Here is a 121896-nt window from a genome sequence, read left to right as displayed (position 1 = left end):
TTAAAGGCAAAGGAAACAAGTGTGAAGGAAAATTGGTTTAATTTGACACCACATTAACTGTGATGTTATATTTATGCTGAAGAACCTCAGGAGTTTTTTTTAACCTGACACAGAGGGTGAAACCTAAACTGAAACATAAGAAGAATAATTTCGAAGACAGAAAGCAGGAACATTTGCACAAGCATTCTCTTTACTTGGTGAAAGTTCTAAACAAAGCCCAGAGAAAATTTATGGATGAAGTACGTGGAAACCTTGAGTTTAATACAACTGTCTTTAATACGACTGTCCTTGAGCTGCTTCATTCTCATGTTCTTAGTGTTTTTCCCTTTATGCTGTGTCTGTATCTCCTGTTTGTCTGTGTTGTTGTGCATTCGTGTGATGTCAAATAACTGGAAAACTGAGTTGGAAGCATAAACTATATAAAATATATACCTTTATGTACATATAGCCACTGTGATGTTACCCATCGGTCTTGGACTCCACATTCACAAAGTTTTGGCTCGACCAAGTTGGTTCTTTGTTTCTAAAAGTGACCATTTTGGATGAGAGAGTGGAGTGCTAATTTACCAGCTAGCTTTATTAGACAGACATACCTGCTGATTACTACTCAGTCGATTCAAATCAGTTTATTTATATAGCATTTAAACATAAAAGACATAAAAACGCTGCACAGTAAGTAAAACAAACACAAGATGACAAATTACAAGGTGCTAATAATACTACAAAATAAAAAAAAATAAAAAGGATTAATAAAAAAACAGTCAAGTGGCCATGCCCCTAATTATACAAACTTTAAACAGGTGAATTAAAGAATATTCTCCTCCAACATTCTTTGGTTTCTCATGTAAACATGTTTAGTTTTGCTGTAAAGTTGGACTCTATGGGTTCTGGGTTTGGTGCATTTAACCGATGAAGATTTCTGAAAGCAAAGAAACTGAATGAAAACCTAGTTGCTGGTTTGCAACTCAGAAAATAGTTGATGTGTGCAAATAGTGAAGTAGACCGGAAGTAACCCTGAAAACCAGTCAGGTTAAAGGAATTACATGGTGGAAATAGTTATCAACATGGTTTAAATGCTGTTTTGTTTCCAGTAAGAATTAAAAGCAACTATGCACCAGGTCCTGGATTGTGACCATCTGAGGAGAAGTTAACTTCAGAGTTAGACTGTTTAAATTCACTTCCTGTTTTTTGGTAGTGACTTTCTTTGGGCATTTTTTCCTCTTTTCTTTGCCTGTGTTTTTCTTTCTTTGTGATTGTGTGCCCCGTCCTCATTAGTTTTACCTGCGTCCAATCAGTTCTCTGTTTCTCGGTCACTCTGTATTCTTTGCCTGTTTGTTCCTTAATTCTTCTACCTCCTTGTGGTTGTTTAACTGCTTCCATTTTGTATCATGAAGTAAGTTTTGGGTTAAAGTCACTGATTGTTCCTGTTGCTCGCTTGATCCTGTCTTTAGATATCACTAAAGATACTGAAAGTAGCAAAACTATCAAAAACCCACCCCCTTGTTATGAAGGGGGAAAACATATTTGTATCAGGCTGTAAACATGTAAACTTGAACATTTAACATGGGAGTCTGTGGGCATGTTTGCAGTCAATGTCCAATAACCAACTTTTCAGCCAGGGAAGCTGCTGCTTGGTATGTCAGCAAAAACACCTCTGACCCATCAGGGCATGTACACATAACTTCCAAAGGTGTTCTGTGGGACAGATGCTTTAGATCTTGTGGGTTTTAGGGTGGTGTCTCAGTGATTTGGGGACCTATATGTGTCGAAGTGATATCTAAAGACATGCCATGATTCAGGATTTCCCAGCAGAACACTGCTCTGTAATGAGATGATGTTTTTTAATATTGTGTAGGCAAGGTAAAAAGCTTCCTCTTATCTCTTTCTTTCATTAGTATAAATAATCACACTTATGTTCTGCGTGATTTGGTTTGTGTATTCAATTTAAGATATAACTGTTTTCATTAACTTGTATGGATGAATATGTGATAGCGTTTGGTCTCAGTTTTTCTCAAGAACAGTCTGAGAAAACACACAATAAATGAGATTTCATATGCAGTGTAGCCTCAGTTTTATGGTCTGTCTCCAGGGAACACAGATCATGTGATTTCAAAGAAGACACAGCAAGTGGATTTAAACAGAAAAAGAGGAGATAGTTTATTTGAAATGTACAAAAGCTATATACACACGCACGCACACACACACACACACACACACACATACCAAGCATAGTAAAAGTGGATGGTAGCATACACACAAACATTTAAAAGGCTACTTTCAGCAATTTCAGCAAACATAATAAAACAGAGGAATTTGCAGACCTAGTTTGCCGATCCTGTCCGAAAACAGGATTTCATTATCAAAGTCTGAGTCCTTTCCTGGACTCTGCAGTTCATTGAGAACCCAGGAGAGAGACAGGGTGCAGTGACGGGGGTATGAATGTGTTAATTAGGGTTGGATCTCTACTGAGAACACACAGAGGTACTTGTATATTCTTTCAGAGAGAGCTCCTCATCAGATGCGCAGGGGTTCATGTGCCCTGATGGACTAACACTGATGCATATCCTTGTCCTTTTCAATCATTTACCCTTGTGAGATGGGACCATGGAGAATGAACGTCTCTGATCCAGAGGGCAAAGGAAATCACATTTCACATCCTCACAATCTCAGATTATGATCAGAAAGCACTTCAGTTCTGTGGATCACAATGCCTAACAACCATGTGTTTAAACTAGGGCTGTCAAATATGTTCACTTTGTAAACTGCATTCAGTGAAATTTTATGACACACACATGTTGGTAACACATTTCAAAACATTTCAGATGGTAAACATTAGTACATAAAGACATGTTCCAGCGAACACAGCTTTTATTTCCTCTGCTGCAGGATGGTTAAGTGCATATATGAACTACAACGGCAGTTTATTTTTTTTTCAATACTGGCATTCATTAGGGAGCAGAAATACTCTGATATTTACTGGAACTTACTCGACTCCCAGACTCAAATACTTGAATGAGTGCACACACATGTAGTAACATGCTAGCTGATAACATCTGCACCAAACCTCATTTTTATTTATTTTGTTTAAATTTTGTGATTTCTGTGGTTGTCTTTGGCTTTGCATGTTTCTCCTGTTTGTACAGCAGCGTCTAACCTTGCTGCACTACACATGCTTCTGTCCTTTTTCATAACTTATTTAACCTGTTTCTGTTGTTTAATGGTTGTCAGCAAACAGTTTCTACTGTGGCTACATTACTATGACCTCTGGGAGTATTAGTGTGTTATATCCACCCAGATTCTGGTAAAGACAAAGGAAAATATAGTTTATGAGAAATAATGATCACATAACCAACTGATTAACAAAAGAAAAGAAAATGATAGAAGAAAAAATAATTTAATGACTATTGAAAATCATGACCCTCCCTGGTGTGTAATTTGGCTTCAGACTTTTTTTTAAAATTTATTTGGTCACTGTGTCAGATTAGGACTGCGGGCTAGACCCTGCCCCCTGATAAGTCATTCCTGTCAACAGGAAGGATGTGTTAGCTAGTTGGCTAGTGATTTTATTTGGGCCTGCAGGTCTACACTTCACACTTACAAACAAACAAACATAAAAAAAAACCTGTTCTTTTTCTGTTCATCCTCACAGAGATAAGGGAATGGTATGGTATAATACAGCCTGGCCCATTATCGCAATAATACCACATAATCTAGACTCTAAGATACTGTAGTCCTTAGGCAGCCATTTATTTCTATTCCCTTCTTTAATAATGTTTTAAAGTGAGTTTACTCTGGACCACTGTAGTCAAAAACATTATTTCCACATGCAGTAATTTGTATTTGGTGCTATGGTAGCTCAACATACCCTCCCATCTACGCGCATTCATGGATGTGAGCAGCAGCAACAGGCACCGAGCATGACACTGAAGAAGTCAGACAGAGCATTAGAAGCAAGAAGCTGGGACTAGGGTGGGTTAAAAGCAACTTGCAGATGTGTTGAAAATGTAGAGGGTAGAGCTACTTAATCAGAACACCCTATGTGAGGTTTGCCAGTTAGTCGTAGTAGAGAACCATAACATGGGCTGAAGACACTGCTCCACGCTTCCATAATCAGTTTTTGCAACTGCCTATTATCGTTTAGGTAAGTCAATTTGACTCAAGTCAATACAAAATGAATTTATCATTTATAAATTGTTTGACAGCTCTAGCTTAAACATCAAGTGTGTAACATATCTTAGAGCAGGTACCATACAGTATCATCTACAAACATAACAATCTATCCACATATTGTGTCCATTTCCTGATAATTCGGTTTTTGTGTCATATTCAGATTCTCACACTTGATGACCTCATCAAGGCACTATGTGAACTGCTATCAGTGCACCACTTTTGAAAGGCCTATTACGCTGGCAAATACTGAATGGCAATTGATGTGTTTATATACCCTGGGCTATCATAGACTTGTAGCTAAAAAGTATGGCTTTTTAACAAATGATAGAAAATGGTCCTTAACCCTATCTATATTTACTATTAACCTTTTAATGTAACATATAATCTGAAACAAATATTACAGGATAAGCATATTACTATGAACAGTGTAGAAAAAGTTTATGTAATGACCAGTTTTGCATTGTACAATCAGTGCTTTCTTGTATAGTCCTTATATTCCTGATAGGCATGGTAAGAATGGATGGATGATGAGGTGTTTGATTGCCCTCAGCTAATCATGTTGAGGAACTTGCTTTCCTCAGCCAGGGCTGTGAGCATAGAGTTCATGTCACCGATGGCCATGTTGCCAATCCCTGCCGGTACAGAAGCGAGGGTGACAGAGTTGCGGGGGGTGGTGAGACGTGAGGAACTCTGAGAGAGGCTCTGCAGAAGGCCTGGACTCAGGGTGCCTGACATTAGGCTTGAGTGGTCTCCGTCATCGAGCATGGTGTCAAAGTCGATCTGGGCGTGCTCTGTGGCCCCAGATCCACTGGTGGAAGAATCCACTGTGCTGCTGGAGACCTGGTTGACTCCTGGTGAAGCCATGTTGGCTGCAGAAGTGTTGTTGCTGGAAGGAGCCTGACTGGCACATGGGGACATGGGAGCATCAAAGCTGACAGAAGGTGGCTCAAACATGTGAATCTGACCTGTGTAGAACACAGCAGAGTTTGGATTTTCTGAGTTGCTGTTGTGGGCTACTGACCCACTGGGCCTCTTTGGGCTTGCCTCAGAGGTGTCATTACCTTGACTGGGGCTAACATCCGATGACTTGAGCAATCGGCTCGGTTGTGTCATGCTAGACCCTCCGTGTGGTCTGGCAGTAGACCTGGGCTCTGTGGGAGGCCTGGGTTGTAACATTCCTCTGCCTCCATTTTGGACATTGTGCTGCTGTTGGGAGATACCGTAATTTTGCTGAGGATCCACTTGGCTGACATAAGAATACACATCAGTCTGTGTCCTTGATCTGTAACTTTGCACCTCTTGATCTACCATACTGTTGCGTGTAGGTCTCATGCTAGTGCTTCCAGATATAGAACTTGGGATTGCTTCTTGGCCAAACCCTTGTTGAGGACTCATTTGGTCACTAAAGTTCATGCTGTTGCATTGTCTCTGTTGTGGATGCTGCTGCAGAGAGATGTTTATCAGCCTCTGGTTGCTGTGGTTTGCATACCCCTGCATAGATATATTCTGACTCATAGGCACAACTTGCTGGTTGTTGCTCAAGCCCTGACCTTGTGTCTGGAAGGACCCAAAGTTCTGCCTCTGCTGCACAACAGCTAGGTTCCCCCTGAGAGGATGCTGCTGCTGTTTGGGAAGCTTGGCTGTGGTGTCCACTGTCCCTGAACTCACCTCATTCCACTGCACTGGCATGTTATTCTTGTTCATGTTTTCTGATGGTGCTGCGAAAGGCTGCTGAGCACTGCCCGGACCCATCTGGCAGGACTGCACATCCTGATTGGACTGAGCCATCATGGTATCCACCATGGCCATCCTCCTCTGCGCAAAAAATGATGCTGGTGGAGCCACGCCTGTCTGGTAGCCCTGAGTCTGACCGTTTGAATTATAGTCGGTTTGTCCCAAGTTGTGAGTAGAGGGGCCAGAATTCTGTGACCTGAGGTACTGCACCACATCGTCTGGAAGCACCATATCATCCTCTCCACCCTGCTCACCCCCAACCATCATTCCATCTACCGCCATGTTCTCCATGGCTACATTCTCAGAAATGCTTGGTGGTCTGGGGGCGAATGGGTAGCGTTGCAGGCTTCCATCAGAGCGAGTGTAGCCCTGTGTAGCCAGTGTCTGGTGACGTTCTGCAGCTGTTGGAGCATTCATGGGGTTCATGCTGCTCATGCTGTTGTAGCGCTGGACCCTTGGAAGGGAGAGAGGGTCCAGTGTTGTATGACGCACTGGATCACTTGCACGGCGTGGCAGATTGGTGGGTACTTCATGGGGCATCATGCTCTGCGTGCCATATCCAATATCACTGCACCGTCTTGGTACAGTTCCAGAGGGTGGCTGATGGAAGGGATGCGATGAGCCTTCCTGGGAGTCGCTGTAGAGTGCCATACGAGTCCTTAGGCTCATTCGTTCCATGTTGGGAAGAGGAGTAGGTGGCGCTCCACCAATGGCAGCTGCATACTTTGCCTTTAGCCGATAATGTTGTGCTGGTGTAAGACTGAGAAGACTTGGAAGGCCTGCTCCACCTCCTCCACTGACACCGCCACCTCCGCAGTGGCTGGCTTCACTGGATCGACGAGACAGGTCAGTAGAGATTGGGTCATAGGAGTCAGCTGAACTGATATTGTTGTGGCGATTAGCGCCAAACTGGGATGTCCCACTGGAGCGACGGCTGGAATAGCACGGTGAAATACCGGAGGAGCGCCGACTTAGGGTGTAAGCAGAGCTGATGGTGCTGGTGGTGCTGTCACGGCGCTCGTTCAGCTGGTTCAATAGCGTCACTTCACATGACGACAGGTCATCCATGCGTTGGGGAGGGTACGAACCACTTAAGTTACTCATGTTGGAGGTCTCCAGCAGGGACCCTGGCAGATAGAAAGATTAGAATAAATATTATTATATTATAACATTATATATACACATGAGTTTATAATTACAGAGGAAGCATTTCTCAGTATCGCTGTCTTTGGTCTGGCCTGTATTTGTATAGCGCTTTTACTAGTCCCTAAGGACCCCAAAGCGCTTTACACAACCAGTCATCCACCCATTCACACAAGCTACATTGTAGCCACAGCTGCCCTGGGGCGCACTGACAGAGGCTGCCGGGCCCTCTGACCACCACCAGTAGGCAACGGGTGAAGTGTCTTGCCCAAGGACACAACGACACAAGGACACAACGACCGGAGCTCGAACCGGCAACCTTCCGATTACAAGGCGAACTCCTTACTCTTGAGCCACGATCGCCCCGTAGCATGATCGTCTTTATGTCCACCTTCATAACGACTGTACAGGGACTGAAAGCTAGAGCACTGCCTGCTTTGTTACATGTACAGGGAGCTGTAGCTCCTAGCTGTCTGCAAGGCTTTACCTCACCTGGTTAAACTCACCATCACTTTTGGAACAAATAATATGGCTGTTGTGTAGTTAACTGTACTGACAGACTGTCCAAGAAGTCTGTGCTCCAGTTTGAGTAGTAAAATTCTGGGATTTTATTGGAATGTACTGAGCATTTATTAGAAGGTTTCTGTGTGACAGACAAGTCTTTGGATGTTCCTTATTAGTGCTAGCATTAGCTTACTGCTCCAACCTTTAATTGAAATATGATCACTTATTTAAAAAAACTAAGCAGTACATATAGCTAAAGCTTAGGCTTCAAGATGGGTTATAAATGATTCATTCCATCTCCATCTCCATCTTCACAGTCTATGACAGTAAAGCCCAATATGACATGTTTCTGCAACATGTAGTCCTTACCAACTGCAGGTATGGGAGGCAGCTTCATGCTAATGCGTTGGCCCTGCAGCGGCTGTGGCGCAGAGTTAACCCAGGGGCAGGGGTCCCTCACCGTCTTCAGCCTTTCCTTCTTGATGTTTTCCAGCTTGATGGTGACTGCACCACCGTGACCCATGGCTTTCCTCAACTGAAGCCCCATCCCAGCCTGCTGGCCCCCAGTGGGAACAGTGGAGTCAACCATGGGGCACTCGTCCTGTGCGCTGAGGTCCCCGAAGCTGCCCCCGCTGTGCACGGCCATCTCTACCCCACTGTCGTTGTTGTTGGCGCTGCTGAGAGGCGATGGCTCGCTGCTACATGACGAGTGGCCACCAGGACTGGACTGATACGTCTGGAGGAGGACAGACGAAAGTGTCATGAATCCAAATCCAAGAGGTTAGTAGATCATAGAAATATTCACTTTGCTGTTTGAGTAAATGAAAAAGAAAATAAAAATGATTAAAAAGTGAAATTTAAAAATGAATATAAATGAAAGAAAAATAAAAAAACACAGCCTTGTGCCAAGTTAAAAAAAATCCCATTAGATATTCTTCAATATTAAATAATTACCACAGTTAAAAAATTCTGATTGTGATGGTGTTTTGTAATAACTAATGTAGCCCTATAGCTTCATACTCTCGTGAATTATAAAGGAGGTTGATTTATTTAAGAAAACAAGTGGATAATAGAAAAGTTCTGTGAGCAGCACACATGCTACACAAGTCCCTGCCTTTCAGTATTAATGTGACAATGACTTTTATCGTTGGTTGAATATTGATCTTGTAGATATAAAAATCCAATGTAATGGCAGCGTAAGACTGTCTCACATGCAAAGGAGCAAGAAAATGTATGAACATGGATGATCATGCAATCCAGATACATTTCCACCATACAGGAATTTGGAAAAAAAAGACATTGAAACAGGCTGCGTGCTCACCTCAGTGAAGTCTGTCCATTAGCAGGGTTTCAAAGGAAAGAGAGAAGCAGATTCAGACAACAAACAGAGAGTGAGTTTGAAAGGACGCATGCAGTTCCAGCAGGGAACCTCTCACTAACAATGTTAGTAAAAATGTAAGTTAACTGTTGTTTCCCAGTTTTAAAGCTCCCCCAGAGCCATTGTGTCGTGTAACCGATAAACAGGACTCACCATAGAGTTCTCTGTCTTAATAGATTTGACTTGTAGGCAGTCTTCCCCTCCCCTAGAGGTGCTGTTGGCCTCGACCTTGCCGTCTACGGCTCTTGCACCGTGCTTGGAGTTTGCCTCGTTCTCCCCATTGCCTTTGGGCGGCTGTAGCCTCGGGGGAGCGTCGCTTCGTTGTTTCTTGGTCACGTGAGCTTCGGGTCCGTGGACCGTCTTGACGTGCTTCCTGAGAGAGCTTGGGTCCGTGTAGCGCTTGGTACAGCCCGGAATTTTACACACATATGGTTTCTGCCAAGATGGATTCAACATGATTTTTACTGTGGCAAATCTAAATTTTAGCTGACCTTTCCAGCTGCTCAGATGAGATCCATGTGTGAACTTACCTCATTGGAGTGTGTGCGGTTCTGGTGCTTCGCTCGGTCTGAGGCATTTGAGAAGGCCTTGTTGCAGCCTTCGTGCTCACATACATAGGGTTTCTCCCCAGTGTGGGACCTGAGATGGGTCTTGAGATTCTCCAGGCGGGAGTAAGCTTTAGAACAGCCCTCAAACTGCAGAGAGACAGACAATGGGACAGACGGACAACGAGATTGATGCTTGAGTGCTGTTGTTTTGTCTGCAGCTGGCCAGAGAAAAGAGCTGGAACACAACAACAAAAACAACACGAAAAAGCTCTTTTTGTTCCAGTTTTTAAATGTAATTTACTCTTGGACTATTGCCCACCTACTGTGGTGTGCCACACAAAAGCAAAGCTCTGCTACACTTCGGTAAAAAAAGGGCTATTACATAAAATATCCAAACTAAGTGTGAGGTGTGGTAGAGCTCTTTGTCTGGTGCACTTTGTTGAGACAAAGAGAAGTCTGTGTTTAGCCTTTGTATTCACTTATACTGTACAAGCTATAATTTGGTATTCCTTCTGAGCAGTCATTGTGAGTGTAATTGGCTCTGAAATTAAAAGAGAATCAAATTAGAGCAGCCCAGAAAGGGGATGAAAAAGTCCGAAGACTCATCCTTAAAAAGAAAAGACTAAAGGGGAGTTAGGAGAAGATGCATGTGGGATTTGTGTGCAGAATATACAGCTTGGTCTTAATAAGGACCCATGGCCCCCTGCTTGTCTGCAAATTTTAATTACACACCCACACTGTCAATCAGCTTTCTTAACTTTATCCTTCACAAGTCATCTGTTTTAATACATTCATGAGAGGCCGCGAGTGAGCTTTGAAGCCAAGCAAACAGGCCCCTCAATTTGATCTTCACACAGCAAATGAAGGCTTCAATGAAAGCCCATGATTTATCAAACACGGGAAATATAGTGGTGGTACGCACAAAGAAAATCATATCAAGTTTTTTTTGTAAGGCAGTTTTTTCCACAGGCGAAACTGACGCACTAAAGGGCTGACATTCTTTGACTGCTAAAGCGGCAGAATAAATTCAAACTTCAACTAGTTGGTTAACATGTTAACAAGAAGGTTAAAGGGCCTCTCCAGTGTTTTTACACAGATCAATGAACCAACTGTGAGAATTAAAGTCAGTGTGTATAACTAGTTGTATCATGTCTGCTGTGGCTCTGCAGGAACTTTAGTGAATCTGAGAGGAGACTTAGATTCACCACTCCCACACTGGCCTGCACACACTGTGCCTAACAAGCCGGGCCCAAGTTTACTTCAGTTTGTCGCAACATCTCAACTCCTCTCTTTTGTGTCTGCCTTCTCATTTTCATGCACACACACATTGTTAAAAAGCATATTTGCAGATCACACCTAGGTTTTTGGTTTTGGAAACAGGGTTAATACATCATTGCTTAAAAGGTGGGTGCCATAACCTATGCCATATATGTTATGAAAGGAGTTCTTCTTCCCCCTGTTGCCTTTTGCTGCTTATAGTGGATTGTTAGGTTTTCTATGTAATACTTCAGGTTATTTATCTAAATTAAATCATGTCTAATAATGTATATGTGATGTCACCAACTATCCGGGCTGCAAAATGGTGCTGGCTGCATTATGGGAGATGATGGCTCGTGATACGAGTCAGCAGGTTACCAAGAATACGAGGGGCTTACCGTGCACTTATGGGGCTTCTCCCCCGTGTGTCGCCTCATATGGACCACCAGCATGTACTGTGCCTTGAAGGGCTTTTGCTCCCGTGAACACCCCTCCCAGCGACACACAAACTCCTTCTTCTCACCGTGGATGTGGTCGTTGTTGATATGCTGTAGATACAGATTGATTCCAGTCAATTGTTACAGTTCTATGATACTTTTCCCTAAAGATGAAAATAATGTAACAAGATGCTAAAGAAGAGTCAGCAAATTCTTGTTATTTTCCCACCAGAATAGGCTCCCGCCTCATGTGTCCATGCATGCTTGACTCACTGACATCACTCTGCAATCCATTATAGCTGACAGTTATTATGCCTTTGTCAATAGGAGACAAAAGCTACAAAGGCTGTGTGTGTATGTGTGTGTGTGTGTGTGTTTTCAGGCTGTGTTTGTGTTCACATTTCTCTCAGAAAAGGAACTTCACCGGATCCTCGTAAAAAGTGATCAAGAAGATGATTTGTGACTGTATTCATTCATTTCCTTCATTTTCATGGATCAGGAGGTCAAGGGAAACAGTTTCTGTGTGACGTTTTAACTTGGACTTTAAATATGCAGAAAGTCTTCAGAGAAATTAGGCAGCACTTAGCTTAAATTATCAAATGCATGAAGAGAAAAAAGAATGGAATGCTAGAGTCCAACACGCATACAGCCTAGAGCAGTTCAAGGCAAAATGTCCTCAGCTACAACACATTTAGTCAAACGACTCCTGCTGCAGTCAAACATGATTTCTCTGAACAGACACATTTCAAAACACTTGTCCCGTCCACCGCATTCAAATATCCACACACCCAGAGGAACCACCTCATTTCCTGAGGACATCCAAGCCTACAATGCTCCACTTATGTGGCCACTTCTTCACCAGCAGAAAAGGTCTGTGGTTAGCAATTCTACTGAGGGCTATTCTGGGAGGAAGGAGGAAGAGGAGGAGGAATGGAAAAAAGTGTGTGGCCCACGCAGAGGTCTCTATTTTCAGGTTACACACTACTGTGAATCCGTAATTTGGAGGCTCTTGAAACAGGATTACTCTGGTCAAACAGAAACCACAAGAAACCCACAGGTGTGTGTGTGGTGTGTGTGTGTTTGTTTTGGTCTCTTTTTGCTGATGATGTTTGAACCTCATGTGAAACCCCAGATGTGCTCAGAGAGGCGGTGTTAGAGATCACACCCATGTATTTTATACTTTATAGAAAACAGGAACATAAAGGCTTTGGCACTGTTTATCAGCACAGTCCTCTACTGGTCCACAGAGTTTGTAAAGTTCTGAAAGGTAACTCTGGTCCTGACTTGTAGCAGCTTATAGCAACCTGTCCACCTCTTCCCATTGGTCTGTAGGTCTATGGATTTCACATATGACCCTCCTACTGCTACTCAGAGGTGACTCACTGCCAGTCAGAAAGTGTAGAGCAGAAAGAGAAGTTGGCCTGGAAAAAGCGAGGGTGCATAACCCCAGAGTTGCTGGCATGACGATGGATTTATGGCCGGCCCTCTGGGCTTCGAGGGTTGGGGGTGTTGCTGGGAGTAAGAGGTTAGGGGTTAGGGGTCTCTGGGCTTGTGGAGGGGTGGGCACAGCTGCAGGGCTTGGGCTTGAATTTGGCGAGAGCCAGCAGGCTCATTAACATTACGCGTGTCAAACCAACAGAAAGAGACCGGTCACTACTCAGCTTTCTGAGTGGACCCAATCAGCATGGATTTAATTAGGAGCAGAAGAGGAATCTGAACTTTTAAGTTTTTACACAACAACAGTAATCTTTCCACTGTCACTGCAAACAAAACAGCAGATACTGACAATATAATGATCAACACAACATAGAACCCTAACAACCACCAGGCATGAAGGAGGGTAGTATGTATTTTTTTAAGGGAATTTCTAGTTTAGCAGTTTTGGTGTTTCCCAACGTTAACTAAGTATTTTTTTTTTTTTTGCAACTCTCAACCGTTTTAGAATATATTTTAAATTCATAGACAAGCCCCATGCTTTTATTTTGAAAAAGTTGATTACTGCTAGCAAGGTCGATCTGTGATGTCTCGTATTGGGACAGACTCTAACTCCATCTTTGGAGTTCCTGTTCTGCTTTTAAAATCTGTTCCTGGATGAGCAGTCCAGAATCTGCAGCACGTGCAACTGACTGAGGCTACAGGGCCGGTTCCCGAAGTCAATATTACTTATTAATCTATTTAAGAAAGCTTGCACGTCCCCGTCCACCACTGCAATATAATCTAATCCTATGGGAATCGCTGGAGTTATATCCTCTGTCTGCTAGCTGGCTGTCATTAAAAACAAACAAACAAACAAACATAAAAATCCAGCTGAGAACTCAAAAACTAAGCCATACAGACTCACATGAACAAGTTGGTCCTGGGTATCATACTCTTTGGAGCAGCCATCCCAGTGGCAGTTGGTTTCATAGATGGCCTCTGGCTCTTGTTTGCACTCATCTTTATCCAGATCTTCACTCAGGTCCAGGATCCCCCCACCGTGGTCCTGGAGATAAAGTGTACGATATTTCAGGTGTCAAATACGTCCATCCAATTTAAATGAGTTAAAAAACCAAAAAACAAAACAAAACAAGACTTCAGCTTTCACTAGTCATTAAGAAGCATTCTGTACTATTTTGCATTTCTCTAATCTTATCAACTTCTTTATTACAGAGGAAGAGTTGTAAAAAACACACCTCTTGTCACAGATTAAAGCTGCATTTTTATTCATTACTTATAATCAATTAGAGACTAATTAGCAACCTAACTTTAAAGTCCATCACTCTCCCAGTGTAAGGAGCTTACTATTTTCTCACCTGAGACGAAGGTGAAATGGGCAGTGGACCCTCTGCTTCGGTCTTCACCTTTGACCTCTTCGTGGTCAGTGGGTTGACAGTGCTGCTGACTGCTGGATCTCCACTGGCGTTCTGAAAGACATGAAGGGACAGAGGCATGTGTTTTTAACTGGTTGTCATTTCCCACATTTCTTTTTATTAAAGGAAAATTTGTTAGAATAATTGTTCTTAAAGGGACAGTACACCCAGAAATTATATTTACATGTTTATCCTTGGGCCACTAGTTTTGCTTGTCAATCTAAATGCCCAGTTTACATCAAGCTTTTGATATTTTGATGTTTGCCTTCTCTTGACTATAATGGAACTTACTTTTTGGGGCTCAAAAATACATTAATAAATAAAATAAACTCAGCAGCAATGTTTCATTTCAGAAGTCATGGCCTAAAAAACCAAACCAAAACAAAAAACCCAATCCCAAATCCTTGTTTTTAAAGCTTTTGATTTTAAAATTTTGAGTTTGTCTCTTTAAATATTCAACCATCCCTTGACACTGGAAATATCTCATTCATAATTTATCAGCCAACCAGTCCATTACTCGTAATACAAACCATCCCTAACCATTCATTCATTTGTGGACTATTAATCCTCCCACTCCCTCACCTTTTAATTAAACCAACTGCTGAGCACCAGACTCTACTGCTTTCCACACCACAGGGAGCAGAGAAGGGGAGTCACAAAGTTACGCTGTGCCGCTGCAAAGAGATGTGACGAGTCCTGGTTGCACCAGGCACCACGGTCCATAAGTCAGACTAGGACCCGCCGCCGAGACTAAACAGTTTAGACTGCTTTATGATCGCCAAAGCCGCAAGGAAATATGAAAGAAGAGGAGTTATTACCCTCGCTACAGATTGGGGGAGGAGGCAGGGTCGGGGCTAGGGGAGTATGTGAGTGTATGCGGGGGCGACGAGAGGGCTTTGATCTGCCGACTGATTCTGAAAAGACAAAGACTACGAAGGCCTGTTAAAGCTCTAATGGAGAAAAAAAAAAAGGTTAGATATGAGTGTGTGTGTGTTTATTGAGGTTCGTTGGAGGAGGTCCAACAATGGAGAGGGGGGTCTTCTAATCCCACCCAGACACTGCAGTGCAGTTCTAGGGGCCTCGATGATTCATTCAGTTGGCTGGAAACCAAGAGGGAAATATGGTTCTGATCACTACAGAAATAAAGCTGTGTGTGTGAGTGTGTGCAGAAAGGTGCAAATATACAGTACACTCCAGCACACTTGGATCCAGCAGACACAGTGCTGAAACAGAGCTGGAGGCAGTGGCGTGTAGTGTGAGATGGAGTGATTCACCAAGTGGGAAGTTTACATTACGAGGGGCTGCGGTGTTGACAGTGGGCTGATAAAGTGGAGCAGAGGAGACAGTGGGAAGTAAGACAGATGGAACTGGGAAGGAGCCTCAAACATTTTTCTGACCTGAGATATCATTTATAAAAATACTTCATATAATAACTCATGCAATTAGGCTTTGTTCCAGCTCCTCAAATCTATGTCTCGGTTCACTATCTTCTTTTTAGGATTATTTATTTGAGTTTTATAGCTTCTAAAATTATCTAAAAATATCAAAAGAATGTGAAGAAACAGCAGTTTGGACATTATGTCCAAGATGTCTGTGTATCGTGTTGCAGAGATATCAACTTGTGTTTGGTTTATTTTACTTGTTATGGTTGCTATGTTTGTTTTTTTACATTTTATTTTCACGTGTAATTAAAATGTGCATGCTCTTACATTTGAAGAATTCTTTTCAAAGCATTATTTTACAATTTCTCTTAACTTTATCTACGGTCAAATTCAAGAGACACTTAAACTCTTTGCAATGTTTTATGTATCAGGACAAAATAAAAATAATCATTTGCTCCTTATTAGGTCTTAAATTTATTTAAAGACAAAACATTAGATGAACAACAACATGTGAAAAATGAGACCGTGGCATTAGTAACAGCGTAAAAACTAAGTACAGCCCAGAAATTCCAAACAAGCCATATTTGTTCAGTCTTTTTCTAATTGTACTGTCATGAACATTAGCATAACAACTGAGGCCTGCAGAATCTGAGGTGTAGCTGCAGAGCATTGGACATTCTGAGCTCAGGGTGAACTTCCCTTCCCTGGGAAGACTGGCAACTGTCTAGGGGATAGTGTCCAGTGAATGTTATAAAGATTTTGCTTAAGACTTAAACTTTGTTTATTCTATTAATGTTTGTGTGACTTAGTGATCACAAAACATTAGAATCATGACATAAAAAGTGAAAATTTGGTAATCAGAGAAAATCTGTATTCATCCCAAGCTTACATATCCATATAATGGAATCTGAGGTATAACTTTAAAATATATAGACATGAATGTTACCTGGTTTGCTTCAGAGTTGGTGCTGTTGTGGGAGGACATAGGTGATGCAGTGAGGGGGTGTTGACGAGCAGAGAACGAAGACGGCGACTGTTGAATGAGAGGAGGCGTGTGGCCAAAGGCGTTGAGACTCCTTTGCTGGGACAACAGCTGCTGGTAGGCAACGGGGTTGATGTGATGGGGGAAGCTGAATGTCGGGCTGAGTGAGGGGATGAGAGGAAAAAAGATATTTTAAGGCTAACATGGCTGGAGACTTTTGTCTACTAACATTAAAGCAACTGGAATCATGGTCACATTGTCCCTCACTACCAAGTGAAAATAGATAAGCTAGCATGCTCCTTTAAAGCAAGGACCATGTAGTGTAACCTGGCACTGCAGGAAAGTCGATTTTACTCTGAATGTTTGAAGTCTAAAATGCCTCATAAAGACCAAGTCAACAACTACAGGATTGTTTTTTTGTGTGGTTTCAGTCCAAATCCTGGACAAACCCCCACTTACACTGCACCTTTACTTCCAGTGCAACCTTACACTTTAAGTGATGGTTGTAAAATGCTCACTGATGTATTTTAAATATTTTTTGGAGAACAATGTGCCATCTTTTCTTCAAAGCAACCCTGCTTAACTTGAAGCCACCCTGCATGTCTACTGGTTTGTTGTAACAGTATGAATACGATAAATTCCCTCCATTTGTTTTTAATAGCTGTGAATAGAAAATATATACATTTACTAGCCACCCAAAAAGGAACTTGATTATAATGGATATTTTAAGAAAAAGAAGGGTGATTTTTAAAAGTGTGACTAATTAATAACTGTGGTAGATCTGAATCAACAGACGCCTGCAGACTACAGTTGCTGGAAACTATAAATATGCCAGTAAATGTTCATACAGTATTCTTGTAAGAACTGCAATTATACCTGATTCCTCCGACTGAAAGGTGCCCATAGGAGCTGCTAGCGGCTGAACTGGAGCGTGAATTGTTGATGTAGGCCACCAGGGAGTTGGGTGAGGTACGAATCATGGTCTGCAGGTCAATGCTAGCATCTGACAGTGGCGAGATGGACAGTGCCCTTTTCCTGCTGAGCCGGGGTGTCAACCTTGGGCTGGAAAAACGGGATACTGGAGACGGACAACAAGAAACACAAATGCAGAAATGTCACCAATTTTGCCTTTTGATATTTGACTTTTTTTGCCACCAATAAATTAACTGCTTGCAAAATGGACAGCAAAATGAAGACTGTGAGGAAATGACAAAACTGTCATTCCCCTAATATATACTGGTTCCTAAAGTGACCGGATCCACATACACTCAAATGTAAAAAATTTCAGGCTTTGCAGGAAAAATAAATGTTACAGAACACTGAATGCACCCAAGCTTCCTAGCGGTATCTAAAACTCCACCCATATTGTCCCAATTTGTTTACTTCTAGCTCCAAACCCCTATCTTTGATTGATGGTCTATGGCTTCATGTATGCCTATCTGGGCTAAATGGGTGCAGGTGTCATTAATAACAACAGTTTTTGGGATTTCATGTTGAGTGCCTTTAATGTGTAAATTCCTTGTGTAAAAACTATGCGCAGCCTCAATAGAAACCAGCAGTTATCCTGGACCATGTTCGAGGAAATGCTGAGCCGCGGGCGTTCTAGTGGAGGTCACAGCCATGCTAAGCTAAACCCTATCTCCTGCATCTCTCTCACACACAGCTCCCCTATTTAACATTCGCATCCTCTTATGCATAATGAATCGGGGCCTAATCATTCTCAGTAATTACTCTGATAGGAATCTCTTTCAGCCGCTGTACTCGGGCAAGTTAAATAGAGGCAATTTGAACAAATTGATTTCAGAATCCCATTAAAAAAGAACAAGGCTGACTCACAAAGGTAGAGTTCATGGCCTCCTGCTAGACCTGTTTCTTGCGCTGTTTTCTCATTCTTGTCAAAAAGACCACAAGAAAATGACGGGGTTCACTACTTTCCCATGAACTTAAAGAAGGCAATTTGTTTTTCCACACATACTGATGTGTATTTATTTCTTTTACATTTCTGAGGCATGCAACTCCCACTCCCACATAAGGCGGAGACATATCACTGGTGGGGACCAACAGGTGCTGGTCCCAGTGTGAGGGGACGGAGAGCTGAGTTGGGTGTGTTCAATTACAACTTACAACAGGCATTATCAGAGGTGTGAGAGGCTGGAAACTCATAATAGACCCATCACGGCTCACCTAAGCACGTGCATAGTGACCTAACACACACACACATTTCCTGCATGTCAGCTACACTGCTGCCAATATGTTGCCAATCACGACTCTTTGCTGGTACAGCTCACAACCCCTCCAGCCAAATTAACCCAGGCACCGCCATAATCACCGCACCAGACCTGCAGCCATAAAGAAGGGGCTTACTTCCAAAGCTATTATGTTTGGAGGTGGCGAGTCGTAAAGCAGAGGCATATGCACTCAGTTAAAAGGCTCCCGGGAGCTTCAGATGGCAGACAACAGAAGTTGGGGGCCTGGAAAAGGAGAAAAAAGGCTGGTGGAGATGATATAGACATGTATCAAAGAGTTGGCAAAAACAACAAACGCTGCTCAGGAATGCGACTCCGTAGGGTTAATAAATAAACATGTCATCATCTCTCAGCCACACAGTGGGGTGGGAGTGGAGCAAAGGAGGGAGGCGGGAGGATTGAAGCAAAACTGGGATCATGAACGGGGACTATTTTTTTTAAGGTGCACCCTTGCCAACAGATTTAATGGGAGATACATGTATTAATATTCCCCTTTATAAAGCAGGAAACAGGCCTCACAGCCTGGTGCCCTGGTAGGCTGGCGCCTGCCTCACCCTTCTGGGCACGGCGCCCACAGTGCCGCCCTCTACCCCCATCTTTAAACCGTTGTCTTCAATCTGTACATCTAATTCAGCTCAAAAGAATTCTCAGTGCCTCCAGCAACAAATTTTCGACAATGTTCGGTCAGCAAGCTCTTGTTTTAGCTCAGTGATCTTTCCTAATTTTACCTGGAACAACTTTCATTCACTCTGAAACTCTCACCACTTGGTAAAGGAGCGTTTTATAGGTGGTGGTTATGACTGAAAGGGTGAGCAGGTTCCGGCAGGGAGTGAGAAAACAGATGTTGCGCAGGCCGTGGCGACGCAGCAGTGTGTGGTAACGTGTGTGAGTGTGTTTGTGCGTACATATATGCGAGTGTCTGCATGTGCATCGGTGCTTTGTGGGCCTGAATCCCGGGCTGGTTGTAATTGTGGGATCTGGATTTATATAGAGGCATAATTACAGGCACACACTGATACAGTAAAGAAAAGGAATATTAAAAAAGAACCCGAGTGAGGAGTGTGCGTGATTATTTTAAGCATTTGCTTGTGCCGAAATGGTTTTGTGGAAAATGAAAATGCTCTAATTGGAGGGCTGTGCTGATCTCCAGAAGTTGCTAGCACTCGGTGTCGCTGCAGTCGGAGCCAATGGAGGGTCACTTTGCAGCACTGCAAAGAACTGGTCTGCAGCTTTTCCTCGTGTAACACTGATAACAAAACAGCACTGTGTGAAAAATATTTGTATTCATGGCCAATATGTGAGTGAAAACAGTTCTCTGAGAATCCACTGGCCTCTTGATAAGTTCATGGAGACAGTTAAGCTAATGCAGAGTTAGCCAACAGCAGAACGAGGAGTGGTGCGGATTGCAGCTGAGTTGGACCCACAAAGACTGCCAAGAAATTCAGCTCAGTGCCAATAAATCCTCAAACACGTAGTAAGAAATGCAAACCTTCTAACATCCTTGAACGTGTGAACAAACTGTCTCTGCTTTCGGAAAAAAGGGTTAGCATCTGTTTTGAGTACAGGACAGCAAAGCCAAGCCAAGAACATGCATACTTCACTGTGTTTTACTGCAACTAACTCTGTGGGTCAAAGATTTTCATTAAGAAATAACATTTATCTTCTCTCAAACAATTCTTAAGGAATTTTAGTTTGCATAGTATGCTGCAGATATTCAGCTTTGGACAGTGAGCACCATCATACGAATCTGGAAGTAGAGCAAAGATCTATTCACATATACAAGGGGAAAATATCAAGTAAATATTTGTTTCTAGGAAAAATGGGGGAAAATAGATCAATGTAAAAACTTGGATTTTAATGATAAAATAAAATATGTTCAGTGCAGAGTGGCTTAACTTTTTTAAACAGTAACATCTAGATACAAAAGTAACACAAATCTGCAAACCAAAGCATGCTAGTTTTTCCAAATAAGAGTTTCTAATAATGTTTCTGTGCTTTGACAAGTGCTTTTAAAGACTATTTGATCCCAGCAGATAATCTTGAGCTTACCCACCTTGACCTTGAATAGAGGTATAACCACACCACCCTCACCACCATGACACCAAAGCTAAGATTTTGCCAGTCAGCCCCAAGGCCTCCTCATCTCCATCCACTCCCCAGTCCAACCTGAGACGGGGACTGTTTATTTCTCCTGTTAAATCGCACTAATACGAACACTGTGAATTTTATTAGCGAGAGGGTTCGCGCTGTATCCTCTACGAGCCCCCGGTGTCCAGCCCAAAGCCAGCGTTGTGTTTGCCATCGTGTTTATGCACACACTTCCAACCCATGTGCTCATGAACTAACATATAGTTAAGTGTTTGTGTAAGCAGTCTGAGGGGACCCCCCCTTCTCAACTCCTTCTCCCCTCACCACCACATCGGTACACAAATCTATGGCCCCCACCCCCCACCCCGCTACATCAACACTGAAATCTTTTTCCTCAGGATGGCAGACATTTACTTTGGCTGCTGCTTTTGTCATGGGAGCTTCAAGGTTTTCCCGCAAACTACTCTGATATTTCTCTGCCCACCCACCCCTCACATACCTGTGCATTCATATACAAACAGCCTTCTGAAAGCCTCCCAATGTGATACCATAATGTGACTTTATTTGCATCTATAGCAGTGGCGGTGTACCAATGCTAATAACACTTTAAAGTCTGTTCACTAACTAACTTCACTTTCCTTAGTCTTAATTCTACTGGGCTAAAGAGGCTAAGATCAACTGGTTTTATGGGCCCTATTTTATCTTTTGTAATTTTAATATATTTATTATTTTGTATATTTATTTATTTATTAGTAGGGCTGGGCCATATTATACCATTTACGGTAATACCGGTTGAATGTTAGGCAATGATAAGAAAATGAAATATCGCGATAGAATGTTGTGCATGCGCAGTGCCTTTGTTTTCATACGGACATGGTGGCGACGGAGAATGAGAAGGGCAAAAGCGGATCGTAAAAATGAAACAGATGAACCAGAATTGGTTTGTAAAAATGGTGCAACTTCAGTGATGTGGAACTGGTTTGCTTTTTGTCCGTCAGATAGGCACCAAAGCACAAGTTTTTTTGTAGAACATGCAAGCGGGCCATCATTATTACTGTATTTTTCGGACGCTAAGGCACCTTATAATCCAGTGTGCCTTATGTATGAATTCTGGTTGTGCTTACTGACCTTGAACCGATTTTATGTGGTACACAGCGCTCAAAAATTTGCGAAAAAATGTTTTAGTACGACTTTGGTAAGCTATGAAGCCGCACCGCTTGATGGATTGTCGGAGCATTACGGCTACCGTAGTCAGGAGCCTCGCGGAGTGATACGTACTGTGCTTCAACATAATATTACCGCATTGTGTGTGTATAAGGACCCCAAAGTGGCACCTGTTAAGAGACATGCGTATGAAGCGGATTTTAAACTCAATGCTATCAAGTCATGCAGTAGAACATGGGAACAGAGCAGCTGCGAGAGAATTCAGCAACAGCTGCTTGTTTAAGTGAAAATAAATTGATGGGGTTTTTTTTGCACTAATAAAGTATTTTGTCTCACATCAATTATATAATCAGTTATATCGTTATCGCAAATGTTCAAATATATATCGTGATAAATATTTTTGGCCATATTGCCCTGCCCTATTTATTAGCATTTATTTTTTGGTATATTTATTTGTAACTGTCTTTAGGTTTATTGAAAGGTGTTATACACATCTAAGTTGTTATTATTATTGTTATTTATTTATTTATTTTTACCATTATCAAACCCTGAAAATACGCAAAGGGCATTTAAAATAATATTCATATACCCAGTATCACCTAAACCTGAAAAATCATTCAAGCTTAGGCCTCATTTACAACTAGATGCATCTGTACAGATTCATAGTAAACAAAGGAATTCAGCGAAAACAATATAGAGATTTAAAATTTTTTTTTTTTTAAAAAATGCTAAATGTACAACTATTTTTATTTTAATGTCCTCCTGGTCTCCTTTACTTTCCTGCTGTTACACATTAGTTCATATTCATATTAGTTTCTCCTTTCCCAGGTCTCAGCCTCACTGCAAGTGCACCTCCACACATGAGTGGAGCAGATACAAACAGGAGAAGGGAAATAGTTGTTGCAGAATCTGATAAAACTGTATATTACTGTTATGCACTTACAAATATTACACTTAATATAACAAGAAAGAATGAGAACGAGAGAATCACCACAATTAACTGAGTTTTCCAGTTATGTTGACTCACATAGGTCATACAGCTGATGGGATGTGACAGTTAGCTGCACACATCTTTAGTTTGGCAGGTGTAGCTCAGCGTAACAATAAAAAGGTTTTCTGATTTATTCATTTTTTTCCTTTTTGGTTTCTGAGCTGGTGTAAAAATCTTCTGAAAGTAGCTTAGTCGTGGGATTAGCTGTCACTTAAAGAAGCAACTGAAGAAACTTTTCTTTAACTCTAAACCAGCGGTCCCCAACCTTTTTTGCGCCACGGACCGGTTTATGCCCGACAATATTTTCACGGACCGGCAATGAGGTGTCGCGGATGAATACAACAAAATAAAACTAGTGCCGGTACCAAAAAAAAGAAGATTTATTCATAACACACGTGAAAAGACCCAGGAAAACCGAGTTAACGATAAAAACGATAACAAAATAACGTTGAAAACCGATAAAAACCCTGAAAACCATACATTTCACACCTGAGCCTCAACTCTCGCGGCCCAGTACCAAACGACTCACGGACCGGTACCGGTCCGAGGCCCGGGGGTTGGGGACCGCTGCTCTAAACCAGCCAAGCTATTTTAATTAAAGAAACTCTAGGAAACAATGCTAAATTAAACAAGCTGCCAAAAATGCACATTTTTCATGGATGCGTCTTTGGACTTGAATGTACTTTTGTTATTTCAGCCCAGACGATTTCTCACCAGATAACGACAGTGATTGATGTGTGAAAAACATACCACAAGCACCGATACTAACTTACAGAAGCAGTTAAGCGTTGCAGCGAGGCCTTCATGGCCACTGCTAACACTGTTTGCTTAGGAGACCTGTCCATCACCCTGTCATATGGCAGTCCTGAGGGAAGGGAGAGTCTTAACACAGTGGAAAAAATGCAATCATTTTACTGGTTAGGTTTGTGTTTTTAACAGTCTGTGCCACTTCAGTCAGCGCCACAGCAGTGTCTTTCAAATGCTGTCATCCTCATCGGGGAGAAATTGGTGTGTTTAAGTTTCTCATCTGAGGTATACCCAACAGTAAATCCTAAAAATTCTTAAGTGGACCAGCAAGACCTGCAGTCCTGTCAGAAATCCTGTGTGCTCACAACTTTTCCAGCAGCACCCTTTTCACAGCAGCACCCAGTGTTTGGGGCTCTACTCTGAGCCTTGCTGTTCACTTATCCAGAGGGAAAACATGGGCTGGACGAGCCAAACTATAGGGTCACTGAGTGCTCCCAGTTTTTGCGGTGGGTCTGCTGAATATTAGTGCATAAATTGATTTTTAATATGGATTTTATCTGTGCTGCCTTCCAAAACTAACGGCAAGGGATGAAGCAGATATTTGCCACATCCTCCTCCTCCTCCCATGTTCTAGCAGTAAATAAGGCTATTGATTCAGGCTGAGGCTGCCCGCAATGACCATTAGTTGGCCGCCTCGGTCAATGTGGTCCCTGTGCCTCGAGACTGGCAGAGTGACCCAAACCTGACCACATCACTCCGAGGATGGTAGAACACTAAATAAAAGCTGGTAGCTAGTGTGGACGTTGCAGTGAAGCAGGCGGTGGGGGTGTTGGGGTGGGGGCTGTGGCTACACGAGTAAACAACCACCCAAACAAGTGTGGGCATGGCAGCACAGCGTCGGTCACTGAGGTGGTGGGAGAAGGAAGAGGAAGGAGGAGGAGGGCGGGAGAAAGCGGTGGTCTACAGTTTCTGAAACCCCGCCTCAGCCTGCAGCTCAGCTCAGCTCTGTTTGACTAAGTGATTGAGGTAATTTAAAAGATTAATGTTCAAGCCATCGTGTACCTGATTTTCTCCTCTCTGCTGAGTTTTCCTACCTGTGTGTGAGGACGGCAGCTTTAGTGTCTTCTGGAAGCACGACACTGCAGCAGGTTTTTTTCTTTTTTTCTGGGTGGGTGGTTGGATGGGATGAAAGAAAGAATGAGGGCTCATGAAGGGGGTCAGTGCCAAGCAGGGTGTTTGATTATCAGGCATCGAAAAGGCCGACTTTCCTCTCTGTGAGCTTTCCCTTTCTCATTCATGAGGGCTGAAGGTTTCTTGGAAGCGTTTCCCTGCTGAAGTCAAACGTCTGTTCTGGTGCCTGACTGTCACTTTGATAGAGGGCCGAGGTTCTGGCTGGCATCAAAGAACAGGCTGGCCTCTGTGAGTTTGTGTGCAAACACGTGTACGAGTTTGTGAGCATTAGCCTGGCGGTTAAATTTCTGCCTGCCACAGAGTGTGAGTGTGTGTGTCAGCAATAACCTCCATGCTATTGCATAGCAGTATGTGCAGGATTGAGCCCTGCCTGATACAGAGCAGAGATGAAGGTATACCTCCATGCTGCCTCTTTATTGGCTACCCTGGACGTTTTTCTTTTTTGTCAGCTGTTACTCATAACGACATCACAAACACACCTGAAACACAATCAGAATTAGAGACTTTAAGGTAATGTGGTTTTATGAGATCCTGGCCTCTGGGCTTTCAGTGTTTACACACCCTCAACTAGCCTCGGCCCCCATACGTGTAAGTCTAAAAACCACTAGCTTTGATGTTGAAAGCCCTGCCATGAAAAAGCCTCAAGAGGAAGGACAAGAGGACGGTATCAACATGCCTGGTGCTGAGAACAAAGGACAACGTGGCTGTTAAATTTGGCTCTTAGTGTTAAAGTGGTGATAAAAGACAAGCTTGGGTTTCCGTATCAACAGGATGGTTGATAATATTTTGACATATCATGCTGGAAGCGCCGAGAGCTTCCACAGGTTCTGGTTTTGATTTGGTTTGAGGTTTTCAAAAATGGCTAATTATGAAATAAAAGTCTGCAGGCTAATTTTCAGCTGAACCAAACAGAACGATCCATCTTCTCCAGTGACTGATTTTCATGTCAGAATCTCCCAGTGAACCTAAATATTCTGTTAGATAAAATCTGGACAATAATTTGATGAATTGCTGTTGAAATTTGACCTCACAGTTGGAATCATGGTTTTTTCTTCTCTTCTGTGTTTTTTTGTTTTTATTTTTCCATGCTACCGCCATGGTGTCACTTTCCAATGTGAGCTCCAAAAGTCCAGTCCTGAACATGCTTACTTTTGTCTTTGCCTTTTTCCACTGATGTCTGATTAGGTCAACACACTAAATTAAGCAGTTTAGGCACTAAAATGACGTAGTTACAATTAAAAGAAACCCTGGTTTGATATAAAATACACATTTATGTAAAATTTGTTAAAAGTCTAGTGCCATCTATAATAAGCTTCTCCAACATTTCCTGAGTTACAGTTATACCTATTCTTGCATGCATCCTTTCATTTCCTCATCATGTCCATTTATGACAGCCCTGCATGCTAGACAATGGCCTTAGAGTAGTACATATATGACAATAAGCTCTGATCATGTGTCAGTATGTGTCAACTTGGGACTGGGACTTTGTGTTTCCCCTCCCTCTCCCTATCTTTGTAGGTTGTTATTTGCTCATCTTTTCAGTTCTTCCTGTTTTATTTTGAGGGTTATTTCCTCACGTGGCTTCCTGTGTCTGTTGATTCTACTCCTTTGTGTTATTTGCTGGTTTACAGAGTTTGGTTTCTTTTTTACCCCATGTTTACTTTTTAGGCATCCCACATTTACCTCTAGCACTTTTTTCCACTATGGAAACTTGAAATTAAATATTATAATTTTCGAACATACCATTTAGCTTCCTTAAAATGACCCTTTCTTAAACTCAGAGTATTCTTTCTCAGCTAAACTATTGATGCATACATTGATGGGTACAGTAAAAGTGTCAGTACAGTCAGCATTCCTCTCCTCACCATCCACAGGGCTGATGTAATCTGGAAGGTGAGCTGCGGCCGCTGCAGCTGCTGCCGCCGCACCACTCTGCATCAGCAGGTCACCGTAGGGGCTTCTCTGGCTGGCGCTGGCCATCAGGTAGTACTCTGCAGGGTTGGCTCCTGGAGGCGGTGGTGGGAGACTGAATAGGGCGCGGTCCTTCAAGTGTTCGTGGGTTACTGTGGCAGAGAAGAGAAACGAACGGAGAATAGATCAGCTTCTTTTTCTGGAAATAAAGATCAAAGCAAATACTCGCAACCAGCAAGAGAAATTGTTAGAATTCCCGCTCATCCCTCAGCGCAGAGGTCGTCGTAACCCTGTGAAGTGATGCTAAAGTAATTCTGACAAGTCAGAAGGGCTGAGCAAAATGGATTTCCTGTAATGAAGTGATATGTTCACAGACAGCGTTTGACATATCCCTCGACAGAATGACAAAAACAAACAGGAGAACAGCAGAGGAATCGAGTGCCCTGCTTCACAGACTCAAGATTCGTCCCTGCGTGTTCGCCCCGGGGCATGAGGCTTTCATTTTTTTTTTTTTTTTGATGAAACAAGTCTGATGTCTTTGAGGCTTGAAGGGTTTGGGGAAGAATCTCTGGGGACTAAAGGGAAGCAGAAGAAGAAGGGGAGCAGGGCAAATGGGGGAAGGGGGAGGACCACATTCCTGCACCTCTTGTGTCTCACAGACTGAAGTCATACACAGAGTGCAGGTGCTCACGGACCCTTGCAATGCTGAGGAAGCCTTAAACGCTGCATGAGCAAAAGTAATATTGACGTAAAAAGTGTTAACACCTGCATCCAGTAAAGCAACGTTTAAAAATGTCATAAACTATAAGAGTGAGCGACAGATTGCTTTTACTTTTTCCTGCCCCCTCCCTATTCCTCCAGTGGGTGTGGGTATTTGGAGGAGACAGGGGTGTGGGCTGAAAGTGGATTAATATGCACACTGGTGGAAACACGGGGGAAGCAGGGGTTGTACCCTCTCCACGCACAGACGCATAAAGCAAAACTGTGGATCCATCAGAAACTATTAGGCCATAGCTGTGGTAACAGCGCACAGGCAGCATGTTTGTGCTGCTGCAGGCATACTCCTGGTTTCTCCACGGCTGCCAGCTCACGTTACCACCGCCGCAGAGAAGCATTTTGTGTCTGGGTGTATGTGTGTGACCTCACATATGAACACAGAGGGATGAGGGGTAGCGGCTACGCTCCGCGGCCCCAGAGAAAGAAGACAGAAAGTTACGCTGGTCAAAAGTTGAAATGTTTTCCAAACTCAGCTTCGTTCTCCCCGTGCAGACTCCAGCTTCAGCACGGACAGAGGTCACATTCGAGGTTATTCTAAAAACTGAATTTAAACTAAAAAATAGAATTCACTGTTCAAAGGTATTTTAGTTAAGTGAAAAAGTAGAAAACAAAGAACTGTAATGCTGCTGTGTTCTCCTTAGTTTTAGTCTTTGTCAACAGACCAGCGTGAGAGGATTTTATTGAGTGTCTGCATGAGTGTGAATCACCTGTTTGTGTTGTTGTTGAAAGTGCTAAGAAAGCTTTCTGAAAGTGCTACATGAATAAATTTCTTCTTTGCTTATATTTTTTAATTTTGCTGCTGCAAACTCATATATTTCTTTTGACAAATAATACAGAAAATAATAATAGAGAATGCATTAATACACAAATAAACCCTAAAGCTACCACTCAAACTACTATAAGCTGAACTAAACAAATGAATCATTTATTCTGGTAACTTTTAAAGGCATCATAAAGTCCCTGCACAGAACCAGTTCAATCCAGTATTGTCAAGTAAAAACCCTACAATAAACCAGACTTCAAGGCGGTGTCAAAGGTAGAAAGTCATTTTGGAGACTGCTCCAAAGCTCAGCGAGTGATTGTCACATAGCTGCCATGTTTCCCATCTATATATCCAACAGGTATTCAGAAATATTCTGGTGAAAAGCAAACGTCTTCCAGTACAGTGCTGAGCAAACATCCATGGATGTCTACAGGCAGTTTGTTTTATTCTCTGGAGACCAACCAACACTAGAGGAATGCTGCTAACACGGCTGAGGCTTTTTTACATGTAGTCAGACGTTAGGACGTCCTTCCTTTTACCTCTCCACACATACTGTAGAAATGTCAGAGATACATATCAATGCAACTACCTGATAGTAATTACATTTGCGTTTGGCATTATGAGCACAGACTTTGTATCACACCAAAAGCAGTTTTACAAACAGTCTTTAACACATGCATTACACCTAGGTAACTGTATCTGGAGTTTACACATGCTCCACTGAGCTCCATGCTTCCACAGGCTTTATTTATGTTCTGCTGAGCTGCAGAGTGCCCTCCATTTGGTGCCATACTTCCCCGCCTGTTTATCAGTGACAGCATCTCTTCCGCATTGCTTCTCCTGAAAGGTGGGGAGGCTTTGCTTTGCCAGCAGCGTGTGCTCTGTGATTTATTGGAGCTCGGTGCAGGCCTTGGGCTCCTCTCCTCTCCAATCGGTTGTCGAGGATGGCTCTGTCACTGTGTGAACTCAATAGTTCAGGCGCGCAGAGCGTTTGTGTCTGTGCTAATTTTCCACGGTCCCCCCCTTTCCGAACACACATACAAACGAGCGGGCACCGCAAAGCATGTGCCTGATACAACCACAAATCACCAGCATGCGCACACATGCAGAAACACCAGAGCATGCTTGATGAAAGGTGTGGGTCAGGACTTATGTAGGGGAGTGTATAAGGTGTAAGACTAATTATCACTGCTGGTGAAATAATCAGCTGTGTAAACTGCAGCCGAGCAGAAACACTTGGTTTATAGTTCACAGGATACATAAATTCTAAACCCGCTCAACTCTTGTCTCACCTCCTTAAGGCCGAGTTTCCAGTTTACTCTTCAGTCTGTGGTCATTACATACAGCAAAGAAGACTGAGGCTGAGTGTTTAAATCTTGCAGATGCATGGTGGTGACTGTAATCCAACAGAAGGTAGTCTCATCTTATTTTACTTGAGCAGATTTTAGAGATAAATGTTATAAAGGTGCAAAAAAATTGTTATGAGCTTCTGATTTAAGTTGCCAGAATTATAGCTTGCACTCTAAGAGGATGAATTTACATAGAAGAGTGACTGGAGACTTTCAAACGAATCTCTTGTACTCGTAGTCCTTTTTCTGCCCTGGAGACTAAAAATTGGAGGTCCACTTTAACCAGAACCTGCACAAGGTGGCTGACGCTGCTCCCCTTGTAGCTCCCTAAGGCTGCAGATCAAAACAAAGTCAACAAGATGCAGTGCAAGATAGTGGAGGTGCAGTTCATCCATGGGATAATGAAGTTATTATTGTGGTGATATTTATTGTTGCAAAGCGTGTATCATACTGTTTATTCATTAATTTGAGAAAGTGTGTACGTGCCTCCTTTCATGTTCACACACACACTTGCATGCACACATGCTCTCATCCTTTCCCTCTCCTGCCACACATGCTGTCTAATTGTGCAGGAAACTGCAATACGGTGACTCTTATGGATTGAAACAACTATAAGTGCTTTAGATTTCTGACTCGGTGAGCAAAACCCTCATGCAAGTTTATTCTAAATGAACCATAAACTTAATTCTGAATTGCACCAGAATGCAAGATGGACAATCAGTGAAACCTGAGCCATTTTCACACACAAACTCTAAACAATGTCCAATGTGTCCTTTCTTACAAATAACATACAGCAGAAAATATCTGACTATTATAAGAACTCTGGTTAGATTGTGAAGGAGGGCACAGGATGAACACACCACTGTGAGTCTGCAGGCTGATTACTCGCACATATTCTCATCACACAGACTTTGTCCGAATCCCATTTAACTTCTTAGTCCACAGAATTACACACTTGCATCCTGACACACAGCTTCACAAGGTAATGCTGAGAAAAATGTACTCTGATAAACTTTAAAGCACAAGTTCTATTCAAATATACCAACATGGTTTAAGCTCCACCGCTCACTGACATTTTTGTGGTAGTGCATCAGGTCCACTGAGGGGGGAAAATCTTACCGTCAGCAGGGCTCAGTCCTCGGGCCGCTGAGATCATGGAGAGGGTGGGACTGCTGTGTACTGAGCGTAGGTAGTGCTCCATGTGAGGGCTGACATACGGATGTGGAGGGCTGAATGGTGACTCGCCGGTCCCGGCTGCCGCGTGGGGTGACAGGCGAATCAGAGAAATATCTGAGATGACTGGACTGCCCGTCAGTCCAGGAGGTCTGTGGAGAGGAAGTAAAAATTGGACAAATATAAATAGCGGTAGAAAGACTTAGAGGCAAAGTGGATTAAGGGAAGGCGCAAGACAGACTGCGAGAGATCAAGGGAGAGAAAAGAGAGTGCGTTCATTTGAATATTAGCATTGTTGTTATCTCCTGAATGATCTCCAGTGGTATGTTCATAGACATGTCTTAACTTTTGTGTCTTCAGTCCAAATCCATTTACACCCTTTCCCCTCCCCAGTCACACAGCTAATACATAATAATCCCCATTTGTTCACCTTCTCCCATTAAGCCCTAAAGCTACAGACAAGTTGAGACCAAGGACTTCAACTGCAAGGCTACGATGAAGTGTGTTGTATCAGTTCGGGTGGGCAAAACTGCTGGGTGTCTCAAATCAAGTATTACAAGGAGTGTGATAAGAGGACACAAGCAGATGCTTAAAGCCTTAAGTGGTTCCCTGTAGCCACATTCGGCTCGAAGTTTGTCTGAAGTTCTCTGTCAGCCTGCCGGTCAAATTGGCCTATACAGTAAATTTGTTACCTGTGGCAGGTAATTGGCAGCTGTGCTAGCAAGAACGCAGACAAGTAGGTGTTGTAATCCTGAGCTAGATAAAACTGTCTGATAGCCGCTGGCAGTACGACACAGCCCTTTGAAGGGGCACTAGTATTTATGTCGGCCAAGTTTGCTTTAGGCATGATAAGTGGCTTGTTTTTCCCTGAGTGTGTGGTACGAAAACCTGGCACAGATCCAGCCCTCAGAAACAAACTTGGGCCTAAGCAATGATTACTAAAATGCTAAATGAAAGAGGGTGGTTATATTACTAACTAGTAAATTGTCCATCAGTATGTTGCAGAAATCAAAGTGAGACCCTGTATCCACTTGCTTTCATGAACGCCCAAGAAGACATTCGAGAAGTTTCATTCTCTGTGATCACGTGGGAGCGTCGCAGCCATAGGTCATCAGTCATTCATACTACAGTCAGGACAGAAACAGGCACTGGGAGGAAGATGTGGGTAATAACTGTAAGACAGCCCTGAAGACAGCGGGGACCTCCCTTTCTTAGAAATGACCAGACTAATGACTCACTAAAACTGTCAGCGAGTTTGAGGAGGGCCTTGCACAATGAGTCTGAGCAAGAAATGATTAAAGTTTTGGCCACCATAAGGCTGCTTTTAACCTCTTAACATCCCGCAGGTCTTCAGCAACCTATCTGAGGTTAGAGTTGGGCTTTTTTTGTTGCTGTTGTTTTAGCCACATGCTAAATAAGCAAATTTTGTTGGCTATAAACTATACAATGTTATATAAGATTTTCCATTTGGGTGGTCCGATTAAGCAAGTGTATAAAAAGGAGTGGCGTGTAACTGACCCCAGATGAGTTGCCAATGACCTGTTGGATGTTAAGAGGTTCAAACTGAATGTTGAAATGTTCCCATTTGGTCATTTTGTTCCCATATTAGGCCTTACTTTACATGTTCAAGTGTGTGATTGAAGTGATTTTATGCTGGCCTTGTTCAAATCTGTCAAACATTACACACTAAATGCCTCGAGTTAGCTCTCTCGTTCACATAATCTTCTCATTTTCAGTTAAATGCATCTGTCAGCAGCACTCACTAGAACAATACAAAGTAATAAAAATAACAGAACTGCTCTCTTTACGAGTGACGCCAAGCAAAGTCTGACACTTCAGCATCTCCATGGCTGTTGTGTGAACAAATGAGTGTTTATATGTGTGGTTTTGACTTTTGGCAGCATTGACTGCAGGCTGGGTACACGACGTACGTGTGTGTGTGTGTGTTAGGAATGGTTAATCTACACAAAATGTTTTTTTTTATGGAGGTATAACCTCATTTATCAAAAGTTGATGGGATAAATCAAAGTTAATGAGGAAAAATCAAAAATCAGGCAGGATTTGATGAAAAGAGTGTGACTGCTCCCGGTTGAAACTCCTTTCTGTGGCTATGAAAGGTGGGTCAGGGACCTGGTAAGGCTGAGACGTCCCCCTCACCCCATCCTCCCTTCAGAATTTCCCTGCTCAGTCTCTCTTTCAGTGTATCTGTGCGGCCGCCAACCTGCACCCGGGCCCAGCCCTGCCCAGGCCCTCGCTCCATTTCCAGTAAGCGCCTGCAGACTGCCGGCCTTGTATGAGGGCCAACTTTCTGCCGTCCCCTACAAACAACCATAAAGAGCCCTCTGTTCTGGACGGGAGGGGAGAAGTGAGAAGAAACAGACCCTCCATACACAAAAACACGCTTTGCCCGATCTGCCTGTAAGCAGCATACAGAGAGGCTGGCACTGCCTCCTCAGATTAGTGCCTGGGTGCTTCTCTGAAGGACTACCTGGGTAAGCTGGCACTGGTGCTGGCTCAGAGTGGACTCAGAGCCCATCATAGTAACTGGGAATCCCAGCGTTTAGCTAAATAAAAAGGCAATACGATGTTTCCTGAATGGACAGAACAGTAGAAATACCTGCCTCAATGCAACACAGGACTCTGCTGAGCATGTTGCATCTGTACCTCCATCCTGGATTGAAGCTGAGTCCATAATAAAACATAGTCAACTTCATTTAGGTTTCATAAGCTACATTAAATCATAAAATCTGTAATAGAGGGCAGATATCTAAGCCAAAATCTGCAGATATCTATTTGTTTATGGATACAAATGCATTAAATTAAAAACTACATAAAGATGATAGCTGATGGTTTCAAGCCCTTGTTTTTCTCCCTTTACCTACTTACCTGCAACCAAAGAATGCAAACATGATCAGAACACGAAGAAAGTTAAAGCACAAAGCTTTTTAGTACTAAATATCTCAGCCACTGATGCTGCACAGTCATTTGTAGGTGTGTCATTATGTTTATGGACATAAGGTCAAATGAGCTGCCTTTAATTGTAACCACTGTGTGTTTTCACTGTTGTTCACTGAGTGCAAAATCAGAGTTTCAAATGTGAACTTCAACCCATCCTCTTCCACTTATCCAGTTCAAACTTGATTTGAAAATAAATGTATTTAATTCCGGTTATAATAAAAATGCCAAACTCTTTATGCTCACCTATTTTCCCACATTTTACTTTAAACCTTTATCCATCAGCAAAGTTATTTGTTTCTTGGCTGACAGCAAACCCGCGTGCTGACACACAATACTCGAGCTGCAGTAAATCACTCAAACAGCCAAAGAGCGTGTATGAGGCCATGATAATAAGGTGAAATTTACTGCCCCTGCCTGTCAGGTGGTTGCAAATAATAGTCCTGCTTGGCAGGTACCATTATTGAAGCCTTGTCGGTCCACCCTTTTTCTGACAAGATGTTACTTGAAGTCTGTGTGTTTTCCCGAGGCTCCAATCACAGAGGCTTAATAGCAAGCTCTCTGAGGAGCTCTGAGCTCTGGAGGAGCCCTGCGTCTTAATCAGGAGCTGCCACTTAAAGAGATTTCCATCATACCTGAACACTATGGGTGGCTACCCAGTGGAAATAGACTAAGAAATGGAAAACAGACCTAATACAGATGTCTTGTCATTTGTCCTGGTGATGATGATACTTGAGGAGAAAAAGAGACAGAGAGAGGGATAGGAAGCCAGTGTGAGCCGGTAGATGACATGCTTTCAAGCAGGTAATTGCTATTTGTCTCTGTGTTCTGTACTGTGTGATTACATGCTCTCTGTTGTTCCATTGTTAAAACGCTGCTGTGAGAAAAAGTGATTTGGACAAGGTACGGCTTGTTGAGCATATGAGTAAGTGCATACCACAGAGCATGTACATTACAGCTCTGGTGGTGGCAGATTTCACTACGATTAGTTGTGAGGTAAAGAAAAGTGGATAGTTTTTACTGGCCAGAACAGTTCCAGTCCAATATCATACAGAAACAATAAGTTAAGCAGTTCTGTAATAAAGGCAAACATGCTCTTTTTGCTTTGGTCTCCCTTCAATTTCAGCCTTTAAACACAAATGTGCAAAATTTATAGTTTTTATTAAGACTGTGGGGTCAGATGAATTTATCATGTCAGACTTTCACAAGCCAACAACCCAACAGGCGCTGATTGGTCAAGTGTGCGGAGGTAAAAAGTGAAAAGATTAAACTGAACAGAAATATACTTGTGCTGCCTGTTAAAGGATTTGAGGGAAACCCTGTTTAATTAAGAGGACCCAGAACTCAAAAAAAGCCATTCAACCAATCTGATAAATCTCTAACAAGAATAAATGTCTCAATCTGGACTGTCTGTAGCCACTTACAAAGTCTTTGTGCAAATAAAGATTCTAAAAATGATCAGTTTTCTTTACCACAAGATGCTGCCCATTTCTGTGTTCCCGGGGAGGTCACATAGAGTAAGCTCCCCTTCTGACTCCCTGCCCTTTTAGCTGCCCAACAAGTTAGTGTTTGCCTCTCTGGCATTTTCCCTACTGGCTCAGGGTGGGATGAATTATGATGCACCACACTCCCTTCTGTACTTCTGGGCAGCCAAGGCGATCAAGATAAATCACCACGCTGCCCCACAGGGGACGTGGTGAGATCCTGCCTGGGATGTTTTTGGGGCCCTGATCAGGATGCTGAGGATTTGGAGCTGATGTGATACTGCACTCCCTGAGAAGCATGCACTGTGCACACAAAGGAGAGGCCTTGTGGAACTATGTCAGACGATTGGATAATAAACTAAAACGAGATGGGATTTTACAGTGGGTAATTATCCATTATTCGGCTCCGCTACTGTCACATACCATTTAGTCTTTTCCGAGTGTAAGAAAATTACACTGAAACCATGCGATAAACCGTGAAAATTTCAGCCTATTGATTCGCAGTATCCCGCTCTTTTGATTGATGGCTCTCTTGTCTTTTCAGCCGCACATTCCTGGCTGCAACTCAGGGGAGCCTCCGAATTCAAACATGAGCCGTGACAATGAGTAAGTCCTGGAGCCAACAAGAAACAACACAAGATACCAACATGTCTGTCAAAACCACCGAAAACCAATCGTCGGAGTCGAAAATCCAAAGTCCACCCTACCCCGCCTCGCTTCATGTTAACCAAACCAAAACAATGAAGGGGAAAAAAACAGCAGCCCAAATGGCTCATGCGTAAACTGTATTTAATCAACACATTCCGAGCTGCGGGGCTGCGGGCCGTCAGCAGGCTGATTGCCTGGTGAGCAGCACCACATCTGTTTGTGTACAGGGGTGGTGTAGGCCACAGCTCTGCCACACAAAAACCTTGGGCATATTTCAACTTTTCAGTGCTGCAATTTGCCCCCAACTGCTTCCCAAAAAGCATAAATACAGGCTGTGGAATGAGCGGGGGATCTGTTTTTCTCATCCACGGCGTTGTCATTGAGGTTCTGGGAACGGAAGGCTGGATTTCAGATGCTAATTACTCGGTCAAACGTACTGGCACGGTGGCTGGCTCTCCTGGCTTGTGGGTTTGCACAGAAGATGCACATATGCAGCAAACAGCACACAAGTACTGTATCAAAGTCCAAGTTCTACTGTCCGCCCACCAGAAGCTCTTCCTAATGTGTTTCAGAGCCAGCTCGGATATGACACAGAGACCACAGTGTGACAGTTGCTACTTTTAAATCTTGGACCAAGCCTTTAGAAATTTGCTGAAAAATGCACATGACATTGAAAGCCTGGGTAATTCATAGAAAGTTGATTCATACTTGGCCTAGATATTGTTTTATAACAGTAGAGGACAAGGAGAGACTCAGTAAAACGATCTAACAGCGTCGCTGACCTCTCCACTGTCAGCATAATGAACAGAACAGATATGAACCCCTTTCTATGACATCCTCCAGGACTATACCAGCCTTTTGTTCTGTGGAGATTTGAGCAAAGGATCACTTGTGTGATTCCAATATAGCCAATATAGGTCACAATACCAGCTTGCACAAATATCCTAAGTGACTGTAGCAAGGAGCAGGCAGTGTAACATGTTCAGCCCTGCGATACCTACAGAATCACAGGATGGAAGAAGTACTGCAGGAACTACATGATGGCAGCTTTTATAGAAAGGCCTTCAGACCTCATTATGTTATATGCAAACAGTAATGAAGGATCCATCAAAAAGGATGTGCAACGTTGACACTCGGGAACCATCATGACCGACGAAGTTCCGCCAGCAGGTGCCCTGCGCCAACGGCTTGTTCCATTTCTCCAGGACGACACGCGGTAATTAGGTGAATTTGGTGCGGGCCGGGGCAAAGACAGCTAGATCAAGGCCTTGATGAATTAGTGGGAGCAGTCTGTCAGAGTCACATCACATTAATCACAACAAACCGGGTGCACAACCACACTCTTGCCCCCCTCCTTTCTCTCGCTTTGCTGGTGATGAATAGCTCTGCCTTTACCGTGTATCACCTGATCTGGCTGAATTTAAATGTAGCAGCACAATTCTCACAAAACCTCTATTGATCTTATTCCTGGGTTCCCTTCTAGGGTTCGAATGTTTTAGATAAGGATATGAAAGCGTGGTAATGTTAAGCAGGCCAGGGTTTTATGGTATGCTACATTCATAAGTCACAAAATAAATGAATCTTTGTTTTTAGGTCAGGTTAGAATACATGTGGTAAAACTGAGGGAAAAAAAAACTGGACTTCCACCCTGTTATAACAAACCATTCAATCAGTCAGTGCTCTTATTTTCATTTAAAGGATACAAAAAAGATGTTGCTGTGTTGCAGAAACACTTTCTTTCAATGTTTGGACCACTTTCTCGGTAGAGCTCACATTTGTGTGATGCCAGCACCAGAAAGCTTCCTAAGTCCTAAACCTTGGTCCACGAGGGCAAATACAGGATGAATTTTGAAAGCCATCTAGTAGACTGGATTAGATTCTTTAATGGGGTGATTCTCTTGACCGTGTCTGCAGTGGCAGCTGGCTTTACTTTCCAAGTGCTTGTGACGTCCCACGTGTTACGTACATACATAACACCAAGACACCTACGGTATATTTTTTATTGCCACAGCAAGAGTGCTGGATGAAGTGGTGGTGAGATAAACTGACATGTCACACCGAGACAACTTTACATTTCACCAAGTCCTCCAACTAAATCACGCTAGTCGTTTGTTTTGACTGGTAGTTGCTTTTACGCTGCTAGAAATGTGAGTTTTCCATGTTGAACTCCATCCACAGGTGATGACTTACTGAGCTAATTTAGTTGCACCGTGTAAAGAGTTATTACAGCTTGATGATTCATGTGATCTAAGATGTGTTCAAAGTGTCATAGTTTTATAGCGAGCCTCGTTATAAGCAAGCGGTTTTGTTTGTTTCTTTTTGTTCTCTGCTTATTTTCAGCCCTCCTTAATGGTATGTATGTCTTGTATTTTTTCAAAGAATATAAAAAGAATACAAGTCCTTTTAATTTGGGTTTGTTGCACAGCACGGTTCCCAAACTTTATGACAAGCCCAGGGACATAAGCTATAACTGTGAACCATTAAGAACCAGAAAAATGTTATGACTTTACCCCATTTTACCTGTTTAACTGATATTCACTTACTGAGAGTCCGCTACTAATGCCACACAGAATGTGTTGGATATTTCTCCCAACCCCCATAGTTGGCTGGAAATAAAGTGTTTCAGAACACATCAATAGATACCTACCCGTGCATTGAATGGAGTGGGTGTGGCTCATAATGGTACCGCCCCTCGTGGTGCCGCATGTCAATCGGGATAGGTGTGTGAAAAGTGGGGAAAAGGTGGTGTGCCCCTGTAAACACAAAAGACAGAGAAGAGTTAGAGAACAGCATTTCTTAATGCTCGCCAAAAAGCTGGAATACAGTTACTGATTAGTGGCCGCTCCATTTTACAGTTCCCATAATGCAGCAGTAATTAAAACCGACCCGTATGTGCCTGAAGAACCTTCATTAACTGCTCCCTCTCCGCCCAATAAGACCAAAGCAAGTTTTACACAACAATGAATGCTGCTTTATGTGTCAGACAAAAAATGCACGAATCTGCCATTTCCTGCCATAAATGCTCTGATGGCTCAAGGGAAGTCTCATTAGAACAGCCGTTTTTCATTAATTACTGTCATTAGAGCAGCAGATCATAGGAAACCTTACCGTCATGATTTAAGGAGGAGGAGAGCTCTAATCACACATAAAGGCAGGCTAATTCTCTCCACTTTAAAATGTTTACATCTCAGATCTTTGATGGAGAAAAATATCTCAGCGGGAATCTGACTGGCAAATCCAGTTGTTTGTTCACTATAAGAGGAAAAAGACAAAGAGTTGTGTAGCTCCACTAGGCTGATCTCAGGAAAAAAAAAGGGATTTCTGTCCTCACAAGTATGAGTAAGCCCAAGACCAAAAGGGTTAAAGGTCAAAGCAGATCATTATCTCAGCCTAAGAAAAACACTGGCATCAAGTGTCAGGGGGAAACTGGTGTAGCACCAATGGGACGCAAAGACATATGCACACATCTTCAGCCCAAATTTAACCAGTGCAAGAATGTCCTCCTCACTTTGTTTCACTTCTTAAACTTACAAAACTTTTTTATTTCTGTCATCGGACAGAAGTTCTGCAGTTTCACCTGTTAATGAAAAATGTTTTTTTAAACTTGCTGTGACAGCAGCTGGGAATAATTAGTATTTATGGGTTTTGTTTTTTTGCGAAAAAGAGCAACAGTTGTGTGTATATTGTATAAATATAATATCATTTCATTCAGTGTTTGCATTGTTAACAACACCTTTCTCTATGAGATGTGCCTCAAGTGTGCTAATTCACTTTAGCCAGCACTGTGAAAACAAGGTGTGTAACAGGACTCTGTGCCTGCAGGCTATGGCTAAATACTGGATGTTGTCTTTAGGTGACGGCAGTTACAAAGACAGACATTAACCCTAATAGAGCCTTTTGTTAGTGTGACTGAGGCAATCATTGTGATGTTGCACCATCTTGTTCTTGGTTAATTTGGATTGGCTCACACATGACCGGTGGAGGACAGGTTCCCTGAAGGCAGCTCTGAACTGTATAACATTTGACAGGAGTGGAATTTTTTTAAGACCACGCATTAACGCTCAGCGATTATTTTACCCTTTGAAAACAGACTTTAGACAGGCCCGGTTTTACTGAGGCATTGCCCTAATGACGCTGTCGAAATCATGAGATTAAGATAAGAATTGTACAAAACAATTTAAATAGATTTTGAACTGCAGTGCAGCACACCCATATCTCTAATTTTACGGCTCAGAAATTATTTAAAAAATGCTCATTTTTTGGTGAATTCAATTCTTGGGTTTTATTTGGCTCTTACTTTGCACCAATTAGCATGTATATGTATCTATGTAATGCTCCCATACGGTCTATGGATATGGCTTAATATCCAGGCTAGCTAGCAGTTGATAACACAGAACTCATCTCATCTATAGTTAGTCCGGCTCAGAGAAACCAACACGGTGGCAGTCAGAAAAGCTAACGAGACTTTACCCTCTGGTTCTGACTGACATTTTAATGTCCTGATGTCTATGCCATTGTAATAATGTAGTCAAAATAAAGCAGCCACACATATATAAATGTTCTACACAGTGCTACAAGGTTTTCATTTGTAAGAAATGTGCAAATTTTAAAAAAAGAAGACATTATTAGTTCAGAGAGCAGTGGAAAAAACCCCTGTAGATTTTATTAATCGCTGAATGTGCCCGGTACAGTGAGACATGATCTAGAAGACAAACTGAGTTGTAAAAATCTGTCTGGTGCCTCTTCTCCTCCTTGAACTGTAAAGGCCAAGGGCTTGTTGTTTCTATTGAGACTTATGCTGCTGGTTCTCAACCACTGACCTGCCCTCATTTTATTTATTTATTTATTTTTGAGCGAGACTGTCAGCCAAATCCAAGTCAGCTTCTGGTTACTAAGCCAAAACAGGCACCCAGTAAATGAGCGAGAGAAACTTAGAGCTGGGGAAAAGAAGTTTGAGCTTTGTTTCACAAGTGGAGTCAGAAGTTGGTGCTTTGTGTGAGGGGTGCCCCCTGCTTGTGCTTCCTGGCACATCTCTGGTGAAGAGGATGATGAAGCTTACTTTTTCTTTACTTATTATATTTGCGCTGTTCTGCAAAGCTAATGTACAGTGATTAAGTCTTTTTTGGATAATGTATCACATTCTACAGGAAGAAGTCTTGGTGTTTCTTCTGTAACGACTAATGCCCAAGACATTAGAGAAAATACATGCACAAACACTAAAAGAACCAGCACCAAGCAGAAGCTCCAGAGGCTGCACGGAGCCTCTCCCCACCCCCTCCCAGGATGGTGCTGCTGGATGTGAGGGTTATAAGGGCTGAGCAGGACCTTCCATCACCCAGACAGCTGCATTGTTTGCTGGGCTGCAGGGACAACTACCGACAGGTACACGGCTGGGACGATTCACACGCCTCAGCTTCTTGATTTACCGTCCGTCTGTCCCCTTTGGGCGTGCTGGCATGTGGGGTTACTCCACCCTGGGCTTCATATAGCCAAAACTGTGTGGACGGCATTAGCACAGTGTCCCAAAAGCAATCAATGTGCCAGAGAGATGGAGGATAAAATAATCACAGTGACAACTTTAGATTTACTTACACAGCAAGATTGTACCATGGATTTACTGCTTAAAATGTGATTTATCCACATTTATTTATTCAGATAGAAGCCTTTGTGTATTTTAACTGCATTGTGGTTTCTGAGTGTTTGCACAAACACACATTTAGTGGATCTCTGACATCACAAGTGTTTTGCTTCTGCTGTGTCATTGCAAACAGTTTAGAACTCAGCATCTAACATTATATCTAAAAGTACATACCATGGAATAGCCGTAGGATAGTTAGTCAACTATTTTTATTATATCATTCATTTTCCAAGTCATAGTTAGGACTCAATATGCAGTTAAGTGTGTCGTGCACAGAGCACTGAGGGACTTTTGTTTTGGCACAGTCTTATGCAACACAGTCCCACTGGAGTGGACATGTGAAATATCAAGTTGTGTTCTTGCGCGTGAATTTCCCCTTTTTATTTTTACTCACCTGAATATGATCTTTTATCAGATCGGTCTGATATCTACTTATTCACTGTTTAACAGTTTTCCACTGTTAAGAATATAACAGTAACAAGAGCGACCACACACAATAGATGATTTCTTAATAGAATTGTATGATTAAGTTAAAAAAAAGAGCATATGTGTTAAAATGCAATCGTTGCCAGTTTAGAGTTGTTTGCCAGGATTTACATGTCCCACTGAACCCCTCACAAACAAACACTAAACAAACTTCCTATTGAAATACATAAGTTACAAACTATCGTGAACAAACATCCATTTCATGCCGTGAGACCGGGCTGTCTTATCTCATGAATCAAACCAGGCCACAGGGACTTTTGACCTGGACTCGTTTTCAGTCTTCACATCTGCTCTGAACTCTGGTAACATGTTTGTTTTAAAACTGAACAAATCTTTGCTCCCTCATGACCCCCATAAGAAGGCTCCAGACATGCTAAACATCCTGCCAAGCAGCAGGAAGAGCCCAACATCCACCCCTTCTTTTTAGTTTGCATCTTGAATCCTTGGTTTGATCTCTCACTAAAGACAATGGCAGGTGTTCGATGTCAACAAAGGCTACTTCGAGTCTCATGACTCAGGGAAGGAAGAAGGAAAAGCACTTTTGCATTATGAAGTCCCAGATCAGGACCACGCTGAAGTGGAGAGCGGATTGGGTTCATATCTTTGAGGAAGTACTCAATGATAATAATAATAATAATACCCTGAAAGGCCAGAGCAGGCCAGGAATAATTTTCAGGAAAAAGGCTTCTGTTGTGCTTTGATAGAAAGAGGCGGGGAGAAAGACAGAGGGGGGGGTAAAGCAGAGAGAAAGAAGGAAGTGAAAAGCAGAGGAGTAGGAGAGGTGGGGGTGCGCGATTCAGACAGGAAATTCCACTAGAAAAAGTTGGCCCTCATCCTAACTACACAGCACCGTGCCAACGGCTATACACAAACGCTCATGTGCTTGCATACACACTCACACTCACAATTACACAGACAGACACTGATTTGTTCTGCAGTTCGGTCTCCGTAAGCAGACGTCCAGAAAGTGACTGAGACAAACGTGCCGCTCGGAGCTTCAACAGAACTGCCTTTTTCAAACACACACACTGCAGCAAGTGCTATGCTCAAGGTTAATAAAAAAGTGTGTGTTTAGCCTAATCCGGGAATCCTGCAGTACACACACAACATGAAACCTGCAGGTTTAATTTGCAAGACTTCGCTTCCTCTAGGGCAGTACATGGGCGAGTGATGGCGACAGAGGGATTAGAGGCTTACAGGAGAGCACGAAAACCACTGCCATGTTTGAAAGGAAGTCTTAACAGGGTGGCTCTTTACTTTTAACAGCCCTCAGGGAAGGTAAAATGATACCTTTTTTATTGATAGGGGGATTCTGGGCAGAAGGTAAGTGGATTAGGCCAGTGGTCTTCGTAATGACACAAGATGGTTTGAGCGGAAATTCATTAGGCCCTGTGAACTCCTGCTAAGTCTGTAGATGTTATGATGTACACACCAAAACGCTCGCAGCCTGGAAGCACTGACACAATTGTTTTCCAGAGGTTTTAAATCATCAGTGTAACTCTGTTATGGAACATCAGGATATTGGATATTTCAAACATAATAATGTCCAGTACAGGTTAGATTTGGTGCTGGATCCTAATACTTCTGTACTGTAGACTAAAGTTTTTTTTGGTTGGACAATTTAGTCAGTTTTGCTTCTTGGGATCAGATAATATGCAACATTTAAAAACTTGTGCTCATAGTAAGTAATTATTGTAATTCTTAAAGCTGGTTAGAAAAAAAAGAGTAGTGATGTAATAATAGGTTGGTCAAATTACATTATCAGCTTTTAGCTCTGTTTGGGTCTCCAAGTCCTAAAAATATAGCAAGGCTTTTATAGTAGGTTCCTGTTTGTTGAATTGAAACTGAACAGAAACAGGGGAACTGCAGTACTGACCAGCACGGCTAGAACTGCTCTACATATGAATCATGCGCATCCATCAGAAATCTCTCAGGTTTACCAAATTTATTTGTACAGACTGTTGTATGGATGCTGAAGGATGCTTTGGTAGACTTGAAAAAAAGTGTTGAGCTGGGTCCTAAACTTTGCTGATCAGGAGAGTGACACAAGAAAAAGCTGAGCATAAAGGTGACGCTCAGCAAAGAGCTGTTACAAACGGAGCCAACTGAGTTGGTGCAGCATCTGACCAGGATGATTCCTAGATGCCTCCCAGGAATTTCAGTGGAACTGGGAGGAGGCCTGGAGCATACTGGGTGATTATGTCTCTCAGCTGCCTTGGTGTCCATCCCACCAGAAGAGGAACTGGAGGAAGTGGCCGAGGAGAGAGACGTGTAGGTATCTGTGCTGATACTGCTGCCCCCGTGACCCAAACCAAGATAAACGAATGGACAGTTGGATAATTGTTTATATTAAAATTTCTGTAAATAGGCTGACATCTATTGATATTCTTTTTTTTTATGATGTACTGTGTGCATGTGAGTGAGTGATTAAAATCTTAACAAGTCTGTTGCTGATCCTGTGTTTATGTCTCATTGCCATGACACCCCCACCCCCACATATGCTGAATCTACTCGCCCAGACCTCTGCTGCCTCCGATCCTGTCCCGGCGTGTTTACAGATCCCTCTCAGGCCCAGCTGGCTCCTCTCTGCTGTGATTAGTCTCTGTCAGTTCAGCACGTCTGCTTCGGCCAATCACTCCTCAGTCTTAGCTTTAACCCCACGAACCCACCACCAGTATGATCCATCACCTGGGCTACAAGGTGCTGCACCGCCTCCCCTAATTGTTCTAAAGACTGAGCTCTACCAAGACCTTATCTCACCTGGGTTGCCATTAGCTACTGAGCTAATATCTCGCTTTGGTGTAAAAGAGGTGCTGAGGGAAACAGGAGCAATTTTGTAAGTTTTACCTCCAGACTTTTTCCAAATTTCCATTTTTAGCTCTTTTTCTAAAGAACACTGGCTACATTTTTGGCTCTCCACCCACTGAGACTTATAATGGACTAAAAACACAAATATGACATGCACCACTAAGCCTGAATCGTGAGATTTAGCAGGATTTGGTGTATCCTGTGCTAACATTCAGGTAGCCTACAGCAGGCCTCTCTCTGAAGACTGATGGGGTGTCGGGATAATCAGCTTCCTGTACAGACTTCTGATTTATTGCCCAGCCACTTTAGAGCACAGGTGTGAGGCAGATCAGGTAATTAACACACTGGGTTTGTCACCGTTGTGGAGGTCAGGAGGATGTAAGGAAAAACCGGAAGGCCCCCTGTAATTGTGTTTAACATCCAGTGGAGTGAGACTTGACATAATGGGGTGTCGCAACCACATTTTCTGCGTTTTCTACTTATCAAAAACTGAGTTTATGCACGACCTCTGTCCGGTCCAAACAGTGTTAGCGAGCACCAATCAAGTCAAGTAACCTCAAACGGCAAGAGCTGGCAGGAAAGCTTTGTCTGTCTCCCATGAGCCCTTTAACCTCTCATACACAGCTGATGAAGAGGCTGCCAGTTCACACAAAGAGCGTCCTCAGCGGTCCTATGACAGCATCCTTTACCCAAAAGCAGCCACCCCGACCCCCCTGAATTACAAACTGGGCTTTTTTCTTTAAAGGAAAGAAGGGGAAAGACAGAGGAAGTGCCCAAAATGGCATACAATGTGTGGGAGAAGGAGGCAGCGGACATCAATCTAAAGCTGTCCCAGCTGGGGTTCACCCCGAGGTGAGGTGTCCCCCATGGGTAAGCTGCTCCCCAGGTCCCGGGAGGAGGCTGGGGAGTATCTCTTGGACAGACCTGGTCTCCATCAGATTGCCTGTCTTTGGTCTTCCAGAAGGATACACACTTCCCCTTACTGAAGACACAGGCTTAGAAAGGCCAGAGGTAAATTGTTTCAGAGGAAAAATAATTTATGTTTAGAATAATTTATATTGCTGAAAATGTTTATATCCATCAGCGTGGAAGTTATATTAAATAAACGACTGATGTCCATTAGTTTCATTGAGACATTAATAGCAGCAAAGTTTACAACAGCTCTAAAAGCAGGTGGGCCATTTCAACCTTGACTGCAGGACACAGCCAACATCCTTCCACTTTGCTTAAATGCATGTTTGCATTAGAAAGCTACACAGTATAAAGAATTCACTGTACTGTTCTTATTGGTTAGGGTTGAGTTTTGTTTTAGTCACATGTTTAAATAGAGAAATTTCATGAAGCCGTAAGGCGTTTTCCTTCAAATGAAGTCTCACAGATGTTCCAAAGAGGCAGGATGTTAACTTAAACCCTCAGTACCTAACCTTAGAGGAGTTGCTGGTGGATGCTAAAGGGTTTAAACAAAAAGATTTTGAAGAGCTCAAAAGCAACAGCTGACTGCTGGTGGTTCATAACACAGGGATGAGCATCTTAAGTGCTAGCCCCTGCACTCTCAGGTCAGCTATCTCGATAAGATAAAACATTAAGACTGCGCTGTTTATATACACACAGACAAGCCGGATCTCATAAACCCCTCTCTTGTCTGGCCTCTTTCTTCAGGGCAGGATTCAGCGTGGAAACTCTGTGAATTGGTTTTAAAGCACTAACAAGAAACAGCTGTGAAGGAGGTCAGAGGGCCTCCAACTAAACGGATCGGCTCGCAGGTGATCCCCCTCCCATCCACAGTCTGATAATGCTGCCCTGCTCGTCCTCTTTTTGTGATGTGGCTCTCGTTTCAGTCTTACATAAAAATGTAGCAGACAGGGTTCAGTTATTCTTGAAAAGTAATGCACCCATCAGGTCCAGTGAACCCACTGCTCCCACCTGTCCTCTTTGTGCTGAACGGATGATGTGGCTTCCTCCTCCAAGACATTTCAGTCTTACATAAAATGCCTGAGCAGACAGGGTTCAGCAGATTATTCATTGTGTTTTCTCAAAAGCAGACTGAGAGACAGCTTTTTCCACCAGGCCATCAGACTGCTGAACACGTCATAGCACCTCACCCTCACTACTGGAACTTCAAATACTCAGAATCAAATGCCACTGAACACCCATCAGGTCATCTTAGTTTACCCACTAGGGTTACACACACACGGAAAAACATATTTATACCTATTCAGTAACCTCTTTATATATGGTAAATAGCTTGTTGCTTATTGTATTTTGCACAACTCTGTTGAAAAAGCTTGAAATGCTAAAATATTATGACATCTTCTTTGATTTCTGAATTGATTTGATATTGGGAACCTCTAAATTAAAAAGCTCTTACAAGGAAAATTGGCTAAAATAAAACATCCCTTTCTGACCCAGTTATCCCCAAAATGAATGAGCCACTGGTTACCTGCCTTTGTGTGACAGGGGGCCTGCAGGTGCCTCCTCATTCCTCAGGCACTGTTAGAGATCTGATGTGTGTGTGTGTGTTTTGTTTCCTTAAGCATTTCTCTGTGCAAACCATTCTCCATGTGCAAACACTTTTGGATTTTAAAAGTGCACACAAGGCATTACACTATCAGCGTTAGATATCAATCAGTGGTTCAGATCTCCTCCCCACAGTGAAAGTGATCAAACAGCGTAACAGTGCTTGCATCTCTCCAGTTGTTCTTCAGCCTAAAGGGCAGTTTACTTGGCCTTAATGCAAGTATGGAAGCCAAATAAACAAGAATCCCTATGAGTAACACATGTCCCTTTCATCAGGGCCTCGCTGCCAACGGGGTCGAACCATTTACAAAGGAAAGAGGAGGAGGTTGATCCGTGTTACACTACAAGTCTGTCTTCAGTAGATTATACACGGGCAAATGTGAAGGGCATGAAGCCGAGCGGTGGAAAGCTTAAATCAGAGAGGAAAAAGCGAACATAAAAAGCAATCCTCCCATGGGGGAAATGACACTTGAGTTTGTGTACATATCAAAGAAAGTTTGCGTTGTTTCTGCAGAGCTCTACTTGAGCATTTTCGATTGTGTCGCTGTTTGTGTGTGTGTGCGCACGTGACTGTGGTTTGTGACAATTGACAGGCGAGCAGATGAAAGCTCCAGAGACGGGAGCGAGTGGCTAGGACATTACTCAGCAACAACAAACAACAGCCCTCAAGATAAGGCGTCATTTGTCACCAGAGCTGCAATGACAGCAGCATGCATTGTGTGATAAAATTAGCTAACACGATACTTCCCTTGTGTGACACTCTGAGAGTTGAGTCACGGCGGGGTGAGCCTGCAGGGGAATCTCCTTTATCTGACAAACACCTTTATGGATACAGACAGGAAGGGCTCTCAATCATGAGGAAGTGGCTCTAGAGTTTTGTAACTTTAGCACACCAAGAGCTTTCCTTTGGAATGGGAAGTATCAATCCCATTTCAGTCCAAGTTACTTTGATGGAACAATAATAATCATAATAATGAATGATGAAATGTAACAAACAGGAAGATAAATTAACCATTTATTTTATGCCGCTAAAAGATTTTTTGTGTGTGTAAAAGCTGTTTTTCACCCTTCCTTGTTTATAGTAACACTGAGAATCTGCCCAGTTTAACCACAGACCTCCACTGAGCCGCCTGACCCGAGCGACTGGCCTTCAGCTGATGCCTTGCTCAAACCCACTTCAGTACCACCTGGTAAGTGAGGACTTACTTTGCAACAGATTTTCCCAGAACTCAAATATGCAAATAGGGGATAATCCTGTTAATTTGTATTTCTACAAAAAATACGTCATAAGAAAAGCAACGGCCACACCCAAAGCCCAGCTGCAACTGCCAATAGGACTGCACACCGAGGGCCTTGCACGCTATTTTTGGAGCACAGCCAACTGTGACTCCATCGCTAAATTCTGCTCACACACTCCTCAAAGCAGTCTTAACAGCATAGTAAACACGTCAGAGGGTCAAAGCGGGCTGTACACGTGTCTTCAGCTCACCTCCTTTAAACACAACGCCATGGTGGCAAAGAGAAATATTGATTCAAGGCAGGCTGGACAAACATCACGCATGGGTCTGAATCGCACCCAAAGACACTTTTTGCACCACCTGAACTTATAACTTGACAGAACTTTAATATGACACAGACTGTATCATAAAATACTGTATAGATCTGTATATATAAAATGTCATAAAATTTCCTATTTTTGACTCTATATGATGTCATAGAGAGGAACTTCTTAATATGGTCATCTCAGGCTAAGAATACCACTGATTTGCTGTTCAAGTCTTCAGATTACTTTCAGAACAAGGGTGGCTTAAAGGGAAAGCGGATTTAAAGGGGGATATCTAGTTTGCGCCATCTAGGAAAAAGGAATTGACTTCTAAATTGATCCACCAGATTCCCATTGGCATTCTTCACCCAGCATCTGGACTGCATTGTGGCTTCACTGACTCTACACTCGACATATGTAGCCTTACAGTGTTTCAGTGAATATGTCAAAACATGCAAATGTCAAAATAAAACAAGCATTTTCACAGTGAGTGGAAAGTTCAAGGCTGCTTTGGTGGAGAACTGGCGACGACAGCCATACAATCAGCTAGTTGACAATGAAGAAAAAGCATGTGTGTTCTGAACTTTCTAAAGCCCTGATGTGTGTAACTTGAAACTACAGATGCAGGCAGCAGAGCAGTGATTGCAGAAATTTGTCTCGTATAGGAAATTCATCTTAGAGTGACAGACCTTACATTCTGAGGATAAAGAACTAAATTCAAAAGCTACATTGAATTTAAAATTCTGTTTTAAACTATTTTTTTCTCTTAAAGGATCCCGTGTCTATAACATATTCGTCATTTCTGTCAGCTCATGGTTGTGGTAAGAACTCGTCATCCAGTGTTAGCATAATGACTTCATTATGACATTAATCCCCTGATGTCATACTCATCAGAATTTGTGCACAGAGCATGCGATCAGGACGGCTATAAAGTAAACTTCTAGTCTTTTATGTATTCTTTGAGGACTCTTGAACATATAAGAGATTGAGGATGGGCATTTGGAAGAATATGATGTCTTTTGGCTAATTTTCATTTTCTGTGTGTGCATTTTTTTAACGTTGCTAATTTGGTGGAATGAACCTCATAAACAAGCACTTCACAATACTGACATATTTAAAATACAACGTTTCTAGAGCTTGTTTAAGCTCTAAGACCACTCCACCACAAGCTCCTGAGAATAATACCCAAACTCTACTTGTTCACCAACGAGCTGGTAACTTATAAAGTTAATAATGCCATGAAGAGAGTGTGGAGTTAACAGCTGTACACACAAATTTCCAGGGATTCTCAGCAGTATGATTTGGGCATGTCGTGCCGTGGAAACCTGGCATTTTGCGCTGAATGTTGGGTGCCATAGAACAAAATGTGGAAGTCTCCATTCACGTATTTTTTCAAGCTAACAAGCTATCCTATGCCACTAAGCTGGGTGCACATTGCTAGTTTTATCACCAGTGCCACTGCAGACCTGATCATATCTCCAACCGTGTATTCACTTGGAGGCTGCAAACCATGCTCCATCTTTTTGCTTTATTAATAGTTAATTTCCTAGGTGATACTTTTACACAAGATCAGTCAGTCAGTCTTTTATTGGTAGACACCCTATTACTATTGCTGATTCAAAGTCAGGACAACTTGGCCTCCGCTTCTTGAATTTTTGACACTTTTTGTTGTGTTTTTTTCTTGAGAAGGAATACTTCATTCTGGGTGTACCATGTTGAAGCCTGACATCATTACTTGTGACACAGATGTTTGAAGTTGTGTCATCATGTCGTAAAACTCAATCATTTTTATACTGTAATTGAAAATCTCTACTGCATTGTTAAATTGCAAACCAAATGTTTGTTGCATACAAACATTGGGTTAGCCATTCTTGACTGGACTGTATGCGCACTCTGTCATTGAGCCCACATGTAGACTGAATCAGTGCTGGAGAGCTTCCATCAACATAGAAAATGAAAGATTTGGAGAACAAATTTAAGAGTCTGGCAGTCAAATGTTTTTACTGAGAGCACAACGTGGTGATAACAGTGGCATTTCATCAGACCTTGATGTTTTGGAGGGCTAAAATAAGACTCCCTAATGTCTTAGTGATTGTGCAACTGACTAGCAACATAGTGAAACAATTACAGTGTGGACTCATGCCAAACTCCAGACCTAATGCAGGGCAAACTCTTGTATGCTTATCTTGACTCAATCCAAAAAGGCAGGGCCTGCTGAATTGTATTTACCGTCTGTTTCCAGATATGAATTCCATTTAAGTGTTATTTGATGCCTTCTTAACGAAATTTCTAGAATGAGTTACTAAACAAAACAAATAGTGAATACAGATGGACCTATTTTATCAATATTTTACTATTTAGTTTGGGTTTTCCTTCAATAAACATGACTGGCGTCTTGAGCTGGAGATGGGTCTTTCTACAGTTTGATCACTGTGGCATTTGTTTTTCCGGGCCCTTGATTAGAAAGTATTTTTCCTTTGCTCTGCTTCAAAGCACTAATATAAAAGCACATTGAAGTTTTAACAATCCCTGCCTGGCTCTTTGTAATGATCCACATGTGGCACAGTTGTGATGTTCAACAACCAACCCATGCTCTTTTCTGTGGGGAAAAGGGTGCCACATGCTGCCACTGTATTATTCTTAATCTACTTTTATAGGCTCCACATTAAAGTTCACAACAAACACTGTGAGAAGTGACGCCATATGCTGAGGTTTGGGTGCTGGGGAATGAATCATGACTGCGGCAAAAAACCATAAAGACGATGGTGAATTTGGCAGCTTCACTAATATCCAGTGTTTTTCTTTCCAGTGCCTACTAGTTCACACCCCTGATTGTGTTTGGCCCAAATGTTGCCTATATTTGCAACTTTTTGGACCACATTTGGTTTTTACTGCTAAGTCAGAGACTCGCTGCTTCAAGTCAGCTGGCATTTGGCCCATATGAGGTGGATGTATGGCTGTGTTGCTGGATTTGGGCAACAGTGAATTTTTGGGGCACATCTTGACTGTACAACTCTTTCCAGTGGTATAAGTAGCACAAATCTGTCTCCTGTCCATGTTCTCTCTAAACCCATTAATGCTTCTAGACTTTTATGCATGTCTCAGGTAGCTCGTTAGGTCTTTCTCTGTCATCTACTCCCAGACTGGTAGCTAAAGGGTTAGTCTTACAGCAAACACTCCCAGCTTTGCGGGGCATACAGTATTCATTATATCTAAAATCCATTCTGCTTTTTTCAGTGTGAGCCCACACACCAGTGGCGCTGAGGCATGCATTCATTCCTGAGATGTACCGTGTCACGAAAAACACCACTGTCCTATTTCTGTCCATCTAGCAACAGTACCATTTGACACTCCAGCAGAGCTGTGAATTTTGTATATTCCCCCATGAATTGGTGATAGCTCTTCTTCTTATGCGGTGTTGTGAGTGTCACAGCAGACAAGGAGGAACATTTACTAGAGTTAGCATGAAGATAGCTTTTCAGTACACAACACAGCCTGGTAAGAAAGAAAGACTGTGTTTCAAGACACATTAGATCTTAAGGGTAATGCCCTGCAAAGAAAAGCACAAGTCTTTGGGTATTTTACCTGAACTCAAACCCTGCTACTAACCTGAATGCATCACTGATGACTTGGTGGACATTAAGAGGTTAAAATATACCTAGTTCACTATATTTATTCTATCTATTCTAAGGATGCTAAAGAGAACCAATTAAGCCTCACCAAGCACCTATATGTGCTACTTTTGCAGTGAGACTGGGCTCATACTTTTGATGACTAGTGGAACAAATAAACTTCGATTTTGACTGACCCAACAGGTCGTGGAACACATTTTATTTACACTGTCTGGCAAACCTGGGGAGACCAAGCAATCCATAAGCTCAGTTTTTCTACCATACAAAGACTTTATTTTAAGCAAACCACTCCGCCACAGGTCTTATTGAAACAGGGTTATGTTTCTATAGCGATTTCCAAGCCCACACTGTCTGATCTCCCCCCCCCATCAGACCGCCACTTGTCAGCTACTATTAGGGCTAGCGGTTGCCTCCGCTTACATGTGGTACCCATCACCCCAGACCATGAGGTAGTGATCCGGTTCAACTGCTACAGCTCTGGGCCCCCAGGGACACTTGGTTCAGTGAGACCTGGGATCACCTCCGGTTATATGTGCCGTGTTATGACAGCCTAATAGTGCTAGTAACTATGTGGCAGCCGAGTGAAAGAGAGAAAGTTAGACAGTGGACGAGAAGGACGGAGGTGAATGTGCATACAGATGTTGGTCTTTCATAAAAAAAGAGAGTAAGTGGTGGCTAAAGAAATAAAGCCCGTACATTTTTAGAAGTTTGGATATTAATAAGATTTGGAACATCAAGAATATCTTAAATGTCAGTGTTTGACATGTCATTGAGGATGTTCAGCGTGGTTTGAGTTGTTACTTTTTTGAAGGAAAATATTTTTCGGAGCATTTTTGGTGAACATAAGACTACAAAAACACCCAGTGAGGCCAACAAAAACCACTGTATGTAATAGGTATGAAATTTCTAGTGTGAAGAGTTGAGCTAATGTGCTCCATACTCTCTCACAAATTCTTTAAAATTACAGAAAATAATTCATAAATATTCAGGTTAGTATGGTGAGCTGCTCTGATGTCCTGTCCTTATATGAGCGTGAGAGTCACCCAAAATAAAAGCTGTGTATTATTGTTTTTTCTCCATCTGCCCCGTGGAGAAGTTCAGGGGCAATTACACCGTCTCGATTACTGTGACAAACTGCCAAAGCTAAACTTTAACCAGTCAGGACAACACACACACACACACCCACAATTTTCCACAAGACCCATTGAACAGAATCAGCAACAGCCTGGTACATTAATGCACACCTGCACAAACAGCTTCATTGCCGGTGAATGAGCTAGTCAGCGTATCCTAACAAAGTCGTAATTTACCTTGAAATATACTAAGAAAAGCTTTTACAAATGGGCTTAACATGGCCTGATTAGCAGCACTAGCTAATAGTAGCTTAAAAATCTCATCCACTAATCAGTAGCAGTAACAACCAGATCACAGACACTAGACTAAACTACATGTGAGGACTGAAATAACAATGTGGATTCATAATTGACTTTGCTAGTGAGGAGGCTAGGTGAGTATGCCAGCTTGGTGCTATGTTTGACATCGAGAAAGTCATATATATCTTAACAGTAGGAAAATGTTAGCTGATGTTAATCAAAAGAAAGCCAGTGTTAATTAGTGAAACTCTTTTCCCAAACATGAATATGAATGATGTACTGGAAAAACTAGGGTCTGCATCAGCTGCGGGTTTTAGTCATGGAGGGAGCTTCATTTGGTTTCAGCGATCAAAACCTCAGTTTATATGAGAGGGATGGAAAGAGCCTGAAATCTGATTTCTTCATAACAACAGTGATTTCTTTTCTGACGAGTTTATGATCTCTTTTGAAGTCGTATTGAAATAAACGTAAATTATAACGCTAAAGCAGGGGATGAGCTAGCTGTAAGTGCACTTCTCAGCTAGCTAGTCTTCGCAACTAATAGTTTAAAATCAACCCACCCTGAAACTCCAACTTCAACTGATGTACACAATCATGTTCTAATTATTTCAGCTCCAGTCTGTTGCGGTACTGTGATCCCTGCTGTCTTTCAGGGACTTTGGAACTTGTGTGAAAATGTGTTGAGATTAATCAGCTTCCATAAAAAGTTTGGACACTTGTCACTTCAACTTAAACTGCTCTGAAAATATATGAAAACATAACCCATGTGCAGATTTTTTCAGACTAAATACACAACTTAATGACGTGTTGATGGATAGCTCTGCAGTATCCATATATTTCACCCTTCTTGGAACATTTATAGGTTAGGTCAATATTTGCTCACGTCTGTCATTACGACTTACGGTTCAAGCACCCAGTCTGGATGTTAATTGGCTTGCTTGTCATGTAATGGCTTTTGCATTCAATTTTCCAAAAGTTGGGATGATTTTATTAAGTGATTTCCAGTCTGTAAATGGTGAGGGACCCCATGGTTTTGGCAACCTGAACCATCCCCCCCTCACCCCTCATTCTTTGGGCCAGGACGCCTATAAGTCTGCACCAGTGGAGCTCGCCTGGCCTCACAGGAAGGAAATATTACCTGGAGCGGAGCGTTAATTGGAAAGTGCCCAGACGCCGTTGAGTGCTAATGAACAGCCAAAATGGCCACAGAAATGAAAAAGTAAAAAATCCAGATTGAGAGCAAGGAAAGATGAGGGGGTCGAAAACTCACTGAGGCTCTCTGTGAGCCCTCAGCCTCTGTCCGAGGCTTACGGCTACTTCCTCCTCTATAATAAGGGGTTATCCCCCTGCACAATGGAGAAATTAAAGTGTAAAACCTCGCAAGGCAAATTACAGCTTTTCCTCTGAGTTAGAGGAAGTGTCTTGATATGTAAACAATACCCCCTCTTCAGCTGAGTACCCTCTCCCTCTCTCTTTCTCTCTTCCTCTCAGTCGCCCCCCTCGGCCCTTCCCCCCTGCCTCCTTCTTTGTTCCGTGGGAATTTCAGATGGGCCAGATTCTCCCTAAGACTACAACTCTCTTGAATAAAGAGGATTTACAGTACCTTTATCGCTTAAGCATCTCAAACCTGTTTCGCCAAAGCTAACACTTAAAGAATGTGCACAGCACTCATGCAAAGAGCATAGACACAGTTTAAACTATCTGAGGTTAACTAGATCTTCTCCAAAACTTCTTTTTCACTTCTAATAAAGACAGGAAGATAGTCATGATTGCAAAATTAACAGTTTAAATCATGTATCAAAAAGCAGTGCGTATTTTCTGCTGTGCACCTGGAAAGAAAGTGTCTGCACAACAAGATGACACAGCCTTTCAGCAAGACAGCTTGTACCCAAGGACAACCAAAGAGCAGAGCCAAACCTCTACTCACTATCATACATTTCAAACATAGCTTTTTGTGCATGTCTATATTTCAGTAAAAACATATGGTAGTCACAAAATCCATTGACTTACAGGCAACCTAAACTGAAGCAATATAAAGAACATGCAGTTGTGAAACCAAGGGCAAACCAACAACAACACAAACACACGGAACTGTAAAGAAGCTACCAAAGATGAGTTAATACTACAGCATAAAAACGATGTAGGATATCAACGACTGATAACTGTCCAGTTATGGAAGCTTGTCTTTTACAGAACACAATGCAAAGGAAAAGATGATTGAGGTAATGTAATTATAATTACACAGCTTGCCCAGCAGTGCAGTTCCAACTCGTCTGTTTAACCACGTTAGTACTGTGTGCAGCACATGTCGCAGAGGAACATAAGAGCTCAGCAGACAGTATATGTGCTGTTTTTCTGCAGGAATATTAAATTCTTGCTTATAATTCCAGCAAAAAACCCAGAACATATACTAAATACTTACCGCTATTAACATTTGCAAACACTACTTTATATACCATTTTTACATTTTACATAATGTTTTTCATTCGTGTTTACACTTCTTTATAATGTCTTAAACTGCTTTGTTTTTCTCCTTTGCTAACAGTTAAGCATCACATACCAAGCCCAATTCTTTGACTGTGTGAATTTTCTGTTTTGATAATAAAAATCTGGATGTCTGGATCATGGAAAAAAAATAGTCCTACTTTGTAATTCTGCAGTGTTGCTAACAAGAGCTAAAATAAAAGTTTAGACAGGTTTAGAGTGGATGTGCTATATTTACTGAATGACCTCTTCAAAAAAAGCTCTCTCTCTCGTTTGTTTGATTTCAAAGAGTAATGAATTTCTAAAGTTAAAGCAGGAGGAAAGAATAAAATTATCCAGTGTAAACAAATGGTCTTGGCAAATTTCTGAGTCTGTGTTTCTGAGGCAGCACTGGACTTGTAGCTGGTTTTCAGTTGAAGCATTGCAGTTTCTTTGTGAAATAGTTTATACAAATCTTCGGGCCCGCGCAAAGTGCAATGAAAGCGGTCAAACAGACAGACGGGATATTTTTCAGATCTGTGTCTGCCCTGAACATGTCTGTATTTGTTGCTGTCAGGGGATGACCCCAGTATCCTTTGAAGCCCAAGCCAGGAATTCTCAGGCTTAGCTGACACCATCAGGGGAAATCACCTGGCAAACAAAACACAACAAGCTTACACACTATACTAACACAAATACCTAACACACACAGCCTTCAGCTAAATAAACGCTCATTTGCAGACTATTGATTAGATGTAGGGGGAAGAAAAAGTGGGAAACTTCACTGCACAAGTGTAATTATATCTTTGCATAAGAAAACATTATCTTTACTTGGCAGAGGTAAGTCTGGGTATATGCTCGGTATTTTCTAAGAATGTAAAAGCTGAATTTGAACACCATTCATGTGTTGTACATGTAGCAAAGCAAACCATGCGGCTGGAAGGTATAGAAAGAACTTCTGTCTTAATATTTTTAGGATGATTTACATTACATTTACATTTATCTCTGTACTTTCTACTAAAGCAACAAGTGAGAAGTCACAGCAGTGATTAATGTGATTTCCGTTAAAGATTTACATTTAGTGGCAATGACTAAACAGTTTTCACTCGGTTGAAGATAGAGTTTCTTTCAGTATGTTACCTGTAATAAAAAGCAGAAACACAAACTAAAGCCATGGACTGCTTGGACAGAGACTCTAGACATCTATCACTGTTTATACCTGATGTCAGACAGGAAGTGAAGTCATTATATTTACACTTCATTGCACTTTATGTAACAAGACATGTTAGCTTTTATGATAACAGCTGGCTATATATGAGTGGAGATATCTTGGTGGACACACTGAGAAGCATATTTGCTTTCTTGCCCTGTGTAAGATAAACAGATTGAGCTCATGGCTCAAGTCGAGACTTGCTTAGCTTAGCTTAGCTTGAAGACCAAAGATACTGGGGAACTGTTCACTTTACTTTCTCCAACTAGTACCTCTGCCATTACACTCCACCAGACTCCACTCACAAAAGTGGCAATTCTGCCTCACAGAACATGAATGTTTGTTATTGTTGTTTTGTGTCTTAATTGTTTCAGTTCAGACCCAAATGGACCCAGTAAACACCAATGCTCACAAAGTAGAAAAGCTACTTTTTTTTTGTCAGCACAGTCTAAAGGCTTTAAAAAGAGGGTGTTATTTTCCCCAAATGAACAAATTTTATTGACAAGTGTAAATTTTAACATTAAGTTATTATGAAACTTGACTTGTTATCCAGTGATGCATTGGCACTGTGTCCCCCTCCATGCTCTTCATATAAAGTGCAAAACAACAAATGAAACCACCAGCACGACTTTACTGACAAAACACTGAAAGCTGAAAGATTATAGAGGATAATATCGAACCACTCTTGAAAATATATGAGTGTATTTTAAAATATCTATATACTGCCTAGTCCTTGCTGCTTGTGTTGCCTTGGGAAGATACTGCTCTACTTTTTCCATCAATTTTAAGTTTATGTGCAACTTAGTAGTGCTCACATCTTTAGGTTCTCTGAGTTTGCCAAATGAGATTTAATATCTTGTGAGTCTCAGGTTGCATTCTTAATCTGCACAGCAGCCTCGCTGGTGTGTAGTGTATTCAGAAACCCAATAAACAACACAATGGCAGCTTAGCTAAGATCTGTTTGCTATATATATGAACGCTGAGGCAATTCAAGCGTTAAGCGATAGGTTAACAGACCAAAAGGAGGGACATGTGTCGTGTTAGGATGAGTGAGGAGAATTTACGATTCAGCTCTCAGACATCCTGTTTCTAGAAACAGGGTGGATGCTTTTAGCAAGGAATACCACTCAATCATGTGTTGCTACCCAGCTGTTAGAACGACTGACTTTATTCCTGCATTTTTCTTGCAGCTGGATGATGAATGACATTACAAATTAGTTTTCCATATGGCAGCATTTTGTTTGCTTTTTTCTTTTCGAAGGGCCATGACAACCATCCAGGGGCCTCATGACAGGCTTAGCTGTGATTACAGAGCGGTGTAACTAATCGAAACAAAGTTCTGAAGAATTTTCTCACAAAGAATAAGAGGATGTAGCAAATGGATACTTATAGCTGGTAGAATATATTTCCAAATTATAGCTTTTTTAAAAAAAACCCTGGAGTAAAGAAGGCGACATAAAGAACTGTACAGGAAAACCAGTGCCCAACTGGAATTTATCTTCTATTCTACATATGAAAAATTGTATGAGATTCAGCTTATTGCCTTTTTTGTTTCATATGACAAGACAACTCAAATTTTATGATAGCAGGTGGCTATATATGATTCTATATGATATATGGTGATATATCAGTGGAAAGATCTTACAGAAGTAGGTGGACAATTGGGAAACTTTTGCTTTTTTCCCTTGTGTGGGATGAAAAGATGGAGCTCATGGCTCAAGCTGAGACTTGTTTAGCTTAACTTAGCTTAGCTTAGCTTAGCTTAAAAACAGAAGGTAGTGAGGAACTGGGGATAGATTTTTAAGTGTATCCTATCTTGGATGGAAAAATATGGAAAAAGATATACTCCTCAACTTGTTGGTGAATGCAGGACATTTCTTGCTGTTACTAGATGAAATTGTTTGCAAAGAGGAATACAGCACTGCACCAACCCCCTGTAGTTTGTATGTAAGATGCTGACTGGATGAAAACTCTCAACAACTATTTGCCAAACAACAAGCTGTGAAGAGAGTAGCTCAAACCAAAAATGGAGATCTTTTGCCTTGAGAGAAAAAGATGTGCCTTTTGAAACATGTTGGTTTCAGCTGTAAGGCACAACTTCCACTTGAAAGCTAATGGGCTGGTTTCATGACTTGGGCAGTACTTATATCCTTTGGATGTAATGTAATTACAAGATACTCTGTTTTTTATATAATTAGAAAAATATGAAAGTCATTAAATTTATAACACTGTGTTAAATCTATGCTGTGGCATCACAGACACCTCCCCAAAAATGGACTACTGGAAAACGGGACTACTACTTCCAGGCCCAGAAGTAAGAAATTGTTTATATAGTGTATATAGCTTTAGAAATTTGTCTTTATTCTGAATTTTGAATCCCACACATAGTGAATATTCATCAGTAAAAATTATTTTTTTATGAAAATTGTATCCACTCTTGACTCAGATATCTACTTATTTTGCTGGTTGCCCAAACGAGGACACTGGGGGCGGCCGGACTCATGGCTGCACGCTCTGTCTGGAGGAAGATTCCTCCCTCCTGGGGATGTGACTACGAAAAATATTGTAAAAGTTTATTTTTTCATAAATGTTTATGGAATTCCTCCGCCTCCGCTGCAAACCCAGCTGCTGCTGACAGGGCAGGATGGTCTGAGATTGTTTCCATCCATGACCGTTTTATTTAAAAGTTTGAACCAAAGGCTGGCAGGTGATGTGTATGAACAAGTGTGACTGTGCCCCAGAGCTGTGGGTGATTAGGCCAATTGCTAAATGCTACCAGAGGCGAGAGACCGACGTGTTGAAACCTTATAGCTGTAATTAAAAGAACCAGTGTGTCCCCCAGAAGGAATTTCACTGATGGCAAAAATCAATTTCCTCCTCTTGCTTTCAGCTACAACACAATTACACCAGGCATTAATTTTAAAGACACCTTTTGTCCAGTGGCTTACTGTGGCTGGCACACACCTTATATGTTGGGCGGCCGGAGTCGAGGGGGTCTTGTGTGAAACATTTGAGAACATTATCCCCAGAGAGCTGTATGTGGATGCAGACGTTCTGAGGTCCTATATTCTCTTAACCACAGACATGCTTGTCTCATCATGGGTCAGTGGGCTTTCTTCCCCCTTAATCCTTTTCCTCCAGCAGTGTTTCTACGAGGGCGGACCACAGCTGTGCCTGCAGTCAAGGGGGAGGTTAGGGGATAAGAACCGGAAGAGCCTGACCACAAACTGTCCGCCTCGAGACCAACTCAGCCATATGAACCGGGCCTGTTTATATAAGCACCTCCCGCCTGTGTTTACAGCTAGCACACATTTTTGTTTTACCACGTCTAAACTCCTCGGACGTTTATTTGGCTTCACTTGAACTGTGAGTGTTAGGGCTACATTAGCGGATGAAAGTAGCCGAGGCTGGCAGACTGGGAGCTCTAGTCTGACGGATACTGAGGATTACGCTGGGGCGGAGAGGTCGAAAAGCGCAGTCGCTGACTTTCAACAAGTTCTTTGATAACATGGAGCATCTTCCTGTGGAAAAAAAAGAAAGCGGTTGCCTGAGCCAACACCTTAGAGAAGAGTTATAGGCACCTTCTTGGGCTGATTTCCATCAGTCCACAAACAAAACAGGCAGGAAGTGTCTGAGAGGTGGGGGCATGGATTACACTCTGCATGCTGGGAAAGGGCTTTCTGCTTAAGAGAGGATGAAGCACAAAAAGAAAAAGGGAAGTGCAAGGAAGGGAGAGACTCGAAGGATAGGGAGAGAAAGCTGGTTGACGGGGTGTTGGCTAATCCCCTAAAGCATCCATATATTGCCTCCACCTCCTCTCCCATTGCTTGTAAACTGCGAGGAATGTAGCATGTTGTCTTTGGTTCTTGTGCGTGTAGACGCCTCTGGTACGGAGAGATTTATATCCACAGACATTGCCCAAAGCATACCACATTGCTTTTTTAATTCTGGAGGCTTTGAAGCAGAGGCGGAGCTCCAAAGAAACAACCAGTATCAGAATTGTCCTCTCATTTGAGCCTGATTTATGTTTCCTAACCACATTAGAGAGCTGCCAAAGGCTGTTAGCCCTCCATTGAGTTGGCATACAATAGATTCAGAAAATACAGTGTTAACATTGGGCTGTTTAATATTTTTCTCTCCGGCTGTCTTCTAAGCAATCTGTAAAATAAACATTTGTCTTGTGATATTCTTTTTCAAAAGTAGAAAGAAATGTCTCTGTGGTGCTTTGAGCTCGTTAGGAATTCCTCTGAACTCCTTGGTTGGACTCAAGTTGGGGTTTCTTTGCTATAAACATAAAAAAGAATACTGGGAATGTATTCATAATTCAGTTTTACATAAAATACCCAAATGTTTGAATATATACCATACATTAGACTGAAAACCCTTGTAGCCAATTGATCCCAGTCTCTGGAGGACAGCCACAGCATTGCTTCTTATTGCCTCCTCTTGTACTTATTTTGTAGGCCAGCCACTCTGTGACGAGAACTGCCTGTAATGACTAATGATAAAGGCTTCAGCAAAAGCTCGGGGATCAGAACTGAGTGTTTTTGGCTACAGCACAGCAATCAGCAAGGCCAAAAAACAAAACAAGATGTCCTCCTTCTGCTTTCACTTAGCATATCTAATCTTTGAATTCTGTCTTAGCCAGCCAGAGACCTAAAGTGAAACACTAGATAAGACGGAGAGGCAGACATAGACATCAGGATTACTTAACTGTTCATAAGAGCCACATGAATTAACTTAAGCGCCCAGAAAGCCAGTCAAGTATTGTAAGAATGCTAGCTGGTGGGAAGATGTGAATATGAGATGTGAACAAAGAAGCTACAGAAAAAAGTTGCTAAAAATCAAAAACTAAACCAAATTTAAATGTGGCTGATCACCAGCTCAAGATCATCTTCACACCCACCTCTGGACTCTTTTCAATGTGGCTGCTATGTTTAGATCTCTTCACAGAAGTCCTTTTATGACCTCTGCACATTTTTATTTTTAGAAACAACATAGTCTAAATCTCTGTTAACAGTCTCAACTTAGGGGATGAATTCATGGCTCAAAATGTTGCAATCCACTTGTCACGCATTGCTTTGATGCTTACAGCTAGGTGCTTCTGGACATTCCAACATCTTCATTGCCTAGGTAACCCTCTAATGTGTTTACCATGAGATCATATCATCATATCATCGATGACTTGAACTGGAAATTGGCAAAATAGATTTTGACTAGCTTCTTTCTGAAGATGCTGTTCATGTCCATGTGTAAAAACACGAATTCAATGTCTTCAGCCTGAGCTTGCGCAGACTTAAGACAGGTTCTTAACTTAATATTTCTTTAATACACACTTTCTAATAAAAGCATTCAAAGATTCTAAGTGATGTTAAATTCAGTTTAAATGCTTTCTGTTATTTCACGTAAAGCACACAGTGCTAGTGTTTTTGACCTCTCCAGACAATCAGATCACTTGTTTTGATGTTGAACTGACATCAGTCTGTTTACTTGAAAAATGTACATTTTTAAAATTTCCATCTATTTCCATTGCACTTTTGGTTTCTAAAGTAGCATCAGAAGTCTTGAATTTAACTTGTTTCTGCCTGTAGTCACTTGGTTGAAACACATACTGGAGCTATCAGGTATGAAATCTAAACAGGTATAAGCCGATCCTGCAGACGACGAAGCTATAAATCTGGAAATAAAAGCTGTAAATTGAAAGTCTTTCCGGGACAGAAACAATATCGGCATCTCTTGAAGTCATTCTTGGAGGACAGCAGTGAGTTCCTGATAGTGTGCTGCTATAGACCCTGACAGGAAAATAAACACTGGGACTTGGTCAATAGGCCTTCCTGTAAGCTTGTTGCTTGCAAGTCTTCTCAAGTATCAGGGAAGGCATTATTGATATGTTACAAAATGTTACTGTAAATGACAACTGATAAGAGTCGATTCCCTTTCCTCAGTGGGGATATATACTGTTAAAAATGAAACCCGTGACATGTTTGGTGGCTTTCAGACCCAGGGGAGGCGTTTGTATGTGCAGCCATGTAATTCGATCTACAGCACCTCTTTAAACACGACACATAACATAAGGTTGAATTTTTGCTGACAGCTTAACTTGCCTCCTTCAAATAATAATTCAGGAAGAATTGTGAGGAACTGCATTTTTCTTTTTTTGGTTGAGTATTTCAGGCATCACAAGATGAATTCTTTGATTCTTTCAACCAAGGTGGAGGGCCAAGGAGTTGAACCCCAAGGGGGCACAGGGGTATAGCATGAATGGAGTCATCCCTGCATAACTCTGGCCAGTGAGTGCCCCCACCCCCTCCTCCACCTCTGAACTCTTCGGTGGAACCACAGCAGTGTAAGAGCCTCATTTAGGAGCACAGAAAGAAAGGCAGAAATCTCTTTCTCAGGAAGATTAGTGGCTGTCCCTTTGGAGTAGCCCTGTGGACGGGGAGGGATGGGGGGAGGTCTATTTTTCTCTGGGACATTTTTCTCTGCCAGGGAGGGCCGTGACCCACTCCAGAGCACCATCCAGAGAAAGGCCCCGTGCATAAGGCAGAGACCTCAGCAGAGACCCTTCAGACTCAAATTCTGAGACTTACCCAATGATAACCATGATTAACACCTAGTTCCTTATCGCAAATCCGCCCTCCACTCCCAGAAAGACTAATTATACTACACACCATGTCTTCATCCATCTATGCTACAATTTCGGTACCTTTACGTGTAAAACAGCTTATCACATGGGTGGTAACCTCTATGGTACTACAGCTGTACCCTTGTGGAGACCTGAAACCAGTCTTGAACCTTTGGTGACAATTTTGGACTTTAATGTCAAGATACAAAGATCTTGACATTAAAGATCTTTGTATCTTCTAGTTTCTTAAACTGTGTTCAGCATAGGTCTAAAAAGCAAGAGATTCACCTGCTGACAGGTACCTGATTCAGAATAAAATTTTCTTAGTCCAATAAAATGTACTCCAACTCACTGACAGTAATCAGATATGAGATTACTCATATCTCTCTTCATGAGATTATTCCAGGAAAACGGTTTTTTTTTTTCTTCTGCTTATTGTAATATATGTTTCATTTTTAGCCTTCAAAAAGTTACTCATAGTTACCCTAATAAAAGACCCCATGGAGTTACATTCACATACCCGTAGGAGCAGAAACAGACTTTTATTGGATTTCTGTTTCAGAGATGTTTCGAGTTTGAGTAGTAAGACTTATTTCTGATCTATTTTCACGAGGAAAGGCTGGAAGAAGTGATTTAATGCTTTTGCAGTAAGGGCTCTCGAAAGTGAGGTAATTTTTCTCCTATTGGCACCCTCCTTAGATACATCAGCGCTGAGAATAACTATCTGTGGACATTACGTTTTATATGCTGAGGATCATCGATCTTTGCAAAGGCTTCACAAGCCTCAGGCAAATTCTAAGAAAGATGAAGACAACACTGTGGTTAGGCAGAAATAATCAGCATTACCCAGCTTGTCTGCTCCACTGGCCTCGTACAGTCAACACAAAAATGAGCGATGATGGAAAAATTCTCTCTGGCAAACTTTTTCTGAATATAACGGGAGTCGTAAAACAACTCTGGCAGATCTGTGTTTGAAACCGTCACTCTTCGTCAGTCGAGGTCAGAGGAGAGTAGCACATCTGAGCGCATGTACACTTTGGTGCAAAGTAGGGAGGGGGGGGTGTATCAATCACAGGTTTCCCTTTGAAATTGTGAGATGTTTTACAGTCCTGGAAGTGGGCACCTAATCTGAACACATGTTATTCTGACATGCTGAAGCACAAGCCAACACACACTCGTAAATCCCGGGGCCTGGGAATCAGGTTGCAGGAGGCGAGCCTGTGGAAGCACGCCCTGCACCGAGACAGATGCAGGCTGTCACACAGAATGTGGGTGCCCATTTAAAACCATTAACAAGACGCTGAGAAACAAGCCTGATTCTTATCATATGGACTCAATCTGATCTGGGCTTTTGTGCCAGCATTCCCCTTTCCCTTTATCCTCATCCTACTTCTTCTTTCCCCTTGGATCCTAACACGCTCTCTTTATTAGAAACCAGACACAAACTTCCATTATGTTTCCACACTCAGAGACACAGACAAGTTCAACAGGGCAATGCAAGTCTCCATGAAACACAAGCAAAGTTAGGAGATTCGTGAGCAGCTGACAGAAGGGATTATGGAGAACAAGACGTTCACGGGATGTTTCTCCTTGAGTTACACTATTCCATTGTGGAGTTATATTTTCAAAAATAACCTCACCGCATATGGACTATGCAGGGGACCATTTGGTGTCACCGTTAAAGCTCAGAGTAATCATCCTTTTTCAGCTTGCAAGGATACAGTTTTAAAGTGAAAGGAAACAGAGCAAAACAAGGCTCCTAAACAGTCTGCCGGCTGATAAACCTGCCACTTACCACTTAACATTCATTCTAAAACACACCATGTGCTATCATAGTATTGTGGAAGCGAGGCAGCATTTTATGCCCATTTTGGTGTTCCTATGAGGAAGAAATTATTTAAGAAGGGTGGATCTGAACCTAAACCTTACACCCACTTGGTCAACGGAAATCCATCTGGGGTTAGGGTTAGGAGTAGGACGTGGATACTTTTTAAATGTAGTTTGAGTACTTAAAAATTCCACTTCAAATACGAGTAAGCAGAACAAACGAGGACGTAAAAGTTTACCAGTACAAAACTACTTGATGTATTCACAATCGTCCTATATTTTTTGTTTGAATCTGCATACTAATATAAGAAACAAAAAGGAGGCATAATCCAAATTGAAAGCAAAAGCCTTAAAACTATCTAATGACATACTAATGTCCTACTTTAAAGGTTCCCCTGTGTGACAAAGTGAGCTTTGTGATGGCAGGCCATCAGGCACTTCATTAAACAGTAAAACAACTTGAATGGTACGTCGCTGCAGTGGCCTTTCACTCGATGCCAGAGCATCTTTCTGAGGGGGTTCAGTGTCCACCAGCCGGCGTTAGTAATTTATAACACTTGTACCTCAGAGGCCCCAACAAGGTCCTCCAACCTCGTTATGATGAGTTTTCATCACACACTCACTAATGAAAACATGAGCTCTCATCTTTTAATTATGAGACGAAGTCTTGGACACCCCGCACCCTCACTGTTACCTCACAAGCACAAATAACCCCTGATGGTTGCAGCCTGCTGCTTTTCAGTGGGGCAAGGTTATGAAAATTCAACCCCCACAGCCTCCGTGACACACAATGGTCAAAACTGTGTAAACGACTGAATAATTCATGTTATAGCAAGTGCAATATTTTCTTATCGCTGGTTTGAAAAACTTTTGGACCCTTTGTGGAGGTGCCAGAGAGGACGCACTGAAACGCCCTAGTTTCTCACCACACATCCCTAAACAATTAATGCTCATGGCTCCTCTCGTGGCAGGCCACCAAGCCCATCATTAAGCAGAAATAGCGCTAACGCCACAATGTCATGCGACATCTTGTTAGCATTTCAAAGGTGCTTCCCTCCTCCCTCCTCTTTATCCACGGCCTCTGATACACCATGTCGTCCACTGCTGTGCCAGCCGTTTTTAGTAATTCATGAAATTTACACTCGGGAGGTGAGAACAAGGTCTTTCGACCTCATTATAACATTTTTTCATCACCCATTCTCTGACATCTCTGAAACACGCAGCCCCCATCTTTGAGCATTTTCATGTGCCACCCAGCTACTTAGTGAGCAGCAGTTCACTGCAGTGCAGAGTGCAGAAACCTAAAGACAAAGGTACAGATTCCGGTGTTTGAAGGCACCAAAGAGAAGCAGATTTTTTTTTTTAACAAATTACTTTGACAAGTATTATGTCAAAGCTCTAATGTGTCCTGTCTTCTGCTGTACTTCCACCTCACAATGAGGAAAGAGCAAACGGATACGGCTGTACCTCTGGTCAGAGTGGTGGGTGAGGGTTTCTTCGGGAGTTCTGAGAAGCTGCTTCCATCCAGACCAGAACTCTTACACTCCTTCTTGTCAGTGGCTGTTGGAGCTGAAGTTTCCATGCTGCTCTTCAATTTCCGTCACAAGCTGCAGAGGCAAGACACACATAAGAACATAAGGTCAAAACACTGATCCAGGAAAACATAATGTGGTGAAGGAAGTACTGCGCTGAACTCAAAGTACTGCAGAAGCAAAAACAGCGTAATAATGATAATAATACTACTACTACTACTAATAATAATAATAATACAGAAAAGTCAGACAGTTATAATAATGTATTGTAGTAATGTATTAGTGTTCTGTCATTCTGGGAAATTAACTCAAAAAAACATTTTTCTTGCATTGAAAAATATTTAAACATTGTCCTTTTCTTCTAGCGAGCGAAAAAGATTCTCATCATTCTCACGTCTAGCACACCAGTTCTCAAACTTTTTCTTGCATGCCCCACTTCAGAAACCCAAACTAATTCCCACTTTACAGTCCACATTTATCTTCAATTATTAACATGAACAGTAACAAAAAAAAATAAAAGCAAAGACCAAAAAACTGACCCCTTACAGTGGGGTCAAATACCCCAACAGAGGGGCCCACCCCACAGTTTGAGAACCACTAGGCTAACAAAAACAGAGCTAAGTTTAACAAAGCATAAATGTTTCCATTCACAAGCCAAACAAATTTCAACAATCTTTAAGCTACAAAATAGAATTTAAGTTGGAAAAAGACCCGACTTTAAAATCTGGAGATTGTAGAATTGCACAGTTGAGCTTTCAGGAAGTCAAACATTAAATAAGTAAATTACTCTCAGTAATTACTGCTGCCATAACAGACCGCACAGGAAGCAAGAGAGATGAATTTCTTTTCAAACTGAACTAACAAAAACTGTCTCACTATAGTGTATTTGTAGCATATCTACATAGGTGTGCATATGTGTTTATTGGGCCAGTGTAACCGAAAAGCCTTGAACACACCCACACACACACACACACACACCCTCAGGTTTCTCATTTTGATGTAATGAGTTCATGGAGCCCCTTCTGTTCCAATTGTAAATGTGAGTGGCCCTCAGCGCTGAGGTTTTAGCCTCACGCACTGTGTCAATACCTCCTCATGTCTGTGTGAAAGGCTCGATGACTTGGCAACCTGCCACTTGTTTGACTTGGTGGGACCTACAAGATCATCCTCTGCTGAGAGCAAATAAGACCCAGTCTCTCCATCCACCCCCCCGCCAGCCCCCCACCACCCGGGCTGGCCTAGAAGGGAAAAGTCATTCCCCGCGCTCTAGCTAGCTTGTGGTCGTTGCTTTTCCACCTGCTTTCAGACACTGGTGAGAAAACGTTTGTCAGAATGCTGAAAAGACAAGAGAATGAACAACTGCATGTAATCACAGGGGGGTGTTGGGTCTGCAGGTTTCAGTCCCCTCCTCACACCTGTTTGCAGCTAGCTGATTAAAACAACCTTAGATCTTATAAACCAAATGTGTTTATGACCTAATGTGTGCCCAAAGAACACAAACAACATCCAGAGGATATTAATTCTCGCTCATATGTGAGAAACAAATGTGATTTTTGGCTGCAAAGAAACCACAAAATAATTCAGTTATACAGTACCTATCCACAACAACACTCGCCTCACTTTGTGTTAGGGAGGGTCACCTGATCCATCCCAAATTATAACCTTTTTTAGAAAGCTTAAAGTTTGACGTCTAATCTTAAAAGCAGAGAGGGTGTCTGTCTCCTGAATCCAAACTGGGAGCTGCTTCCAGAGAAGAGAGGCCTGATAGCTGAAGCCTCTAACTCCCATTCTACTTTTAGAAACTCTAGGAACCACAAGTAAGCCAGTGCTCTGTTGGGATTATATGATACTGTGAGGTCTTTAAAATAAGATGGGGCCTAATCAAGAGGAGAAGTATTTTAAAATTCAATTCCGGATTTTAAATGGCGCCAAAAAGAGAAGTTAATATAGAAGAAAACTGATCTGTCTTTCTAGTCCCAGTTAGTCATCTCATTGTGTATTTTGGATCGACTGAAGGCTTGTCAGGGAGCTTTCAGAGCAGCCTGATGATAATGAATTACATTAGTGGAGCCTAGACGTTGTAACATATTAAAACGCGGGATGGTGTGACACCAGGTAAATACACAATTAGGAATGTGGAGAATGATACTGTCATTCAAATGGAAACTTAATTGTTCAGTGATCTGGTTCCTGCCAGGCAAACGTGTGAAGCGTTGTTTTCGGTTTCATGTGGATTTCCAACATGTCATGCTTTATTGTGAGGTGTGCGTACTAGCAGCCATGTCTGTGACCCTTCGGAGGTGCCAGTCGCCTGTCAGTGAGCCAATGTAAGCCGATTAGAGGTGGGCGACTAACAGGTTTAGGCTGCATCTGTTTCTTTTTTTTCTGCTGCCAAAAATGTCGCTGAGCTCGCCAGCGAGCCATCTCGTCTCTGAGAAGTCCGTCACTCTGACATCACCTTAGTGATAGAATCTAATTTGCTCTTTCATGGGCCTTTATCGTATTTAGACTTGGCCAAAAAGCCAGCTAGTTTTTGGTGGTGATCCCTGTTGGCTCGGATAAGATGTGCCCATGAACAGACCAGAGCTCGGAGCAACCATGTTCGCCTTTCAAGCAGCCTGACTAAGAATCCTCCCCTTAACATTGCCGCCTGATGAACATCTGGCATCGCATTAATGGCCGTTTCCATGCTTTTACAGCATGCCAACTATTTGCTTTCCAGTTGCCTCTGAACCTCGAGCCAATACTCAGATTAAGAGGGGTTTTGGGGTGCAAACACCTGTAAAGGTCGTTTACCAAGAAATAAAAATAAATGAATAAATAAAAAAACAGGTGCAAAAACTGTCAAAAACTGCAAAATTTGAGCACATTTTTGAAAAAGTGGCCCCAACTTCACCCTCACTCATCCTTCCTTAATACCTTGGAGCTGTTACATTACACCCTCCACCCCCCTTAACCAATCTCTCCCTACAGGCAAGACCCTGTTGCCCCCTCTGACAGGGGAGCCCAGTTCTGACGGGCTGGTACAGGTGTCAGGAACTAAGCGGACAGATGGCAGGGGCCAAAGGCGAACAAACAACAAGGGTGCACTTCTTTACTCATCTTCTGGTTGGCTGGGCAGCCTGTCGCAGGACGAGCAGGAGCCCCCCCCCATCCACCCTCTGGTGTCATGTGACCACAGGCTCGGAGACTTCAGAGGGCAGAGCAGGCATCTAATTGAGTCTTGTTTTTTTATGCTACACCTGAGCAGAACCCAGGCTTTTAAATTTATCTGGTCTCTTACAGGACGGTCACTGGAGGCGATGTTCTACAGACGGCCTCAAAACTCTGACGATTGAGTGATTTCTAGGAAGTGCAGAGCTAAAAACACCACAGCAATGTCAGTCTAACAACAAAATCCCAAAACAAGACTGCGCAGATTGCAGTTCTAAATGATTTATTTCGTTCATCTGAATGCAAAGCTGCTTTTCTTTTCCTGTGGTTAAGGCCAGACTAACCATATCCGAAACCTTAAGCTTCACAGCTTCACTTTGATCTTTGTTCTTGCTCCTTCCTGCCACAAAAAACTGGATGATTTTCCCCACTTTAGTGAATTATCTTGCAAACATTCAAGACTGCTAGTTGGAAGTGAGCACAGACACAAAGAAACATCTTATATTTATTTAATTACACAAATCTTTCCTATCCTGTCACACGCAGTCTGCTGAACATATTCTAGATTTATAATAAATTATTGTATTTGATGATTCATAGAAAAGGAGTAGTTTATAGGAGAGATTGCACATCTTGATTTTCCTTCCCCAGGACCTTGCTATGATGGACGGTCCAGACGTGCCAGTAACCACACAAGGCACCGGAAAAAGACTGAGGTAATGGGGAGTTGTCACTGATATGTTTTCTGCCAAAGGCTTAACCTCTTAGCATCCATCAGGTCACCTAGGATTAGTGTTCAGTTAATGTCCCCCCATTTTCATTGACGTTTTGCCTGTTTGGAAGATCAAATGGAAAACTTTAACACAAAAAACTAACCCCAAAATGTCTGACACCTCATTTGAAATGTATCATCTTCTACTTTATATATTAAAAAAAAGGCTATTCAGCATGTGGCTAAAACCAAACCAAGCCCTAGATGAGCTGCCAGTGACCTAAAATCATAGGAGAGCCATATCATTCCATTTATTTCTGAGCAAAATCATTTGTTTTGGGAGCAATGATGAAAGCACTAGTGAGAAAAATCGCCTGGTTAATGAATTTGCTCTTCATGTCAGGATTGATTTTCCCCCGGTCTCGCCTGCTTTTGTCTGAACTCCTCTTCCGCTCTCTGTTAATTTACCTTCTGCCCCCTTCGTCTCAGACTTGCAGGACTTTTGTTATGAGACCCGGTGTGTGTTTTTCTTAGCGCCTCGTTCAGTTTCAAGTGTTCCTCTCCTCCACTACCGTTCAACAGCTCCCCTTTCACCAACACTGAAAGGAATGCAAACACACATCAAAAGAGGCCCTCTCATTTTGAAGATTTCCAGGCTTTGCTCTTCTTACTTTCTTCCTTCCTATCTTTCAGTGAATGCGATCCGTATGCTGGTAGGCTCTCTTTCCTGGCAGCGTGCACACACACACAGTCAGTTTCTCACACCAACTGCTGTCCCACACTCTGCTCACTTGGCAAACACGGGACAGACGGATAAGTGAGGTCTCCAGCCCCTATGCCACCTGCAGACCTCTCTGCTCAGGTTTCTGACGGTGACACCCATGCAGGTTAACAAAACAACTAAAATGAGCCAAAATATGGTTTTGTTTTACATATTTTTGGATCTTCATCACACATTTTGTTTTGGAGCCATGATTAAGATTAAAGTCTTTTGATCCTTTTTGAGGTATTTTAGACTTTAGATTGTATACTGCTATTCATATTTCCTTATTTGTCACCTTTAACATCTTTAACCCTTATGAGTACCTTCTGATCTGCCATCTTTTTGGTTCAGGTTTGGTTACATTTAGGTGTCTAAGCCTGTCAGATTAAAGCTGTCCTAATCAGCATTCAAAAGGGTGATCTGACAGGGATTATTCACACAAGCTGAGAAAACTGCTAAACCATTTTAAGTTTGCTTAACTAAAATAATGAAGTCAGCTCCATAGCGTGACCAGCGGTGGATAGCACTTTTATTTCTTGTTACCGGGACAGTGTCCCACATTTGTATTGGCTCTACTTTACAGAAGTCAGAATATTTGGCTCTAACAAGAAACATGCCGCTCAAAAAGAGACTTGCAGATGTACGGATGCATTCCTATTGAAACCTAAAGATGGTTACCAGACAGAACAGCAGCTCAAATAACGGCTGAACAACTACTGAGACAGAAAATGGGAAGACATGGGTGGAAGAAGGCTATTTTATAGGAATCTTTCACGTATGCTAACTGTATTTACTTAATAGTCAATCTGGGAAAAAAAAAGAATCCATTCGTTTTTTTTTAGTTTTGACCTTTTTTTAATTACATTACATATAACCTCTTACCATATTAGGGTGTTTCACATTGTCCCACCCACATTTGGTTTGGTGGGATCTGATCACCACACCACACACCGTAAGCTAGCATGCCTTCAAATAAAGCTGGCTAGCTTGGATCGAACTCACAATCTTTTAAAATGCAGTGACACACAATGACCACTAAACCATCTAACTGATGCCTTGATAATTGCATATAATTTATATTTTTACTTATTTACTCTCTGTAGGAACGGAATAAGTTTCGTGTTATTTTTAGGTTACGTAGGAATTCTTCAGCTGTCAGATCTAATTTACAGGCAGACAGGTGTACGGTGCATGGAGGGGAAGTGCTGGTGACAGGTTCACCACAAGTTTCTTTTTTCACTGTGCTTCAGTTGCATCCCCTCAATATTCTGACCCAGAGAGCTCACGGCATAATTTGGACATAAAAAACATATGGTTTCCCCCTCTCATGGCCAGCTCTAACCACCTTGGCTGGACTTTCTCCTTGACTCTGCGACAGTTTCATAAGTAACCTTTAATTTAACTTCCCAGATGTTCTCTCCATGAGAGCATTTTTCACTTACCAAATGCTTCCTTCCTGAGACTATTCAGCTCATTTTTAGTCTTGGCTGCAACACTACCTAACAGTAAAATGGCAGTCATTTTTAAACCACACTCTAAAACTTTCACCTTTGGTTCACCACATTTGAGACTGTATTCAGGCAAACGACCATTACTTAAATGTTTTAACTTTTTGATTTCTGCATGTTGTTTTTGGTGCCAGAGTAAAGAACATGTATAGGTCATGGTCATGCAAAAGTAAAGTCATGGGGTAATGACTCCCACTCAAAGGGCTTATTCGCAGATATGCTTGTTAGGTACTAAATCTTGAGATTATGTGGAAAACTTAGAGTTTTTTGACCAAGTATTATGGTAAATGGCCTGTATTTATATAGCGCTTTCCTGGTCCCTAAGGACCCCAAAGCGCTTTACATATCCAGTCATTCACCCATTCACACACACTGGTGATGGCAAGCTACGTTGTAGCCACAGCCACCCTGGGGCGCACTGACAGAGGCAAGGCTGCCGGACACTGGCGCCACCGGGCCCTCTGACCACCACCAGTAGGCAACGGGTGAAGTGTCTTGCCCAAGGACACAATGACTGAGACTGTCCGAGCCGGGGCTCGAACCGGTAACCTTCCGATTACAAGGCGAACTCCCAACTCTTGAGCCACGATCGCCCCTTTATAGTCATAATAACCAATACCAATAAAAGGGATCACTCAACTGCGTTGGCCCTCTTTCTCCCAAAAGTTTATTTCACTTGAATTTACAGTTTTGGCTGGGTTTGCAGCCATGGCAGGATGCTATTTTCAGTGATAAATCTCTAAAAACCCAACAACAGTTCATTATTTAAGAACTAAAAAGCCAACATTTCCCTTAAAAGTTGTTGGAGACCAAAGATCAAAGGTAAAACAGGATAAGACTGAACTTTGGGATGACCACTGAATGGTAACATGGCTCAATCTGTTATCTGTATAAGAAGGCAACTGTAGTCCACCATATGAAATTAAAAATATGAAAATATGCCAGAGTTGTTTTTTTCTTTATTCTTCCCCTGTGTAGCTACAAATCTGTTACAAACTAAAAAACTAAAAAACTCTTGGGATACAATATTACAAATATTTGACATGATGCAAAATACAGATGTCTTGTAAAACGGAAGATGTGCTCTTGGTACCTTTAAAAGAAAACTCAACTCCTTTCATAACTCCATAAAACTACTTCATGTGGTTGATGTTGTTGTGGCAAAATCTGTACCCCATCAGTGCACAACAGTCTGTATCAGACTAGGAATGTTTTTGTTGACAGATGATATGCCAAAATGGACGGCGACTACAAAGACCTTTGGGAAAAGACAAGTTTAGACTAGGACAGGACACATTCTCCATGGGTGAATCACTTCTGTGTGGAGAAATGTCTCCCTTTGAGGATTTGAAGCTCAGGTCTGAAGGATCATGAAAGCAGTTGAGAAGTGAGAGGCCTGACAGCAGCACGTTATCCATTAGTCTGATTCAGAGGTCGAAATTACCACAGGCTGCCTCACATGTATAGATTCAGGTCAGTCAAGCAGAAAGGAGACGATTGCCACAATATGCTTTCTCATTGCCAGGGTGAAGGTTGTCTTAAGGGTTAAGCACTTAACTTGGCTGAGCTACTTTAAGATCTTTGCTTTAAGAGCAATTTAATGTGCAGTGAATCAAAGGAAACCTGCAAATAATTTCTTATATCAATTAAGACCACTATGGCTTATATGTGTGAGCCCTGTTTTCAATCACAGGCATGTAAATCAGGGATTACTGAACTATTTTCTCCATTGCATTCTATGTTTGTATGAATCTACTATCCATTCCAAATGTTTACAATGTGCACAATACACTGGGGGAACCAAATCCCTCACCAAAGACCAAGCATCCAGTGGATTGCAGATGATACAGAGTAATGAGAAGCTAACAACTGATGTAATATAAAAGGCATCTAAAACAGCAGAGAAAAAAGCCCTGTGGATGAGTTCTTACTCCACCCCTGAACCTGACCTTTGCTTCTAGTAAAGGCAATATCCTGTGGTTGATCTCTTTGTCTCTCTCAACTAACAGAAAACAGATGTGGAGCTCGTGGCCTATATAGTACACGGTCCCCAGCTGGAGGGGAAGATACATGGCTGTGATTTTTTTTTTTTTTTTTTGTGGTCCTGACACTGTCAAAGGCAAAAAAAGAGTTTGCCGCAAACTTCGGTGTCACTCACATTCTTACATTTTCTTCCTGTTAAAAGAGAGTTTTTCTTTCCCACTGTCGCCAAGTGCATTCTCAAAGTCAGCCTTTGCTCCTCGGGGTTTTCACCATATTATTTTAAATAATATATCGTATGTAAAACACCTTGAGGTGACTGCTGTTGTGATTTGGCGCTATATTAAAAAACTGAATTGAATTGTTTTGATCTCTATTGGATGATTACATGAAAAAGGGACAAAAAAATATTTTCCACACATTCTTCTGCTGTGCAACCTTACACCTTAGCTGCAAAGTGGGAATGCTTTTATTTTTGGAAGTATTTATGTTTTGCAAGAAGAAATGTCACAGAACTGCTAAATTTATCACAATTCACGGAACAACTATGTCCGCGCCAAATTTCACAGCAAGTTATTTTTTAACATTTTCAAGTTATTTTAGCCAGTGTGGCCCCACCACTCTGGTCTACAACAAGCATGCAAATCATTAATCAAGCCATTAACTGATAAGCTGACGAGTTAGAAAGTTCTCATTGCTTACATATCTCAGCTGAATGAAGCTGAGCTGAGTCTGTATCCATGTAATGTGTGTTTTAAGTCCCAGCTGTCACTGGTGCCACCATGCACACTGCTGAGTCGTGCCTCCCTCTCTGAAGCATTTGGCCGGGGGTCATTCATCCTAAACGTGCTGTTAGCACTCACTCTCGGCCGCTCCAGCTGTCAATGACCTCGACCACGACATCAGCTAAACTGCCACTCTGCACGTCTGTGTTCGGACGCTCCAACGAGCCAAAGTTAGCATTTGCTACACTCAGGTTTCACTGTGGTGCGGCTTCCACATCATTGCTGTGAGTTTAGTAGAAGTGTCTGATAGCTGACAGTCTGCATGTGTCTGCATCGGCCACTCATGCCAGCTGCTGCCAATTCACAGTCAAAGCTTTAGTGACAACAGGGGGACTCCCATTGAAGTTTGCTGTGTATGTGTGTTTATGCAGGCATCCAAAGCAGCTGTCAAAGCGCATCTTCAGATGAGATCTTAGTTGACCGGTAACAGTTATCAGGACCTAAAGTGCATTTAAAATTTTTTTTTTTTAAATTTTCACTAAAACTAATAATTACACCATTAGCTGATAATTTCCACACTCCCAGTTTGTAGCGCAGACTTTCAGTTAGTTACTCAGACATCTCTTCTACTCCAGAAAGAGCCTCAAAACTTTCCAACTGAGAAGCTGAGCTGTGGTTCCCGATTGATCGTTATGTGTAGAAACGGTAGACCGTCCCTTTCCTTGTGTGCTTTTATGTGGCTGCTTCAAACTCTAAAAGTACTAAATGTGTAGCTCAAGGTGAGCCAAATGGCACCGTCCTCTCAATGCAAGGATTAGATTTAGTGTTAGAAAAACCACTTTAATGAAGCTGCATTCTTTAACCTGGAACATGACCTTCTTATGTCAGGCCCGTATGAACAGTAACGTGTGCTTTGCTGTTAAACAACCTTTTTCTGCCATCTTCACCTGAATTTTTTCACCCTGGAATCTACTGCTGCTCTTCGACCACCTTTTGACATAACCGAGTTCACGCTCAGAGCAGCCTGACATTACAGAAGTTTTGCATGTGAAACAAATTAGAACAAAAATGGGCCCTGAAGATAACACGGCGAGGTTTTCATCCTACTTTCTCTCTAATGAGCTGATTACAAAACACAAGCAGACCTCATTTTGGACCCAAGCCACAGAGAGAGAGGAGAGGATGGCAGCAACAGAAACGCCATGAGGGAGGAGGGGGAAGGTTTGGAGGAACTTGCTGAAGACAACCACATGTCTCTATATCCTAGCTCAACTCTGAGCTCCGACTCTTGTCTCCGGCTTCTATCTGAGAGGAGACTGTGGCCTGGCACTGAGTCAGCGTGATTTGGAATCTAATATTTCCCATCATATGGAAACGTAAGAAAAGGAGCCCGGCTGCCCTGCCCTTAAGGCTGCGTTGACTTTGTAGCTATGGGAGGGCCTGGTGTAAATCATAACTTACAAACTCCCTGCCCTCTCCCCTTCCCAAGACAAACCCCAGAGTTAGGAGCACAAACAGATCCCCCTCCTCTCTCTCTTTGAGCACGATGGCTGCATTTCGCTGCGAGTGGCCTCTGCGCAAACCCTGATCTCTCCCTCTGCATCAGATTAGGGCCAACAGCAAACATCACAGACAATACTGCATTGTCTGTTAGCCTGTGTCAGTCTATCTCACAGCTTGCAACCACACAGAAAAAGCCTGCTGGATGTTTAATGAGGAAGTGACAATGATACAGTGAAGGGAAATCAGAAATCCACCTCATCGATGGCATTAACAGCTGATTCCACAGCCAGTCAGGGGGGCAACATGGACTGAAGAAAGCATGCATGAGCTTGGAAACATTACTCTGCCTTCCCATGTGGTTTCCATTTGTTCACAATAAACAGGACACCATCACCACTTTCTACAGACTCAAATATTTTAGGAAGACAGTTCGGCTTAGTCTAAAGATGTGAAGTTCAATCTTTAACTTTTTTTTATTTGCAATACACAAACACAGTATGAGAATGCAAATGTCCAAGTTTAGTCTGGATATTAAACACCTCGACAACATTTGATTGTGCCTGTGTAAAAAAAAAAAAACATTTCCTAAAGTGTGAACAGGTCAAAGGTCGACTATTTCTGTGTGCTGTGTGCTACATTTAATAAAAAGCAACTGTGGACAATATCTGAAGCTGATTCTATGTAAGAGCTACATGTGCAGAAGTGTGCAGTGCAGTTTAGGTGCCAACTTTCTGTTTACATCTATAAATGCTAGCTATAACAGGAAGTGACCATATATGAAGTGGTAAGTTTTCATCTGATCATAGCTGAAATGCTTAGCAGTCTGCCTCTAGACTGTATGGGAGCATACAGACACAGTTACCTGCTAAGTAAAATTCTAGAATTTCACTGCACCAAAACTGAAGCTTGGACGTCTTTGATATCTGTTAGTACAAATAACCGCACAGCAGCCATATTATTGGTCAGATAATTTCATTAAAAAGGCTTCAAAAGGCTCAGGCAGCATAAATGCAATCCAGAAGTCCAGCTCAGGGACGAGGTGAAGCCTAGCAGACAGCTATCAACTACAGCCATCTGTCAGTTAAAGTGGCCACGCCCCCTAATGATGCAAAATATAACCTTTAAAACAATTTAAACAGGTGAGTTAAAAATATCACACCATTAAAGTTGTTGCGAAGGGGAAAATTAGCTATAGAGACGGAAAATAATTTGCTGCTCTCATGTGAAGTTGGCCATCACATGGACGTCTATGGGCACTAACAGACTGCTGGAGCCTCAAGTGGACGTTAAAGGAACTGCACCTGTTGATGTTTCCATGTTGGTTTTATTTTTCAGCTCTTGAGGTTACTGCTTGTAGCTGATACAGGCTAATAAGGTCTGGTAATCTATCATTTTTCTAACGGTCCAAGCCAGAGACAAACACTTCATCACAGGACTAAATTAAAAATATTCAGTGTTCGGCTTAAAAAAAAACATCCAACCTGTCACTTTCCTTTGTCCACAGAGTTTATCTTGCGGTGAGATAATAGAATAGGTTTCACCACCCCACCCCCCCTCCCTCCCTTCCTGCAAATGAACTGACCTGTGGTGACCTGGGTAGGGTTTCCCCGTAAGACCCCTGCTCTGTGACCACCATTGTTCCTTTGTAAGCTGATAGACAATGATGATGTTAGACCTGAAACACTTTTGGGAAACCAGGCTTGAGATGAGTCAGTGGAGAAGCGTCTGTGAAGAGTTTGACCGGGCTGTGTGTTTGTCCACCGCTGCTGCTGATGACACATCGTGCATCACACCAAGTACAGTGTATACAAGAGTGGATGTGTTTAAGTTTTCCTCCCTCTTTGGAGAGACTCGAGCTGGCCGAGGTAGAATTACATGACACAGGAAGGCGATCGTTAGACCCTCAGTTTGGCTCAGTTTCCCTGAAACAACTTATTTCCGCTGCAATCGTGTTGAAGATGAAGGAGAAAGGCTGCTGTGATTGATGAGGTCAATCGGCCTGTAATGAGCTTGTCAGTTATTTTACTGCACAGCCCTTAAAATGGCTTGTTAAAACTACATCATCCTGCATTTTCACATGTGTTCTCACAGGGCATGTGTGCTCCTTTTGAATGTGGCGTGACCTCTGTTTCTGTGCCGGGATTCGAGTGCCCACTCGTACCCGCTCTAGTGTAAAGAGGAGGGAGCCCAGCCCGGATATGATGTGAGCCTCTTTAACCTCACGCACTTGAGTCAGAATTGAACGGGACGCCTCGAGGGGAGAGAAACAACAAGTGTTAAAACAAGCGGGGATTGTCCTGCGCCGCCCGCCATGCCAGAAGCAAAGGAGACGGGATTGAGTGAAGGGCTCTACACATGAATGTAAGCGGCCATCTCTCTCTTTCGCTCGCACACTTTCCCCTCCGTCTGAAGTGCAGGCTGACTGTGAAAGATCGCCGCGGCGGTGCGCAACGCTCACTGCCTTTTACTGCCGCTCTAAACGCCCATTAAAGTCTCATCAGTTCATCCCTGCACATTTTAGTCCTCAGCACACCTCCCCACCCCGTCTGTCTGTGGGCTGCGGGCCTCACAGTGAGTCTCATCATCACCAAATCAGAGTGTCTAACAGATTTCATTAATTACAATATCAGATATTTCTCACTTGGTCCACGTGTCAGCTTTGAGCTACACATTTCATTATGTTTTATTTTCTAAATCATAATCATTAACTTGGGCTCAGCAAATTGAAATAAAACAAACCAAATTAATTATTTTACAGCAGTTTTTTGTGATGGTGAAAATCAGTTGCTATATATTTAATCCCAGCATACAACCTTATACTAACACACAAACACACATCTTGCTCTGTAAGAGGTGTGCGATCGCACTCATCATCCCCTCAATAATGTGAATATTTAACAATCATGTTTTTTGTCTTTTAAAAGAGAAACTGATTATGAAACTGATGCTGATATCATGTTTTCTATAATTTTAAAAAAGCACAATGGCCGTGACAGACGTGAAGACAGAATTGTGAGTTTCCTGATCTTTTTGACCCCTCAAATTTCAAATCAACCCCCCCTTTTTTTTTAAACAGCACACCACATGGCGTGAAAAAGAGGGAGAAATAAAACCATAACAGCCACGTCGATATGACAAGCAGAAGAATTCAAGGAAAATATATAAGTGGAAATGACATAAAAAAGAGAACATTAAAGACTCAGAATGGACAAAAATCCTGAGGCTGAAGTGAACACAAATAAAAAGTGAAAGGCATCTTAAGTTGTCAGTTATGGGACTCTCACAGAGATGCCATGGTCACCACAGGTTTTAAAGTGGGCTCAGAGAAGGCGTTAGCAGGATGACCAAAAGCTGGTTTCAAACCGAGCTTCTCCAGAACCTTAGAGAGCATCAAGCGTGCTGCCTCCTCCACGCTCTGTTCACACGGAGTGTGAATGCGTCTGAAGCTGAGTATTTCCTGCTTTACGCTCAGACTGGTCGATTATTCAAATTTTAAAATTTCACTTACAGATTTGTCTTCCAATCATAATGAAAACCATGTAATCAACAAAAAAGTCTGTTTGATTAATTTTCTCTTTAAAGATTAAATTTTTTTTGGCGCACCTTAGTGCACCTACAGTAGTGCGCTTTCACCTCTCCCTAAAAGCTTGAACCTAATCACTGTTTAGTTCAGCTCAAGCCAAGATGGTTCAAAACACCCTTCGGTCAGTGAGATCAACAAGAAATAAAAGTTTTAAAAGGAAGGATGTTGTCTGCAGCAGATTAGGTTTTCAGCTTCAGCTCTTAAATTTTAGGTTCTTGGGCCTAAAGTTCAACTTAAAAATGTGAACTTGAACTGAAAATATCTCACCCTGACTCGGTCCAAAATTCATGTGTGAAAATAACTTTGCATAGCTGAGCAGGGAGAACATGACTCACGATTTTCTATCTACATTTAGTTCATCAGTCAGGGAAAGAGCTGGAGCTGGTGACGGACTGCCTGTCAGGAGCCTGGAGGACATTTCCCAGTAGCCCGAGGCTCATTTTGGCTCGCTACAAACTCGAACGGTAATAAAGCAACAGGCAGGAAGGAGTTAACAGGCCTCTCACAACCGACTCATCAAGATCGACTCCCGCTCTCACACACAGACTCTCTCACTACCATGTCCACGACGCTCAGGCGTGCACATGCTTCTGCTCCTCTGCCAGTAATGTTTAGGTTTTTGGCAAAAGAAAATGAAGGAAGGAGGAGGAGAGTGAGAAAAGAAGAAGAAGATGAAAAAGGCACAAAGATGCAGTTACAGACTGAAATGACAGTCCAAGGCCAGCTCAGTGAAAACACGAGCGAAAACACACACACACACACTCTGAATATATGGGTGTAGTTTTCAACTATTTTTCATAATCCTTTAATATAATCATTTGAACAATTTAGCTCACTATTGTATTTTCATCTGCTTTTAAAAATAAAATAAAATCAAGTATTTGTTTTGTGTCGATTAGCTAATATTGCCAGATTTCCTCTTGACTCTCTTTAGTGGTGCCTCCACAGCCTTGGAATTGAGTTTTCTAATCCACATAACTTTCCAAAAGAGGTGTCTAGTACCTGTTAGATCAGGATACTGTTATTACATATTATATGCTGTAACAGCAAAAAACTACATTTTTGAAATATTGTCATTTTTGAAAATTTGACATGTATTGAAGTATTGATTTATTAACACTCACAATACAGCCTTTCCCTGTAACTCACCTCCCTACCACCAACAGCCAAGCATTCACGCATTTATCTTCTGAAGGTTATGTGCACTTTCTGGATTATAATCTGGATTATAATCAACTAACTGAAGTGATTGAAGGCACATATTCAAAGATTTGATGGCCAAGTGCTCATCAGTACGTCTGCAAAGTGTTGTCTGACGCTCCCTGCAGCAGTTATGGGGTTTACACGGCACTTAAGGGAGCAAGCAGCAGCTATCCTTCATCCACAGCAGCTAAATTCCAGTGCAAACATTTTTCCGCTCAACCACAGAGGCCTCAGAAGCCACACACACACACCCCACAGCTACTGCATCCCGACGCTGGCCGCACTTTGTGCCATCACGAGGTGACAGGCCGCTGAATGGCTTCATTGGTACAGTGCAGACTGTGAGAGGCATTCTCTCTCTGTCTTTCAACTTTTGAGTTTACTCAGCAGGAGTGAGTGGTTGTGGTGTTGGAGAAGGAGGAGGAGGAGGGTGGTGGTGGTGGTGGTGGTGTAGGGGTGCTCCTCCCCCTCCTCAGAGTCACTTCACCCTCCAAACCCTCCTTTCTGCCCCTGTACGCTAGACTTCATCGGTATTTGCTTTAAAAAAAAAGAAGAAAAGAAAAAAAGAAAAGTACCCCCTCCTCCTCCTCTTCTTCTTCTTCCAACACACACACCTACACACACACACACACACACACACACACACACACACACACACACACACACACACATGCATTGACTCCTTTACCAGTATCTGGTTCATTAAATTTTCTGCAGACTTCCAGAAACGACACACACACACACACACACACACACACACACACACACACACACACACACACACACAAACAAAACAAAACACAACAAAACAAAAAAACAAGAAGCAGATCAATAAAATGGGGCCTGTGTGAAACGGGGGGCTTCAGCAGCACACGGGGGCTGTGGAGATGAAAGTGACATGGCCACTATAGGGTCTATGAACGGCACAGAGCGGAGCCCCCAGACTGAGGCTGAATGAGCTGAATAGGCTCATCCATTCTTCCCTCCTTTCACTCTCCGTAGGCCTGAACTGTTGGAACTCTTCATTCCTCACAATGGCCAAACGCACTAAAACTTTTTCTTTTTTCTTCTCATGCAAATCACCTCAGCCCTGACCGCCAGTGTCATCATGTGGAGCGGAAAACACACATGAACCTTCTCAGTTTTTAAAAAAGGATCACAAATGCTGGCATCATCTGAACCTTTAAAAAAATCTAAAAATTAATTAGAAAAAGCTTCATTTTTAATAAATAATAATAATAATAAAGCAGAATCAGTCGTTTGATTTTCAAATGTGACTTAGAAAAATTCCCACCAAAGACGGGGCTTCTTTCCCACTAACATTTAGGCCAAAGCAAGTAAGAAAAAAGGGAGACTCATAAAAGTCCACCCATGACTGTGGGGATCATTAGCAGCGCCTGTTAGATAGGAGGGAAAGCCAACAGCAAATATAGCTGCTAAAGGGCCCCACAAAGGCGTGAAGTGTTTGTTGACTGCTCAGGCTGCAGAGCAAACAGTAAACTTTGAATCTTTCAACAATAAGTACACATCTCCCACAGTCCCAGGCACTGATGTGTCCACGCTGCTGCTGCATTCCTCAGCTTGCTGTTTGATTTTTGCTCCTTTGTACCATTACAGGATTAAAAAAGTGGAGCGTGTGGCTGACATCAGAATAACTACACTGAAGCAGGAAAAAAATATATATATCAAAGGTTATTTTTGCTTAAAATAAAAAAAATGAAAAGAAGATAAAAAATACAGTCGACTTTGGATACATTAGTGCTGAACTGTGAAAAGTGAAGCAGGAAGATTGGCGCCGGGTATTCTGATCACATCTCTTCCCATATGGATCAAGTTGCAGGAGCAAAAATTTTTTGGATTCCTGTGTCAGATAAGTTCAAAGTGCAAATGAGATGTGAAGCTGCCCTAAAAGCTTCATCTGCCGCTGACACGCAAGGCAGCCGAAACAGAGGAAGAAGAGGAGGAGGAGGAACAGCAGTGAAACACTTTCTAACACAAGAGAGGGAAAAAAACAGCAACATTAAAGCGACTCCCGTCAGCATCAGCACGAACTTCTCCTACCTTCACTGACGTCTCTTTTTCTCTTCGAAGCTCTTCCAGCTCCGTGTTTTTGCCGGGGGTGGGGAGGTGGGGGACTGTGCCAGGAGTCGAGATTCCGGTAAACTAGAACCGAGCTGGCACCAGCACTGAGCGACGCTCTCCAGGCTGGACGCAAAACTCCATGAACCGAATTAAGAAAAGTTTGGAAAGCCGCAAAGTTTGCGCGACATTACACTCCTCTCTCTCTCGATCTCTCTCTCTCTCGTCTCCTCTGTCCCGATTCAGAGCGCAGTGTCTAACTTTTTCTTACAATCCATCTTCCCGAAGAGGTGCGCTTGTGCGTGCGTGCGTGCTGTGCTGTGCTGTGCGCGCTCTCAGCTAACTAACCTCATGCTTAAGTTTCTTCCTTGATGCGCGTAAAAGTTTGGAAGCAAACGCGGTTTGTGTGTGTGTCACGGCAGTTGTTGCAGAGACATGCGGTGCTGTTGAGATCTTCAGACTGCTGATCTGTTTTCAATCCGACCCCCCTCCTTCTCTCCCTCCCTCCTTCTCTCTCTCTCTCTCCCCCCCTCACCATCCCTCCTCTTCTCTCACTCCCCGTGCTCCCTGGTGAGTTGGGCCATTTGCTGCACCAGATGGGCCGGGCTAACTCAATCCAGCAGTTGTAGAAGGCAGGAAAAAAAAAGTTAGCTGAAGTTTCAGTTATTGCCCGGTTTTTCACAGGCTTCATCTTTAAGCGTGTCTATCTGAGCCGGGTTTAGACTTTACGCTTAAAATGCTCAAATCTGCATCAGCTGGAGCACTGATGTTGGAAAAGAAATAAGCGCCTGGTAATTTTCCCTTTTGGGAGCAGTGATTTCTTTGAGTGGGTGGACACATTATCAAAGCGCTCTTTTATCATGAACAAACCAAACGCGTATTCAGCAACAGATACATCCACAGCCTGTAGTTCCAGTCACAGCTTGTTGATTTAAAAAGTAGACAACAGGCAATCTTCATAATTCATGCTTTGTTTACTTCCATGGAGGCTTTTTCATCTTGGTTGGAACCTTTTATTGAGCGGTGCAGCGGGGGCAGCACGGTGCGGACAAACGGCATTTATGATGTGATGCATGTACAGTAGATTTCACCTCACATAACCCAGCCAGTGGCAGAGCGTTCAAAGGCTCATTTTGTGGTTCTTTTTTCAAATTATTAGATGTTTTTTTAAGGAAAGTGACGATGTGGAAAGAGGAGACAGAAACTGAGGGAAGCCAGGTCCACTCTGCACAAGTGCTCGAAATTTACTTTTAATCAAATCTGAATTTAGCTGAAGAGTAAAAAGACTGAACTCTAAATCCTGCTTAAGTACAGATTCATGATAAAATAAATAAATAAAAAATACCCAAAGTATCCAAAGTAGAAGGCCGTAATCTTAGAATATATACCCCAGCAGATGTTTTTCCATGTGAGCACCACTTTAATGCTGAAGTGCCTCATGGTGAAGCTGATTTACTGACTTTATCAGCCACAAAATGCCAAGGCAGCATCTTATCTGTTAAAAAAGAGGAACATTGCTCCCATGAAGGTGTCACATGGTCTGTAAAACTTTTAGATGTCACAGAAACATGAATGCAGGACCCAGGGCTTCCCAGTGGGACACTGCTTAAAGTGCCACATTTGCATCCTTTCCCCAAGTTCACACCATGCAGCACCTGACCATCCACATAATGCAAAAGAAAATGAGATCCGTGCTCCAGCTCACCTCCTCACGTTCCAGTCTTAAGTGAATTTGTGTTTAACACAGGCTTACCAGAAGCTGCAGAGCTCTGTGCATTGTGACTCTTTCACACATGGAGCATGGAAAATTTCAGGAGAATCAGTAGTCCTTTTTCACAGGCAGGACATAGTCTTACTACAGTAAGTGCCTGTGCGGTTTAGGTGAAGCTGCCTGATGGAGCAGTTAATACACCAGGTTATTAGCTGCTTTATTCGCACATCAGTGCACAGACTTTGTACGAGGGCTCTTGCAGGTTAAAGTCTGAAGAACACTCGATCTATCAGCATCGGCCTTGTCAACATTTCTAAAAGTCCTACTTTTAAAAAGTTGGCTGCTGCAGCGAATGTGTGAAAAAAGAAAACAGAAATTATATATATAAACTCATCAGTTTTCCCTTTCAAATAAAATATAATAATAACTGAGTTTTCGTGTCCTCTCTGCAGTCTGTGCAGACCATCAGGTGGGTTGTTCCCTGTCTCCACCAGTCTGCATTTGGAAATGTCCCCAAGCAAGATACTGAACCCCAAAGCTCCTGATGCATGCTTTGCATCAGAATGTGAGTGGCAGTTAAAAAGTGCTTGAAGTGCAGCGCGTGTGTGAAGTCTGAGTGGATAGTAAGAGTAGAAAAGTGTTACATAAATACCAGTTTACCAGTGAGCTGTCCCCACTCCTGACACAGTCACATACAACGCTGCACAAATGTCTTGAGCTGCCACTCATTTCTTCATATTTCACTCAGAAAATGGAAAATAAGTCCAGCAGTTTATTGTATGCTTATATGTTTCTATGTGTTTCCACTTTGAAACGTGTGCAAACACACATGGAAATACGGTATACGAGGCAAAAACAGAGTGTGTACAATTCTAATGAGCCTGAAAGTCAATATTTAGTATGACCGCCTTTATTCTACAACACAGCCTGAACTCTCTTATGTAGCTTTCTTGCAATTTCTGTAAGTGGTCTTCAGGAATGGTTGTCTAGACTTCTTGAAGAAAATCTTATTTCAATGTTGGCTGCCTTTTATTCTGTTTTCTGTCAAAATGGTTCCACACAGAGACCCTCAAATGAGAAGAGTTGCTTCAGTGGGGTCCAGAATGTGGGATCGTCATGCGGTTCGTATACATGTCAGATAGTTCCCGGAAGCGCTGTGCAGGGATTTGGAATATGTGAATATAGGGAGGCAGAGCTCTTCTTTCAGGAATTAGTCGTGAATAAAAACATTGAAATACAATAGTTGATAATGCCAAAGTGAAGTGCATGTAGTTAGATCTCTGTATATAAATAAATAAAATATTAAAGCACTAACATTAACTGCAAGTGTTAACAAACCTTAAACTGCAGTCTTGACATAGTTGAGCTGATCATTACAGTGAGAAATCCTGCTGCTTTTCATTAATGCAACAGAATAAATATTTAAAAATGATTTATTTCCTAGCTGCCAGTTTTTTTCATGGTGGTTTAAGTAATCCCGTGATAACTAACATGACGATAAGTGTGTCTACAAGCTAATATTTAACTTGGTCAACGCAACAAGGTCAGATTTTGAAGCTTTTTTTTACTGATTCCATAATGTTAGATGAAATAATATTAACATAAATTAATTCACAATTAATTATATGTTCCTGGTTATTATTATGTTTGCTAACCTAATCTGGCATCAACTATCATGCCCAAAATCTACAAGTGAATTTGATTTCATTTATTAAACATTAACATTAAACATTTTTTAAAAGTGCATTTTAAACTTCTGTGTCACTATTTCTATGGCATGGGTTGCATATAGTGCTAACTTCTGGGAGATATTGCAAGATTTTTGAGCCGCCATTGCTGTATATTAAAAAAAAAAAATACCTGGATGCAATCACTCATCCCAGTGACTTCTTGACTGTGAGCTGACTGCAGGTTTCTGCAGCCTTATAAACAGTAAAGCTGCATAATCACTGAAACTGCACCGCTGCCCAACAATAAGCCACAAACTCAGTTTCATGATTGTTAATATGCAAACTGTAAATAGAATGCACTCAAATGGCCAACAACTCCAGCTCTTATTATTGGATGTCGTTGGATTGAAGCGGTTTTAGTCCAGTCGATTGAAGATGAAATATGGCAGAAAAATAACTATATAGCAGTTGAGTAAACAGAGACTCAAAGCTGAATGACTGGCGATGTCAGACACTGACTCACAGATGCATTCATTCTTCATTGGCTTTTCATCCCTGCGAGGCTTTCTTGTTTTTTGAGGGCCTGTCAATCACAGAGCCCCTCTACCACACACACACACACACACACACACACACACACACACACACACACACACACACACACACACACACAGTCCATAAAAGAGGCCTTTTAGCATGTTTTCGGGATCCTGCCCTGCGATTCGTGTGTGGGAGAAACAAGCACTAACATGGACATCCCAGGTAACCCTGACCACACATGTTCAGCTCTAGAGCAAAGAGATCCAGGATAGACAGAGTCACAGGAGGGCTGCCAGGCCTGGCTGGTTTTGGGGCTCAAGGTGCTGCCACCTATTGTGGCATTCTCTCTTTGCGCCTGCATCATGCCTGAGTGGCCACTGTGAAAACCAGCCTGTGCACATGAGCGTCCTCTGTGCCTGCATGTGTCCTCAAAAGAGGGTGAATGCCAGTGTCAGGCCTCTCTCCCGTGCTACTACACTCTCACAGGCAGGAATTTTAATGAGTGTTTTTTTTCCCCTGATTACAGCAGAAGAATGTAGAAGCAGAGATCGAACACCAAAGCTTTTGGACAGAGAATCAAAGAGGGAACAAGTATAAAAGGAAGTAGGTGAGGTGAAGACATGCAAAGGATTCAAAGTCTGACCACAAGATCATAGTTTGATCGTATTAGCTCATGCATTCTTTAGTGATGACCCCTGCAGCCCGTGATGGTGCAGCTCATTATTTGCCCGTGTTTATAGGTCACATGTTGTTTAAATGAAATTGTTGGCCAATCTGGCGGATTTCAGTTTGATCTGAAGGTCAGTGTCTGCGTAATAGAAACTCAGCGTTTGTCTTTATAGCATACTTCTTACTGGTAACTTGGCAGGTTGGTGATCATTCTGTCATCCATTGCTCAATCATGCTGCTATTTTGATTTCACTTTTAGAAAAAAATCACTCCAAGATGTTTTGCAGCATTAGATATTTAAGATTATTCATCATTACGTCAGTTTTTCTGCATTGTTTTACATAATGAAGAAAAAAGCATTAAGCCTGTGAAAAGATCTGTGAAACAAGTCAAGTTAATGTTTTTTAAATACACAGTAAAAGGATGTTGTGGCTAAAACACACTGACTGATAAATATACAAATATTTAGAAATCTATGTCGTATCAAAGGCAAAGTAAAAATTTAATTATTAAATAATAATAATAATAATAATATTAATAATAATAATAATAATAATAATAATAATAATAATAATAATAATAATAATTTTTTAAATTATTATTTGAAAGGTTTCTAATGGTTACCCGTCTGAGCGCTTCTAGCTACCAAAATATGTCAGCTCAGTATTAAAGCAGTATAAATTCTGTCCCAGTGCTGAGTTAAAGGAGGCTTGAGTAACACTGCCATGACTCACTTCACCACCCTGTGGTTCCAAGTGGCATTACACGGGGAGTACATGCTGTCTTATTCCAGTTGATATCTCTGCAACGCAACAAACCAGCGCAGTCTCACAGCAGTTTGCCAAATAGTTAAGACCTCAAATCTATTGATTTGTATTTCTGAACATACATTTTTTTCATCTTCCTGAACATGACTTCTCATCTATTCAGTCACATATGAACTATTTTGTGTTTATGTGCCAAAAATATTTTTCACTTTTTAATGGCCAAAAGCTCGTAGGGGGTTGAGTCACACATTTGACCGATTTTCATTCATCCTTTTTATTATTTTTTTTTTTTTTTAAATTTTTTTCCCTCTATTAATTTTGAAAAATTATGAACTTTTTAATGGTAAACATATGTTGCTTGGTGTAGGCTTTAAAAATGACTCGGTTCGGATTACGCACTGAAACAATGTGGTCAGGTTTAGAAATTAATCACAGTTGCCACTCCTTTTAAGGGTCTGTTTTCTTGGCTGCTATGGTTACGTGAACCATGGTGCTTTCTCTGGACAGCACATTATATGTTGTTGAAATGCATCAGTTAGAAAGTATCTGTCCATGGACAATTTGTGTCACTGAACATGAACAAATAGACTCACTTTTTATGTCTGTTTCTTGTTTTGTGGGCTGAACTCAGCCCAAATGCACAAATCTTACCTTTAACATAACATCATAGGTGTCGTCTCTTCTTGTTGATAGTTGATAAAACTGGTAGCTGAACCAATGAACTAAACTGGTTTTAGTTCATAGGCAAAATACAAAAAAATTTAATCCCAATAGGGCTAGACTATATTGTATTATATTACATTATTCCAAATCATTTTATTGTATTTATTTATTGTTCACCTTTTATTTTAGAAGAAATGAGTCATTTTACATTAATGAGCTCTTTTGTTTTGTCATATTGTGTTTTAATTTATTTAACTCTTCTACTTTATCCTGTTTCACGTGGGGTTTTGTCTCCTTTAACAATGAATTTATCAAATTTCCGGATAACAAAAGCGCCTCTTCGTCTTATCCGAACTAAGCATGTTACATGTAGTCTGAAGAACAAAAAAAGTGTAATTGTTCAGATATTTACTGTGTGGTCTGCTCACTTTTCTACTATCACTGAAGCCCATTTTCAACAGACATATCTGTACAGAATATTCAGCACAGTTCACGAAAATGAGAGCAAATAGAAAGGTTTGCTTTGAACAGAGTTTAATGTTGCATTTAAAATCAGTTTATTGCCTTCACCAACAGAGAAGGCTTTAAAATCTCTGCAACATGTGACACGTTCAGTCCTCCCAGCTCCATAAAACAAGGTGGACTTCATGAGGTACTGGCTTTAAGTGAGGCAGCCCTCTGCTGGAGTACAGGGGCCACTTTGTCCTCTTATCTGCCATCGCTGAGCTCCTCCTTCAGTTGCTGTGCCCCTCACAGCACACCAGTGTTTTCCCGACCTCCTCCAGTGTCATCCGTGCACAGTCGGAAGTTTCAGGTTATTATGAACACACTAATGATGCAAATAAGCTGAGAAAAAGACATTAAAAATAACACATATTTCTTCTTTCTTACTCTAATCATTTTGCTTATGATAGGAGAAATTAGATTAGATTAGTAGGACTAAATTAAATAACACTGTTTTAAAACCATATAACACAGTATAACATATTTTCTATGAGTAGTTCTAAACCTTGACCTTTTGACCTCTGTTTAAATATTCAGCCCTAAATGTGGATGTGTAGTTTTCTTTCGTTTACTGGAACATTTGATGGGTTTTTAGAGGCAAAAAGAGCTGGCCAGTATTACACACACACACACACACACACACACGCACACGCACACACACACACACATATATATGCACTCTATGTGTAATACATTCAGTGAGTCAAAATAGATGTCGGGAAGCTGTGCCTTCAATTAATAGGAAAGTGCTTCCCTCTAGTGGTCCTCCAAAGTGTTACAATGGTTTGGTTTAAAAAAAAATAGAAATCTCAATTGATTCAGACTGAAAATAGTCTTTTCCTAATTGTTGATATATTTTGTGAGCCCACAGGCTGTAGTTACACTGAGAGTTTCTAAAACCTGAGCTTGAAGACTTGCTACACATGAACAGAGCTGATAAAAAGTGGGAGAGTCTGAGAATCATGGCAAGATACAAGAAACAAAGAACTGTAACACATTGAAAAGACAAGAGCTTCATCCGGTGCAGGAGATACATCGTCACTGTAAAATTTGAAGTCAATCTGATGTTTTCAGTTTTGCGAGTCAGTGTTTCTTCCTTTTGTTTTAAAAAAATCAATAAGCACCAACCTGAACGCATAGACAGGAGCTTAATGATTGCCCACCCGCAGGTACAGCTGGATGGCAGCCCTGGTAATCTTCCGGTGCCACGGCATGATCGACGGAACGCGCTACCTGTACTCAGTTACTTCGCTGACGTAAAGTTTAGAGCGTTTATGTTGTCCTTGTTATTTTGGGTGTACTCCATAGCGTTTAGTTAGTTAACTAACTCTTGTGGAGTACAAAGTACACCTTATACTTCTGAAAGAGGTACACAATTGTTTATACTTCTGACTCAATTTTAGGTGAAAATTGTGGTGTAAAATTATATCTAGTTCTTTGCAGCCTTCATCTGGACTGTTAGTAAATCAGCTTTGGATTTCACATGTGGGTGAACCTTGAACCTGAAGAAGCACCAGTTAACTGCAGTATTTTGGAGGTGTCAAGCACAGCGGTGAGAGTGTGTGTATTTATCTGTGACAAAACTGTCCTGAAGCTTCATTGAGCCACCTGGAGAGGTCATTTGCCGCGGTCCCTCTTTGGGAATCCTCATTACCACAGATCTCAAAGTGGCTGTGACAAAGGAGTGTCCGTCCGGAGGTACGAAAGCTACAAAACAACCCTATAAACTGAATGGATCTGTCTTAGTGGCCATTTCCTTGCCTTGGGTGGTAAATCGCAGTGTTTGTCGCAGGGAGGTTTATGTTGTTTGTGCACAATCTGCCACCACTTCAAAGCTGTGGGAGGGGAGCGAGAGATGGGGGAGGGAGGGTGTTGCCCCATTTCAGTGAGTCACGGTCAACCTCAAAGGACCCGGTCTCCAACATCCGGCCCAGGCATTTTGTTGGCTCAACTGGGAGAAGTGGTGAAGAAGATGTCATTGTTTAAGGCCATGCAAGTTCAGCAGGTGGAGACAAGTCCTCTTTATGTCATCTTTAAGACTTCAAATGCTAAGCGAGCTGCCATAGGAACAATTACAAAGAGTCATATCACTTTCGGATATGACTCTTTCTGGGACTTTCCTTCACATCCCCTTTGAGCACCATGAGAAAGTAGTTCTGGCCACTTGAGGTCCAGACCGGTAACCACAGATTGCCGCTGATACAGTAGCTGTAACTGTAAGTGAAGCTAATTCTGTGAATCACGACCCGGTCTGGCCACCCGAGTCACGGTAGCGTGCAGCGCAGAGCCTGTGAAAGAGCACCAACATACACGCCGACCACTAATCACACATGAACAGTCACTCTCATGGGAGGAATCGGTGAGGGAGTTCTGTGATGTCTCCAAATGATCCAGTAAAAAGTCCCACTGCTGTTACGGTAAAGAGGAAAATCACACATTAGAGGAGGGTTTACAGCTGGAGCCAGAGTTTTTTATAGAAGTAATAAACGTCATTTTACTGCTGTAACTTGGTTTAGGTTCTCACTTAAGAGTTGTGTTCAAGTGTGAGCTGCACTATGAGTGGTCAACACAAGGAGGCATCGGTGATCAGTTTTTGCAATAACTGTTTCAGTCACGAATTCAGAAAATTATCTGCCCGTTGATTTTTATGTTTTGACGGTTGTAGGCCATAAAAAACATACTATTGGTTTTTAACAGATAATTATAAAACTACAAAAAAAGTCTTTTTACACACCAACTCTGGATGTGTGAAAACTTTCTGTTTTTCCAATCTTGGAATTGTGTTGCTGCTCTATGCACACACATAAGTGTTTCTATTCTGAGTGGTTGCCAAAACTTTGGCTGTGGACAATCGGGAGAGAAATATGAAGTGAAACTTTTTATTTTTGGAAGGTATTTGCTCCTTTTTTGTTATTAATGAGGTGTGGGCGGTTGACATCTTTTAGGTCCTGAATTGGGGCATACATGGAAAGTTTGAGACGCACTGCTGCAACTCTCCAAGATCCACATTCAGACCAGCACGCCTCTGTAGTTTGAGCTTCTTCCTTTTTTTTTAGAAATTTTGCCATATTTCACAAATTAAAAAGCTTTTATCAGAATAACTGTAATGCCAAAATGTATTAGATTTCATTTAAAATGACCTAGTATTGAAAAATTGGCCTATTCATTAGGTAGCTAAAACTAAACCCAACCCTAACTCAGATGGGCATCAATAACCTGGTTGAATTTACCTCTGTGAGATCACGCTAGCCTTTACTGGTCCTGACCCTAACCCTGTGTTATACAGAATATTTTTTTTATTTATTTACCTTTCACTTATACAGCTCCTCCCACTGAGACTCAATGTCTAGTTTACAAGAGAGATCTGTGTCAGACAAATGTATTAACATTTTTAAAAATAATAAATTAGCAATAAAAAAATGAAAATAAAAATAGTCTAAATAAAAAATAAGTATTTTTTCATCTTTAGAAATTGTTCCCCTAAGACATGCCATCCCAGGGACAAAAAAATATAATAATATTGCTGCCTCACAACAAGAAGATCTTGGGTTTGAGTCCAAGTGCCCCCTGGGGTGTATGTTTGTGGAGTTTGTATGTTCTCCCTGTGCCTGTGTAGGTTCTCCGCAGGCACTTCAACTTCCTCCCACAGTCTAAAGACATACATGTTGGGTTTTAAAGTGGATATAGGTGTGAATATGACAGTGAATGATAGCCTGTCTCTCTTCATCAGACTGGTGACCTGTCCAGGATGCACCCTGCCTATTGACTTACGACAGCTGGAACTGGATAAGCAGAAAAAGATGGATAGATTGCATTAATCATAATGATAATTGTAACTGACATCCCTGAATGACTTTTTACAGTTTTTCCAAAAAGGTCCTTGTCTTTTTTCAGTCTCAGGGTAAGAGCTATTACCAATGATGACTTTGATCTCACAGGGTTAAGAGGTCAAGTGTGGCTGTTCATCTGTTCATAACAGGTATCAGCACTGACCCCCTTAAGGCGCGGTCACTCTACACATGTATGAACAAGTTAGTTTTGAGTGCACCCAAGTTAATATGGATGGATTTCTAAATGCTTACACGATCGCTCAGTTTCACTTTCAGCCCAAAGGGGATGAAAATGAGCTCAAAGAGATAATAAACAAGTGCAGAAATAGAGAAAATGATCGCAACAAGTTGCTAAAAATACATGAAATAACAAAAAAAACCCAAAAAACAACACAAACACAGAACCACCTCCAACTGATTCAAAGTGATTAAAAATATAATAGATTAAAATGATTTCAAAGGGACACAAAATGAATAAAAAAGATACACAATGACCAAGAATAAAAGTTGAAACAAGTAGAAGTAGCATATAAAACACCACAAAATAAATGATAATATTGCTGAATCACTTCTGTGCGCATCTAACCAGCGCAAACACTGCTTAGAAAAACTGCAGTAAAAGGAGCAATCATCTGCCTTGTATGTGAAAGACCTCCCCGCAGTTCTTACTGATCTGTGGTGCTGATATGAGCGAGACACATCTTTACCAGAGGCCTTTCTTTTCAGGGATATCCGCAGAGTTTTTCCATTCTGTGTGGTGCTAGTTGTGCTGACAGTAAAGCAGGAAAACGTCCTGGTTGGTCTAAACTTGCATCCTGTTGTTCTCCGACTAGAACAATCTGCTTGAAATTAGACCAACCACACGGGCACATTAGCATAATGAATTTATCAGCTGGTTGCTTTTTAAGGCTTTCTGCAAGACTTTTGGATTTATAGCTAGTCCTTTTATCTCTCTATGTATCCATGGCTTAGGGATATGACTGAGATGCAGCTGATAATATTTCAGGACCTCTAAGGCATCTGTTCAGGTGACATGGCACACTGTGTTGTCATTGTGTGGTACTTCACTGTCTCATAAATCACCTAGCCATTGACCTATGAAGCGCCTTTCATGGTCTGTCTTGCATTTGGGATCGCTGCTGAAGAAATGTGAGACGGCGGGCATGCGTTGGGACTCCACTCGCAGCTGCCGATGACGAGATAACACTCTGTGGCTGTGTGCGTCACTCTCTTGTCATGGCACTTTGAATACTATCAGCGCTCTTTCAAGCCTACCCAAACACAGAGGGTTGGTTTGAGGAACTCCGGCGAGGGATCAGTCCAAAAAGATGCAGATCAGATCCAGATACACATCTGTGGTCTGAGCCTCAGAGAATAAAAGGACAACAGAGGAGGGGAGAGGAATAAACTCTCCCTCATCTCTACATCTCTCTCCCATATCGGCCGCTTTTTGACTTCCTTTTTGAAACTCTTTCAGTTCTCTGGTTGCCTCGTGACTTTTCTTCTTCAGCCCATCTTTATGATTTGTCCCAGACATTTGATAGTTTGACTACTTAAAATTAGATTTTTTTTTTGTCAACCAATTCATTCTGTTGGCTGAGGAGATGCCGATCACTTCAAATTGCTCTTGGCATCCTAAATGGTGAAGAATCTGTTATAATCTGTTATAACAAAGGTTCACCATAAGTGAGGGTACTGTGGTGATTCAAGTCCATATGTCTGTTGTGTTTATCTTAAATTAGGCAACTTCTAGTAGAACTTCATTGTAATCAAGGACCTAGGCACTGAATATTCTTGTGGCCAGCATTTCAAAGCGCTAATACGTACAGACACTTTGTGTGTATCTCTGTGATGCTAGCCACATCTGACGCAATAGGAGTATCTGACGCTGCTGGAAAGGCCTCTGTAATCAATTATATTTATATTAGAAAATGTTAAACAGTATCTTTACACAACATTCATGATAATATTTTTAATTTTTTATGAGTTGTGCATAATACAGAAAAAATCTTCCTGTTATAGGGACTGCTAGCCTTTGACATTAAACTGTAGCTGTGCTGTTAGTTTTCTACTTTTCCAATCTGAACTTCATGCGAGAGCTCTCAGACACCTGTCCGAATGGAGGTACCTAAACACTCTGCAGACGTATGAAATCCAGGCCATTGTTTTTGACATGTCTTTCCCCCTTTATTATAACCAGCTTGTGATATATTACATAGTAAACCTCTATGAGTAGCTAGCTTGGTGTTTCCTCTCAAATCAAAGACCCGGCTGTTTTTTCCATATGACCAAACCGTCTGGGAACCTCGTGTGTCCAGACAGACAAGGAAATTGGACTTGGACTTAATGCCTTTGACTTCTCTCTGAAATCTGTGCCTTGTGGTCTCCAGAGGTCCACTTGTTCTCTCTCAGATATGATCCAGTTGCCATAACTGCCCCCTCCTTGGTTCTGTCTGCAGCCCTTGTCATAGGGGGAGGTTACAGTTAAATTCAAGAAAAGTGCACAGGCTTGGGTTTTGGGGATGGGGACAGAAATAAAGGGTTCATATGTGCCCCATCTGAGAGCTTTAGTTCCTCATATGGAGTCTCATAAGGGAAAAGGTCAGAGGTTGGGGAGTTTCCCTACTGTTTCCTGCTTTTGTTGTGGGCTCTCGCTTTAGGTTTGGTGATTAAGTAAAGGTGCTTTGAAGTACCATTAGATGAGCTTAGAAGTGACAGAGTATTGGGTGACTGGTATCATTCTCAGACGGGCGAGTGATGATGACAGACAACAGGCCTTGTATTGTCAACAGTTGCAGGTCTACTGTAAAAACACCCTTTAGCATCTGATAGAGTAACAAACGGGATTTGCTTCAAGAGCGCACTTAAAACCTCCTGAGTCAAGGCCCAAATGACCATGCTTTGAGTCTTATGTACACCTGTGCAGACAGCTGTTCAACTAATGATGTTTGGGGAACATTTCCATTTGAAGTATGTAGGGGAAAAAATATCTTGAGGGATCATTTTGAGTGATGGCAGAGACATCAGCCTGCAGTGACTTAAGCACTTCGTATTGGTGTCTGATACGAATACACAAAGCAAACACAAGCCTCTGATCACATTACCCACATGTGGCATTTTGTGTGTTACCAGGTATTTTAAGTACAAAAGCTGGGAACAAATGATCTTTTATAGTGAGAAATCAGTGGCTTTGAAGCAAGCAAGAAGCCAGAGTGAAGGGACAGTTTTGAAATCCTAAAACAAGTTGACATGTAGGCCGCAGACATCTTTAAGACCAAGAGCATTGTCTGGGGCATCGTCTGGAACTTCATGTAATTTCTGACTTAACCGTTTCCACTGTCCTAACCCTATTTACCTCGTCACCGTAGTTGCAGACAGGCTGGCCAATCAGCACGCGGGAGGGCCACGGGAAGCTGGACGACCTCATTTAGGAATCTTAAGACCTTTGCTTGGCAAGAATCACCGTAAGTCGCTCACCTGAGTGTCATGTGTCTGTGTGTGTTTGTGAGAAAGTGGCTTCACGCTAGCTTAAGCTGTTGTGTTTACTTTAGCCTTAAAAGGTCAGAGGGTATTTCTCACTTACCTCTTATGGTATCCAAGCAGCAACCTCCAGGGCTGGAAAATTCAGTGACATTCCTCCAGTGTCCAGAAATGACCTAGTGGTTATGGACATAACAGTTCAGTTTATTTGTGGATATTGGTAAAGCTTAAAGTTTAGCTAACAGCTGGATGGTGCAGAGGCAACTATAGCTGCTAGCTGTTTGCTAGGGTTCCTCTCAGCGACTCAGGGGCACTGAACTAGACCTCTGTGGTGCTCTTAGTATATTTTGGGGCAATGTGCTAATGGCATAAAAATAAATAAAACAAATAAATTAATTATATAAACAGTATTGGTATTAGGCTGTAGACATTAAGGCTTCAAAACGTGATGCATCCATTTTTATATACACTCTATTGGAATATCTAACCATGCTGATTTCATTGCATGGGTGTCCCAGAAAATTCTTCCACCTGCTCAAATCAGTGGAGGTAAACACCTAAAATCTACACTAATTTATGGATTTATGACTTGTTATTTAAGAAAAAAACTATTTCAAATGAAATGGGTATTGATAGCAAGTTTGTGGATAATCTGAAGAAGTTTTTGCATTGCTTTGTTTAGTGTTTCCCAAGTAACTATATGACACTTTTTCCCTACAGCTTTAAAAGACTGGACTGACACTTAGTGGAAAATATGAGCTCCGGTGAGATATGCGGTGTTTTCCGGCTGGAACTGAAGATTGTGTTACAGTAGAACACGTAGAGGCAAGTCAAAATGTCAACACGCTGACTCAATATTAGTTGCGTAGGAATATTCATCTAAACACGAGCCACCTCAAGCTGCTCGTTGACTGTGGCAGCAAACCAAACCATGGAAAATAAAATGAGGGGAATCCAGGATGCCTGGCTCAGAGAGACAGAGAGAGAGATTTAGTCCTTCATGCCTTTATGGAAGCCTGCTCAGATGGACAAGTGGGAGCAGAGGACCCTCTCAGCTCCAACTCAATTTCCAGTGCCTGGAAAACAAACAGTGGCGTAAGATTAAAGGTAGACGGAGTGGGAGGGGTCACCACAGTATTAAAAAAGAACATCTACATTCAAACATATTGGAGGCGTGGTTTTGGATCCAATCATGGAACTTAAAATTCATGTGCAGCTAATGGAGGATGCAGAAGAAAAGGTTGCAGAGTTTAACAAACACAATTTGAAGCTTAAAGAAGTTCAGTTTTGAAGACATTCTGATATCTTTTTACAAGTGGAAATGATATCAAAGATAGACAATTTTAGAATTGCATAGCTGGTTTTATGGAGCCAGAATTGAACAGGATGAATTTATCAAGGTGCATCCCTTCACTGTATGAGAGCCTCTTATAGAAAAAGATACCTGGTAATACCTGCTAAGTGCTCAGTAACATACAAATAAAATCCTAGAATTTCACTCTGCAAAACTAGAGCTCGGAATTCTTTGATGGCCTGTTAGAACAATTAACCACACAGCAGCCATATTATTGGTCAAATAAAATCATAAAAACTTCTCCAAAAGGCTCCAAAAGCACAAACATGGCCTTAATTTTCTGAGGTCAAGCATAACAGAATGGAAGCAGCTACAGCCATGAGCCATTCAAAGAGGTTAAAGCCCTAATAATGCAAACTTTAAGTGTTAACACAGTTTATACTGGTGAGTCATAAAAATATTTTCCCCCTGTACAATTATTATGAAGGGGCAGATTAGCTAAAGGGACCACAACAGTTTTATGTAGCAGGCTGTAAACATTAGCATCAGATGCCAAGACACATCAAATGTTTTCTAACAAGTTTGATTATCTGAACAAACACCTTTTTCATTGTTTAAGGGAAGTCCTCCCTGTAGTATGTGCCTTTGCCATTGAGGAATTCAACCTGGCTCATCAGTGAATGAAACTGGAACCTTCTGGCTACCCAGAAAGCTGCCCTGCTTTACAACTACAAGTGTAATCACAGTAATCTGCCTGAATCCCATTATAGCACTACCAGTCTAGACAGCATGATCTCTGCAGTGTCCTAAACTCTGCAGTCATAATGGCATCAGTGAATACTGTACCATCTCTCACACAGATCCAAACAGACGGCCCTCCATCAGCACACACACCGCCAGCTCCCAGTCCAGTAATCCACCTAAATCAAACTGCAGAGTAACCCTGCCTGATATCATTCAGAAGGGACAGAGGATTTACAGTCTTTCTAAAAATATAGAGCTGAATGAGGGGAATCCATCGCACTAAGCTGTATTATACTTTTGTCTGTGATCATGCTTTGCCTTCATTTCGCCAACTCTGTTTTCTTTCTTTAGCTTTTCACCTTCCATCTTCTCTCACTATGCTTTCTGGTTTTTTCAGCAAAGTAGAATGATTGTGCCTGAACAGTCTGATTTATGAGGCGGGACATGTTCCAGACAAACACGTGGATTAGAGAGCACAAGGACACATTGTAACCCGAGCACAGGCAGATGGAAATGTTGTTTTGGATTTCCTCCGCCGAGCTGAAGTTAACTGTCCTCATGAACACGGCCTTCTGTTTTCACTAATGATGATGATGATGACGGTGATGCTGTTCTTATATTGAGGGCATCGCCACCCTGACGATGACGAGTGTTGAATGTCCTCAGAAGGAAGTTCAAATATGTGATCTGACTAAGTCCATTTCAGGACTCAGCTACTCTTTTATAATGCTGCTGTAATACTGCAGATTGAAAGTCTGTGTTGATCCCTAATCCATAGTAATTCAGGTGATGTCATAAGGTCAAAAAATGCATCCGGCAAACACTTTGGCCTAGTCACACTCCCAATCAGATTTAACCATTCCAGTTATCCACACATCCATCAATTTTCTGCCTCTTGTCTGGATCCCCATGGCCTTCTCCCAGTTGGGCATGCCTGAAACACCTCACCTAGGAGGCATCCTGGTCAGATACCTGAATCCCCTCAACTGACTCTTTTCATTCTGGAGGAGTAGCAGCTTTAATCTGAGCCCCTTCCAAATGACCAAGCTCCTCACACTATACTCTTCTCCCACTCTAAGGTTGAGACCAGACACCCTTCAGGAGAAGCTCATTTCAACCACTTAGATACCCAATGTATTCTTTCAGTCACTAGCTTGTGGTCATAGGAAAAGACATACAGCAGGAAAATAGATGGACCATAATCCACAGCTTCCACAGATCAGTACAGCACCCACATCACTGCAGATGCTGCACCAGTCCAGATCAGAAAGGCTCTGAGTCAGCAGTCTTGTTTGCCGGGTTTTGCTTCAGGTAGCTCAGGTCTTTAAACCACTTCTCCCACATTCGAAACTCCATGACAAACAAGTGTTAACTATTCGAGTCCTTGATATGCATCATGTAACGCACTAAAGCAAATTGTTTCATCTTGGAATGTTCAGTGTATCACATACCTGGGTCTAACTGTGCTCAGAGAGAGGAATGGCAGTGCAGCAGCCATATTTTAAGATGGAAATGAAAATTTAGATGTGAAGCCCTGATAGTGGATGGAAAAGAACACCAAGGTTTGTAATTCTAGTTAAATTTAGCAGCCAGTTTCTATTTTTGAAGATGACAATTTTTTATTGAAATCTGTATTTTAATTTGGTGAGTGAAATTCATCAGGTGTTTATCTGGAACAAATTAAAGATAAGCTTAGTGGACACTGTTAAACACAACATTTGAAGCAGACTTTTACTGCTCACTATTCTTTCCATATTTTTATTCTAGAACTCTAACTTTGTATGATTCACAGCTCAAAATAGTGATTATTTATTTTAGATCTTGATGCCACCTATTATCCTGTTCATCTTGTTTGAAGGAACCTCCTTCCACTTTTAGGCAACTTTCTCCTGGCTAGCTGCCCTTCATTATCAAACCAGTGGGTGGAGTTTCTGTGCCTGAGATCACCAAACTTGGGTTATCCCATCTATTTGACATCATGTTAAGCCAGAGTAAAAAAAACAAACAAACAAACAAACAAAAAAAAACCCCAACCCAGCACTTAGAGCAGTCTGAAGCTTGAGGAATTTAAAGAAAATTAATAATCCATTGCTAAATACAGGCAGCAGTGTAGTGTCAGTGTGCTCCTCCACATCAAGTATAGCAGTTGAGTCTTATTGTCTCACAGTGGGTGACTTTCGGGCATGTCCCACCGGAGGAGGCCCGGGCAGACCCAGGACGCGCTGATTATGGACCGTTCTTATGATGGAGGAGGTGGCCTTGGACAGAAATGAGGATGGAAGATGGATGGATGCTAAATACAGGCAGCACACATGAGCCTGCCTGCACAGTGTGGCCCGGCTCCATGAAATTTGATCAGGTGATCTCCTAACTGTGGCCCTAAAATTTGATCAGGTGATCTCCTAACTGCTAAAAAAAAAAAAAAACAACCAAAAAAAACCAATCACTCATCATCCAAAATAAACTCACGTCTCAGTTTCACTTCTACGTTTCTTTCTACATGCAAGCTTGCTTAGTCTTAACGTGTGTGTGTCTCTCTTTGTCTGCCTGTCGCCGTTGGCGATCCTGTCATGTTCATCATGCCAGCTGTACCCGAAACACTGGACTAACAACAAGCTCGCATTACCAATTAAGTATAATTAAATATATGTTTTGTTTTTTTTAATATATTACCTTATGACTAATTCCAGGAGTTGCTGTCTGTTGCTTTCTCTTTCTTCAGTTATGTGATAAAACAAACTGCTGCTTAACTGAACCATTGTCATCTCTGCACCTTAATTCAAATAAACAAGACCAAACTTGCATCTTTGCAAAACCTTTTTAACAAAAGGTTGTCCAAAAATATGTTGCTTTCTGACCATCGTCACTCATGAAGAGCTGGGTCTCCAGCTACAAGCCAGCAACCAAAGAGCAGTTTTCAGTTGGAGTTGTATCAAAAGCTCAAAGGTGCCGTGACTCATGAAGAGCTGTGCTCGTTTTTTTTCTTGTGTGTCATAAAATGGGCTGAAACTTTACTAGACAATCTGTGTAGCTGCTACTATTTAAAAAAATCCACAAGACATATCTCTAATTAGTAAATACTGGATATTATATGAATATTAATTATTAATTAGTAGGTTACAGAACACACAAGCATGTTTGTTGTTCATCACCTGTTCAACCCACCACACTGGGCTGCCTGTGCTTCCCTTCTTTTTTTCCCTAAAATGAAATTCAAACTGAAGTATCAGTTACCAGTTTTGACATACTGGAGAAGATCCAGCTCATATGACACGCTACAGTGATATATTACTCAGAACAAACACCTTGGCATAACTGCAGTCTTTCTACAAAGCTGCTTTCTGCTAAAGCTGGATGTTAAAGGTCAGTCATAAGCCTTCTGCAGAAGAGGATTTTTGTTCCTCTAAATCATCTAAATGAATTGCTGTGTTTGAGCCAGCATGAATATTTATGCCTCTGCTAGAGGGCCTTTTATTATATAAAATCTTTCCTTTGTGATTCTTATTCATTCTAGTCTCCTTGGCATGTTTTCAGATTACACTAGCTTCACCTCTAAGAAATTTGAGAGCTTTTTAAAGTCTAAACTATTTGGATTCCCATCATATGCCAAGACCTTTTGAATGTTTCCCTGAATGCCGCATGATGATACTTCTTGGCATCCTTTGTATCTTTGAAAGTCCTTTTACAAACACTAGGGTTACAGTTGACTGAAAACTGAATGGAGTGACCCATAGGTATCTGCAGCCATAGCTGGACCTGGTTGAAATCTGTTACACTACATGAAAGTGCTTCAGTGGTGCCTTTATTAACTCCTTAAATCTGGGATACACTAGAACATCCTGATCTGAATGTTAAATACTTTGTAAAATCCACAAGCATTACTTTGTAACACTTTCTTCTCATAACCACTTTTTTTTTTTTTTTTTTTTTACTGCTGACAGAGTAAGAGGTGGATGTGGCCACTGCGACATCACCAATTGGCTAATGAATTATTGAAGTCCTGTTATGAAACTTCAGTGTGAGCATGGAGACCATCTTTTAGCCCTTTTCCTTTAGTATCTTCTTGGTTTGGTTTGGCTCAACTCAGTTTTTAGGGTTTGCCGTTAGGTGGGAGGACCTGATTCCAGGTACTGTTATAAGACCTACTTGACTGGAGTTTCAAGCGATCTGAGTCGATCCGGAAATGTGTCAACTGACTAGTCATTGGCGTCAATTGATGAGTCATGAGAGTGTCTCCTTCACAAAATTCAAATCTGCAAAACCCAGCACAGAGGGAAATGGCTCCACAAAAACCAACACAATGTGCATGCTCATGTGCATCTCCTGGATAATAATTTAGAAAATGAACTTCATCTTCATCTTTTAATCATTATGAACTGAAACTAGCAGCTGAGGCTGTAAATTCATCAGTAAAGTATCGACTGTGGTCACAGAGCAAGTGAGCTGAAGATAGTTTCCAAACAGACTTCTGTACAAGTAACCCTGGACTTCTGTATGCCTGGAGTCACCCCTTGCTGGCTGTTAAAAAGAATACAAGCTCTGGGCACTTCCACGTCGCCTTCACTTCTCAGACCATGAAAAAATGACTGTCTTTTATACCTTATACATGCTTTTAACTTGGATTCAGAAATACTACAAACAAGATAATAGTCTATAATAAAATCACCACAGTTAAGTGAAGGTTGGAGCATAACTGCTGTATTATTTTTTTATTCCAGCACTGATAATGAAGTGGAATGGTTTCTTTTTTTACTAAGTGTAGACTGTGCAGCAGGCTATGTTTCCACATGTAAATAGCCTTCAGGCAGCATGAAGCAGCACCTTAGCTACTTAACTGTGAAAGATTTAATATCTGCAAATAATTAGATTTCATGTCATGGTGTTTATAAACAGGCCAGTTGTCCAAATGTAGGTATTCAATTTCAATTGAATTCAATTCAATTCAATTTTATTTATATAGCGCCAAATCACAACAACAGTCGCCTCAAGGCGCTTTATATTGTACAGTATATCCTATAATAATAGATACAGAGAAAAACCCAACAGTCATATGACCTTCTATGAGCAAGCACTTTGGCAAAAGGGAAGGAAAAACTCCCTTTTAACAGGAAGAAACCTCCGGCAGAACCAGGCTCAGGGAGGGGCGAGGCCATCTGCTGCGACTGGTTGGGGTGAGAGAAGGAAGACAGGATAAAGACATGCTGTGGAAGAGAGACAGAGATTAATAACAGGTACGATTCAATGCAGAGAGGTCTATTTTTCCTTTCCAGTCACCTATGTAGGTGACTGGAAAGGAAAAACTCAGTGCATCATGGGAATCCCCCAGCAGCCTACGTCTATTGCAGCATAACTAAGGGAGGATTCAAGGTCACCTGATCCAGCCCTAACTAATAAGGAAAGTTTTAAGCCTAATCTTAAAAGTAGAGATAGTGTCTGTCTCTCGAATCCAAACTGGAAGCTGGTTCCACAGAAGAGGGGCCTGAAAACTGAAGGCTCTCTCTCCCATTCCACTTTTAAATACTCTAGGACATACAGTGTGGTAATTAAAGTTGCCATTCACCATGCTCCCAGTGAGTTTACCACTGGCTTGCTTTTGTATGTATCTGAAAGACTCTTCAAACATGGAGCTAGACTCTTCATGCAGTAGCCCAAATGTAGTCAATGTTTGGAGCATTGTAATTCAATCACAACAGACTCACGTCAAATACATCTGCTGCTGCGTCATTAAATAGCTGAATGAAATGCAGTCCGATTCTCCTTCCTACTTTATCTTCACTTTGTTTTCAACTGAGATAAGGAAAAAGTGATTAGGAAAAGAAATGGGTCATTTTCAAGCATGCCTGCAGTGTAACATTCACTAATGCATAAATTCTCCCATAATCACTTGTGCTCTGTTTCTGCTGTTTAACCTCCAGCAGCGCCCCAACATCCAGCTAATCCAGTATGGTCAGCACTCTTCAATCTTTGCTGAGCTGAGTGTGGTGTATCTTTGCAGGGAGTTTCTCTAGATATTCCGCATACACACGACAATCTGTTCCACATGAGGAGGCTTAAATGAAAACTAAATGATGGAGTTGGATATCTTGCAGTGGTCCCTCCCCACGTGCACATGTTGGCATTGCTGAGCCCTAAAGTACCACTTGATTTAAAGAGCTAAGCAGGTCTGGAGGCCTGCCAAAGGGGAGCTCCGATTGCAGTGTTGACATTGCTCATTCTCATCCTTCACCTGCTATCTATTAGCTCTGTGCTGGTGATACCAGGGCAACAGAAAATAGTTTCTCCTACAGTCATTTTTGCCAGGGGCTGGTTTCACTGTGTTGGACCTTGGGATGTTTGGTTGAAAATTAGAGTGGAGGCCCTCCTGGTATCAGTGGTGTCATGGAAAAACTCACTTGTTGTAGTTACAGATTATACAGTAATTTCTTAATCTTTCCACGGTCAGTAACACCTCTGATAAAAATAAAATACGTATGTCATCCAACATGAATGTAGGCCTTATTTTTTCAGCCTTTTTTGGAGCACAGTCTTTTCATTTAATACATTCCGTCTCTTTGTTCCAATCGTGTGAGAGGCCAGAGAGGTCCTTGCTGTGAAATGGAGCTCAGCTTATATCGCCTATATTGTGATTATTTGGCTTCATGTTCCTTTGTGTCCCTGTAGTATCCATAACATGTGAATTATAAAGGCATTGTTCTGTGTTTTGGTTATGATGTGACACATATTTCAGATTTCAATACACAGTAACTCCTCATGTGTCATGGTAGTGTTTATTACCCCCCTGAGGACCAGCAGGTGTAAGCTTTCACACACAGTCACACGGAGAGTCCATGCACACTTTTATTATGTACAAACACATATAACTACATTTATGGATGGTCACATGCACTCATACACACACACACACACACACATACCCTATAACCTTATAACTGTCTTTTTTCTCATTGTCTCATAGAGGTTCAGATTGACTTAGAGTTTAGAGGTTAGGATGAAATTGTGGTACCTCGTATAAGATGCACAAACCAAACAAACATCCCTGAATGTCCTGCTAATCTTAACACTAGTCTCGTGCTTGCAACATCGGTCAACCTAATGTTTGTCCAGACTAGATAAAATTGAGTTTTGTACCCTAAAAAAAAATCACTCTGGCTGTGAGTAAAGAATACTTTTAAACAGGAGGTGGCATTTATTTTATTGGAAATCAAAATAAATTTGAATTTTAATAAAATAAAAAGGGCATATTCTGCTAACATTAGCCTGCTAACATTAGCCTGCTAATGCAGACCAGTTGTTGGCCATCCAGCAAAGCTGCTAGCTAGCTAGCTAACATCTTCTGTGTCTCAGTTTGCATACGTCCTTAATTAGATTTGCTAATTTGAAAGCATAAATACATTCACACTATTAAATAAGATAACCTGAAGTGATCTATGAGTACCCAAATTGTGTACAGTGGTCCCTCATTTATCGCTGGAGTTATGTTCCAAAAATAACCCGCGATAGGTGAAATCCGCGAAGTAGCCAACTTTATTTTTTACAATTATTATAGATGTTTTAAGGCTGTAAAACACCTCACTACACACTTTATACACTTTTCTCAGGCAGGCATGAACATTTTCACACTTTTCTCTCTTGTTTAAACACTCTCAAAGTTAAAAACTTCGTAGAATAAAAATAGTCCAGTATTATAGAATGAAACCAAAGGCACCCGCGGTTGCCTTTGACGGTGCAAAACACTTTGTCGACGTTGTTGTGTTTGTCGGGGAGAAAACTTACAAACATACAGTAAAGCACTTCAGAGTCACACTGCTAGCCATCGAAGATTTATGTAAATTTGACAAGCTGAACGCATTCTGTACTGTACAGGAGACACGGCACGAGATTGATTGACGATGGTCTACAGCCAATCAGGACGCAGAACACAATGCACTGTAAAACAAAATAAAACAAACAAAAAACAAACAAACAAAAAAAACTGCATGCAAAATTGCATAAAAAAACAGCGAAACAGCGAGGTCGCAAAAAGTGAACCGCGTTATAGCGAGGGACCACGAGTGTAGTACTGTACACATTTTGCACCCCCGAGTGGTTGTCATCTTACCTACAAAGCAGAAAGGAAATGTGCTATCCAGGTGGAAGCAGCCATCAGAAGGTATGTATACTTTGAGCATAAAGGGATGGACATAGTCAGCAACAATACTCAGTTAAGCTGTGATGTTTAAACAATGCTCAGTTGGTACTAAGAGGTCCAAAATGTGCCAAGAAAATATTTCCCACACCATTATAACACCAGCAGCCTGAACTGCTGACACAAGGCTATGTATAGACTGTTTTTTCCTGTTCTGAGCTTACAAGTGTGGTCTTCTGCTGCTTCAAGGTTGGGCATTTTGTGTGTTCAGAGATACTCATCTGCATACCTTGGTTCTAAGATGTGGTTAGTTGAATTACTGTTGCCTTACTATCAGCTTGCAGCAGTCTGACCATTCTCCTCTGACGTTTCAAATCAACAAGGTATTTTCTTCCAGTGAACTGCTGCTCGTTGGATGTTTTCTCCTTTTTCAGACCATTCTCTGTAAACCCTAGAAATGATGGTGTGGGAAAATCACAGCAGATCAGCAGTTTCTGAAATACTCAAACCAGTCCATCTGGCTCCAACAACCATGCCATGTTCAAAGTCACTTAAATCGCTGTTATTTCCCATTCTGATGCTTGCTTTGAACTTCAGCAGGTCGTCTTGACACTGTTGGATGAAAGGCAAAACTACCAAAAGCCATGTACTGTACAACATGAAAGCATACCAACGGAAGCATGCGAATTGAGACACATTATTTGTTTTGCTTCCTCTCTAATGTGGTCTCTATTTAAATCATATGTGAAGCCATATCAGTGTTACTTATTTGTCTGTATGTGTAGCTTGTGATGTACTGGCTGTTTTCTTGATATAAGATAAGGAGACACTGAAGCATTTGAAGCACCAACTTCACATTCTTTGATTTCTTTCTTTTTTCTTTTTAATTAATTCGTCTTGAGTCTTTCGCATTAACATCTGGTTAACATTTAGTTACATTCTAACCAATTTAAACATAAAAAAGTGTTTAATAGATGAAAAATCTAAAACTTCTGTGAAGTCTGACTTTTTGAGTATGTTACTGTCTGCATTTACACGAACTGGGCAGAATATTTAAAGTTGCGAACAAAAGTTTACTTTGTTAAAATGTCCAGCAGCAATCTGTGACAGATGCCCAGTTGCAGCTGATTATTGCTATTGCTTTCTACTGAACCTGAACAGAACTTGTTTCAGTGTAAACAGCTGCACATCATATTTTGTTGACCAGAGTCAGAAGATGTTGTTCCTGCTGGGTTTTATTTATTTTCATGTGGTTCCTAAAGATGCACAGTGGGAAGAGATCCAGCATCTGTCCCTCTGGGGGAGAGACATCATAAGTGTGATTAAATCTCTCTGAGGGACAAAAATGTAGCTTCAGAATTTCTGAAAAGGTGTCACAGGCTTGTGTGGTGAGCTGTTTAACTGTAAAATACGTGAAGGTAAAATAGACAAAGCACCAGCCCGTCTGTAAAAGGGTGGATTAGCTCGTCTACTGTGAGAGCAAAGGCAAAAACCCTGCTCTCTGTCTCTTAATGCTTGTTCAGTTGATTTTTACATCTTACCAATTCTGCATCATAAACAACAATTCCTGCACTGTGTTCCCTTTTTGTAGTTATTGCTTTTAATAGCTTTATTTAATTACACCTTTTTATTTGCATAGGCTAGAAGAAGCTGAAATACATACAATGGATACAAGTGTGATATTAGGAAAACCTGGGATATTCACATATGGAAATATAACACAAATTACTGTGCACATAATATATTTATAGGGAATGCTCTTTAGTTTTCAGATTTATAGAAAATGTGTTTCCTGAATAGACTAAATTCACAGTAGACAGATTTTAAACTTGCTCAGTGTGCTTTGCTTCTGGCCAGGTGGTTAAAGAGTAATCCAGCCTTATGAGGAGAGCGTGAGCGAGAGTCGTATGCTGTCTGGACAGCATCCTTGGGACTGCCGGCTCTGCACGGCAGGTCCAGACAGACCTAGAGAGAGGATTTGGTCACGCAGGAGTGACAAACTGGAGCACACTGGGATCTGTGGTCCTCAGAGTGAAGTCTTGGGCTTTAGTTGCATAAACCAGAGCTGACCCAGCAACGGTTGTTGCTACGTCCCATTGGTCCAGCTGCAACTTGCGGTGAGCAGATATTGGGTATCAGCTGTTGTGTTGGCAGCTGCTAGTCAGTCACCACCTGTCTTTCTGCTGGATTGGCTTCTAGACTGGCTGTGTGGCAAGTCCTTGGACTGTGTGTGTTTGGAGGCAGGTTTCATAAGGAACATTTTTTTTTCCCCTTTAGGTATTTTTCAACTTCACCGGATTATAAAAAACACTGGAGCAGCAGCACTTAGGGCTTCAACACATACCCGGTGAGTGGAATTCTTTTCATAGCAGTATGCATAGTGTGTTAAGTGCTGGTTTGACCAATGCAGACCTGAGCCACTGCATTGATTCTACAGAAAAAATAAAAAAATAAAAAAATAGAAATGAGCCATCAAATCATCTCATTTATAGGAGATATAAGTTGGTTACTGTTGCCAGACTAAGACCCTTCTGGCCTCTCATGACTGGAATATACTGTTAATAATGCTAAGTTGTCTGAATGCATGCATCACCTCTTGGCTCTGTTTTCAACCAGTGGCACAGCAGGTGCTGTATAGACACCCCTTATTACCCAGCCTTAGTTGATTGCTTGTAATGCCTGAGTGCGTATGGCTGAAAGCATGCGCTAGTGTCAGTGGGAATGCCCTCTTAATGGGGCCAGCAATCAGGCAGCCATCCCCACTGAGCCAAAGGAAAACACGCTGGAAACATGCGGCATGTCAGTGGCTCATTAAGGAATGGAGCAGCGTTTATAGCACCGCTGAGAGGAACAGTAAATCACTGTGCTCCCCTAGAGCGCTGAGTGGAGGGAGTCCTGCCCTCTTAAATGCGCCAGTCACTGTGCTCCACACACTACTGGCCCTGTGTGTGTTTGTGCTCAGAAGCAATGGAGGCAGAGGGCCTATTTTTACTTTCATGTTGTACGAAACAGCTAAGAAGTGTGAATTGTATCCCTGTAATGATGAAAAAGTGTACACAGAGTGTGTGAACGCTGGCACCTGTGGGAATGTGTGAATTAAAATACATTTTTTGTATTATATCTGACAATAATGACAAGACAGTTTCATTTAATTTGCACTCACAACTTATGGTGTGTTGAGCACACAGCATCTTCTTCGACCGACAAAGACTTCATTGTGAAAATTAAACTTAGAATCAGGACTTTGAGTTACACTCGGTGGCTTAAATTAATCACTATCAGATGTTTTCTTGGCTTAAGTTTGTTCAGTTCTTCAGAATCTTCTTTCTGTTACATGATGACGTTTGTCTGTCCATCAGGGACCCTCAGCATTTAACCCTCATTCCCCTTATAACTGTGCTAATGTGTTTACATTAGAGTTACCATAGTGATGTCCTTAAGTGTATGTCTGGTAGATGTGGCTCCATAGTGAAGTGGCAAGTGAAATGTTGGTGGTTTCATCCAAACAGAAACATGTGGTCATGTCAGGAAGGCTAGCTGGTGTAAAAGTCTTCCAACTTAAACATGCAGAGCTATCTGCTGTGGCGACCCCTAGTGGCAAGGAAGCAGCAAAAAATAACCTTTATAGCAATATAGCACATCATTATATTATGTCAACCAACCCAACTTCACAACACAAGTTTGCTGTTTAGCTTTCTGTCTTTGTGTAGACCTCAGTGATCATTTAATTAGAACAGAAATGATTTTAATGGGACGGTGGTGTAGTGGCTGAAACTCGTGCCTTAATGCAAGAAAGTCCCAGGTTAAACTCCACACAGCCAGTCTACCACAGGCTGTGTGGAGTTTTGTATGTTACCCTGTGCCTTTGTGGTTTATCTCCAGGCATGTTTACTTCCTTGCACAGTCTGAATCCATGTTTCTTAGGTTTGAAATGTGCTGTAGGTTTGAATGAGGATCTGTCTTTGTGTATTGGGTCTGTGGTAGACTGGCAAACTGTTCAGGGTGCACCTACCTTTCTCCCTATGTCAGCTGGGGTAGGTTTCTGCCCAAGCAGTTAAGAAAGTTGATAGATGGATGCATGGTACCTCAGTGTTTACCTTTGGGAACTGAAAGAGCGTTTGGAGCTGTTAATGGCTAATGATGTCAGACTTAACAGCCACACAAATTCCCACTGATAATGACAAATGAAGGACAAGGTTATTGCTGTTTGCATGCAGCCAAAGTTGTATGATTCAACTTCACCTTTATTTAGACACAGGAAGAGAGGTGAGAGCTGGAAGAGAAGTGAGAGAAATCTCAGTTTTTCTTGGTCACTTCCAAAAATATGATGCTTTTCTTGAATTCCAGCTATCAGTAGTGCTTTGGACAAACATGTTCTCTTAGTAGCTTTTGGCAGTAAACATTTAAGGGCTACCAAATAGACTAAAAGATCACAAAATAGTAAACACAAATGTGACATGTTTACGGGTGTATTAAGATACATGAACATTATTTCAGAAAATGGGCTAAAATAAGAAGTTGTCTTGGCCTCAAAACCATGTTTAAAGTTAAACATTTAAAGCATTTAATGCTGCTTCTAGCCTTAGCTTATCTGAACATAATAATTCAAAACATTGTGCTTCACATTTTGCAGTTCAAGTAATTAAAATAACACCAAAAAAATAATAATAAAATAAATCACATCATACATGCACTCTCTTAATTTTCCTGGAAACACTTTATCAGACTACTTCTGAGCTATGATGGGGAGGAAAAGCTAAAGCACAGAAATATTAGCTCAGAATGGAAAGAGTCATACCAAAGATTCAACCAAAAACCAAAACCCCCCATCTTCAGTTTTTCTGTTGGATCCAGTCTGAAAATAACCTTTCTTCTGGCTCTGCTCCACTGAATTTGTAGAGGAATCAGTCTTTTAAAGAAATGGCACAGACACCTCAATTCTTCTGACATTAGCTCTTGATTAACTCTTCCAATTAGATAGCCATCAGCAGGACTGGGGCCCTGATACAATCCAAATGGGATATCGGACACACAACCAGAGTGAATTGTATCATTGTAAGGCTGATAATGACTGCCTTCTTCCCTACATTGACTGCAAGTCAAGGGGGGGCTCTTGAGGCCCCTGGTGGCCTGTTTTTGCATGAGGCAAAATGCCTCTCTTTCAATCGGGTACAGGCTGCACCGTTAAACATTTATGGAGGTTGTTTAAACAGCCGTTAACTACAGATTAAGTGAGATCTGTGCTCCCAGTTTTGATCGCACACAGATCACACACACACACACACACACACACACACACACACACACACACACACACACACACACACACACACATACATACATACATACATACATACATATATATATATATATATATACATATATATATATATATATACACATATAACACCCAGCACGCCCCTGCGGCGGTTTATCCTTCAAGCTCGGGTCCTCTACCAGAGGCCTGGGAGCTTGAGGGTCCTCTTGCAGTATCTTAGCTGTTCCCAGGACTGCGCTCTTCTGGACAGAGATCTCCGATGTTGTTCCCGGATCTGCTGGAGCCACTCGCCTAGCTTGGGAGTCACCGCACCTAGTGCTCCGATTACCACGGGACCACCGTCACCTTCACCCTCCACATCCTCTCAAGCTCTTCTCTGAGCCCTTGGTATTTCTCCAGCTTCGTGTTCCTTCTTCCTGATATTGCTGTCATTCGAACCGCTACATCGATCACTACAGCCGTCTTCTTCTGTTTGTCTACCACCACTATGTCCGGTTGGTTAGCCACCACCATTTTGTCCGTCTGCATCTGGAAGTCCCACAGGATCTTAGCTCGGTCATTCTCCATCACCCTTGGGGCATCTCCCATTTTGACCTCGGGACTTCAGGTTATACTCGGCACAGATGTTCCTGTACACTATGCCGGCCACTTGGTTATGGCGCTCCATGTATGCCTTGCCTGCTAGCATCTTGCACCCTGCTGTTATGTGCTGGATTGTCTCAGGGGCATCTTTACACAGCCTGCACCTGGGGTCTTGCCTGGTGTGATAGACCCCAGCCTCTATGGATCTTGTACTCAGAGCTTGTTCTTGTGCTGCCATGATTAGTGCCTCTGTGCTGTCTTTCAGTCCAGCTTTGTCCAGCCACTGGTAGGATTTCTGGATATCAGCCACCTCCTCTATCTGCCGGTGGTACATACCGTGCAGGGGCCTGTCCTTCCATGATGGTTCCTCGCCTTCCTCCTCTTTCTTGGGTTTCTGCTGCCTGAGGTATTCACTGAGCACGCTGTCAGTTGGGGCCATCTTCGTGATGTATTCGTGGATGTTTCTTGTCTCATCCTGGACTGTGGTGCTGACACTCACCAGTCCCGGCCCCCTTCCTTCCGCTTAGCGTACAGCCTCAGGGTGCTGGACTTGGGGTGAAACCCTCCATGCATGGTAAGGAGCTTTCTTGTCTTTATGTCAGTGGCTTCTATCTCCTCCCTTTGGCCAGCCTATTACCCCAGCAGGGTACCTGATCACGGGCAGGGCGTAGGTGTTGATGGCCCGGATCTTGTTCTTACCATTCAGCTGACTCCTCAGGACTTGCCTGACCCTCTGCAGGTACTTGGTGGTTGCAGCTTTCCTAGCGGCCTCTTCATGGTTCCCATTCGCTTGCGGGATCCCCAGGTACTTGTAACTGTCCTCGATGTCTGCAATGTTGCCTTCTGGTAGTTCAATCCCCTCAGTTCTGACTACCTTCCCTCTCTTTGTTACCATCCGACTACACTTCTTCAGTCCGAATGACATTCCAATGTCATTGCTGTATATCCTGGTAGTGTGTATCAGTGAATCGATGTCTCGTTCACTCTTGGCATACAGCTTGATGTCATCCATGTACAGGAGGTGGCTGACAACCGCTCCGTTCTGTAGTCGGTATCCATAGCCAGTCTTGTTAATGATCTCACTGAGGGGGTTCAGGCCTATGCAGAACAGCAGTGGGGACAGAGCATCTCCTTGGTAGATCCCGCACTTGATGGTGACTTGTGCTATGGGCTTGGAGTTGGGCTCTAGTGTTGTGCGCCACATCCCCATTGAGTTCCTGATGAAGGCTCTTAGGGTCCTGTTGATCTTGTACAATTCTAGGCATTCCAGTATCCAGCTGTGGGGCATTGAGTCATAGGCCTTCTTGTAATCAATCCAGGCTGTGCACAGGCTGTGCACATATGTATATATCTCTATATCTATCTATATATATATATATATATATATATATATGTATATATATATATATATATATATATATATATATATATATATATATATATATATATATATATATATATATATATATATATATATATATATATATATATATATATATATATATATATATATATATATATATATATATATATATATATATATATATATATATATATATATATATATATATATATATGTATATATGTATATGTGTATATATATATATGTATATGTGTATATATATATATGTATATGTGTATATATCTATGCCATGCACATATGCAGCTGCCATGAAAATACAAGAAAAATCAGCATGCTTGGGCATGCATAATCACACTTACACACACACACACAGACACACACTGAAAAACAGGCTTCTCTGTGTATGTGCATGGACCCACACGTAGATCATTCACATGATGCCATCTAATGCTGCATTCTTCCTGGGACTTATCAGGTGTTCATATGTAACTGAAGCTGTAGATTCCTGTGGGTTCCTGACAGATATGCATATAACATAGTGCTTATTTAAGGCAGATATTGAAGGATTGTCACAAAGCAAAGTAAACAAAGTAAAAAGTCAGCAACACTCCCTTTATTAGGTACAACTTGCTAGTACCAGGATGGAGTCACTTTTGCTTTCAGACCTTAATTTGTTCATAGCAAAAATTCAACAAGTTGCTGGAAACATTCCTTAGAGACTTTCATCCATGTTGACATGATAGCATCAGAATTTTTCAGCTGCTCAGAGACTAGAGACTTAGAGACTAATCAGACAAGGCAACATTTTTCCAATCTTCTGTTTTGGTGAGCTTGTGTCAACTGGAGCCTCATTCTTGTTCTTAGCTAAGATTTAGAGGTGTCACCTGGATTGGTCTTCTGCTGCTCCGTCTGCTTCAAGGTTTGGCGTCTTCTGCATACATTGGTCTTTCAGACCATTCAAAGCTTAGAGATGGTTGTGTGGGGAAAATCCGAGCATTTCAGCATTTACTGAAATGCTCAGACCAGCCCATCTGGCACCAACAACCATGCCACATTATAATTATGTCTACATGCCTAAACTCACTGACTTGCTGCCATTTGATTGGCTGATTAAATATTTGCAGTTATTGATAAGATATACCTAATAAAGTGAGCATGAGTATATTTCTTCCTACTTAGAGAGAGAGAGAGAGAGAAGGAAAAAATGATTCTTGTTCTTCCTCCTTTGTTTAAATGCTCGACTTCAGGTATGGTGGATGTGGAATTGTCTGTATTTTTCACACCTTTTCAAAATTCTTTGAAAAAACATTTTACCACCTTTAAACTGACATCAGCTCTTACATCAATTGTAATTTCAACTCTAATATCAAAATGGTAGCTTATATAACCATTGAACTGAGCTGCAAATTTCCCGTTCATTTACTGCAGATCCTTAACAAAAGTAGGAGTAGCATTAATTGTAAAGCATTTGTCCACTGATTAAAACATTAGAACATTTATTTTTTTTACCATACCCACTTACGTTTGGCAAAACAGATCTTTTCAGGATTGGGAATTAGGTGTCAGGAGTTAGCTAGGAGTGGGGGTGGGTTGCTTCACTCATGAATAGAAACACAATTAATGTTAACATGAGCCTGAGTGTGACGGATGCAGCTGTACACAATTCATTTAGGCTAATGAACGTCTTCTATGACAGACAATCTGAAACCTAAAGCACTTATCCTAATGTTTAATGATGATGTTATGCCCCCTCTCTGCAACATTTAGTTGCACTCCACCTCCAAAAGTGGCTGTTGGCATTACCACATGACTGTTTTTTTATCCTGGCATGACCCACACATGCACTGTGTATAATCATAGTTTAGATACAGCTCGAATTTTCAAAGACAGACTCAAGAAAGACAGCACAGGTTTCTAAGCACTAGACAACCTGTTAATATCCCTGATTTACCAAGAATGTGAGTTTTTCATCACTGATTTTGACTGAAACAGATTACTAAGACACTTGTGAGAGAGTCTCTCTACTGTCCTGGTGCCCTGCTATTGGCAAGACCATCTATTTATACTTCCTGTTTTCACTTGTTATTTTCCGGCTAATCTGGTCTTGAAACCTCTGTCTGAACAGACGAGATCTGGGGCTGTGTAAAGGATGCAACTGTGACTGAGACTGTGACCAGGCCAGATTAACGTCCTCTGTCTCTTTGTCAACCCAGACACAAACGTGATGTAAGGCTGAAATCGTGCCTGGAGCGTGTTGCAAAGCGTGTTGGCCTGACTAATATGGAGTTAGCCTCCTTTCGCCACTCTGTAATTAGCAGTGAAGGCAAGTTGGGAGATAGACTGTAGGTGGACAGGAAACGCAATGAGGTAATGAGGCTGGTCCCTGTAGGGGTCAGAAGGTCGTTAATGAGGTGAGGATGTTTTGACTGTGTTGATGACTCAGGTGCCGTGTGGAAATACCAGGAAGCGGTGACACTGACTCGATGTGTGAGAGAATAAAATAGGTTGAATCGTGGCCAAACTGAAACAAGAGAAACCTGAAATATAAAAAAAATCAACCAAAATGAACAAACTTTAAATAAGCAATGTATGGAGATATATGGAGAATAACAGAATTTGTCATTTGTGTGGCTTTATTTTCATGCTCTGGGCCAGGGTTGCAAATATGGTAATAAGCCTGCTCACACAGTTGAATTGGCAGCGCTCGCAGTTGGCTCGTTGTTGTTTTGGTGTTTTGTGTGGGCCGGGGCCAGGGTGCCTGCCGAGGCGCTGGTGTGGACAGCTGGCCCGTCTGATCCCTCTAGTCTGCTCTTAAATTGGTTTTAGCGGCAGCACTAATAAAGCTGATTATCTGTGTGGCTCAAGGGCCCACTAACCCTGTGACACTGCTGGCAGCTGGTGGGACCAGAAGCTCGGACGCCATCCGCACTGCAAAAGAAGAGCATATTAATGAGAAACTGTATCATGAAAGCATTAAGACTTTATTTTTGTGTGTTTAAATATGCAGAAACAGTACATCTCTGGCGTAGCCTGCTGGCATTTTACGACACACATTGTGCTTTGGCTAATTTTATTCAAGCCAGTGTGTGTTTTTATGACAGCTATAATTAATTCCACTCATTATAGTGAATAGATTTGAAGCTAATGTACAATTTAAATATTTTTTGAGAGCTTAGTATTCACTTCTCCTCATCCTCCCCCTCCTCCACCAACCATGCCCCCCCCTCCTTTGCACCTGTCCCCGGGCCTGCCTGTTCCCACTTTGTTTGTTAAATTTAATGCTCATAAACTGTGGGCATTGTGCATGTATGTTTGCCTTTAACCATCTACCATGGTTATGTTCAGCATGCTGTTGCTTCCTTTTCTGCCTGTGTGCACTCTGACATATGTGCTTTTCCACTGTTGAACATGGGTGGAGGGGGAGTGAGGGGGTGTCAGCCTCTGTTAGAGCCTAATTGTTTAATGTGTTAAATGTGTGCTAAACGACCACGTGAGGTGCAGGACACTGAAAAGTGGGCACTGGATGCCCAGAGAAAGCACTCAGAGAGAGAGAGAGAGGGAGGGGGTGGTGGTGGAGATTATGGTGTTTTAGCATTCATATTGATTAGTGTGTGATGTTATTTTGGAAGGGCAGCAGGGGACAGGCAGCAGGCGGCGGGGTTATTTCAGTGGAACATGAGAATATTGCTTAAAAGCAGTATTCACACGGGACATTCACAAACAACTTGATTGCGGTGAAAATCCAGATTATGATAATAGCTAGATTAAGGCCTTTACATGATTTGCTGTAGCCACAACAATAGCTGAGCCATTATCTGAATAGACAGGCGAGAAATAGGATTTTAAAAGGAAAATTTAGACTTGCAGTTTTAATAAATTATTTTATGGAACAGCTGATGGTCAACTATATAATTTTCATTTTTATACAATTATTGGATTTAATTTTTTCACTAATATGTGTGCGTGGTACTCAAACGTCATATAACAGAAGTTTATGCATTACAGTTTAAAAGTCTTGATATACCCTAGGAAATGGGTGCAGTGATTTCAAGCCAAGCCTGTTATTTCTGTAAATAGTCTTCAGTAATAGTTCTCCAGGTGTCTTAGAGGAAATTTAGAGCTTTTCTTTGGATGTTGGCTGCATTTTGATCTGTTCTCTGCCAAGATGATCGCACACTGCTTCAATAATGTCGAGGTCCAGGCTCTGGGGAGGCCAATCCATGACTGATAGTGTTGTTTACAGTTGCTTTTATAGCATTGGAAGTGTGTTTGGGATCATCGTCATGCTGAAAACTTACGGCACTGTAGATAGTTTTTTTTAAAACCTGAAGCTTTTGTTCTCCACTTCTCCAGTTTACTTATATTTTTCCAAGGACTCACTGCACACCACGTTGATATATGTCAAGTGTTGCGCCAATAGCTCTTTGGGAATCACCTTGTAAGTGCAAAAATATTATTTTATTCCTGTCAAACTGTTTTATCTTAGGCACTATTCAACTAAAGTAATGAGTGCAGATGGCCCCGCCCCTCCCTGAACCTGGTTCTACCAGAGGTTTCTTCCTGTTAAAAGGGAGTTTTTCCTTCCCATTTTCGCCAAAGTGCTTGCTCATGGGGAGTCATATGATTGTTGTGTTTTTCTCTGTATGTATTACTGTAGGGTCTACCTTACAGGATTAAGCGCCTTGAGGCGACTGTTGTTGTGGTTTGGTGCTATATAAATAAATAAAATAAATAATAGAACAAATGATGTGTTTTTAGGACAGGCTGATAGCAGATATTTAAAAGTTTATCTTGTTATTGAGTTACAAGGTTTTTTATGCATGAATGATTCATAGGTCAGTGTTAAGTGGCTTAAGGAACAAAAAACCATTCCTTTGAAAATGGTCAGGTACATGGACTGGACTGAATATGAGGGAAAAAGCAGCCAATGTCCAAAAAAGATGAATGCATGACATTTTAAACAAATTGCAGCCTCTCAAAAGTCAATAAAGGCCAGGTATTGTGTACTAAGCTTTCTAAAATAATAAATAAAACTGTCCATAGTAATAACTCCATGTAGGTAACAACAGAGAATGTGTGCTGCTTATATGACTTACACCCCTGAGAGGAGTGTGTTTTTCGTGAATGGTTGTCTTTGAATCACTAACCCTGCTCCCATGAGCATTGCCATTTCTCTGGTTTCATTCGCTGAGAGCAGCTAGCCTGAACTGGCCAGGGGCGGGGGGCCTCCTATGGGCTAACAAAGTGTTTATGAGGCAATGTCTGTCACCTCTCAGGAGAAAGAAGAGTTATCACGGGAGGGAATTATTCTTTCAGCTGAACCGACCTGTAAGCAGAGTAAAACCTTTTGTGCTTGTATTGCTTATCAGCAGAAGAAGCATCTGTCTTCTTCATATCTGAGATCAAAAGTCAAAAAACCCCCTCTGCAGTAATTCATGTTTGATATTATGACTCAGTTCTGGTGACCTCTCCACCTTCTCACGTGCAGACATGGAAAGCAAAGGAGAGCAGACCACACCTCTGCACCCTTCCAAGTGCAGGCATCAGTGTTAACAGATATGACACTGATTCAGACACAAGATGAAAGGAAGAGCTAGGGTGGAGATGGGTTGCTACACATAATGTTCAGCAATTATGTGCAGACCAAAAAACAAACAACAAATAGTGTCTGGCGGAAAAAGCGACATAGTAACATTTTTCCAAAAAGTAATCGTCTAGATCAAATTCCTCAAAGAAGCCATATCACTTTTGTTTATTTAGTTTTGTTTGCAGGGCATGAAACATGTAAAAGGAACAGAAAATTAGTTTTTGTTTTTTTGTTTTTAAGGCCAAGACAGAATCGTTGAGACCTCTGTATATGACCTGGGGTGTAGAAACTGCAGGTATGGAAAGTTAAATGGCACACACTGAATGAGATGCGACAACTTTATGTGCAGGAGGGT

The 121896-nt window shown here is 41.8% G+C and overlaps 1 protein-coding gene across 1 annotated transcript; it reads right to left on the bottom strand.

The window, feature by feature from the left end:
• Nucleotides 1-2134: 2134 nt before the first annotated feature.
• On the bottom strand, nucleotides 2135-85207 carry gli2a (GLI family zinc finger 2a). The gene is made up of 14 exons (XM_031732991.2): nucleotides 84717-85207; nucleotides 67461-67600; nucleotides 38519-38624; nucleotides 30731-30936; nucleotides 26677-26874; nucleotides 17261-17462; nucleotides 16349-16544; nucleotides 13964-14074; nucleotides 13513-13653; nucleotides 11133-11282; nucleotides 9460-9624; nucleotides 9083-9364; nucleotides 7921-8287; nucleotides 2135-7031 (listed from the first exon to the last, which is right to left on the bottom strand). The coding sequence occupies exons 2-14, from the start codon at nucleotides 67573-67575 to the stop codon at nucleotides 4717-4719; spliced, it is 4554 nt and encodes a 1517-aa protein (XP_031588851.2). The 5' UTR covers nucleotides 67576-67600; nucleotides 84717-85207; the 3' UTR covers nucleotides 2135-4716.
• Between the last annotated feature and the right edge of the window lie 36689 nt (nucleotides 85208-121896).

Source organism: Oreochromis aureus, linkage group 16, assembly GCF_013358895.1.
Source record: "Oreochromis aureus strain Israel breed Guangdong linkage group 16, ZZ_aureus, whole genome shotgun sequence".
NCBI lineage: Eukaryota > Metazoa > Chordata > Actinopteri > Cichliformes > Cichlidae > Oreochromis > Oreochromis aureus.
Note: the sequence above shows the minus strand (reverse complement) of the source record. Positions and strands in the feature narration are given on the sequence as shown.

Excerpts from the sequence above, each read along its gene's own strand:
- gli2a (XM_031732991.2), bottom strand. The coding sequence starts at position 67,575 with ATGGAAACTTCAGCTCCAACAGCCACTGACAAGAAGGAGTGTAAGAGT. Across the intron at positions 14,075-16,348 it reads CCAACTCTGAAGCAAACCAG|AACGCCAGTGGAGATCCAGC; the intron begins GTAACATTCATG and ends CATGTCTTTCAG. Across the intron at positions 9,625-11,132 it reads AGAAGCCCCATAAGTGCACG|TTTGAGGGCTGTTCTAAAGC; the intron begins GTAAGCCCCTCG and ends GTCTCTCTGCAG.